General features: G+C 39.6%; 7 protein-coding genes across 11 annotated transcripts in view; 3 read left to right on the forward strand and 4 right to left on the reverse strand.

Annotated features, from left to right (window-relative positions):
• The window catches only part of LOC123772457 (TWiK family of potassium channels protein 18), a 15361-nt gene extending 477 nt beyond the window's left edge, over positions 1-14884 (forward strand). The window contains exons 2-3 of the mRNA XM_045765642.2: positions 10015-10139; positions 13591-14884. Of these exons, the coding sequence (XP_045621598.2) occupies positions 10015-10139; positions 13591-14025 (560 nt within the window). The 3' untranslated portion in view covers positions 14026-14884. The remainder of the gene's footprint in view (positions 1-10014; positions 10140-13590) is intronic.
• Positions 14885-23943: 9059 nt separating this feature from the next.
• On the reverse strand, positions 23944-64780 carry LOC123772458 (Ubiquitin specific protease 8). 3 transcript variants are annotated; one of them, XM_069325874.1, is made up of 22 exons: positions 64047-64780; positions 61470-61573; positions 60619-60727; positions 59916-60037; positions 58830-58975; positions 57232-57400; positions 55373-55532; positions 53944-54091; positions 52363-52811; positions 51596-51742; positions 50501-50644; positions 48623-48786; positions 48191-48252; positions 46638-46747; positions 42142-42282; positions 39262-39377; positions 38837-38951; positions 37347-37451; positions 35497-35736; positions 33811-33941; positions 33353-33448; positions 23944-31385 (listed from the first exon to the last, which is right to left on the reverse strand). In XM_069325874.1, exons 2-22 carry the CDS (start codon positions 61562-61564, stop codon positions 31166-31168), a joined length of 3189 nt encoding a protein of 1062 aa, XP_069181975.1. In that variant the 5' UTR covers positions 61565-61573; positions 64047-64780; the 3' UTR covers positions 23944-31165. The 3 variants fall into 3 exon arrangements, with proteins under 3 accessions (XP_069181975.1, XP_045621599.2, XP_045621601.2); XM_045765643.2 differs by lacking the exon at positions 64047-64780 and adding an exon at positions 63632-63777; XM_045765645.2 differs by lacking the exon at positions 64047-64780 and adding an exon at positions 63565-63764.
• A 2783-nt stretch (positions 64781-67563) lies between these two features.
• Positions 67564-74204, reverse strand: LOC138365523 (protein adenylyltransferase Fic-like). The gene is made up of 6 exons (XM_069325875.1): positions 73838-74204; positions 72769-73003; positions 71291-71520; positions 70238-70413; positions 68979-69188; positions 67564-68532 (listed from the first exon to the last, which is right to left on the reverse strand). The coding sequence occupies exons 1-6, from the start codon at positions 74169-74171 to the stop codon at positions 67864-67866; spliced, it is 1854 nt and encodes a 617-aa protein (XP_069181976.1). The 5' UTR covers positions 74172-74204; the 3' UTR covers positions 67564-67863.
• A 3365-nt stretch (positions 74205-77569) lies between these two features.
• On the reverse strand, positions 77570-106143 carry LOC123772460 (DNA (cytosine-5)-methyltransferase PliMCI). Of its 2 annotated transcripts, none has more exons than XM_045765648.2 (24): positions 105959-106143; positions 104681-104837; positions 102467-102884; positions 101054-101258; positions 100390-100608; positions 99783-99964; positions 99255-99514; positions 96648-97454; positions 95453-95617; positions 95200-95319; positions 94491-94574; positions 92834-93002; positions 92089-92214; positions 89677-89870; positions 88126-88273; positions 87618-87769; positions 86694-86825; positions 85579-85781; positions 84727-84838; positions 83198-83347; positions 82797-82963; positions 81064-81304; positions 80226-80342; positions 77570-77911 (listed from the first exon to the last, which is right to left on the reverse strand). In XM_045765648.2, the coding sequence occupies exons 1-24, from the start codon at positions 106006-106008 to the stop codon at positions 77789-77791; spliced, it is 4701 nt and encodes a 1566-aa protein (XP_045621604.2). In that variant the 5' UTR covers positions 106009-106143; the 3' UTR covers positions 77570-77788. The 2 variants fall into 2 exon arrangements, with proteins under 2 accessions (XP_045621604.2, XP_045621605.2); XM_045765649.2 differs by having other exon boundaries at positions 101054-101255; positions 105959-106142.
• Positions 106144-107349: 1206 nt separating this feature from the next.
• Positions 107350-111611, forward strand: LOC123772463 (translocase of inner membrane 10). Its single transcript, XM_045765655.2, has 3 exons — positions 107350-107506; positions 109566-109992; positions 111021-111611. Exons 2-3 carry the CDS (start codon positions 109820-109822, stop codon positions 111136-111138), a joined length of 291 nt encoding a protein of 96 aa, XP_045621611.1. The 5' UTR covers positions 107350-107506; positions 109566-109819; the 3' UTR covers positions 111139-111611.
• A 4176-nt stretch (positions 111612-115787) lies between these two features.
• On the reverse strand, positions 115788-118761 carry LOC123772462 (activator of basal transcription 1). Of its 2 annotated transcripts, none has more exons than XM_045765652.2 (3): positions 118431-118761; positions 116720-116912; positions 115788-116254 (listed from the first exon to the last, which is right to left on the reverse strand). In XM_045765652.2, exons 1-3 carry the CDS (start codon positions 118639-118641, stop codon positions 115819-115821), a joined length of 840 nt encoding a protein of 279 aa, XP_045621608.1. In that variant the 5' UTR covers positions 118642-118761; the 3' UTR covers positions 115788-115818. The 2 variants fall into 2 exon arrangements, with proteins under 2 accessions (XP_045621608.1, XP_045621610.1); XM_045765654.2 differs by having other exon boundaries at positions 116720-116909; positions 118431-118760.
• Positions 118762-122671: 3910 nt separating this feature from the next.
• Positions 122672-144179, forward strand: part of LOC123772461 (neither inactivation nor afterpotential protein C) — a 39260-nt gene continuing 17752 nt past the window's right edge. Inside the window, 23 exon segments of the mRNA XM_045765651.2 lie at positions 122672-124070; positions 124684-124826; positions 127215-127393; positions 130272-130376; positions 130594-130693; positions 130841-130981; positions 132723-132870; positions 133289-133379; positions 134498-134551; positions 134554-134598; positions 135247-135318; positions 136001-136114; positions 136343-136531; positions 137573-137772; positions 138005-138179; positions 138443-138572; positions 138831-139044; positions 139698-139839; positions 140436-140589; positions 141522-141659; positions 141985-142139; positions 142651-142928; positions 143166-143315. Coding sequence (XP_045621607.2) covers positions 124694-124826; positions 127215-127393; positions 130272-130376; positions 130594-130693; positions 130841-130981; positions 132723-132870; positions 133289-133379; positions 134498-134551; positions 134554-134598; positions 135247-135318; positions 136001-136114; positions 136343-136531; positions 137573-137772; positions 138005-138179; positions 138443-138572; positions 138831-139044; positions 139698-139839; positions 140436-140589; positions 141522-141659; positions 141985-142139; positions 142651-142928; positions 143166-143315 — 3107 coding nt within the window. The 5' untranslated portion in view covers positions 122672-124070; positions 124684-124693.

Here is a 144179-nt window from a genome sequence, read left to right on the forward strand (position 1 = left end):
CTCATGCTCCTCTACTTCTCTTCAGTAGGTAAGTTGTCCCCCCTCATGCTCCTCTACCTCTCTTCAGCAGGTAAGTTTTCACGCCTCATGTTCCTCTACTTGTCTTCAGTAGGTAAGTTGTCACCCCTCATGCTCCTCTACTTGTCTTCAGCAGGTAAGTTTTCACCCCTCATGTTCCTCTACTTGTCTTCAGTAGGTAAGTTGTCACCCCTCATGCTCCTCTACCTCTCTTCAGCAGGTAAGTTGTCACCCCTCATACTCCTCTACCTCTCTTCAGCAGGCAAGTTGTGACCTCATGTTCCTACAGACTCTTCGTGCGTGACAGAGACAAAGGAAGATATCGACCAGGAATGACGCGGGACGACAGGAGACAGATAACAAAGTTCAGCCTCAAAATTCGCTACACAGTCAGCAGTGACAGACGCAACACAGATGCCCATAAATATAGAGAACGGATCTGACTGCCCCCGACACATCATTAGTCATCCAGACCCAACTAACCTAATCTTATGATGTCCAAATATACCTTCAAGTCACGGTATTGTGACTCGTCGTCTGCATAAGCAAGTGCTAGAGTATCCACACAGATTCATCAACCCAGTTGCTGGCCAGACCCCAAGGTGTTTAACTTCACTGACCGAGTGATGTGCATATTTTTCATTACCCTATATAATTGTAACTTAGAAGCTATCTGATCATTCGTGAGAAAATACTCGTGACCTCGAGTTCAACCTTTAGGCAAATTTAGTTGAGAAGAATTTCCTAACAACTTATGTGCACATGTGCTCCCCGTACAAGGCACAGATGTGCACCCCGTACAAGGCCCAGATGTGCACCCCGGACAAGACACATGTGCACCCCGTGACTTAGAGACTTAGGGAAATATTTCTTTGGTGTTTCTCTCGGGAGTGGAAACATTAAGGAGGGTAACTCCATATAGGGAGGGAAGATGGTGGAGGGGTAACTCCGTACAGGCTGTGGCTACATTTAGCTAATATGTTGCATTCTCGACAAGAAAAAGCAGCCTCGCCCTCATGTCAACATTCTTCTACATATACGCCAAATAGATTATCGTTGGCGTTCACTCCTGTCCAATCTGACACGAGTATCGCGATTATATCTGCCGCTAATCAGACTCATTATTCATCATCAGCCTCGGCTTAATCAACACAATCCCTCACTTCTATCCACCGCATATTTTGTCCCATTCCGTTCAGGTGAATAATGTAAATTTATGACAAGAGGTGCAACAAAAGACTCTCCAGCAAAGCCCTTCTCGACTACTTGTAATTCGCCACTAATTGCCAGCACACTCGTCGGTTTAGCAATTTGTGCGTCTCTTTCATGTTTACTCTGGAACACATTACGTCAGCTGTTTTTTGTGGGCATCCTGCTCCGGGAATTGTTGGGCTCTGCCAGGTCACCAGCTCTGGTAAACCTTTGCTCTGGTAAACCTCTGGTAAACCTTTTTGTAATTTTGTTTTGTTTCTCTTACGCTATCTTTTTTTCGGTCTAGTTTCGTCTTTATCTTACTCATTCTCGCACTTTTTCTTGCGTATCTGCAACTGTTGTTGATATTAGCATTTCGTACTATTTTTAGTATGTTCATTGGTGCGGTATATTTGTAAGAGCGATATCCGTTCTTCATACACAAACCATTTGGACTCTCCCGGTGGTGGTGTTGCTGGGCAGCCCGACATCAGGCTGCGTCCGACGCTTGTATTCAAAAACGCATTCAGCAAGTTTAACGTACTGTGTTTTCTCAAATAAAAATTAATATTATTCAGCCCATCCTCCTGTTTTGGTAGTATAGTAACGATGAGGACCATAGTATATATACCGACGTACAACGAAATTAGAAAGTAGAAATCTGAACTATTGACGTGGACAAACCGGAATTTTTTCTTACTTGTCTTGCTTTGACAAACTAACCTATCCTAACCTCCCTAGGCCTAATACACTATATCTGAGGCCTAATATAATACATATTTGTGCTATACTAGGCCTAGGAATATTTAAGTTTCTGTTGTTTTAGCTTCGTTTATTTTACAAGAATTCCTTACTAGTCAGTATACTACTATCTAAAAGCTAAGAACGTACGAATTCTGACGATAGTCGATCGTCACAACAGGTACTATCTAAACAGGAGGACGGGTTCCATTATTATATATTAGTATTTGGTGGATACTTAGGCTTAGATCTTATTAGTTCATATGTGTTTTGGTTCTGTTGGGAATTATTTGATTTTATTGTACATGAGTGAATCATTTCTGTACATTTTTCTTGGCCTGAGGACAAGCTGACTTGTAAGTCGTGTAAGAGTCGCGTGTCAAATGTTTTTCATTCACAGACAGGGGGGGGGTTGATATATACGGATTAACGACTATTTCGCCATTATTAATGTGGACGGGCTGTGCTAGGCGTAAGTGTAGTGACAGATGACGTCACTACAGCCACAATACAGCGGCTGTCTCGCCCTGACACACGAACACATGCTCAAAAGACTAACAACATCAAAAATCAATCAAAATGTATATTCAGGTAAAAGTACATACATAGAAGATGAGTTACAAACATAATGTTGGAATCCTAGATAGAGCTAGTACATACAATGCCTGAAGCCACTAATAAGCTTTCGAGCAACAACATCAAAGAGCACTATCGTTACTTCCCCCCCCTCCCCCTCCCACAACCCCTCATGACAAATTATTACATTCAAGTCGCTTGCAAAACATAAAGTTGAGAGCATCTTCTTGTAAAATGTTGCAACTGTGTGTCGCCTGGCAACGTCTCGTCTGGTATACGCTTAAGAGGAAACCTGCAGTAAATTCACCTAACTCGCTTTATGAAACAACATTTTATATATTTCCCTCTACCTAAGAGCTTCACTTATAATAAGACACATTATGGGGACTACCAATTAGTACTTTTTATGGAGGGGAAAAGTTGTAAGGAGAGATGAGATGGAAGGGAGGGAGGGAGGGAGGGAGGGAGGGAGGGAGGGATGGAAGAGGAGGAAGGGAAGGGAAGGAGCAGGTTAGTACACATAATATATACGACCACCTGACAACAAGCGGCTTTCACTCCAAATAGTAGGCACACAATTGCAAAATCATTTCCATTCTTAAGAACTTTCAAGATTCCTGTGAGCTCACGCAACTCTCTTGTGAGCTCACACAACTCTCTCTTGTGAGCTCACGCAACTCTCCTGTCAGCTGACGCAACTCTCCTGTCAGCTGACGCAACTCTCCTGTCAGCTGACGCAACTCTCCTGTCAGCTGACACAACTCTCCCTGTCAGCTGACACAACTCTCCCTGTCAGCTGACACAACTCTCCCTGTCAGCTGACACAACTCTCCCTGTCAGCTGACACAACTCTCCCTGTCAGCTGACACAACTCTCCCTGTCAGCTGATACAACTCTCCCTGTCAGCTGACACAACTCTCCCTGTCAGCTGACACAACTCTCCCTGTCAGCTGACAACTCTCCCTGTCAGCTGACACAACTCTCCCTGTGAGCTGACACAACTCTCCCTGTGAGCTCACACAACTCTCCCTGTGAGCTCCTCCTCCCTCGTCACCCGTGAGCTCCCATAAGGGAAAAAAATCACCCTGAGAGCCCGGGAGTTTTTCTTGTTTGCCCCAAAATGTTGAAGAAAAGATTTCTTGCGTCCGTCGTCTGTCTGCAATCTTTATGAAAAGTGGCTCAGGTGGTGGATCACCAGGATCACGGCCCCTCGCTCTTCTTCTTTGTTGTCTGCCTCATCTTCCTCTCCCACCTTCACTACCTCTCCCGGGCTAGCAGCGCCAGCTATCCTTACCCCACGTCCGCCCACCCTGCACCTCTCCCGGGCTAGGAGCGCCAGCTATCCTTACCCCACGTCCACCCACTCTGCACCTCTCCCAGGCTAGGAGCGCCAGCTATCCTTACCCCACGTCCGCCCACCCTGCACCTCTCCCAGGCTAGGAGCGCCAGCTATCCTTACCCCACGTCCGCCCACCCTGCACCTCTCCCGGGCTAGGAGCGCCAGCTATCCTTACCCCACGTCCGCCAACCCTGCACCTCTCCCGGGCTAGGAGCGCCAGCTATCCTTACCCCACGTCCACCCACTCTGCACCTCTCCCGGGCTAGGAGCGCCAGCTATCCTTACCCCACGTCCGCCCACCCTGCACCTCTCCCAGGCTAGGAGCGCCAGCTATCCTTACCCCGCGTCCACCCACCCCTGCACCTCTCCCGGGCTAGGAGCGTCACCTCTCCTTACCTTCACCTACCCACCCCTACACCTCTCCCGGGCTAGGAGCGTCACCTCTCCTTACCTTCGCCTACCCACCCCCTACACCTCTCCTCACCAACCCTACCACACACACGCGCATGATAAACACTGCTGTATGAAAGCCTCCTGCCATAAGTGTCCACATATTCCGGGTTCTCTGGTGTTATCTGTTTACGCGTTAACACGACCCCGCCGCCACTTCACCTTCAGGGGACTTTCCCCATAGTTCTGGCGGTAAGTGTGTGAGCACTAAGCAACGGGCGAGCACATTATCCAGCCGAGATATATCCAGCGGGGAGCCCGTTGTTCCTGACGGCGTGGAGGCTGGGGGCGATGGTGTGTGATTCTCGCTCCCCGCGCTGCTCTCACCTTCCAACCGCAATTTTTTTTTTTATAATTCACCATTTGCTTGCCAAGCGAAAAGTTTTTTTTGGTTGTGTGTAAACTTTAAGAGAATGTAGAGGGTGTGTCGTGTCAGTGCGAGAACAGCGAGAGACTTGCAGCTGGCAGAAGCGGGTGAAGCTGTTCACACTCCGGTGACTGTTCCCACTTAGGTGAATGTTCACACTCAGGTGAATGTTCACACTAAAGTGAATGCTGCATTACCATTATTATTATTATTATTATTATTATTATTATTATTATAAGTATTGTTAAGAACATTATCTCCAGCCTTAGCAGCATTACCACCGCCACCTTCCTGGTCACAATCAGTTTTCACAATCACAAATCCGCACACCATCAGCGCCAGTCATATTCCTCAGCTGAGCGATCATTTTCCGTCATGGGCGTCCTCATCTTGGCCTCCCTTGTTATCATCACTCTCACCTCCTTCATCATCAGCTTCCTCCAGAGATGAGACAGATGACTCGGTGATGCGACCCGTGGAGTGGTCGCCCGGCGTGTCTTGGGGGTGTGTAGGGGGTGTGCCTCTACAGCGCCACACCCGTTATCTTCCTGAGGTTATCTTGAGATGATTTCGGGGCTTTTTAGTGTCCCCGCGGCCCGGTCCTCGACCAGGCCTCCACCCCCAGGAAGCAGCCCGTGACAGCTGACTAACACCCAGGTACCTATTTTACTGCTAGGTAACAGGGGCATAGGGTGAAAGAAACTCTGCCCAATGTTTCTCGCCGGCGCCTGGGATCGAACCCAGGACCACAGGATCACAAGTCCAGTGTGCTGTTCGCTCGGCCGACCGTCACCTTCTCCACTGTGTGGTCCCATTATATATGGTGCGTTATTAACATGTCTCCTCTGATTCTTCTTTCTAGTGTAGAGAATAGACGACTCTTCCTTTATCCTCTCAGCCGGTCCTTGTAGTTTAATCTCCTCAGCTCTGGCACTAACATTTTCTTGTCAGTTTCAATTTGTACGTTTTTAGATGGAGATTTTAGGCTTGAGCTGTATACTCAAGGGCCTCTTGTCCATTGTTGTTGTTGTTTTAGATTCAGTTACTGGAACAAAATTTTCAAGTAACACGGGCTATGGTGAGCCCGTGAGAGGAGATTCTTTGGAGCCATTATCTGTATCAATAGCCGATACTGGAGGTGGGGGGAGGGGGCCATGGACGCGCCAATACAATCAAGACCACAGGCCTGGTTAGACCTGTGAATTGATGTACACACGCCGCTCACAGCTGAGTGCCACGGGAGTCAGGAGGGCTGTCAGCGGGCTGGCCAGTCGGCCGGTCTAGGGGGAGATGTCCGGTGTTACAAGAAGACTGGTTTCCTAATCCCCAGTCGGCCGGTCTAGGGGGAGATGTCCGGTGTTACAAGAAGATTGGTTTCCTAATCCCCAGTTCCCCGATGTTGGTAGTCTGGTCGAATTTACTTCTTCAGGTTGTCGTCGTCACAGAGGTGGTCGAGGCGTTCTTGAAGGACGACCAGGCGAAGGATCCGTCCTGCTCCCCTGCACTTGTATTCCCAGTAGTCGTTGTCGAGGTTGATGAAGGCTATATTATCATACTGGCTTAGAGCGGCTCTTCTCATACTTACCTCACCTTACCCTTTACTGATTTTCATTTACATCACATATTTAAGGCTCACACACTGGTCACTCGTTCTCAAGGACATTTCGTATTCACTGATTAATAAATTACTTTCTCACTTGAAAACAAGACCCAAAAACCATTAGTATTGGTCGATATTACAGAGAGTGATCAAACCATGAGCGTGAGACAGCTGCTTAAGAACGCACCACGGTAGTGTGGCGCTTACCCAGGTGGTAGTGTGGCGCTTACCCGGGTGGTAGTGTGGCGCTTACCCAGGTGGTAGTGTGGCGCTTACCCAGGTGGTAGTGTGGCGCTTACCCAGGTGGTAGTGTGGCGCTTACCCAGGTGGTAGTGTGGCGCTTACCCGGGTGGTAGTGTGGCGCTTACCCAGGTGGTAGTGTGGCGCTTACCCGGGTGGTAGTGTGGCGCTTACCCGGGTGGTAGTGTGGTGGACGGGTGAACCAGGTCCACAATGACAGCCTCCACCTGGCGTCACGCATGGAGGGGAGGATGTCTGGCCTCGACTGCTCCTCACCAGTGCTAATGACGTCGCTTGCCTTACCTTAAGCACTTGACTCTCTTTTGTTCCTGGTAAGCCTGTGTTTCCTGCCGCTTGCTCGTCATTCATGACGTACTCGTGTAATTGTGCTTGCGCAGGTTGAGCTTCGGCTCCTTGGTCCTGCCTGTCTGCTGTCGATCAACTGGTGTACAAGTCCCTCAGCCTATTAGGCTCTATCATATCTACATTTGAAACTGTGTACTGAAGTCTGCTCCACCACATCATTTCTTAATGATGTTAATTTGTTGTTATTTGACAAAAATTTACCATTTGTTAATTATTGACAAAAATTTACCATTTGTTCATTATTGACAAAAAAATATTTGTTAACGTCTCATTGGCTTCTCAGTTTGCACCTGTGTCCCCTTCTTCGTACACCACCCGTGCTACATGATCTGTCTTTATCTACACTATCAATCCCCTAACAATTTTGTATGTTGTTATTATGTCTCCTCTAACCCTTCTGTCGTCCAACGACGAGCTTAAAATCCTGCAGTCTTTCCTCATAACTCACACCTCTCAGCTCCGGGATTATTCTGGTTACCTTTTAACCTTCTCCAGTTTCGTCTTGTGCTTTACCGCTTCCACGTTGGAGCCGCATACACTAGGACTGGTATATATGTGGTACACAAGGTAAAGTAAGGTAAAGGTAAAATCCTCCCCTCCAAATTTTGCGCCCAATAAATCCTCCTCGGCCCGGATACGAGCCCACGACAAAGAGCTCGCGAAACGCCAGACGAGCGACTTACCACTACGCCACGGGGACTGCGTTACTTAGGCACTCTCTTATCCACTGGAGTACCTTCTCTGTCACTCCAGTCTGCTTTTCCATCTCTTCCATGTCTCTTATGGGGCACGATGTCAAAGGCTTTCTGACAACAACAAATATGGTCTGCCCACCCTTCTCTTTCTTGTCAAATTTTTGTCGCTTGGTCACAGAATTCTATTAAGCCTGTGAGGCAAGTTTTACCATCCCTGAATCCATGCTGGTGATGTGTTACAAAGTTCCTTCTCTCCAGATGTGCTACTAGATTTTTCTCACAAATTTTGTTAATTACTAAACATTAACAAAATGCAATTAATTTTGATGGCTATACAATTTCCATCACCATGCATGGTATACAAGTTTGGGACACTGGCGCGGTGTTCAGTGTCTCCGGATTGTCTGCCTTCTCTTATATCAGGGTTGCATTAGCTGTCTTCCAACTTTCTGTTAGTTCTCCTGTTGCCAGTGACCTATTATACACCATAAAGAATGGCAAGCATAATATTTCTGGTCCCTCTTTTAGTAGCCATAATGAGATTCTGTATGGACCAACAGTGATGGCCACGTCCAGCTGCAGGAGACGCTTCCTTACCTCACCACCGGTAATCTTAAATTCTTCCAATGATGCTTGGTTTAGCGCTACCTCTCTCAGTTCCGGTACGTCTCCTTCCTCAACTCTGAAGCTCTCGTGGAGTCTCTTGCTGTCTTCCTCCTTACACACCTTCTGTTCAGTTTCAATGAGCCTCTCCGCACCTTTCCTCACTTCCATTACCTTTGATTTTTGCCTCTTGTTCTTGTTTCATGGCGCGCGTCTCTGCGTCTTGCTTCTTCCTCATGATTCATGGCATGCGTCTTTGTGTTTCTTGCTTCTTGCTCTTGATTCACGGCCAGCTTCTCTGCGTCTTGCCTCTTCCTCTTGATTCATGACATGCGTCTTTCCTCTTGCGTGCTTCACCCTCCTAGAACATACACAATCAACTCCTTAAAGGTCACATGCAAGCATTCTCATTTATTTCAGAAAATAACGTGTGCAGTCATATGCCACATCTTCCTAAGATAAGGAAATTAATTTGAGATAAACATGCAAAAACATACGTTTTTACTGCTTTTGGTTACCGAGTGATCAGTTTTATTGATACATATCGCTTCGTTATCGCGCGTGAGCGATCGCGGCCCAGAGGAGTGGCGACGCTATAGGCTCAGTCCGCGGCACTCGGGCGGTACTCACTCGGGCGGAGTGCATAGACATCCTCACTATTCTCACAGGTGTGAGGAGAGACTGCAGGTAGCCAGTGAGGTCTCAATAATGTTGCACTGAAGTATGAGTCCATCTGCGTGAGTTTCACAGTCTCTAGACAGTACTGTAGCTCCAGGGGTCGTGTTGGAACAGACATTTCTCTTTAATTTAGCAGGTAGTTGACTCAACAAATAGTAAAATGCATTTTCTGATTGGATGCCTTGTTACGCTACACACTGATGACATACCCTGAAGACTCTACCTACACTACAAGTCAACACAAAGGTCACTGGCCAAGCTGTACAGTATAAGGATATATAATATCAGTACAAGAACATTTCATTGCCACTTTTTAATCCTCACAAAGATGGTTTAATTAGTTAATTATGGACCACATGACCATGACTTGGGCGGTGGTAAACTGTTTACACTCTCATAATGCTACAAGAACTCCACCCCATCTTCTTACAGCTAATACATTTACATCTATGTTGACCAACTTAAAAATAAACAGTTTTGATTGGCCTTAAATCTGCACTAAAGTTACAAGGGGTGGTAGAGTAATTACAGTACTGTATGCAGGCGAAGAGTCACAATAACGTGGCTGAAGTATGTTGACCAAACTACACACTAGAAAGTGAAGGGACGACGAGGTTTCGGTCCGTCCTGGACCATTCTGAAGTCGATTTAACTACAGTACTGTAGTTACAGTTACAGCGCCTGGTGGTGAGGCTGCAACCCGTCCTCTTAAAAATAACGTCACTTTTGGCTCGTATGCTCACTATGGCCAAATTTGAACGTAATTTGAAATGAAATCGACTCACAAAAGTGACGTACTGTCCCGTTTTCTGTTTGAGTTGTCCGGCTTACTCGGTAAGGTTAGAAGAGGAAACTTTCAATTAACGTTTTGAAACTTTATGAGAATTTCCTGCCCTCCTAACCTATCAGGAACCCTTGACTTACTGTTGTTGAAAAAATAAATCCCAAATTTATTTTCATTTTTTTCTATTTTCAAATTACGTCCACTTTCGGCCATACGGGTAAACGGCCATAAGCGACGTTATTTTTAAGAGGACAGGTTGGGGGACTGTACCAGCTCCGTGTAAAGTGAGGCTCGCGTGTTCTGGGTGCTTCACGTGGTCGCCCTCAAAAGCTATTAAACCTAAAATGTGACTCTTCCTTCCTACAGGAGACCTGTTGTCCCGGGCCCTCAAGTGGTTGTGGTGGAGGATGTGCAGATGTCGCCGGCGACCCCCAGTCTCCAGAGCCAACCACCAGCCCCCAGCCCCCTACACCACCGTCGACCCCACCAAGGTACACAATGTAAAGTGCTGGGGAAGAGTAATCAGGATAATAACAGTGGAGCACCAGGAAAGGTTAAATTTTGCAACAAAACGATATCATGGTTTTAGAAGGGAAAGTCGTGCCTGACAAATGTGATTGAGTAATATGACAACGTCACTAGAATACGACAGGAAAGAGAAGGCTGGGTTGATCACATTCTCCTAGACTGTCAAAAAGCCTTTGATACTGTTCCTCACGAAAGACTGGTGTACAAGAGGGAGAAGGTAGCTGGTATAATTGGGAGGACTCTAAACTGGGTAAGGGAGTACCTGAAGGACAGGAGACAAAGAGTCACAGTAGGAGGTGAGGTCTCCAGCTGGAGGAGTGTAACAAGTGGGGTCCCCCAAGGCTTGGTCCTGGCACCACTACTCTTCCTAATTTATGTTAACGATCTACTCGAGGGAATGAGCTTGTTCATGTTAATGTTTGCAGATGATGCAAAGCTGATGAGAAATATCAAGACAGAAAAGAACTGCAACATTTTGCAAGAAAACTTTGAGAAATTTCAAGAGTGGGCAAACAAATGGTTCCTGGAGATTAGTCCCAATAAGTGTAAGGTAATGAAGATGGGTAAGGGAGAAGATCAGAATGTGTCTACATAATAAATGGAAGACAACTACTGGAATATGAGAAAGAGATTTGGAAGTGGATATAATTCCAATACTAACACCAGAGGCACACACAGACACGGTGACATAAGCAGCATGTGGGACGCTGGCCATCATTATACAATCGTTTACAAAGTTAACTCACGACTCTTTAAAGACAATCTACAGGTTTTGTTAGACCCATACTAAAATATACGGCACCGGCCTGGAATCAATAACTTAGAGAGTTTAACAACAATAACAAAGAGAGTTTAGCTACGAGGATAAGTTGAAGGAACTTCTGTCCTTTTGGTCGACAGAAGAAACAGAGAAGATGTGATCACAAGATGCAAGATACTGAGGGAAATAGACGAGGTGGTGAAGGACAGTCTCTTTCAATTGAAAGTAGGACAAGAGGACACACGTGAAAGCTGGAAACACAAATGAATCAAAGAAATGTAAGTGAATCCTCGTACCTCAAGCAGGTGGTCAATAAATGGCATGCAGTGGGAGGAGAAATTGTCTACCTCCTTTCAAACATTTAAGGACAGATTCGACAAAGACTTCGAACGTCACAAATAGTTAAATTATAACGCAAGAGGTACAACAAGGGTGGTAGGCGGGGCACGAGGAGAGATAGAGACTATGGAAACACCTACACCAGCCATGACCACGCCAAGGTATACCCCAAACCCCTTTCATTTAATACCCCTGCCACCAGCCTAATACCCCTGCCACCAGCCTAATACCCCTGCCACCAGCCTAATACCCTGTCACCAGCCTAATACCCCTGCCACCAGCCTAATAACCCTGCCACCAGCCTAATACCCCTGCCACCTGTCTAATACCCTTGCACTGGTCAATCCCTTAGTACCTGTCTAATACCCTAGCACCTGTCAACACCTTGCCACCTGTTTAATACCTACAAATACAAATTTTACCTAAAATTCCCAGAAAATTTGGTTAGGGAAGTAGCTTGACGCTCCTTTGTGGGGAGGAGAGGCGGGGCGGCCCACCACGCTGGACGAGGCGGATAACGTGACCATAGAGGCCAAGGACGCTAACACAAAAGAATATCCAAGTGAGGCATTATGAAGGAATTAATGAATTGCAACGTTTATTATTTGTGTTGTCTTGGTCAGTATGTTTGATGAAGACAAAAGGTGGAACGAAGGGAAGGAGATGGATGGCAACACTGCGAGAAGAGATAAATGCCAATAATTTGTGCAGTGAACAAAATAATAAGGAGCGAAGAAAGGTGGATATAAAGCACTACAAAAAGTAACTTAGAAGGATAGGAAGGGTACAAATAGTGGAGCAGCACAAAACATTATCTCTACGGTGAAATGCTTTCGAGTATCAGCAAAGTGAATCACGTAAATTTCACAATACTTTAAAGACAAAAATAGGGCTTCGGGATATTCGCTAGAGAGGAATCCAAACACTTTTATGGAGGATTTGGTGAAAGAGCGGTTATCGAACCTGGCCTGTATCCCAGTGGTGTGGAGTTGGACAGTACACCCACGCACACAAGTTAATGCCAGCTTGTATGTTGTTATTGTTTTAGATTCATCTACTGGGAACCAAAAGTCCTCAGTAACACGGGCTATGGTGAGCTCGTGGTGGACTTCCCTGGCACAAGAGCGGCGCTGTATGCTAGCTTGTAATTTGACCGGAAGTAGTTTGTGTAGCATGATCATACCCCCCTCACCCCCATCCCCCCTCCCTTAACCCCCTTTCCGACACGTTTCGCCGTGAAACTGCAACTGGTTCGCAGATATCAAGGCCAGAAGTGGTAGATATGGCTAGCGTATCTCGCTGAATTTAGTATAATGACTCGGCGCTCCGAACTGGACGGCTCTTAACGCTTCGTTAACAGTGCGGGAACATACACCTTCATCTCCCACTCTTGGTGTGATTACGCACGTGAGCGGTGAGTGCTGCGTTGGTGCATGGTGACCTGGTACCTTAATGGTGACCTGGTACCTTAATGGTGACCTGGTACCTTAATGGTGACCTGGTACCTTGGGGGTGACCTGGTACCTTAATGGTGACCTAGTACCTTAATGGTGACCTAGTACCATGGGGAGGTGACCTGGTACCAAAGGGGGTAACCTGGTACCTTAATGGTGGCCTGGTACCATGGGGGGGTGACCTGGTAACTTAATGGTGACCTGGTACCATGGAGGGAGGTGACCTGGTACCATAATGCTGACCTAGTACCATAATGCTGACCTAGTACCATGTGGCTGACCTGCCAACATAATACTAACCAGGCATAATATTACTGACCTACCATAGTGCTGACGTAAAATGCTAGACCCTGGCTATTATTAGTGCTGCCCTGATGCCTCTGTTCACCTAGCAGTAAATAGGTACCCGGGAGTTAGGCAACTATTGAGTTGTATTCTGGAGAAGATCAGAAGTTGACCTGGAAGGTGGGGGGATGAATCTCGATTATCCTAATAGTTTCTGTTCCCGACTACGAGAACTAAATCATGTAACGAGGAGTTGTAAAGATATTAAATGGAAAGCTGTCAGAAGGAAGAAGGAAAGCACAGTACTAAAAATATTTAATAAAACCACAAGGGATACGTAATTACTGAATTATCAGTCTTGGTCTACATCTTAGCATATACTTGTAAACTGTTGCAGTGTTACCACACTATGACCCAAATATCACCATACTGGTTTAACATTACCCTGTCCACCCAATATTTAAGTTCTGGGATTACTGTAGGTTAACTATTCTTATTTCCTTAATAACGTATTCCTTGCTTATGCCAGTGTGTGATCCAGCCAGCACGGTACTGACCGGTATATTAATCTTGCAGAGGAAGTGGGGCGGCGACTGTGGCGAGAGCAGCAGCGGTGGCGAGGAGTACGGTGACGGGGAGACTGGTGCCGTCCCTGTCACCCTCTGCCTGGTGCTCATGATCACATACATCTGTGGGGGCGCCGCTGTCTTTGCCTACGCCCACCAGTGGTCCTTCCTACACGCCATCTACTTCTGCTTTTCTTCCCTTACCACCATCGGCTTCGGGGACCTTGCGCCGGAGACAACACCTAACGTGAGCACGGGTGTTCAGGTAGCACTACTGGGAGCGGCTTTTTACCTGCTGGTTGGGATGGCACTCATCGCCACCTGCTTCAACCTCATGCAGGAGCAAATGACTAATCGTGGCTACGGCCTCGGGCGACGTCTTGGGACTCTCATGGCCACCAGCAACAGCGGCAGCAACCACCGCTTCCACCTGGACGACACCTGACATATGGAGACGGTGGCGCTCTTTACCTACGGTTCCGGCTGCACACCTAAGCATTCTGGCAGCAAACCTCCGGCTCTTACCCAGCCTTGCTTGGTCAACACCGGTTGTAGTCTGGCTAACAACACCCACGCCCGATCCAACTCCCTCAGCAACACCATCTACAAGGTCACACCCACACTGGACGATGAGAAGCACATCACCCATAACAACACCCTCAGCCCCAACCCACGAAATGCCAGTCCACTTCACTCGCCGGCAGACATCGCCACCAGTCCCCTGAAGGCATCCAATAACAGCGACAAATGCGACACCATCTATGGCACCCTACGCAAGGAGATGCCCACACTGAAGGCTGTACCGCCGCCCACCATCCCGCCTTCCTCCATCACGCCCACACAGACGCCCATGTTATCCACGCGAACCAAGAAAACGGTGACCATCTGCGACTCTGCTGATATAGGCAGAGCCATCAGTCCACTGTCTCCAGAGAGGATCTGACACGGGCGCTAAATGTCAGGCACCGACAGCCAGTGTTAGAGGGATTGGTCAGTGACTTGTGCTCAAACTGTTATAAACATTCGCAAAACATGATCACTAGGCTCCATAAATTTAAATTAATATACAGTTTCCTAAAATGAAAAAAAAAAATATTCAAAACAGTATCGATCCCTGTTGTGTCTACAATTAATATGAACAATTAACAGTACACAACAGACATTCTTCTTGAAACAAAGAATATAGTATTTGGAAACTGGCAATCTATCGGTCATGCAGAAACAATACTAAGTGGACGGAAAGATAAAGACTTTCTAAAAGCAAGGAAAGTTGAATTAGTAGTAGTGTTGTGGGCGAGAGTGGGAGTGTGGTGGGCATGTGTGGGGGGAGGAGGGGGGGTTGTGGGCATGTGTGTGTGGGTGGGGGGAGGTCGTGGGCATGTGTGGGGGGTGTGGGGGTATTGTTGGTAAGTGTGGGTGGGTGTAAGGGCGGCCTGTCGTACCGCCCAGTGTCCAGGACCCTCGGGACTTGTATCCCCCGATATGTCCTTTGTATCATTCACGTTGCTGTGTGTTCCACCGTTGTATATCTTGTATTATTTTTACATTCATGTGAGAGGTCCAATAAAGCACTAGGAAAGGAGTCAAAACGTAAAAAAAATAACAAAAACATTAATATATATTGCTAAGCTATGCTCGCATTTGTGTGTTCCAGAGTACGGTATTGGGGTTATGAAATTATTAATGACATGTGGACGATAGCCTAATGAGTATGTAACTACAGTATATAAGTAATGGTAGATAAAGAGAGGAATTTAAGACCAAGTGTTCGTTAGTTACTAGACAATGCCCTTGGCAATTAACACTAAGAAATCGTTCATAAAGATTTTGTCTCATACGAGTCCTTCAGGAATCTGTTTACGAACACCTAGGATTGGTAGATGGGCTTAAAGCAAAATTTTGTTCCTGCAAAATGCAGATATATGAAAGATGCCACTGTAGATTCAGTGAATTTTACTATGCAAAATTTATGACGGTTTTGTACGCTCAGATGATGTCTTAAAAATTCTATAAAAGTTTTAGAAATATTGTCAGTGAAACATGCAAAATCGCCTAATACCAAATTAACCCTGGCTACATGTGATTTATTTGTGCTTATATTTTTTTCCAAAACCCTTACATGTTCTCCCCTTCCTATATACCATAATGAATATATTTCACCTGTGTCCAGATTCCAATGGCAACAACACAGTCGCTGTACTTATGTTATTACTAATATCACTAGTTATGCGGCTTTACATCGTGAAAGTAAGACAGAAACGAGTAACACTTAGTGGGCCAGGCAGAGGCTTAGGGCCCGAGCAGGAATATCCTCCTCCCCCCCCCCCAAAAAAAAAAAAAAAGTTGTGCAGGTGTTATGCAACCCTTAAATATATATATATAACCCTTTCTCATATAAGTGTATACTAATATGTAAATATCGAAAAGTTTATTTTGTAACAAAACACTTCAATTTAAAAATAAACTTAAAAACTCAATTTCAACATGAAAATCTGAATATTTTAGAAGGCAAAAACAAAAATACAAGCCTGACTTAATTCAGACCTAACATAACCTAATATTCCTAGGTTAAGTTCAGTTAAGTCTAAGATGAGCCCGTCCTCGGGGTAAAGTTATTATCACAAGACACCAAATTCATCCTCGCACCAACTGGATAATTATCTAGATATTTGTGATGGCCTGAAAGCATATTACGGTTCCTGTAATAATCTACTTGTAAACTGACACGTGAACCTTTATCCTAAACTGAGAATATTATCAAGTTATAACTTTAGTAGTAGGCATCCATCAGTCTCAGTTTAGGACAAAGGTTCACTTGTTAGTTTACAAGTAAATTATTACAGGAATCATAATATGCTTTCAGACCATCACAAATATCTAGATAATATGAGTTCATATTATTTTTAATACGACTTATAATACTTTATTGTATTATAAATAGTTGGTTTAAAATATAAAATGACTAGTTCGCTTTCTTTGAAACGGTCTGAAGCAGTTCGTTTTCTGTAAATGAAATTCTAGGGGATACTCAAATAGTTTTATAATTAAATATTTCACGTTTGAGAATAATACACCATATTAATGTAACCAAAAGTAATGAAATGAAACCTAACCTTAATCTACCTTAACCTATTCTAATCATGGGGATGGAGTAGATAATAGCACTAATTATGTAGTGATTTTGAAGTGATTACCTCCAGGGTACCTCCTCCCAGAGGACAGGATGCTAGGATAAGTCAGGCTAAGTTTAGATTAGGCTCTCTCTTTTTTTTTATTTCTACCCTTTAAAATTTACCGTAAGCGCATATTCATACTAAATTATTTACAAGCAAAGCTGACTTTTTAATATGTACATACAGGTAAAGCTCAAACGTGAGAATGGGTTGTATACATGCAATATTAAGGACAAAATTAAAATATTAAGAAAGACCTACGGTAGTTAGTCACAACCTATTTTGAAGCCAGCTAAATAAATTGATGAAATGCCAGTGGTAACTATAAGCTCAGCAACAACTCTTTAAGTTAACAGTACCAAGAAGTTACTTTGTGGCTTGAGTATGATGACGTCGATGGTGCACTTGTCCGGCACATGGACTCTTTTGGTACGAATTCTTGCTAAGTGCGTTCCCGCGCTCCTGGGTATAATTTAATGAGACAACGGAGAACGAGATATGTTATTTAGTGATATATGTTAGAGAAACAGTGGCATTGCTATCTGCATCGAAATCCTATTATTAAATTAATGTCTGTCACAGCTATTAATATACGGACGTGGACATTTTAATTATCACTATTTATCAGAGCCGCAAGTTCTTTACAATTTGAACCATATTTGCATTCCTATTTTTCGTATTGTACTCTTCTATGTCAATACGTGAATATTTAAATTTAAAGAAAAGCTATAAAAAATGTAGTGTTTCAAGTGTTAGTAAATGTCCCTTTTAGACGTTTTACGCAAGACTAGTATTTTCGCTAAAATGCCGCACCGGTGTCCGGATACTAAATTTTCAAAAATAACAGTGATAACAAGTATCAGAGCGAAAAATTAACCCATGTGTTTCTTTGTATCTTGAAATAAATCTTGGAAGAAAAAGAGCCATATATCGCGGTAAATGCGAGATAAAAAACGGACAAACATAATCCACAGTCAAAATTTTTCATTGGCTAAGTATCCTTGCCAAGCATTGACTAGTAACTAGGTGTTGATTTATGATTGGATGTTTGCCTACTCCCAGCTGTTGCATCTTGTGACCAGACGTTTGCTGTTAAAATGACATTAAGATAGAGCTCAGGTGTTAAGACTTTGAATAACATCCTGAAGATGGTGCTTGCTAACAAACAAGGCATTCGTTAGTAACAAGAGGTTAGTTTGTCACCGGGTTACTAGCTGATTACCGTGTGTTAGCAAAGTGAGCCTGTTGGTTAGTGGGCTGAGTTCGTCAAACATCAAGAGTTTGATGGGGACCAGGTGATGACCAAGAACGACGCGTTGCTTGGTTACCCCTGTCGGCTGTTAACTAACCACCGGGTTCGCGATCAGAAGTGGGCTAACAAACAGTATCCAGGAGTTGGCTAGGGAACCAGGTCGTGCCGACAACAGTGCAGTGATTACATATTGGCAAATAAAACCTGTGTTGCCTATGTTAACGAGTGTGTTGTGATTGTTAGTTAATAGGAGACTGGTCAAGGCGTGAAGTTGCTTCCAAGGAGAGCTGCATTCAAGGAGAGCTGCTTACAGGGAAAGCCTCTTCCATGGAGAAATGCTTCCAAGGAGAGCTAATTCCAAGAAAAGAAAATCCAGGGAGAGCTGCAAAGAGCTACATCCGAAGAGAGCTGCATCCAGGAAGAACTACTTCTAGGGAGAGCTGGGATAAATGCTTTCAAGAGGAGTTGCTTCCAGGAAGGCATCATCTCGGGTTTAAGTAATTTATAGAAACTTTGTGATTGTTTCGATGTTTAAAGCATATTAATCTTCTGTTTATGATATTGCCAAGAGTAGTATAAATAAATATTTGAATTCGTCGGGTCTTTTTCATTATCCAAGAGTATCGTACCCACTGATCCTTGATGTAGCTGCACTCTACTAAATTCTACAACACAGGCTTAATCTCTGACACTTCACAACTCTACTGGATAACAAGTATCACTCGTAATATTGTTGTATTGTAGAATATTCCATTGTTTCCTAACGCTGATTAAATGCAAGCACTTTGTGAATTAACATTAATAACTCCAATTATATCATAATACCTCAATAGGCTAGCCCACATAGCCTAGGTCCTAGCCTATTCATCTTATTGGATGTGACGACAAAATTAGTTACATAATGATTTCAGGAATTAGGCATCATGTGTTTTATGAAACGCAATTTACACTTGTATTGACCTAGATACATTAAATTTTTGTTTATTAAATAACAATCATATTTGGTGACGGTGGAAGTGTTGCATAATGAAATAAAACGTGCTCGCTCTACCTACAATAGACAATCATGGGTTAATTGACTAAGATTTGATTATTATATCATTATTAATTTAATGAATTGGTTCTAAATTTTTAGGCATTATAGGCATTCGTAGAAAATGCTACCGTCGTGCTGTACATGTGATTGCATCCATGCAGACATCATAAAGGCACCTCTGTTATTTTTGTGCATATGGGCGCAATGAGAGGCATCGTAATAAAGGCGGCTCATTTTTTTTTCTATGTGAGTTGTAACAAACCTCCTCCCTGCCCTGTGCCACAGAGCCCAGAATACGACATGCAGCATGGCACTGTAAAAAATATTACTGGAACAAAAGTGGAAGTCTTCAAGAAAAAACTGGACAGTTTTCTGCAAGAAGTGCCAGACTAACCTAGCTGTAGTAGATATGTGGGGCTGCAGGCCGCTCTAAGCAACAGCCTGTTGCACCAAGGTCTCACAAATCGAGCCTGGCCCCGGACCGAGCTTGAGGAGTAGAAGAAATCCCAGAACCCGATACAGGTACAATGCAGGTGCTGAAGAAATAAGAATATGTAGTCTAACCGGCAACCGTCTTTGCAGCTTTGGCGTGTTCCCCACAAACGTCTAGATCATTCCCCTTCTTGAACAAGATCTTTATGGAGTACAACCGATGATCTCACGTCCTCTTAACCGTTGACAACCTCCAGCAGTTACCCCTCGCGCCTCTGGAACCTGTGGACTCTTCACGCAGGCCTTCCCTTGCTAAGAGCGTGGTTACCATTCCCGTGGCGCAGTGGTAACTGTTGTTGTTTTAGATTCAGCTACTCAGAAAAAAAAGTTCCAAGTAGCACTGGCTATGATGAGCCCGTAACAGTGGTAACACACTCGCCCCATGCTTTGCGAGCAATTTGGCCTGGATTCGTATCCTGGCCGGCGAGGATTGACTAGGCGCTACCCCTTAAGTGAACGTCACCGTTCATCCAACAGGGAAAATCACCTGGTTGTGAAACGATTTTATTGTATTCCAGGGAAATTTAAGATTAAAATTCTGCCCGAAACGCTATGCGCGCTAGTGGCTTTACAAGAATGTGAAAACTTTTGTATAAAAACAACATTAAAATAGCTGCACTCCGGACCTCCCTGGGACACTCGCCGTGATCCACCTAACGCCCAATATGAACTGTTCCCATTACTGTGCCTCCAGACACGTCGACACGACACGTGCCCACAGGTTCCTGTGGTACCCTTAACATCACTGTTAATGTGCTCGGTTTCACTCAGTACCCGGGCCGCCCACACTGCCCCCTGCCAACACTCGGCAACTATAACTCCTATATCCTGCTACTTTACCTAGATATGTCCACTTTGCCTGGGACCACAACCACTGGCCCTACTGAATACTTAATAATGCTCCACTGGTCTCTGCTAGTTAACCACTGTTTATTAAACGGCTATAGTTCCCTTACCTTCAGGGTTCACTGTTGTAGTGTGTAGCTCCTAGGCAGACCCTAGGAGCTATTGATTATGCACCCAAACACATTGAATATCCACTCAATGTGTTTATTGTATGCAACGTTGCAAGACACATTATTAGATCTAAATGACTGCAGTAGTGACCTGTCGACCCAGGTAAACAAGAGTCCCTCAACATACCTAAGCCATTGACGCAGCTCACCACCATTCCCAAGTTTCTCTCTCTATGGCACTCAGCATCTTGCCTGTGTCCCCCGGCTAGGATGGTAACGCGTGTGTCACTGTTACTGTAACATGGCACACGTCCACAAGGTGAGCGACACAGGTGAAGGGTGACTTGATGCCGCCACCACCTGGAGACTCGCGCTCGCTTCTGAAATTATTTTCCTTTTCTTAATGGCTCACTTGTATACATACACAAACGCATGGGTATGTCTATATTAATATATATAATATCTATATGTGTGCGCGTGTGCGATTTTTTACGTTACAGTGCCTCTTAAGTTACATTTACAATATTTTAATAGCGAACATTGTAACTATATAGTTAGCTAGCAAGTGAGCCAATACTAGCTTACATAGTCTCGCCTAGCTGGCATATGATGTCAGCCCCAATATTGATTTAACTAAGTATGTTAACGCATTAATGAACCAAGTCAATGAAAACAAATTAATTTTATCGGAGACAGGAAGTCTGTGTATATACGTACATTAGGTTGTATCGTGGCAAAATTTAAATTTAGTCAAATCTACACCAGAAGGTGGTGCAAACTCAGAAATAATTATAGCTGAGAATGAGTCTAGCAGTACTAACTTACTTGTACGTGGAACTTTCAACATAAGTTGTCTAGTGTGATAATGAAATCTACATCAGCTATTCCATATATCTCAGATATATTCATTTTTTGAAGTTTTGGAATGTTACTGCTTCAGGCTACCCATAGGCAATTGCCATGTTTAATTCACTCTAAAGAAATTCAACTACAACATGCACAATAATTCTGCTGAAGAATTGCAATCATTGACTCTGTTTTTGACATTTTTTGCATAGAAACGAAAATAAACTTACGTAAGAAGCTTATACAATACAGTATAGAAGAAAATACCTAATTACTGGTAGCTCTTCATGGATGAGATAAAACTCACCAATTTATAAAAACTAATTTGTTCGATATTTTTTATTTTGTTTTCAATATGGCACCAATGGGAATGTTAGAAGGAACTTACGTGATTGATGTTTGTAATGTTCCGAGATTATATGGTAGATTTAAAAGGATTGGAGAGCTAGTCACTCAATAAATCTTGGTTAAAAAGGCAACAGCATCAACTCCAGCAGGAATCAGCCGATATCCCAGACAAGCCTAGATGCTGTGTTGGAACTGACAATTCGACCTTTTATCACGAAAGCCAAACTTGTCCAACATCCACAATGCACACACTCGCCAGCAGACAGAGGCAATGACTGGGAGCCCAAATAAACTAATTAATGTTGATTCCCAAGAGCTGAAGTTCCCAAAGAAGTGTTCTGGTAAGTCAGAAGCTTTGGTACAAGTTTAACAAGAGAGCCCCAAAAGTGACAAACTTATTAAGTGTGACTGACTCTGAAACCCAGCCAATCACCGATTCTCAGATGGATAGGAACATGTCAACAAGCAGCTTGGAGATTGAAGGACATGAGCCACTAATTGGCAAACTATAGACACTGTAGGTTGGACATTTACCTTCAATAAATATAAATACATTTTCCTAATGGAATTAAGCGATGGCCTTGCTTCTTAAAGATTGTGTTCGATCCTCAATGATCCAAGTGATTGGCCACCATTCATTCACCATGTTCTCATATCCTTTCCACAATGTGCACACAATCATCCACTAATAGCATGAGCCCACTGCACAATGAAATTAAAGTTCAGAAGGATAAACGTGTAACTTAACTAAATACTGTAATAAAGTCTCTCAGAGATATAGCTTACCTGTAGCCTGTAGTCAGTTTCATAGTTCTTCCCAAACCCTGCCTGGGAGTCAGACTTGTCTGGTGTCTGAATATGTGTTGGAAGGAAGAGCCAGGATTAATGTGAAGTGGGTAGGACCTTGCTACTTTGCTGACATGTAAGTATTGATATCAGGTAGTGGTTGTAGAAAGCCACCAAGCTGGCCAACTAGCAGTTAGTGGAGCACTACTCAGTGGTTTCTTTGATGCCAAGTTCGCGGTCACTTGTCCCTCGATAGAATTCTAGGTGAATCAGATACTTTTTATATTGTTCGCCTTATGCGTTTTTGTTCTCGTATTGGCATTCTTGGTGCTATTTAGCGCCCTCTGATTATTTCACACTTTGACGGTGCTACATAGCCTTCCCAGTTTGGTGCCTTTTGATAATTACCTTACCTTTGATGCCAAGTATTGCTTGGAGGGGGACTGAGTATAGATAAACATTTTGGAGGTTGTTCTAACTAGATAGTCTTCGCCAGTATGTTCCTTGCCCTGGTGGTGATGGTACTCCAGGGCAAATGATGATGTAACAATGGACCAACATTTATCTTATAATGATCAAACATTTCTTGAGCATACTTTGTCCACTGGGAAAATAAGATTCCTGTGATGCAGGGGTGTTAATGTCAACATTCCTTGTCAGTGCCTGGTACTGTCCTTGGAAACAATACATTACCCAAAGTAGTAACCAAGTGGTGTAACTCATTAAAACAATTACTTCCAAAAATCAGGAGACCATGAAGCTTAAAATCAACAATTAAATTATGAGGATGTTCTCAAAATATTTTCCTAGATAATTCCACTTGCTGCCTTGGCTATTACATAACTAAGTGAATTTTCACAACTTTCCTGAACTTTGAAATGAGATTGGAATGATGACTGCCTGAGCAAGCATACACAAGGTGATGGAGGCCAAAACCTTCAGCAGTTTCTAAGCGTTATATGACAAAGAGTGCTGGGAAGACGGGACACCACCAGTGTAGCTCACATCCTGTAACTACACTTGGGTAAAATAACTTACTTATTTTACACTGGGGTAATTACAATACAAGTGAAAATGCAAACTGAAATAGTTAAAGGAAATGTCCATCAAAAAGGCTAAAAATGGGAAAAACAATATGAAGTAAAAGGGGTAAAGTGAAAGGATAATGTAAGAGTGCTGCAGTATACAGGGAAAAATATAAGACCAGTGCTGTAGTACAGAAGCATCAATGAGAGTAAGATAATTTACTTAAGTCTCCCATGGTAGCACCTACCATAATGCCATGGTTGAACAAGTCTATTAATATTTACAAACAAGACCTTGGTAATCTGCTTTCATAAACCAGGTTTTAAATTTATTATAAAAAATCCAAGAGAATGCATTTATAAAAACATTCATGATTAAGCCTGCAAAAGTTGCAACATTAGCTCAACATTTTTTAACACTATTTAAACTGGGAAATCATACTAGACTCAAATGTTAAATTCTGCAATTCATTTTTAATTGTTCAGAAACAATACAACATAGATTTAGATATCCACGCTCTGTGTTTCCATATTATCATATGTAGCTAAAATATAGTTCCTTAACTTAGAATAAAAATAAGAGGTATATCTTAGACTCAAAAGAAATATATGTAGATGAAAGAAATTGGCTTTCTTCTGAATTAATACATGTTCACCCAGGTTCATAATCAACTTGTACACAAAACGCAAACATTGCAGAGCTTCTCTCCCCAGATATAAGATAGCTTTGAAGCAATCTGTGTGTGGTAACATTTTCTTGGAGAGAAAACTGTCAGGCACTGCACCATTTTACTTCTTAATCATCAACATCTGTAATGTGAATGTATCATAAAACCATTCATACTAATAAAAGGCACTGACATTAAACCAGGCACAATTCGTTAAAAATACATCTTGCTTCCCATTGAAATCAAATCATCCTCACTAAAATCCCATCGTTCACAACCATAAAACTAGAGATGTATTAAATTCACAATATTGCCAAATAAAAATAACTGATAATAAAACAATGTTTTCCATTAATATTATATATACTATGCCTGTACAAATAATATGCATGTACTGTATTTATTCATATGTATATACAAAGAGATTTTACATTCACTTACATTAAGCAAACCCAATCTATCACAGTTCTGTGCAGAATCAATATATTCTGCAATTGGACAAAACGTCAGCTTAATTTTGAGAACATAAATATGAACCTTAATATGCAAGTCATTTATGTACAAGAATTAAATTCTTTGAAAAATAGCACATTTAATAAACATTTATATTTTCTAAACTTAAGTACCCTTAAGTACTTAAGTTAAGTTAAGTAAGTTTGGGGCCTCGTAGCCTGGTGGATAGCGCGCAGGACTCGTAATTCTGTGGCGCGGGTTCGATTCCCGCACGAGGCAGAAACAAATGGGCAAAGTTTCTTTCACCCTGAATGCCCCTGTTACCTAGCAGTAAATAGGTACCTGGGAATTAGTCAGCTGTCACGGGCTGCTTCCTGGGGGTGGAGGCCTGGTCGAGGACCGGGCCGCGGGGACACTAAAAGCCCCGAAATCATCTCAAGATAACCCTGGTACTGTATCTAAAAATATTTTATGACCACCATTATGAAGTATGAAAATCTGAAATAGGTGAATTCTACATAGCTGATAAAAGTATGTACTGTACCTAAAAGCTAAACAAAATTACATGATTTTTCCTCAAATACTATCACAAAACTCTTAAGAGCTTAAAGTTTCTAGTTTAATTTTAGATTCTGGAAAAACGTAATGGCAAATTTCTTCCAATTGCTATGCTCCTACTGTAGTTGATAATGAATTACAAATTGAATTTGTTCATTTGATAATGAATGTTTCCTTCAGCACCAATAAAAATTAATTTTATTATTATTCATATACCTGTGTTTTGACAACATCTTTGAAGTTTTTCATCACAGAGAATGCCAGCAGTACACAATTTTATGGTTTCCAAAGTAAAGGCAAAAAAAAAAAAAAGGTTGATTATAATGAAATTACTTTCTGGTGGGTCTTGATTAGCTTCTTGGAGTCTAGGAACTTGGGTAGCCAAGCATGACCTACCAGGAGACAGAACAGAATCCGACTCTTTCTCGGTTAAGGGAAACTTGGGGATCAGAGATTTACACAAAACTGATAAAAATCCACCAGACAGGTTAGGAGAAATAAAGGTAGTGACTGAAAGAAAGAAATAAGCCCTGAGGCAAACACAGCAATAGACTATTAGTATGAGTGAATAACTCTTAATACGTCCAGCCATACTAGATGATGCACTCAGGTTACCCAGGGTCTCTGCTAGCAGTCCATTTCACTCATAAGTCACCAATACTGAACATCAAAACCATCACGAAAAGAAGACAATAGGGGGGGATGGAAGCTTATTCATATCGACATCTAGGCAGGGTAGGAAATGACTGCTCTAAAAAGATACATTAGAGCAAAATAAAATATATGAATTTGTCTGTGGCAGTGGAAGGCAGCACCAGCAGAACCCAGGGTAAAAGAGGGGCATTCAGCTTAGTAACTGTTGGACATACAGTCTGGAAACCTGGAACTACTCAAAATTAGGCAAAACACAAACCCCCCACCAATCAGCTGCAGAGTAAATAGCTGACCAGCAGGAAGAAAAACAGAAGACACTACCAAACCTGGAAAAGGGGTGAATGGAGCCACTGAGTTCAACTCTCAAAAAGGACAGAGAAGCAAGTCTGCAAGCATAATTCTCACAGGGACAAGCAGGCAGGCAGGTTCAAACCAGGAAACTCATATACACTACCCTTCAAGGCCCTACAGAGGTGTACCCAGCAGAATTGGAAGGGCCATATTACCATGAGGTAACTTACCATCTCTTAAAGATGAGGGAAGAGACCCTAGAGCCCAGCAAGAGTAAACAAGGCTCCATGGGAATAATATGAAGCAAAATTTGCCATGTGAAACCCCAGAAATAAACTGCCCATAGGGGGGAACTGAGAAATGGAGGAGAAAATGATTAACAGAAATTGGAAGAGGAAAACCCCCTATGTACCGTGGCCACAAAACAAGGCCTCCGACCTTGACCAAAACAGTTCAACCTGAAAGAACCTGAATTCAACAGGAAGAACCACTTCAGGTAGAACAAGCAATGGCAAACAACAGCCTTTTTCCCCCCTTCCCCAGGATTGAAGATCCTTAGTCACCCCAGAAACCAAGAACACCCCTATGTTGTGTTATTAATCTGTATATTATTAAATAAATGTGTGTAAATGGTCAATAATTTTTTTGGAAGCTTTAGCATTTTCTTTCTAACTTCTTATGAAATGTCAACATTTTTTTCCAAAAAACTTTTAAATATGTTTCAGTATGTTTAACTTAGAATGCCCTCATTCAAAGATAAAGGTAGAACTGTAATAATTTCATTTCATATCTGATTTCCAAAATAAAAACATTCTTTAACCTAAAACACTCATAACTTTATTAACAATATCTGTTATCATATTATCTTGGTAATGTACATGTCAAGGACAGTTTAATGACCAAAATGATACTACAGTATCAGATTATCATCTTGATATATAAACTTAAATCCAAGCAATTAACAAAAAAATTCCTAATGGCCATTCCAGCCATTATGCAGTCCTGACAGAGCCACAAGTTTTGAAATACATATAATACTGATTACTGACTGGTCAAACATTATCGGTAACAACTGCAGAAAGTCACAGTGTAATTAAAAAAAATTTGTGTGTGTGTTTTTCTGAATTATCAAATTATTATACAGTACATACAATATTCATTACTATAGCTGTTCAAAATGCTTCTGCATTTAGTATTTCTACCAATAATTGTCACTGCTATTTTTTATTCAAACTATTTATTACAGTATTTTACATATTTTTCATTTCTCAGGGTTAGTCTTTTTTTGTTATTTAATAGATGGATACTTTTTTTTATATATAGTATAATATCATTTAAATTGCCATCCACACTTCCATGGAAATAAACATTGCATTCACCTGGGCTGTATGGGTCTCGAACTGCGGACCCCACACATTTGAAGCCGTAACTTTTTCCCAGTTGTTTTTTTCCCAGAATTTTAAGTAGCTTAGAAAATGCCAGTTTGGCAGCAGGATACGGCTTCTGGAAACTTTCCATTTTAAGACTGTTCACAGCCAAGTTGATAGAGCTATGGCCTCACATGCGTGGGGTCCACAATTAGAGACCCATACAGTGCAGGTGAATGGACTATTATATCATTTATTTAACCACACTTCACCCCAAATGCAAATGAAGGTAAAATTATACAAATGTGAAAAATAAAGTAAAAATACAGTGAGAAATGGAAGCACAGGTTAACATAGTTTCTGACTCTTATGTATATAGTAAATCTAATATAAAATATTATACTGTACTTTCTTATGGAAATACTACCAATGGTCACAAAGTCTGTTCGTAATGGCTATCTAATAAAGTGTAATAATATACTTTGTAATATATAATATATATATCTGTAAAATACTGCATGTACAAAGATAATCACATAGAACTTGGGCCAACATCAGCATACGTGTGTGTATTGCTATAATGAAGCATTAGTAGTGCCCCTCTCTTTCCTCACCGTCATCTGCAACTCTTATCACCGAAGAATAGAGGTCATATATAAATTGTGATACAGAAATACAAGTGAAGATAAAGATACAAAAGTAAGAGTATAATTACTTAATAAAATATTGTGAAAATAAAGAATGCTATATTTTCTTTGTCAACAAGAGGACAATAGTTCTTTCTATATAAAACTGTCACACACACACACACAAAACTCATGTTTTGTATATAAAGACAAATCACATACACACACATGTTATGTAATCAAAATTGAGAAAAATAATTAGCCCTCAATTAGGATTATAAAATTGCAGTTGTTGATTTAAGAGCTTTGACAACTCATGCAATGGATAAAGTTGTTACCATAAAACTGCATAGCAGTTTTATGGTAACAACTTTAAAAAACATACAAAACCTTGATACAGAAAATGTTCCAAGATTATCTACCCAAAATTTCTTCACCGGGACACTATGTAAGTGCTTGGATAACAGTCCTACAGAAAGTTATCAAATTTTAGGATATATTTTAAGTAGATAGAAAGATTTGCAATATATCTCTGACCTAAATTTGAATATGCAGCTGTCTATGGGATATGTGCCCACACCTAAAGTATCCTCTAAAATTAAAAGAACAAAAAATCCAAAAAACAATAAAAAACGATTCCAGACATTAGAAATATGTGCCATAATGAAATATTAAAGATTTCAATATGCAAAGGAAGGTGGTATACCTGGAACAATAACAACATGCAAGATGAAAAAACACAGAAAGGCTTTGTAGACCAGTATTAAATAAATAAAAAGATCACAGTACATAAAATGGTTGAGAAGGGATGACTGGACATACGGTGTGTCTTTAGTTATAAAGCGGTAAATGATTGAAATACTCCAAGACAAAGTTGTGGTAAATGCATTTAAAATTGTTCAATTATTCAAGGTAAAATGCAGTTTACAAAGACAGAGATAACTTGAGCATAGGCCTCTTTCTCTAACTACAAGTAATCACATAGGTAATAACATACACGACACATACAAAATAGAGAAAATATCAGACTAGCAAAACAGTTGAAGTAATTATTTATAATGATGAATCGTCATCAGTTCTGAGAACAAAAAAGCATGAATCAAATTGAATAATTCTACGATAGAATGAATAAGATGGAAAATACAGTGCAGTAATAAGATTGATAGACAATATCTGAATTGCCAGGGAGCCTTTAACACTGCTAACAAGAGACTAACTAAAAATGTAGAAACATGAGTATTAGAATTGGTTCTTTTTAATAATTAACAGGTAGAAAATAGAGTCAAATTAAGGAGTGCCGGACCAACCAGGCTTTGTGATGGATATGTGGGCTTGCAGGCCGCTCCAAGCAACAGCCTGGTGGACCAAACTCTCTCAAGTCAAGCCTGGCCTCGAGCCAGGCTTGGGGAGTAGAAGAACTCCCAGAACCCCATCAACTAGGTATCAACCAGTGTTGAAAGGAAGTCTGAATAAAAAGTTGGGTGTTACAGGGATGAGAAACATGACAAATGCTGCTTATTGATTTACCTAATTGGCTTATACAATATGAGGAAATTAATGCCTACAGGTACATAATAATAGATTATGCAAAACTGATGAGCAGAATAAGAACTGAAGAAAATTGTAAAATACTGAAGGAGGCCTTGAACAAACTTCAAGAATGGCTAAGTGTGTAATATACAGTAAATCAATTCCAACAAATGCAAGGCAATGAAAATGAAAATAGGAGAAAGAATACCAGAAAAACAGTACAGCATCCGAGGTGTTAGTCACTGATTTAAACATAAAAAATAAGGACCTAGGAAAGACATCAAAGCATTTTGATAAGACTTTGTACAAAACATGCAGAGCAAATTGTTTCTCTCTTCCACTGTCTTTCTATTACACAACTTGATAATGGTCCAGGACTGATCAAAACGTCATTGTTTCTTCATTTTCTGATATGTGGTTTGTGACAAATATGGTAGGAAGTGCAGACTAGATGCAGTAAAGACTAGGCCATAGGCACAATCAGAGAACACTGCATGAACATCACAAGTTCATGGGTATGCAATATCCTACCAACAAGGTTCAGAATTATTGCCAGGACAAAAGTGCACTTGTTTAAGAAAAAATTATTTAAGTTCCTGCAAAAAGTACTGGCCCACATATCCACCACATTGGGCTGTGGTGGATATGTGGGGCTGTGGGCTGCTCCAAGCAACAGTCTGTGGGACCAGCTTATCACAAGTCAAACCTGACCCACTGCAGGCAATGAGTCACAATAACGTGGCTGAAGTATGTTGACCAGACCACACACTAGAAGGTGAAGGGACGACGACGTTTCAGTCCGTCCTGGACCATTCTCAAGTCGATTGTGTGACACAATCGACTGGTCAACTGGCCCACTGATTAAGGAAGCATTTTGAACATTATACCTTAATCCTGTATTAAATATAACAATGATGTGTAAGAGGTACAAAATGCTAGGATGTAAAGTAGTGAGAGCCAAATTTAAGTACCCTGTAATCTCTGATAAGTAAACACCACGATGGAACCCGCATCACATAAAACTAGAACAAAAGCTAAGAAATTTTAGAGATTTTTTGCAAGACTAGTACCTGAACTAAGGTGATTTAGTGATGAGAACACGCTAAGGAAACTGAACTTCACATCATTAGAAAGGGTAAGAACCAAAGAATAAAATAACAATAGTGTACAGAAAATAATCAGGAATATAGAAGAGGATAAGGACAGTCTGTGAATAGGGGAAAATATGTGCACTCTGCCAATGCACGAGTTATAGCGATATATAAAAGTATTCCTTCAGTGAGTGTGGTGAGCAAGTAGAATGAACTAGGGAAGGAGGTAGTGGAGACTACCTTCATTCATGTTTGTGTGTACAACTTCAGAAGTTGTTGCACCAGACAACCAACAGCTGAGAGCCTGGGTTAAAGAGCTGGAGCTCACTTCCCACAAACACGTATTTATACCAAATACACACAAATATATATATATTTTTTATCATATAATACAGTACACAAGTCTAACTTTGATAATACACACATGTCTTTCTCATATCAAGTTGGTGACTTTAACATTCATATTGCTGGCTTCATAAAACAGTAAATATGCTGCTGAAGACTTGACAGCATCTCGTGAAAGTTCATAAACTTCATGGTCATCAAATTTATACCATTGTTTGTTGAGAACAGACTTACAGAATGCAGTATAGTGACCACCATCCATGGTGCCATAGTGGTTAGATACACCATATAGGTCAAAGTTTGTATACCTGCAACAAAAGTAAAAAATAATTATATAAAAATATTTTAAATGCTTTTTAACTTGTATAAGGCAGATGAAGGAAAGGGTGGAAAATAAAAATGAAAGATTATATGTGCTTAGGTTAGGTTTCCTTTAATTCTTGTACTATTTATACTTTATTGCAAAACAAATTTTCAATGATATTCAATCTAAAATACATATACAGTACTGTACTACTCTAACTGCCATAATTCATCTCACACACTCCCTATATTTTAGGCAGGCTTGAAGTTAAATCATTGCACATTATCTCAGGGTTACCAATTTCCTGCAAGCAGTTGCACTTGTGCACTTGTGTTTTGATGCACTTATACTTTCTGGTGGGGTTTTCTCTCTTATTCCCAAGCTCCTCTTACCTTGTAGATAAAGAGACAGGTCCTGGCTCCCAAGTAGGGTTCCAAGCCCTGGTGGGATTCCCAAAGGCTTAGCACCCTGACAGTTGAGTGGACAGCACTTTGGATTCTTAGTCTCGAGGTTCCGGGTTCGATCCCCGGTGGAGGCGAAGACAAATGGGCAAAATGTTTCTTTCACCCTGTTGCCCATGTTACCTAGCAGTAAATAGGTACCTAGGAGTTAGACAGCTGCTACGAGCTGCTTCCTGGGGGATGTGTAACAAAAAAAAGAGGCCTGGTCGAGGACCGGGCTGCGGGATCACTAAGCCCTGAAATCATCTCAAGATAACCCCCAGTGCTAAAGCTTGGGAAACTACTGAGAGGGCACTACTTTGAATATGTGTTTACCTGTAGATTACCTGTAGGTGGTTTCTAGAGTTGTTTGACTGCATAAGCCTTGTCTTCATGAGGTTATCTTGAGATGATTTCAGGGCTTAGTGATCCCGCAGCTCGGTCCTCGACCAGGCCTAGTTTTTGTTATACATCCCCAGGAAGCAGCCTGTAGCAACTATCTAACTCCTAGGTACCTATTTACTACTAGGTGAACAGGTGCATCAGGGTGATAGAAAATTTGGCCATTTGTTTCCGCCTCCACCGGGGATCGAACCCGGAATCTTAGGACTACGAATCCTGAGCGTTGTCCACTCAACTGTCAGGCCCCATTGTGATAATCCACAGGACAGGCACTGTCTTGTCATAATCCAAACCTTTAGAATAGATAACGCTGGGTGGGCAAGAGTATCATGAGCAGGCTAGCTAGGGAAGATAACCCTACACCCAAACCACAGACATTGAAAGTGCAGTACTGTACTGTACTGTAATCACACAAAGTGACTGGCATAAACACAATCATGAAGCATAAATAAAAATTAATTATAATAAAAATAACATCTCAAGCGTGGGGCAGAATGTCCCAGGAATGCCAAAACCACTTATAATTTCATAAAAAGTAGATTCCTAGCTCAGCAGAGGCACTATTGTTGATAAGAATGAATCTGGCTTAGAAGTGAGAGTAATGATAGCTGGTGACCCTGTTACTTGAGCTGCCACCTGGTGGCGAGCAGGCAAGGTTGGTGTATGGGTTGTTACCCCTGTACAACTATCACCTGAAATTTTAAAACTGTCTTGTTTGTTGTCTCTATGAGAATTGGGTGTTCAGGTGCTGTTCTAACTTTTTGTGTGGTGTTCTTCAATTTAAGTTGACCTTTATACTTCCATGCCTCTGTGAGAACACTGATTCTGGTTACTGGACCAGTGTGCTTGGTTGGCCATTGAAAGTCATCAAAGGCCTGATAGTTACTAACAGCTCTAATGAATCAATGCCTTTGCAATGGAGTCACTTAGGTTTACTACATTACAGAAACACACATCACTGATATACAGCATACAGGTTTGCATTATTGCAGAATGAAAAAAGATACGTCAGAGAAAATGTGACTAGTAATTATAGAGAAAAAACTATAGCAAATACTATATTGTCAATTTGCAAATAGTGTACTCATGACTATTTCAAATAGTTATGAACGTGTTTGTGTGCACTTACCGGTTGGTTATGCCACATTGTTTTTTGAGCTCTAAATTATCCAGTGGAAAATCAACAAAATTCTGTTGTTTCTTCATTAAAACATCATGTTCAAACCTGCAAAACCATTACTGTTAATAAACTGTATAAAGCAAGATTTATACATGCAATATGGAATGACTGGCAATGGTCCAAATTATCTTATTGCCGTGGCAGTACAGAATATCTACTTAGCTAGACCATTTGAAATCTTAATAAGGAGTCAGTAAGAACATGCTGGAGGAAGCAACTGAGTTGGATAAGCCAGAAACAACACTTAATATCTCAAGCGTGTAAGCCTGATGAAAAGTTAATATTGAGAGAGGTAATTATTGTGCCAGGTGCACATTACTTCTGTATGCATCAGGTACAAAGTACAAATCTAACAAATATTGTTAAATTCCATGATTATCGTCCTGAGAATTTGTGTGAAAGCTTACCGGTTTAGATGCAAGATCAATATTGGGGGTAACTTCCATATGTCAAGTTTGCGTATGCAGTTGCGCATCTTTTTACACTTGGAGCACTTGTATTCTATATTTGTTTCTTTGTAGAAGTGATGAAACATATCCTGTCAATAAGCAGTAATTAAAAATATAAACATATTTAGAAAACAAAAAAGGTAATAACAGGATGAATACCAGTAACTGGCTATAAAACAAATTAAATATGATGAGGTACAATCTGAAAAGTTCAGACTGACTCGCACATGAGTGTCTTATGACTATCCTGAGTACCATGAATATACCCGAGTAGCCCTCACTTCTAAACTATAATTAGCATGCCAGGTATAAATGACTAGGAGGAGGGGCATAAAGAGCTCAATCTCACAAGCTCACAGGTAAGTTCGAGACTGCTGTCTTAAGGCCTGACACTAACCTTGCTGCCTGTTTCAATGCTATACCTCATTTTCTCTCCCAGCCCTAAAGCAGGACAGATCTTGACAAGTTGCAGCTTCATGGATTTAAACAGCTCAGCAACACACACACACATTTTTTTCTGTCTGATAAACCGTAAAGTTTGTACAACACTTCTTCATTTGGTACAGCCTTCCCTTTATTACTGTCTGGAACTGTGTAAAACTCCACATCCTTAGTGTGAGCAAATCTTCATCATTATGTATGAGTGAAAAGTGATCAAGATCATCATGTACAGTGGAACCTCAATACCCAAACTTAATTGGTTCTTTAAGGCTGGTCGAGTGCTAATCTGTTTGAGTGCTGAACAATTTTTTCCCAAGAGGAATAATGTAAGTTGGATTAATTTGCTCCAGATCACAAAAATAAATATATTAATGTAATAAATTAATTAAATGCAAATACAGTACAAACTCTATCTGCACTAAGGAAAGGTGATTGCACATGTGGAAAGTGGTAAGGAAGAGTGATGTTATTCTTTGGCAAGAGAATACCATTATAACAGCTTTGTCAGAGTGATGTTTTTAAAGAAAACTTTGCACTTTTCCCCTTTTGCACACATTTCTTTTATTAGATAACTTGATTTAGGCATACACAGTATTAAACTTGGTAGCAAGAGCAGACATGCAGGCACCACTTTCATATTTTGCTTTGAGTTTTTTTCATCTCAATTGTGGTTTTAACTAATTTTCATTTTTTTCTTGGTTCATATCACTAACTTTCACAAACTTTCTTAGGTCCCATGGTGACTTATTTACACTAAGAATGTCAAAAATATCCAAGAAAATACAAGAAAGTTTAGAGAAGTCTAGTGGTGGTGTGCACTTAACGACAGCTACTGGGAAACTGACTCATCTCGGATGTATGTTTACATTTGAGGGCCAGACAACAGGTCGACTACCAAACATGAACACAGCATTCAAGTGCTGAATTGTTTGTGTGGGGGGGGGTTGTTCGAGTACTAAGATTCCACTGTACAGTATTTAGTCACATTAATAAGTCTACTCAAGTTACAACTGCAATAATTTGTAAAGAACTGAGTGATAGCTACATTGAGACAATAGTAAGAGTTACTCTGCTTGGCTAGCTCTATGATTAAGACAAACTATTGGGGATATCATTTTAAGTACTGTACACAAAACAAACTAAAACAGCCTGTACCCATGAGCATAAATATATTAACTGTAAAAAACCATCCAACACACTTACTCTGAGAGAACACCTGCTAGATGAAGGAAACGACAGTGAGAGTATGGAAAATGGTTCAAAGGTGAGGGAGCGATTGCTGCAAGTACCGCACACTATAATGGAGCGATGAAGGCCATTAAAGATGGAATGGATAATGGACTGGTCTTGTCGTCTTAAATCCTCCATTACTTTCTCTGCAGCAACATAGTCAGGGAGGTCATCATTGTTTTGTTCCTTCATGGGGGGTTTCTTACCAACAACCTGAAGGAAATAAACAATGGTCCTGAGCACAGCCTTAGGTTGTTTCTTAAGTTGAGAATCCCGTGTCAAAAGCAGGATTAGTGAAGAGACATGTAGGAAAATATTGAGGCATCATCCTTGTAGGAAGCCATTAAACATATCTCAGGGTTACATAAGGTGTTAGGTAAACACTGAAAAAAATTGAATCCAAATCAGAATGACCATCAGAGCTTTATTAAATCAAGTTTTCATTTGCACTTCTTTCATCACTTCCACCCATCAAATATTTAAAGTAATCTTTTCACTTTTAATTTCTTCTTCACCATTTTTCATTCTTCCAAGTTTATATTTAATGCTTACATTGGTTTGTTCACCTATCACCTTACTATGCTTCTTACTTTTTCCAAAGAAGCAATTTTCCAAAACTCTTGAATGTAATGAAACGGCAATTTCTGGGTGAGCCCCAGTGGCTCCCCGAAGTAACCATCACTGATAGTCTACCATCTATGGGTTGCATTATCTGCAGAGTTCTATCTGGACTACAAGGGATCAAGAACCAGAACCCAGCCTCTCACAGAGGCACAGGGAACAGTGGCATTTACACTTTATATTTATTTATGCCACCACCAGGAGAGGCACCCAGATAGTCAACAAGACAAAAACAATAGCTGGCTATAGAAGAGACCATAGCCTCATGAGCTACCAGACGAACTACCCAACAATGCAAACAAGCGATTGAAATGTTTCAAAACAAATGCCAGCTCATTTGCCCTTCCTCTCCCACTCGTTTGGGGAAAGGGGGGAGGTAGCTCTCAAACAGCTGGTGGCACAGCCCTCAGTTCTATGGTAAATGTGAGACCCAGAGGGAGTGTGTCAGGGAGCCACTGGAGCTCACCTAGAAACTGGCATTTCATTGCAGTTACTGCTGGTTTTCTGGGGAAAGCTTCTTGTGGCTCCCTGAATATATATCCAAGGACAAAGAGGTGATCAAAAACGTGCCCAATCATTTCTGTCCTGCTCGAGATCTGAACCCAGGATTCTTGACTGAGTAGAGATCAAGCCTAACTGTACCACTGCAACCACTTAATATGGCTCCAATCATGTTCTTAATTATGTTTGTAGTGGATACAACATTAGAAGAAAGAGTTGGAGCCTTGAGAAAGTCACAGAGCATATTTAAATTCTATGGTTTGTTTTGTTTTGAAATCCCCTGGTTTTTATTCATTAATATGTGTGTGCTTCCTCCTTTGAAAATGAGGTTTTCAGACTGAGGCATTAGAAGTATGCTTGATGCATTGAAATGTCTTTACGGACAAGTTCTCTTGGTAATTGTCCTTCATATGACTGGTCAAAATTATAATGTTGTTCTGTCAAATAATGAAATTCAGTGAAAAAATGTGCTTTATTAATGTGACTCCAATCACATTTTTAATGATTTTTTACAAGAAGAAACAACTGAAGCCATGTATTTTCTGTATCTTTAAAAACAGTCTTACAAATCCCTCCAGAAGGGATCTCTGGTTGCAACAAATCCTAATGGATCAGGGCAAGTCCCATACTGTCTGCCCAAATAACGTCGTACTGTATCTTAACTAATCTTTATGTATTAAACCTAATTAAATGTAAATTACCTTGTTCAAATCTTCATGTACCCAATCCATTAATTTAATCAGAAATTCATGGGAATCATGCTGATCATAGCCCTGAAAAGGTTTGTGAAAGCGGCCCACTGCACTCTGGAAAACAAATTAAATTCATATTATTAACAAAGGATATAAAGGCTCGACCTAATGTGTACACAAGATATAGCATAAGGAAAACTAAAAAATATAACATATATAGTACATGATACTGTAGTTACAAAACAATAATAGACTTTACGAGTCCTACGAGTCAGTTGCTCCCTTAAGGCAAGGTCCTGTTCTCAAAATCAGGACTATGCAAAGTTAAGGCAGGTTCCCATCTTGCAGTGATGCAACAAGTGTCTTTCCAAACACCCTTCTAAGTTCATACTGGTGCAAGGAAGACACTGAATAACTCTTAATTTAGCCAGAGACATCAGAAAGATTTTTTTCAGTGTCAGGAGAGAGAACATATATAATTTGCCAAGTGAATTGGTGGAGACAAACTCCATTCACAGTTTAAAATGAAGATATGACAGATCCCATCAAGATCCTATACTAGTGATGTGGTCCAGTGGTGGCAGGAAATCCACCAATTTCCCTCTTTCCTTCCCTTCTTGCTGTAGGATCTACATGCTTTTGGTTTTTGTTCTTGAAGATGCTTGGTGGAAAGTAAAAGATGGAGTCTTCAGATATTTTTTGTTAAGGTTTTGTTAAAGAACCAAGTCCCAGCCAAAGCCTTCTGCTCCTCTGCATATGTCTATCCATCTATCTGTCCATCTATCTATCCATTTATCCATCTACATATCCATCCATCCATTTGTCCATCTATCCATGCATCAATTCACATATTCAAACATCTGTGCATTCATCTATCAATCCATCTATCCATTCATCTACTCATCTATCCATCCATATACTGTATCTACATCTACAAATTTGGGCAAGGCCAGCCCCAAGCACCTGGCCTCCAGCTTTGGACAGACAGACATTCTTACAGATAAGCCCACTGTACAAAAGAAACATTGAATTCTTAAGATAAACATAAGCCACATAACTGAATATCTGTGGTCCCCACCTGCTCATATAACCTGTGGCTGGGATCAGTCAGTTAAGACGGTGATAAGGTTGGGTGGGGGGTTTGGGGAGTTCCGTTGAGGTGTCCATTCAGCCACCTGGTGGTAATCAGGAATAGTGACCTAGTACACCATTCAGTAATTGGCTAAGTCACTGCTTAGCAGTACCTACAATGCCAAACATAATTTTTTAAAGGTATTTACATATATGTAAATGCAGTGTCCAGCCGCACTGTGGGCTGAGTTGAGTTTCCTCCAGTGTCTCCCCTGCATTACTGTTTGTCAGAGGGAGCAGTTTGAAGATGTTCCCACAGTACTGGTGTAAAATGTTGACCAACCTTGACTGCATACGATTCTAATCATAGGTCAGATGGACTTACCTTTAGAAGCAACTGAGTGGGATAACACTGAGAATTGACTGACCTTAAGATCCCTCATAGCTATCGATCGATACTGCCCACACCACAGTGCTCTAATGACTGCCCCCACTTCTTCTGCTACTTCCCCACGATATTTGCTGTTTGAGTTGATGTCATCACTGAATAAAAATGAACAAGTGAAACATGCATGAATAATTACCGGCATCATAAGGCTTTAATAATAAACAATTGGTAAAATGTTCTGATGTTTAGTTTTCAGATCTTTCTGCTTTCATTAATGATAACAAGTACAACATAAAACTCTAATCCAGAATTATAGCATCTTTATGAACTTAATCCAGTTTCTTTCCAATTCAGCTGGATTAGAACTGACAATTAATTGTTTAATGGTTAAATCTGAAATGAAAAATCCAATAATGTGATATAAAATTAAGTTGTCAAAATAAGAATAAACAAAAGTTCACCCACCTATAGGTGCCTTCTATGAAGTACTTGACCAGTGGTGTGGTGTTGTTCAGACATTGTATCACAGAATTCATGTAACAGGTATTGCCCAAGTTTTTCAATCCAGTTTTTGCAGGAGGCTGATGAAAATAAAATCGGCATTGATTAGAAAAAAAGGCGACACTTGTTTTATGTTCTACTCATACACAGTACAGTATATTCTACCTGAATATGAACTATTTATACAAAAACCTCAGTTTTAAGACAATATCACTTTGTTGACCAGACCACACACTAGAAGGTGAAGGGACGACGACGTTTCAATCCGTCCTGGACCATCCTCAAGCCGATTGTTAACTCGTCTCAAGATTGTTGAGACTTGATCGTCTCAAGACAATCGACTTGAGAATGGTCCAGGACGGACCGAAACGTCGTCGTCCCTTCACCTTCTAGTGTGTGGTCTGGTCAACATACTTTAGCCACGTTATTGTGACTCATCGCCTGAATATCACTTTGTATTTTGAAGTTCACCACTTGATCACTTTGCTTACATAATGCCTTTGACTATTTGACTTAAAAAAAAAAAATCTTATTTACAATAGGATTCGAGCAACTGATGTGACCTAGTAGCTAGGCACAACCCCAGTGAGTTAACCTCAGGGAGTCACCAGGCTGCTCCCCCAGGAATCAAGGAAAACATTTCACCACACTATGCCACTAGAAAATGTGATTCAGGTTTGAGACAAAATCCTTCAGATACAGACAAAGTAAACAGCAGAAGGAAAGAGACAAGAATATAACTTTCTCCTGTAGATAGTGTATCTTTCTATACATTAATTACTCAACTATTTGTTTATCTTTATTCACTACAGCAAGAGAATTTAACATTAGAGGCTCACGTGAATTAATAACTTATAGTGTAACTTACCTCAAAGGTTTGTGTTGTCTGTTGGACAGGATTACTACAGTACAGTCCAGTGCATGACTGTCCCCAAGTCATGACTAATTAATCATAATACGCTTGACAAGCTTTTCTTGAACATTCACTTTTATTTGGTTTGAAAAATAATCATGAATACTTGAGCACGGCTATTATGTCAAAATTTCTGTTGATGGAAGTAAAGTACTGAACGTGTTCCGTTACTCTGATGTTTGACAATGAAGGGCATTTAATATCACACTGCACTGTTTATTCTCACTCACTCTTATCATTATATGATATTTTCAAATAGTCCCTTAAAGAACTCTTTTGAAGACATCTTTTATATTATAATTACTGTCATCACTTTATCTTGATCTCATAGTTTGTTTTGCATACCTGGAGCATACTTGGAGAGGGTTCTGGGAATAATTCTACTTCCCGAGCCCAGCCTGAGGCCAGCATGTTAGAGAATATCGTGTGAACATCTATAAATATCAACAACAATCAGTGTACTAACATATCCCAGTTTCTAGGATAATGAATTAAGAGAACACAAAAATTAGTACTCGTCACTTTACTTCAGGAGTGGAACTGTCCAATGGCAGATGTCACCAATGTACTGAGACCCCAACAATGCTGACTCATACAAGTGCTCCTTTGTTGGTATTCGTACACAACTGGAACGTTAAGCCCCGAGTCCAGGCACACATGACACATTTTACTCTCTTGCTCCACACTTCTTACCAGTATCCTAACAAGGAAATGACACAGACAGACAGGCGGGCAGAACTTTTTTGGGGCATCAGTAACCACAAATAATTATATGAAGACAAGGCCTGCCTACACAAGAAGAAAATACCATAATAAAGTAAAGTATGAACTCATATTAGGTTTTTCTAGTATACTTGTATCATTATTCTGCAGATTGCGATATTCTGCACATTGATATTGTGATCCTGAATTGACTAAATTAGTTTACAGGAGGAGGATTCAAGAGGAGAATTGTTAAAAGATAAAGAAAACTATGTATCATAAGGTCTCATTAAATACATTAACACTTGGTGTAGATAAAAACTAGATGAATACTCACATGTATTTAGCTCTACCTATAACTAACCATAACTTTTTATGCACATGTGAGTATGAATGTTCATTTTTAGTAAGTATTCATGTCCACAAGTTTGTATGTGTGCACTTACCTGGTTGTAAGAGTACATGCATGAGCAATTTAAACAACATACATAAACACATCAGACAGCCAACAGCCACACATTCATTGCTTATGGGCTTAAGGTTCAGTCTGGCAAGGTCAACCACTTGCGGGGCTTCCCCCCCCCGTACTCGAACGTCTCGCAGCTTAGCACATCAACACTGATTATTCACATTATATTTACATCAACATATTACCTGAACTAAATAGGATTAGGATTGAATCACATTTGGTGGCTTTTAACTCGTGTATTATATATAACTACAGATACTGTATTCTGGAATTTAAGGGCCTTCTCCACATGGCCCTTGTGGTGGAGGAGGAGGATGGCAGACCTGGACTCCAGGTGAATTAGATCAAGGGTTGTTTACCTGGGCCAACTTTTGTTTCCATTGTCTTTTATATTTTAAATTAATTAGGAGCAGTGGTTTGAATTGTTACGCCGATGACTTTCCGAGCAGTAACCTCAATTTTAGGCACATCTTTGATACCCAGCTCCCTTGCCCATTGAGAAAATTAGATTCTAATACCGGTTTCTGATAAGGTGCATAAATCTCACGGGCCTGGAATGACTGGGAGGGTCTGGAGTACTTGGCTCCTAAGCTCCAGCTAGTTACTTAGGATTTATCCAAAAGAAAAAGAAGCAATACTGTTCCCTGTGATAAATAACTAATATAAAGCCAAAAAGATCTAAACAAAATTAAAAGGATTCTAAAATTAATTTACATACTAATATTATATATGACTTTAAATATTCTGAAAAGCTACTCACCACACTCCCATATCTTGGTTCAAAATTTCTCTGCCGAGCAGCATTAATATTTCTTCGCTGTGGGGTCCCTAATGGCTTGAGACCTCGGTCAAAACTTGGCATTGTACTCCCAAAAGTCATTTTATCATCATCATCTTCAAGCTGAAAAATAATAACATCTTATAATAGAATCACTTAATTTTCTAAATAATGGCTAGTTCACAAAATGTATCTAGGCCTTGCTTATACTGTACATACTCCATTTTCATCGATTACGATCAAAAGAAATAAACCAAAATCCACCATTTGCTACATTAGAATGTCTCCCAATTCATAATGCTCCCCATTATATATCCCCAGAATCCTCTCCTAAGGATCCAATCACACTTATAACTCTACACCGTGATCCAATCCCTTTGATAACACACCCATAAATCCAATTTGGAGGAAGTTTAAATGTTAGTAATGAATCCAATCACTTCCATAATGATAGTCAAGGAACCAATGACTTTCATAGCCATCCTAAAAAATACAACCATAACCCTCCTCAAGGATACAATCACCTCCATGAGCATCCTCAAAGAATCTGGAGAATGATGAATATTGTCTCAATATTTAAGAAAGAGAACAGATATGACGTAATAAGCTATAGACCAATTATAAATAATTTTAATACAATTATGATTAACAATTAAAATCATGCTTAAACTTGATTGAATTTTATGATGGATTCACCAAAATATGACAAGAGAAGGAAGGATGATTGGACTGCATGTTCCTAGGTCTGCCAGAAAGCTTTTGATAGTTTCTCATAAAAGACTAATACACAAAATGAAGAGGTCACAGAGGATAATAGGAAAAGTACTGGACTGGGCCCAGGAGTACATGAAAGACCAGACACAAAAGGAAAGTGGTACTCCACAGGGTGCTCTGTCCTAGTACCACTGCTCTTTGTAATTGATGTAAACGACCGAGATCTCGGAAAAAGGAGTGAGTTCGCAATGTTTGCAGATGATGCAAAGTTAATAATGAGAATAAAAACTGAAGAGGACTGCATGGTGCTTCAAGCAGACCCTGACAAACTTTACAAGTAGGCAGACAAATGGCTGCTGGAATTCAATCTAAGTGTAAAATAATGAAAATTGGTAAAGGGGACAGGAGACCTGTATTGATCTACACCATAAGAGGAAGCCAATTACAAGAAACAATGAGAGAAATAGACCTGGGAATAGACAATCCCAACACTAACACCAAAAGATCATTTAAACAGGATAACATCAGCAGCATATGGAAAATTAGCAAACATATTAACATTATTTAAGAATCAAAACAGCAAGGCTTTTAAGTTCATACACACACACACTGTCTATGTGAGACTATTACTTGGGTATGCAGCACCAGCATGGAACCCACACCAGCATAGAACCCACACCAATTTTCTCAAAGAAGCTTGAGAAAATTCAGAGGCTTGCAACTACATTAGCACCAAAATTGAGATGAGGATGGGTTGAGAGAACTCACCCTTACAATCTTAGAGGAGAGGAGAGAGAATATATGAGGATATATGATCACTACATAAAAGATCCTAAGGGGAAAAGACAAATGGACATTAGAAGTCCATTTAAATTAAGAGGTAGGACAAGGAGACATCAGTGGAAGCTCAACTATAGAATTGAGTCATAGATAGATGTAAGTAAGTTCTCATTGCAGATGAAAAGTCACAATAACATAGCTGAAAAATGTAGACCAAACCACACACTAGAAATTGAAGAGAAGAGAAGCTGAAGTTCTCATTCCCTATATGAGTGGTCGGTAAGTGGAATGCATTGAAGGAAGAGGTTGTTGAAGCCATTTACATTTACAACTTAACCAAAAAATGAAAACGTTATTGTTCTGAGAAGTAATTAACATGCCATGCATATGTGCTTAGGAGGCAGGGCATAAAGGGCTAGAACTCACTCTCCCATAGTCATGGGTAAGTAAACACTTAACAACTCAATCATTTCCATAACCATCCTTCAGGATCCAATCACCTCTGTAACCATCCTCAAGTATCCAATCACTTCCCTAACCATCCTCAAGGATCCAATCACTTCCCTAACCATCCTTCAGGATCCAATCACTTTCCTAACCATCCTCAAGGATCCAATCACTTCCCTAACCATCCTCAAGGATCCAATCACTTCCCTAACCATCCTCAAGGATCCAATCACTTCCCTAACCATCCTCAAGGATCCAATCACATCCCTAACCATCCTCAAGGATCCAATCACTTCCCTAACCATCCTCAAGGATCCAATCACTTCCCTAACCATCCTCAAGGATCCAATCACATCCCTAACCATCCTCAAGTATCCAATCACTTCCCTAACTATCCTCAAGTATCCAATCACTTCCCTAACCATCCTCAAGGATCCAATCACTTCCCTAACCATCCTCAACGGTCCAATGACTTGTTTAACTCTCTGTAATAATCCCATCACTTTAATAATCCTTTCATATTTAACATTTTTTTCACAAATGTTTATTAAGAAGTTCAGACACTGTCATATCTCACATTATCTTGGCTCTGGAAAGCCATTACTTTTCACTGCTATCTGTAGATCAACTTAGATAGCTCCCACCTCACATTATCTTGGCCCTGGGAAGCCATTACTGAGGGCAAACAATTATAGTACCCCCTAACAGTGGTGATGCAACCAATGCTATATACAGAATATTAACCAGCATGATGCAAAGCTGCATCGACAAACTATGTAGATATATTCAATCCAGTTACGAATGATAATTATTTAAGCACATTATTCGTTAACTCGTAGCATTACAGTTTTTGAGGTCCCATAACAAAACTGGGCACAAGAACACACATCAAAGTTACTGTATTTACACCGACATGGTAAGAGCCCACATCAACAAGCAGGGCCTGGATGTTAGGAACAGTTTGAGTGCCCACACACATCTAATGACTGGGTATAGAACCCCTGGGAATGTAATGCTGGCAAGACTAACATCAAAATGTTTTCCCATACAGTATATGGTTCTTATGTGTACCAACCAATCATCTGTACAAAAATACTCTCAGTTATAAATCATATATATTAGCATTATGTTCCCACTTTCATGGGATGGGAAGGGATCAACGTGGAAGAAACAAAACGATAATACAGGAGAAAGCAACAGACACCCACTTGTTTTCAGTGTCATGACTATTCATCTCTTGCTAGGCCTGTCTCTCCTCCTACTGTCTCCTCTCCTCCTACTGTCTCCTCTCCTCCTTAAAATTCACTTGAATCCTCTCTCTTTACTACTCTTATTATCCTCCATTAATTTCAAATGACCAAACCATTTCAGTATAATTTCTTCAATCTTATAAGTTAATAACTCTTGACTTTGTAACTTTCCATGGCATTTATATTCCTTACTCTATCCTCCTAGCACCACAAATGCATCTTAGGTGCCAAATATCCACCGCCCCATTTCTGGCTTTTTATACTTGTGTTGTAGCAGTATTTAAAACTGTACATAATGGTATTAGAGACTGTACCACACTCTTTTCAGGCTGCACCATTACTTTACTTTTGTTGAGACTCACTTTTAACAGGTTTCTCTTACATTCATCAACCATACTCAATCACTTCCTGCCAAAAGATCTGCATCATCTACATGCAGTACATCAGGTTTGATACACTGTACTGTTAAATAAAAGTAAGACAATATGGGGACAACTTGCCATTTAAATGACCCATTTATTCAATATTTACATACCAGAGGTATTTCATTAAACTAAACAATCATCATTATCTTATTTACTAGTTTCATGGGGAAGGAAGGCATCAGCATGTATAGAAGACTGAAAAGCAGTAGAGTGAGAAAATACTAAACCTATTTAAAATTAGGTGCTAAATGTAGCCCCAGTGGTCACAATATCTTAAAGTAATGTTAATTCAACAATGAATTAATGTTACTCTTGGATATTTTTGCCCAATGGGGTGAAACCAGCCTTTTTTTTTTTTGGTGGTGGGATTAAGTAGCTACCAGAGTTAAGTGCAGTCCAGCCAAGGCTTATTCATGCCCCCATGCCCCCTGGTGTACTTTCCTAAGGTTTGGCTCATCCACCACAGTGCAAGAGGTGGATGTAGTGTCCACCTCACTGTCCACCACATGTAGAATGTAAATGGACAGTGAGGAATAATGATGTAAGAATAATATGGCTAATAAAGCAAGAAAATACTGAAAAAGTAAGTTTAGAACACCTAAACAGTTTGAACACGATCAGAAAACAAATGACTGCTTTTGAGGAATACTATACACAGGTAGTGGAAGGGCAGACTGGCTAAGAACAAGCTGGATGAATGCAGTGATACAGTATGTGGCTAAAAAAGGAGGGTACAATGGAGGATGAAATGGTGTTGTGCAAGAATAGAAATGCTTCTATAAGGCTCTGAAAATGCTATCATACTAGTAAAGGATATATAAAGCACTTATTATAGGCAGATAAATACGCTTAAGAGTCTTACCTGAGACAGGTTGAATGCAGAATGTGACCGCTTGAGATTTGACCCAGCCCTAACTGGTGAGGAACGAGGAGAGCCTCGTAGTTTGGTAGTGTAAGTCTCGCCACCAGTACCTGAAGAATCTCAACTTATTGTACTTTAACCAATGGTATTATGCCGAGGTATTAAGCATCACTGTTTTCACCATCTCTGTGTCATCATATCTAATGTAAAGTGTGCATCAAAGCTGCATCCAAAAATGTTCTGTATTTCATTTCTCTCCATTACATATTGTAATCTTTGTCTTCAACTGACACTTACACCTCTCATTGCCTTCACCTGCCATGTTTACATCTTTCATTGCCTTCACCAGAAATATTAATTTGTAAATAATTAACAAAACTGAAAAGTAAATAAGACGGATAGAAATTTCAACGACATCAACTTTACTAATAAAGTTGAAAGTTAAGAGATGTTGAAGAAATATCTAAGACTTGATTCACTTATTATTTAGTTATAGAATAATTTCTTGCTAAGTGGAAGTTTTCCAATTTCTCTAATAAAAAACCAGCGTTGAATGTAATGGAGCACTACTTTCTGGGTGAGCCCCAGTGGCTCCCTGATGCTACTATGCTGGTACAGTGCTATCAGACACAGGATTCTTTTAGGCCTACCTGGGACCATGAGCCAGAACCTGGCATCCTCTAGAGAGAAGCAGGGACCAGTGGCACTTGATAATATTTCTATAAATTTATTCATGTCTGTCACCCACCTGGAAAGCACCCAAAAAAGTAGGGAACCAAAACAGACCACTGCTGGTTAGAAATTAAACTGCAGCCTCTAAACTGTCAAGAAAAATTCTACCAACAATATAAACAAATGATCGAAAATTCAGGAAACTAGCACAAACTCATTTTCCCCCCTCCCCCCCCCATGTTTGGGGGAAGGAGAGGGGCAACCCAGGACAGCTGGCTGCTCCAGCCTCAGTTATATGATGATGGAAACACTTTTGACTCCTTAAGGGAGGGAGTGTGTCAGGGATTTAAATTTAATTAATAAATTTAATTACAAAGAACTGAGGGTGGAGCAGCTGGATGACCTGGGGTGCCTCTCTCCCTCCCTCCCCCCCACCCACACTAGGGGAGGGGGGGGGGGGAGCACCCAATTTGTGCTAGTTTCATAAATTTTTTATTGTTTGTTTACATTGTTAGGGAGTTCTTTTGATGGATTGGAGGTTGCAGTTTTATTTCTAACTAACAGTGGTCAGTTTTGGTTTCCTGTTTTTCTGGGTGCCTTCCCCGGTGTGTGCCAGGTATGAATAAATTCATAGAAATTATATAAAAAATGCTACTGTTTCCTGCACCTCTAGAGGAAGCCAGGTTCTGGCTATTAGTCCCCGGTAGGCCTAAAAGAACGCTGCGACTGATGGCCCCAAGTAGTTTGACATTATCAGTATAGAAGCTTCAAGGAGCCACAAGGGGCTCCTCCCAGAAAAAGCAAATATGATAGTCAATGGATCTGGAAAGTCAAGTAGAAAATTCATAGATAAAAACAGTGACAATTAGTACTGCACTCACCCTTTGTCTTCAGAGAGCGAGATTCCCCATCCACTCGTGATCTCCTTTCCTCAAGTTTTTGCCTATAACGAAACCCTTGCTGTAATTCACGATCATATATATTATTTCTTAACCAAATTATGTTATTTTCTCTCAGGTAGTGTGGTTATGAATATCATTGAAGAATATAAAGAACTGTAGTGTGTATTCTAATTCAAGCTGTTATATAGAATTCCAGTATTTCTCGAAATGTAGATAAACCAAGAAAATACTAAATTTAATCTATTTTAAACTTTCTCACAACACTGTACTGTATAAAAAAATACATTTGACCTTTTTACTCATATTAAAAAAATAATAATTTTTTAGCATATTTTCACATCCAGTATAGTTTATATAAACTAGTTTTCCTAGTCAAAATAGGAAGTAAAGTAAGACAATTTATCTTGTCACCTCTCTATTTCAGCCTCTTGGGCCTTCTGCTCACTTAACAGCTTCTCCTTTTCTGCCTGCTCTTTCAGTCTCTTTTCTTTTTCTTTCCTTTCTTTACGCATACGTTCTACTTGCTCCTGTAGAGCCTTTCTCTTGTCTTCTTGCTTCTGTAGACGATCTTGATCCTAAAAAAGATGAGAACATAAGCAAAGAAGATTAAACCTGAATTTAAGATATACAAACTTACCATATACATGGATCACATATTAAATGATTTAATTACCTATTTACAATCTTATTTTTAATGTGATGATTAATAAAGCTATATTTATTATGTTATCTTTTAATCCACATATACTGTTTTCTGTCTCTTCAAAAGAAATAATGCCTTTTCAGGATCCAGGAAGTCCGTGAACCAAAGCAAGCAACTGCTGGATTCAAGAAATCAAAGCACGTTCATCCCACCTTCCTTACACTTTTTGGGGGGGATGGGGGGGGGGGGGGGCAAGCCCCTCCAGGGCTTGAGTCCCCAGTTCTTACACTGATGCAGTTGTGACTACAACCACAGAATAGTTCCCAGGTCACCTCTCTGCCCAGCCCGTCCTCCGTCTTTCCCAATGTCAAAAAAACGATCAATTTAAAAATGTCCTCTCCTAACCTACCAGAGGACTCCAAAACAGAAAATGGGACAGTATGTCACTTTTGCGAGCCACTTACATTTTCTAGCAAGATAATTTTTGCTGTTATGTAACGCATACCATCGAAATGCGACGTTCTTTGGAGGAGGATAAATTGCTCTGCCACACATGCCCCTCTGCTTTTCAGCTAAGTGGTTTTAGGACTTTGCCTTTGTGGCATTTCTAGTAACACTGTTGTATAGTGTGAGCCTGGCATTTGGTGTGCCAAGTAAGAAGTCTATCTCTTGTGGTTTAGCTGTAGTGGCCTGGAGAACTTGCATTTTTTTTTGGTAGAAATGAGGCAAGGTGCTGCACAGTAATAACATTGACTATTTATTTTCATTGTTTCTTACTATATTTATTTACTTTTTTCATTGTAACAAGCTGCCATTGATGCTTTGTGAGTGGATCCAGTGTCGTTCCAAGAGTCATGTTTTTTTAAGTTCACCAGCAGTGTTATTAAGTCAAGCCAACCTGGGGTCTATCCTTGTGCCCATGATGTTCCGAAGTACGCAGCACTTGCAGCTGTGTTTGCTTATACTGTATGTCTTGGGATGATATTTGGGTGTGGGGTTTTGGTTATCTAACAGGGTTCTGGTGGGCTGGTATTTAGTCAATGTTCCTGGGTCTCAGCTTCCTTGTGAGGGCCTTTCGACCTCGATTCTTGTCCTTGTCTTGAGTGCCTGTCATTCTGTCTCCTCCTCAGTAAGTCCCTGTGTTTCCTCCTTTGTGGGTAGTTAACTTTAGGGAGCCACATAGTTCCCCCACCAGAAAACCCTCATTGAATGTTATGAAACGCAAATTTCTGGGCGAACCCTGGTGGCTCCCTGTTAGGATTTAAATTATAGAATTTAAAATAGTGAATGACTATTGAACAAGAAGAAAACATAAAAAAAAGCTCTTTCCGAGCTTAAACACTTACTCGTAATATACTGTAAACTTAAATATGTAAATAAATAGCCATACATGCGAAGTGTGATTGAAAATTGATTAAGTGCCAATTTCAATGTTACCACAAAACAAAGGCAGGTGCAAGAATTATAATGAAGTGAGAGAGGGAATTAACAAAACAAAGGTTACATATTAATTAATAAATTAACAATAAATCAGATCTCTACTTACATTTTGAAAGATAATTACACAAACTAAAAAAAAAACTTTTCAGTATTCTAAGTGAACACTTTATCAGACAGATCTTACAGGAAACACTGAAATATCTCACTTCTTTCTGAAGTTGAGCTTCAGCATCATGATCCAACTGTGCCGTGGGTTCCAGGTTCAGATTGCTCAAACGACCCGACAATGCAAGATTAACCATCCTCCACAGTTCCTCATTTTGCTTGTGAATTTTGTTGTATTGCTCTTCCTGTTAGAAATAAAGAATAACATTAAAAAAGACTGCAATTAACAAATAAAAGTAGAAAATTCATAAAATAGATTATGAAAAAATTGATGGGTTGATAGTAGTTGATGAAAAGTGGTAACCCTATGCTAGCATATTTCAGAGGATATGACCAGTCCTGAGGCTGTAACAATTACATAATATTGCAATACAGAAATATAATAAGGAGATTACAGTGGACTAAATACATGGTCTTAAAAGCATTCTTGTTTAGATTTGTAAATGCCAGTGGTAGTGGTGGTAGTGGTGGTGGTTGGTGAGTGGAAGAAGAAATAGACAAACTAGCAGATAACTGTCAGGAAAGGATGCAGTTTTTCATAATACAATTATGAAAAACTTGAAACTTTGGTTTACAGTTATAAAAATCTAATACCACTGTGTATACAGCAGTATGGTTCCTACATACACACATTCCAAATATAAACAGAATATCTGTTGCAAAACATCTTAGGATATAGTTTGCAACCGAGACTAAAGTATTAGTTTCTATAGAAGAAATTAACACTTTAACCTACTAGAATGAGCTGTGCTCATAAATTCACTGCTGGTTCAATCATTCTAATCCAGTTAAGATTCTTCAGAACATTATCCAACTACCTAACCCATAGAAGCAGCAAACTAACATTTGCATTTAAATATAATTTCAAATGTTTCAATACTTCTCAAAAAGATTACATTGTCAAAAATCACTTAAAATATATTTACTGTATATAGATACACAATATTTAAGGCAAAGTTTGAATTCTGATAATTTAAGGCAAGTAACTACATTATGTGATTCAAAAATCCTATCAAAAGGTATGCTTTGAAACTTCTTCCATAGGTAGATGAAGCCAGCTCACATCAACTTTACATAAATATGAGATTTAGGATTTAGTACTTTATTATACTGCATATAAAATGAAAATTTCTTACCATGTCTGAACTTTTTGCTTGTAGCTTGTCTATCTCTTCCTGTAACCTCTTTTCTGTCTGCTGTAATTGAGCTCGACTTTGTTCATCGCGAGCCATTTCTCGCTGTGTTGTTGTTGCTTCCATTTCCTCTATCTTTTTAATAGTGTCCTGAAAAAGAAAAAGATCTTTGTCTCACTTTATATATTGTACTGTAAATACTCTTTCTGCACTCAGTGAAAATCAATAAACCTAATTAGTGAAAGGTTACAGATTTGAAAAAATTAGCCTTTATTGTGATTAGCCAATTACAGCTACCTTATCTGGCAGAAAGAGAGCAAGATTATATGTTGATTAAAAAAAATAAGCTAAATGCTATAAGAGAAAACAATGACAAGTTTCTATTAAATGTTATTATTACCTCAAGATTTATAAGCCCAACTATTATTCACTGTATTTTTTTATGCTTACAAAATTAATAACTAATCCCAAGTAATATTTATTAAATTATTTTATCAGGGGACAGACAGCCTGCATGTGTCTCAAGGTCCCCCCCCCCAAGGTTGAACTATTGACCCTCCCTAAAATACAATTCCACAAGAGTTAACTAACTCCCAGGTACCTATTTACTGCTAGGTGAACCATTTCCACCCACCCATTTCTGTACCATTCTGGATTTGAGCCTGGGATTCCCCACTGAGTCAAGAATGAACCCAATTGTACTACTAGGACCAATATTGTATACTATAGAGCAACAACAAATCTACTAAGAGCAGATACAAGAATATTACCTCCTCGACTTTCATTGACTGCTCCAACAGTTCCTGTTCTTCATCCAGCTCCAATTTCTTTGCAGCAAGATTTGCAAGCAGTTCTCTAGGCTTCAGTGCTCTACTTGGTATAGATGGTGTGTTATCTACTTTGTCTGCAAAATTGCTGATTTTTCTGGTTTTCTGGTAATCAAGATCTCTATTTGAGTCTTTAATATTCCAAGTATTAATTTTTGAATCAAGCAGAACCTTAATTGGACTTCCTTCTACTTCAGTTTCATTATTATAAACTTTAGAAATATCTAAGTTGTTGTTGATATTCTTGTTATTATTCTTGCTATCCATAAGTTCCTCAGTTACTATTGGCTTGAGAGGTGGTTTTACTGTTGGTAAAGCAGCTGTTTTGGCCCCTGGACTTGGAGACGGAGTAATCAGGAAGGCTTTATCCAAGTCAGGGTATTCAAAATTCACTGTTCAGAAATACAGACAATAGAATTAGATACTTAACATGCCATTTAAGAACTACTGTATATGAATACTGTATTATAAAGCAAAAATATCTTAATTTACTTTCACAATGCAATAAAGTTTATTTATATTTTAAGATAATATTAACATTTTTATGACATATTGCTCTTAAATGGACACAACATATAGAACCATAATTATTAAAACAACACTTAGATGGCCAATGCCAAAAGCCAAGAAGTAAAGCCAATGAGATGGAGTGAAGAGATATATATTGGAAACAGCATCTAGTGATGCCAATGAGAGTAAGGAGAGTATTCACCCAAAGTAAAATGGGCATAAAGAGAATAGAATACAAGGAGCCATGGGAAGTCAGTGAGAATTGTGTAACACTGGCTATAGCTGAACTGAAGGAACAGATTGACAAATAAGCTAAATATGCAATGAAGGAGAAAGAGGGGCCCCATTTATTTAGCTCTTCACTGGGATCCTTGTAGGAAGCATTGCTGGAGAGTTTTCCAATGTCTTGTGCGCCTTTTCCTCATTATAAATAAACAGTACGAGAAAACTAAAATAATAATTTGTCCGAGTATGATAAATCCATAAAAAGTCACATCCTTAAGAGACAGAGGAACAGATGTGAACATGTCTAGTGATCCGAGGACCAAATGCCCACATTTGCCACTTGGAGCAGGTGACAGGTAATGATTTATGATGGACAGGCCAGAACATTTTAGGTTTCCTGGGTTATTCAATTGATATAATAAATTAGATAGACTGATGTAGGGCTCTAATTTATAAAATCTATTTTTTTTTTTTTTTGCAGGGCTATTTCTGCACAGGCCCTAAGCCTCTGGCTGGCCCACTAGTATAATAAAGCCTATTGATATGGATGTTTAAGCCTTACCCCTACTAAACAAGCTATACATAAAGATAGAAGTGTATTGTATGAAGACTTACTCATATTTCCATTGTTTGGTTATGTGACAATTGTTTTAAAAAATGGGGCATTTAACGAATGATAATGACTAATGATGAGCATCTTTGTCGTAATTCGCAACGGAAGCAGAATTTTAAAGAACATACAAATGTAGGTGGACAAAACAAAACATAAGCATTCAAACTTTAACTCACGTGATACTGGCTCTTGGTGTCTCATTACTGATGGGTTGCGTGGCTTTGCTCTAGGATTAGTAGTATGCATGGGATACATCAATTGCCACATTTCGTACCCTCCAAGTAGCACCCACGGACGGCTTTTGTACGGCTTACCTGGATCCCACTAGTAGACAAGCTTATATTTAGAAAAATTCAGGAAGCAAGAATACTCATGACATTCAAAAATCATCAACTACAGTATTTATATTGCACAAGATAATAACAGTCAGCAGCATTAAACAAATAATTTAAATATTTCGCCTTAATCTGTTACTTTGAATACCGGGCACCTAGCTACCTGGGCAACATGGGCCGAGAACAGGGTACTCCTGCCTCTTACAATTGCTAGACCACTTTACCTTAGATGCCATGGAAAACAAGCAAAATGCTGATGCAATATACACAGATTTCACAAAAACTTTTGATGAATATAACCATGGTGCTATTGCACCCAAAATGTGCACAAAAGGAATTACTGGCAAAGTAGAGAGATGGATTTTTATCTTCCTAACAAATAGAGCCCAGAGTGTAATTGTCAAGAAAGTAATATCTGGATCATCCACTGTAAAAAGCTCAGTTCCCAAGGTACTGTGTTTGCTCCAATACTTTTTCTCATCCTCATATCAGACATAGACAAGGATACAAACAGTACAGTGTCATCCTTTAAAGATGACACTAGAATTTTCATGAGAGTAGATAATATAGATGACACAGCAAACTTCCAATTAGATGTTAGTCAAGTCTTTCAATGGGCAACAGAAAATAATATGATTTTTAATGAGGGAAAGTTCCAGTTACTGAGCTATGAAAAACTAAATTATAAAAATGGAGACCACACATAAAATGCAGTCAAACCACAATATTGAAATGAAAACCAATGGAAAGGATTTAAGAGTAATCATGTTGTAAGTCCTTACTTTTAAAAAACACAACACAGTAGCTGTCACACCGCAAGAATAATGACAAGTTGGATAACAAGAACCTTTCAAAGAAAAGATGTCATACCAAGATGATACTTTTTAAGACGCTGATGCTTTCTAGAGTGGAATATTGTTGTACACTAACACACTAACGGCCCCATTCAAAGCTGGTGAAATAGTTGATCTGGAGAGTGTAAAGAGCTTTTACTACTAGGTTCAATAAAACTTATTAAAAGATTTAAATCTGTATTCCCTAAAGTGCAGGCAGGAGTCAACCATAATAATTTACACTTGGAAAATACCAAAAGGACAGGTTCCAAATCTGCCCACAGAAATAACACCACATGAGACCAGAAGGCATGGCATGATATGCAAAATACTCCGCTGAAAAGCAGAGGTGCAATAGGCAATCCAAGAGAGAATGCGATCAATATCAAAGGCCCAAGACTTAACACACACACTACACAAATGGGGCAAAACTTTACCTTCACCATAGCATCTACAAGGGTCTTCAGAGGGGTTGTTAGAGGTAAATGTTCGGTGTTCCAGTCCACCAAGATCAAATAATCAACTGTGTGACGATGTTTCACCCAAAGACTACACGATGACTCGTCAAGTTCACTACCAATCCTTCCAGCTATTAACCTAGAAGAAATAAAAAAACCATGAAGTTCAAAAATTACAGGAGCATTTAAGGTAGTTAAAATATTATGAAAATACTAAATACAAATGGGATCATGGTGTGGAATTCCTAGTATAAGTAAGCAAGAAATTTGTGAAGAGCAATCAATCAAGAATTCTTCACCCAAGCCTTTCTACAAAAATCAAATGAAAACTTTAAAAATATACAAAATATTTATTCCACAATAATCACAGGTACTTCCTAAATCTAAGCATAACTTGAATATTGATCAAAAGATGATTGCACTGTAATTAGTATCTTACTTTTTATCTTGCTATTTTTACAAATAATCTAATATACATTTAAAGTGGTAAAATTTTAAATTTAAATTTATGCCTGGATATAATACAACTCCACTTTTTAAATTAAGGATGAACAATTTGATTAAATTAATTACAAAGACTGGCAAATTATATGTTTGTTAAAAAAAAATATATATACAGTATATACAGTATAGGTCAATTGTAACCAAGGCAGAGAGCTACAAAATGGAATATGAACCAAGCTGATTTGTGAAAACTGTTATGTAAAGAAAGTCAAATAGATTTTGTTGATGAACCACCACCTCTTCCTTACATACATAGGAAGGTCATGACTGGTAATTTATGGAGAGAAGTAACTTTGAAAAGATTACGAGAAGCAGGAACATCATAATGTGTGAGACACCAGGAATAATCTAACATTTTCACATTCCGGTGATGCTATAACGCTAACATGTCAAGCATGCGGCCCTTTGCAAGCATACCTTCAGCCCGCACAAAGGATACTGTCATTTGGTCATTTATTTATCTTGTTAATACAAATTTTCTGAAATAATTTTTATTATATGACTTCAATTAATTGCTGTCTGTGGCCCTCATGACAACACAAATGTGACTCATATGGCCCTAGGGGGGACCCTCAATATGATATGCCTGCTATTATGTGTCGTCCTTATTATGACAGTAAGTGTTCCAATGATGCTAAAACACGTCATCCATCTGCTGTTCACAAACATTCGTATATTTGTAGTCGTTGTGCATAATCTACATTATTACAAACACACTTTTGTTTTTGTGTCCATTTTCTAGTGAATTAATTTGCAATCATTATACCAAATTTATAGTTATAACCTAACAAATAACTGAGAAAATGCAAATTGATTGTAAACATTTTAAGCATTGCCAAGCAGGTCCTGGCACACAGGACCTAGCAAAAGGCCCAACCCCTCGGGCCCAAAGAAGAGCCCCAGAAACAGTTTACAGAGCCAGCCTAGAAGCGACAAAGAAAAACCACATGGGATGAGGGAAGATCGCAGATTTGCGAGAGGCAAAGAGACTGCGGACAATCGAAAAAAGAAGGAACCACGCCACTGCGACAGAACCTAGATAGTCACAAAGGTAACCCACCTTTCTCACAGTACTTTCAATACTAGCTGTGTCAGTGCATATATGTGACCCATGTAACCTCTTCCACTATGGAACACGTCCATCACTAACAAATTTCTCAAGTTATTTTCTGTAGTCTTCAAATAACTATTGTGCCATACACACTAACCACAACATTTAGCATACTAATGCTATTATAACTCTTACACTTACTATGTTCACAATTATTTTAGTATAAAGGTACAATTATGGCTCTTTTCTAATATGATCTAACTTTATAAATATTTTAACTAACCCTGGATTTAATATATCTTCCGATATATTAATTACATTTGGTAAAGCCATCTGTGACTCGGAAAAGTCTTCTGAAGGTCTGGTATCCAAAATCAGGTACGTTGAACACTTTTCTTTCATTAGAGAGTAGAGTTTCTTGCAGAATATAAATCCATCCTCTTCTGCCAAACCTAGAAATATAAGAATGTTAAGTAAAAACCATTGATAATAACCATGCATATACCATATTATATATATTATCTAAACCATAGTGTCAGGAAAAATATTTAAATCACATAAAGGAAAATATTAAATCCACTGAATCGAGCTATAATGTCTAAAAGTATAAATAATAATACTTGAAAATGAATACTGCATTGCAAAAAATGTGAACTAATTGGTCCACATTTGTGAGCAAAGGTTCATCAAATTCTTCACTATTGTCAAACAAATTAATTCTTTTAAGAGTTTATATTAAAACTGACTAGACTTTTGCTACCCAAACAAGAGCTCTTCCTTCTCTGACAAAGACATACTACTTTTTCTTTTTTTTTTTAGCCCAGATCTGTTCCTTTTCCTACCCAGAGCTGCTACTTTTCTGTCGCAAGCTGATAATTTTTTGGCCCAGAGCTGCACCCTTTCTCTCTCAGAAGTCCTACTTTTCTGACCCTTTTCTCAGTAAATTCAGCTGCTTTTTCTGACTCAGTACTATTTATTTCATGGCCCAGATGTTGTGGGGGATGAAGACTTTTTTTTAATTAATAAACAGCCCTACTGGTGTCTTTTAAACACTTCAATACTACAGCAACACCAATAAACTAATTACAAAAATTACACAAGTTATGTGAGAAAAAATCTGAATTTAATGGAAATACTATTTTCATTATGTGAACTTTTAAAATACAGACAATGGAACTCCCCTCAAGAGAAAATATTTTCATATTCATATAAAATCATAAGATTGAATTGTTTCACATGTATATTACTAACTTGAACTGAGTATTTACACCATGTCCAGCCTGAATTCTCACTTAATACACTGCAGTTTGGACACTTGACCACAGCATCAAAATTTTGGTCTAATAAAATCATCCTAATATTGACACACTCTTGGACTAATAAACATGAAACCCACTAATATATATTTAGTGGGTTTACTAGGTTCAAATACTTTTGGTTAGGCAAAACCACTGCAAATCTGACATGCCAAATAGTGAGAACAGGCTGATGTACCAATGTATATTTAGACATGACATTCAGTATCTTGTTGGAGATTCTCAATCTCTCGTCATGCAACCAACCCATTATTACCAATCAATCTGCTCTTGTTCCCCCTCTGATATAGTTGTAACGGCATAATGCTTTCCTCCTGATAATTATATATATTTTCCCCCTTCTATACAGTCCTGCCTCTCATCTGTATTGTTTTACTTATCTGTATTCACTACTCAAGTGAAGCAATCATTTATACTAGTTCAAGACAACTTAATGTAGGGGTAACAGCTCTTAGACTGCCATTTTATTTGGAACACCAGTACCATTATTAAGGAACAATAGTCTTCATTACAAATAAGACAGAAACTGCTAATACTCAAGACTCAATAAGTGAAAGCAACATACCATTTGTTACTGCTGTGCTTGTTGGTTTGACTGTCTCTGCTACTTTTTTGGCTTCTTTTTCTTTTTCTACTTGTTCAAGCCTCTCAGCTATTCTTTTCTCCTCTTCCAATTGTTCTAATTTGATTGCAGTACTTATAAATCCATACCTGCAACAAATGCATGTCATTAACTTTGATGAATTCTTCATTACTTATCTATCAGCTGTGCTCCTTTCTTTGAGAAATTAAATTGATTAGCACAATCTAATTAATTTTCCCATTTATGTATATCTGCACTTTATGAGCAGCCACTTAAGTGAAACATTTCTTTCACACTTCTTTAGTGCATCCACAATCTTCAGGGCTCAAAATCAGCTGATTTGTTAGAACTCACCTTCCTTCACTCTCAGTTATTCTCATAGACTCCATCCCTTTGATATAATATGCCATCTTTTTAATAACAGTCTTTTGGAAGACAGTATACTATTTTTCATCACTTCATTCATCACAACTACTCATCTTGTCTGTGGTTTGCTCATCCAATTTCTGTATTCTACAACCATCTTTACTACTACATTGGACTAAGCTTCACTAACATGCAACAACAATATTCAGTAATACACTATAACACTTCACTAAAACACTGCAGCAAGCTTCACTGATATACTATAACACTTCACTAATGCACTACAACAATATTCAATAATAAAACAGTAACTTTCTTCACAAATACACTACAACAATATTCACAAATACACTACAATTTGTGTATTATTAATACACCAATTATAGTGTATAATTAATATACTGCAACAATCTCACTAATACACTCATGAGGAGCAGATGATGAGAACAATAGGGAGAGTAAATACAGAGTAACATCTACAACATGTCAGAGGTGTTGGCTATGGGGTGATGAACAAGCAAAAAACTTTGTGTGCACAATATGAATGTGGATGGGTGGAAGAAAACTGGATAAACAATGTCAGTAAAACAAAAAATTAATTTCTTGTATCATTACTATATTTACTTAAAAACTAATCAGAAGTGCACTAGGGTCAACCAAATATATCACTCAGAATACACAGCAACACCATGACAGTCAAACCTGTTCTCAAGGCTCTTCTGTAATTCTTCTGCTCTATTAATTACTTTGACAGTCATCTTGGGATCCAAAAGGCCATCGTAGTATTTTTTGTTTTTCTTATAATCTGAATGCTTCTGTATGGTCTGAAAACAATCATGAGATTAGATATTAAGCCACTACCTGTATTTAAATTTCTGAACATATATTTTTACATCTTTCCTACTAATATATAGAAGTCTCAAGAAACAACAAACATTAATATGTCATTCCACATATACATAATATATATGCACTGTTGCCTGTGTGGGTCTATAATTTATCTACTTGTATGCATTATCAATAATCTATCTACTCATATCATATTTTTCACCCCACTCTTTTTGTTAAATACTGTACTTTGAAAATATCAGTTCTTCTATTAAAAATGTACAACACTGTACATCACTGTTGTGGGGTGCCTTATCCCAGCAAGCTAATTGTTGCCATTAGTCTCTGGCAGCTGTATCAAATTTCTTAAAAACTGTATTACTAAATCAATTCCATTATTCTTCCTTATACCTAGCAGGTTAGGATACAAAAGAATGGATGCACTTCAAGGTAGCAACAATAACCTGTAGTCAAAAAATAGTAGTCAGATATTAGGGGTAGGTACAGAACTGGGTGAGGAAAACGTGTGACCTAATAAGCCGAGATACAATACATACCAACACAGTTCAGTACATACCAACACAATTGAAAAGTATCTCATGTAGAGGACATAAGCTTTTTCTTCATCTTTAACTTTGTCCACAGCCTGTGCTTCTTTCAGAACTCTCTGGGCAGTATTCACCAACCTGAAGATATAACACACAACTAGACAAAATGGTAACAGGGATCAAAAGACACTGCTTTAGCAAAGTATAATTTCCCTCCTTTCCAGGAAACGGCTACATTATTATGAGATTTCAAGTAGGCCACTATCTCTACATTTTTTGCATTATGCTGTAGAAAGAAATTACTCATTCTGTTTGGTAAAGGAATGCTTTCATATTGTTGGGGACAGGAAGCCTGTTAGACTTATTGAGGTTTTCCTAGCCCAATGCCTGACATTCCCCCCAGGATGCAACATAAAATACCTATGTACTGCTAGGTGAACAGATGCATCTGGTGGGAGGAAATGTGTCCAAATATCTCATTCTATAATGAAATCGAACAGTTATATATATCTGATGTATTTTAGTAACTTTTTTCTAATGAAATGTATTCATGCTTTACATTGTAAAGCCACTGAGTGGCTTTACAAGACTGTAATTACCATATTTGTATCCTCACATTCCTTATGTACATTCTTGTATATGCATAAATAAATAAATAAATATTTAGCAAATAACAAAGTGTGAGCATTTCATCATTATTCACAGCACAAACACTGATTCAGGAAAATGTTAAAATTTAAAATGGAATTTAAAAATTAAATACTAATATAGTACTTTGCCCAAGCCAATAGTACTAAATTTGGTACTCAATTTGGTGAAACATTGAAGACTTGATACTTACAACTTGATTGAAGTTTTAAAATATGTTATTGGTACTTACATCTTGGGTGCAGCTTTGGGAATTTCATGAACTTGACAATTTAGCTCCTGTAATGATTTTGCCAAATACAGACGATGCACTCCTGTTTCTCCCATGTTTGTTCACTGAAAAAGTTAATACAGGTACAGTATAGTATATAAAAATAGGACGTTGAGCATAGTGAAACGTTTGTCCTATCTGGGCGCCTGAACATAGAGAATAAATTGGCTGTACTTAAAGAGATAACATGACTAGTAGCATGTTATATGTCCATGGATTATGAGTGTAGTGATTACCACACAATACAACCTCTCCTGCAACCTAATGGCTATCAGTATGATCGGCATTAAGCAGAATTATTCACTAACAATAGCTCCTCTACCAACAAAGCCAAGATCAACGGCAAGGCTTACTCAGTCAACACAGTCATCACAATCATTCTTCTACCACACTGGCTAGCAGTGATTTCATTTCTAAGTCAACTATCACTGACTTCAGTATCATACATAACCTGTACCAATAAACTCCAGTTATTGTTATACACATGTTTCATGTTCTTTGTCTTATAACCCTTGCCTATCAGGCCTATGGCAGACCAATGTTCATGTGGGTGGTTGGGGATTAGACAAAAGATATGTCTGGAGGTTGACTTCCAATCATGTCAGACAAGTATTAATTTTCTTCTCCAAAGATTGACAATATAACATGTTCTGCACCAATCTCTGAACACATAATATAACTAGTATTAGCCTTCCTAGGTGTCTACTAATCTATCAACCTAAACATTTGGGGTTCCTACATGCCTAATCTTTATTACGAAGTTTGTTATGATTTATGAAGTAGAACTTTATTGTGTTTGCACTAAGAATACCTTAGCTACCCTTACCTGCCCAATATATATTTTATTTATTTATTTATATATACAAGAGGTCTTACATTCTTGCACAGCCCCTAGCACACATAGCGTTTCGGGCAAGTCCTTAATCGTAATATTCCCCGGAATACGACCCACCAAATTGTTTAACAACCAGGTCCCCATTTTACTGTTGGGTAAACAGAGGCTACAGTAAAAGATTTGTGCCCAGTAAATCCTCCCTACAGATAATTATATATAGGTAAAGTGTAACAAAATTTGAAGAATATTAATATTTGGGTACATTGTAATAAAATTTGAAGATTATTATTTGAAAAGCCCTAGTTATTAATATAAACTATCAAACTATTACTCTCATTTAATTTGTATGAGAATACAAAATTATTAAATATAAAATATAAACTTTTACAAAGTAAAAGTTATTGGTACCATGATTTTCAACTCTGGATTTTCTGAACATTAGGCTACGTTAAATTATGTTTAGTTAAACTCACATGTTAGGTAATAACACAACTATATTCAGGATTGGTTTGAATAATACCGGATATAGTTTGGTTAAGGCAGATATAATTCTTTAGGTTAGAAGCAAATTGGAATGGAGTGCTGTAACTTATCATTTTGCCAATTAACATAAGGACTAAAAAAAAAAATTAAAATAAGCACAGAAAAGTTCTTCAGAAAATTTAAATAACATGACAAAAATCTCATCTTGAAATCTACAATACACTGTAATAACAAAAATAATACAAAAAAATAGCCAATAAGTGTAAAAGAGGAGTATGATATAGTCACACACACACAAAGGCATTTCGGCAAAAGCTCTCTTTTTTTTTTTTAGTATCAACACCATGTAGTGTATATCGTTAGGTTAGGATATATTAGCTAAGGCTGTATTACGTTCGACTACGTTAGGTTAGGTTAGGTTAGGTTATGTTGGGTGTCATTTGTCAGTTTTAAAACCCATTAGCAAACACTCTTGTGTATAATGTGACATGTATCCAAATTTACTTTTCACTTTGTCGTTCAACCATGACAATCCATTGACAAGCCCCATTTATTCATTTTTGTTACACCAAACAATCTCTTAAATAAAAATGGTCACAAAATGGGCACAAAATGGCCCACCAAGCTTTTATTGAACCAAAAAAATGCACAATTACCCCTTATTCTGACAAAGTTAATGACGATAAATTTACAAAAGGCAAATTCAGGACTAAGGGGTGGATAACTATCACTACTAACCAAGCCTCTCCATCATTACATTATATGGTTACAACCATACTTCACCACTACACGACAACAGCCTTACTTTGAGGGCTGTGTGGTTGCTTCCCGGCCTTGTGGTGGAGGTCACACAAGGAAGAACTGCAAGTAAATAGGATTACTACACTCACGTCAGGACACACAACGCTTACAACTCGCTACGCCACAACACTACAAAAAAAGTTATAATAGAAAATGAAACTGCTCTCAATATTCATGGGTGGCTTGTGCATTTTAGCATTAGCACGGGGTTATTTATTATTTATTTATTTATATACAAGAAGGTACAGTGGGTTTGTGAGAGTATATAATATTGGTGTTCTTGCATTCTTGCAAAGACATTAACACACACAGCGTTTCGGGCAGGTTCTTAATCTAATAGATAATTATAAGCAAGTAATTACTAGCAAAATTTGAAGAATATTAATGGGTACATTGTAGTAAAGTTTGAAGATTATTACCTGATTTACCCGAGGGCCACTAACCCTAGCGGCCTCGACGAGGACAGGAAGCCGGCGGTTTGTCGATGTCCCCCTCCCCCCTATTTGCCCTGATCTTTTCCAGGTATATTTTAAAATTCAACATGACTTTGGCAGTTACGGCTTCGGCGGGTAGGCGGTTCCATGGGTTAATAATCCTGTGGGTGAAAAAGCATCTCTTCTTCTCAGTCCTACATTGTACTCATCTAGTTGTGCTTGCGGGGGTTGAGCTCTGATTCTATGGTCCCGCCTCTCAACTGGTGTACAGATTCCTGAGCCTACTGGGCTCTATCATATCTACATTTGAAACCATGTATGGAGTCTGCTTTCACCACATCACTGCCTAATGCATTCCATCTGTTAATTACTCTTGACACCCAAGAGTTTGGTTAGCTTTTCTGACTGCTGCACCCACCTGTTGTTCAACTTTTGAGGAGTGGTGGATTTTGATTCCACGGTCCTTTTCTTCATCAATCTGCTGTAATGTAATCCTATTAATTTGGTACTTATTGATAGTTTTAGATTTAGCTACTCGGAACAAAAATTGCAAGTAGCACGGGCTATGGTGAGCCCGTAGTGGACTTACCTGGCACAGAAGAGGGGCGGTAACTGATGTCATTTTGAACATGGCGTGGCTTGTTATGCCCCACATTCATGGGATTGCATTTGTCGGAATTAAAAGGCGTTTGCCAATAATTACTAGGTACACTGTATCAAAATTTGCTTTCAACATAACAATTATGATATAAGTTGATGGCAGTGATTTCAATGCCGAAGTTGCATGTCTTAGGCACAAATATGGGGGGAGGGTGGGTAGCACAAGGTAGGAAACTATGAGGATGAAATTAGGTACTTTTTTGGTTTTACTTGTGGATCAGGCATATAGGATGGATAGCTTTTTAATTCTTTGGAGAGTGAGTTCCATAGACTAAATCCCTTTATTTTCATAAGTGTTTGCACAGATCTAGTCTGACTCTGGGGATATCAAAGATATATTTATTTCTGGTGTGGTGATTATGGGTTCTATTACTGTACATCTGTCAAGGAAGAGTTTCTGATGAAGATTTGCATTTAGGAACAAGGTTTTGTGCATATAAATAGCACAAGAGAATGTGTGGGGCGAGTGTATGTTTAGCAGGAATTTAAACAGAGGGGCTGTGTTGTCTGAAAAGTTTATTGTTATTGATCTGATAGCAGATTTTTATAGGACTTGAGGCAATTTGCAGTAGTTGAACCCCATGCACAGATACTATGTGTAAGATTGGGATAGATTGGCGAGTAGTATAATGAGAGGAGAGCAGAGTGGGGAAATATAATATCTAATTTTAGAGAGTATACCAATTTTTTATTTTTTTAGACTTTTTAGGTGCGTGTTGTATGTGTGTGGAGTCTCTTGTCTATGTATAGGCCAAGGAATTTCCCATCACTTTCATTACTTTTTTTTTTTTGCAGGGATATGCCTGCATAGGCCCTAAGCCTCTGGCTGAGCCACTAAAGTTTTATTACTGATGTTAACATTGTATATCTGAAGTTGAATTTCATTTTATGATTTGCTTCCAAATAAAATGTAGTAGATCTTTTCTATGTTTAGTGAGTTTGTTGATTGACATCCATGAGTGGATTTATTTGTTATTTACAATATTATTTCTAAATAAATGAGACATTTGGCAAATCACTGATGTATATAAGAAATAGGAGAGGTCCTAGGATGGTGCCCTGTGGCACTCCTATGGTTAATGGTAGAGTGCGAGAGGTTGTATTATTGATGGCTACATATTGGTGTCTGTCACCAAGATATGATCGAATATAGTTCAGGGCAAGGCCTCGTATTCCATAGTGGTGAAGTTTAAGTAAGAGGTAGCTATGGTTTACATTTTCGAAGGCCTTTCTCGGGTCAATGAAAAGCCCAACTGGGAACTCATTTTAGTCAAGGGCTGTGTAGATTATGTATATCAAGCAGACTAATAATGGCATCATTGGTACTCTTTTGGGAATGGAAGCCAAACTGACAGTGACTTCATGCGTTGAATTTTACAAGGTAGGTTACCTACCTTGAGGTTACCTCGAGGTGTTTCCGTAGGTAGTAGAGCTGTTTGTAAATAATTTTTTCAAATATTTTTGATAACATGGGTAGATTTGAAATCGGTCTGTAATTGTTTACGTAAGCCATATTGCCTCCTTTATAAACTGGCATTACTTGTGCTTTTTAAAGATATCATGGAAAGTATGACACTCTTGATATCTGTTGAATAAGATATGCTATGGGTATGGGTAGTGCAAGGGCATGAGCAGCACTCTTTTCATACCATAGAAGGTATTTCACTAGTGTTCCTAGCTTTGGTTTTTAGGGAGTGAATGATGGCCATAACATATGTCGAGCTGAGTGGTAAAAGGAGAAGAGTTAGGATAGCTGCCTGTAAGATATGTAGTAACACGTGTCTGGATTCTGTGGGATTTTTCTGGCAAGGTTAGCACCAGCTGATGAAAAGAAAGCTATTAAATTCAGTTGCTATTACTAAGCCTGTTGCAAGTGTGCAACCATCCTTGGAGAGTTTTATCTGCTTGACCGCTATCTATTTGACTGCTATGACTTGACCGTTATTTTTTAGCCTAATTTAGGGTGATTGCACATATTTGGAGTGCTAAAATGTCCTTTTTTCCCAAAAATTAGCAAATAAGTGAAAAAGGCAATGGCATATTTTACCAAAATCCACTTGCAGTTTGAAAAATACTTTGATTATTGGAAAAATGACTCTTTACCATTATTTTTTTAGAATAATTTAGAGTGATTGCATATACTTGGAGTTTTAAATTGTGTCTTTTTATACCAAAAATATGCAAATACTGTAAGTGAAAACGGCAATTTGTCATATTATCCAAATCCAAGAGCAGTTTGAAAAATACAACGAATATTGGATATATGACGTGACCATTATTTTTTAGTGTAATTCAGGGTGAATGCACATATTTAGTTTAAATTGCACATTTAGTTTTAAATTACGTCTTTTTATACCTAAAATATGCAAGTAAGGAAGTGAAAACGACAATTGGTCATTTTTTACCCAAATCCACCGGGAAAAGACTCTCTGGCCGGGCTGGTCTGTCTCGGCCCTTACTTGACTAGAATGAGCCTCCCTGGCCTGTCCGAACCAAGCCTCCTTTGCTGGGCTGGGCTGGGCCGGGCCGGTCTGTCCCGGCCCGAGTCATTTAATATATGACTGGGGATTACAAACCATCAATGGACACTAAATATGTAGCTGTGGGGGGCACAAACCATCAATGGACAGTCAATATGCAGCTGTGGGGGGACACAAACCATCAATGGACAGTCAATATGCAGCCGAGGAAGGGCAAAAACCATCAATGGATGCTCGATGTATGGCTGTGGGGAGCACAGACCAACAATGGAGTCAATATGCAGCTACGGGTGGGGGGGGGGGGGGGACAAATCATCAATGGACATTGTCTATAGGGCTGTAGGATTAGTGAAGAGATTAAATTTTGTGCAAGACATTTATAGTTTGTATGAAATGAAAATTAGGATCGGCTACGAAGGTAGTCAATTCACTATTAAAAAAAAATTCAAGAAACACTTAATCCAGTGCTGAATACCTTCACTATTTGTTTTCCTTATGTGCATTTTACATTATAAAAATAATTCTCAATAAATTAGAATAAAACTAAATAAAATATTCTAACTTTAAATCTGTTCTCTAAAATAAATAGGCATAATTTATAATTAAGACTAAACATAAAGTAATGCCACTAGCCTTTCTAATATCATATATCAAGATTATTTTTAATCATTCCGGGATAAAGTGTGATCTTCCTTGAAGTTCAATGTATCTTCACTCTTAATATGCTCTGATATTTCAGCATTCAATATATCCTCTTCATCAACAACTCTACTAAATCTTCCTGTTCCTTTATGTTCAATTCTTTCTTCACTAGAAAACCACAGATGGTCTCTGTAATCATCATGTTCAGCCTCATAATCATGTACAGAACTAACATCTTCATCTTCACTCAATATATCATCTTCAGTGGTTGAAGGTATATTATTTCTAGTGTTTTGGGTAGCCACATTTTCAAATTTGTCTTCGCCTGACTGCCAAGGTGGAATATCTTCTACATCGGTAAAGACAAATTTATTCCCAGAATCTTGTGCACTGTCATCCTTAATATCATTGTAGGTCACTGGTTTTCTTTTGTGCTGTGTGTGAGATAAATCCTCATCTCTGTATTCATGTTTTGAGTATTGCTTCTCTCTTTTTAATGTTGGATGCATGTCCTGTCCTATCTTTGGTAACACTTCTTTGGTGGCCCACAAATACACATCGAGGGTCTTCTCTGTGCACTGGGCAATAAATCGTCTAAAGGGTCGAGTATCTCCATCATTTGCAGCTTGCAAACAATCGTAGTACAAAAGACGATCTTGTTTACGGATTATCACAGGTGGGAACCCAGCCTGCAAGAGAAAACATATCACAATATAATTAAACTTTACATAATCTCTAGAATATTAATATATTTCAATTCTGTACCTTTTAGATAAACAATACTACTGGATTGCCAAATATAGTGGTAGAAGAACTGCAATACAGCTTAAGAGGAAAACATAAATATTGGCCTCCTGAGTAAATGTTTAATCACATTTTTCACACTGTTTAAACACTATAATTATATGCATCAATTAAAAAATTAACTCTACAATGAGCCCATTTCCACTCATTCATCCAGTTATAGCAAGTAAAACAGTTAAAAAAAATTTGTACAACCCCAACATATCAACATTATGAGCCATGGTTATAAAAAAGGTACAAAGTTTCAAATATTTCACTAAATATAATACAGAAAAAATAATAAACTGAAAATAATCAACTTAAGCTATTAAAATGCTCTCTCTTTACTAACTTGCATTAATAGAAAGTTCATCAGAAGTCTTGCTGTTCTTCCATTACCATCAGAAAATGGATGTATGAAGACTAGCTTGTAGTGTGCAAGAGCTGCATACTTAATAGGATGAAGTCTCTGTGCTTCTGGTGAGTTAAGCCAGTCCACAAAATCTTCCATGAGCACTTGAAGATGTGTTGGTGGTGGGGGAACATGATCACTTACATACACCTGAAAATTGTAATGTAAACTTCAATTATTAACAACCAATTACTTTGCCAAAATAAGATTAATATTGTCTATGTAAAGCTGTAGGATATTCATAAAACTTAGAATATTTATTTTAAAAATGACATACTGTATAGTAAATCTAAATATTACTGGCATAATTCTTCTGTATTTCATCATTATTGTGTATGCTTGATAAACCAAATTATATAGAGATCACCCCACTCGAATTAGCCAAATCTTTACCTGTAAAGTACAGTACAACAATTTACAAATATGAATTTAATTAGGTTTTTGTTGAACAAATCCACAAGAGCGGGGACGAGGGTTCGAACCTACGTCTCAGAGGATCCCAGACGCTGCCTTAACCGACTGAGCTACGACATTGTTAAAAGAACCATGTCTTTTCGTTTAACCATGTCGTAGCTCAGTCAATTAAGGCAGCATCTGGGATCCTCTCGGACGTAGGTACGAACCCTTGTCACGGCCCTTGTGGATTTGTTCATTTGATGCATCACGCTATTGTGATTTCTGTGTGTTAGTTTTTGTTTATCAGAAAACCCCAGTAACCTGAATTTTTATTCAAGTTGAGAAATCAAAAACTCAAACTCAAATTTATTCGGGTTTCCCGTTTAGCAGAAATCTCAGAATGTCAATTTTTTACTCAAGTTGAACAGTAAAAACCTTGAACTTGAATATATTTGGGTTTTCAATGAGCAGAAATCTCAGTAATCCACAATTTTTTTAAGTTGAGCAGTCAACAACTCAAACTTATATCTGGTGCAAATAAATACATTTGCGCTAGATACAAGTGAGAAAATATTTTAAGTAAGAACATGCCATGATGGCCAAAACCATCAGTAGTTTCAAAGCATCATATGACAAAGAGCATTGGGAAGACGGGTCACCACAAGTGTAGCTCTCATCCATTAACTACTTTTCGGTAATTACCACATACAGGTACTGTAATTAGGTAATAGGTTGCCACCACGTAACATGTCAAAATAATCTTGTATTGTAAAAAGTCATTAAAACTTGAAGACAACCAATACCTGTGTAGTGCGTAACTGCCCTGCTTCAATGGGATCAGCATGCCCCAAGACTCTTCTGTGAATTTCCAGAATATCATAGAGAGAGATGCGACCCACTCTATGGACTAAGGTTGTGTTTATGAACTTGAGGGCTAGATCTAAACCTAAAATCTCATTGTGCTCCATCACACTCTTTCCTGATAGCAAAGGAAATTAAAATTAATACACCCACAATCAAAAAAGACTTAAATACATATACAGTTTATAATACATTTTCTAACAAAAAATGTTCAGAAATACAATACTTATATTGTGTGCTTATTTGATTTCATGAACAGTAGTTGTTCAGTGATAACCAGTGGTGCATATGTTGCACAATATGATCATATTTCACTTAATTCACTAGAAGCTGAAATTTTAAAGAAACCTTCCCTAATAAAGCTGCCTTCCATGTATACATTATGCAAATGACTTACTTTGGTCAAGAAAATTAATAATACACTAAATGTAAAAGTGATTTTACACTTATTTCTGTATATACAGCTGAAATCTATAGTTAGTTAATCTGGTACTGCAGAGCTTGCAAGATGACAGGGTTGGACACCAGGACTAAAAATGAGGGTTGCCAGCTTCTCTGACTGTTGTAATGCCAGTAGTGACACCCATAGGTGATCAGTGTAGCTCTGATCCATTAATACTGTAGTAGTTTGCAGCCAAATTAGCAGTCCTAGTATATAGTACTACTTTTTGCTTGCAGGAGTGTTTGAAATGTGGTAATGCATTTGGAGGTGACTTTCGTTAGATTCACTACTTCTTTCTTCACACGGTATGTGGCAGGAGTAACTATCACATACAGTTACATGACGAGTATCCCCATTATGATCCTTGTCATGATGGGGATAAAATTCATTAGAGCTTGGCAGGTGATGTAATTCTGGGGGACCTTGGCTAAAAAATGGTTTGCAATAATTGGTTACCTATAATTTTGAGGAATTTAAATTAATATGTTTTAAAGAAAGCAAGAGAGAGAATAATCTCTCCTTATCTCTCACCCTTTAGTTTGTCTTGACTCACCTCCAACACTTAGCCTTGTCTCTAAAATCATACGGGTTTGAGCAAGAGTCATTGTATTTCCTTCAATTCCAGCAGTATGGTAAATATGTTGGAAATATGCTTCCTTCTTAATGCGACGGAGGGCAGCAGATGAACTGGGGATTTGAGCAAGATCATCTCTCTTGCTGTCAATGCGGTTCAACATCACGGAGTCCATTTCATCTACAAGAGGTCGAGTTCGTCTGCGATTTCTGTTGAAAAGTATTCTCTAGTAAAAGCAGAATAATATCATCAATGGAAAATCATAATTTTCATAAATATCTTCATAATATACACATTTTTGCCAGAAAATTTTAATACATATAACTCGCTAAATCGTTATATGGTACTTATTTCCTGATATACATTGCAAGAGCTTGTACAGAATCTAGCAGAAGTTATTAGGTAATAGTGCATATTTTTCAGTTATCATTATTGTCTTCTTATGCCCTTATGCTTCAAACCTTATACAGTACTGCAATCTTCACCCTCATTTATCTCCTACCATCTTTATGAAATACTTTCATGTACAATATGAATTTTGGCCACAGAAAAATGGGTCCAAGTACAAAATATTAAAATGGCAGATGTGAATAATTTATGAAAAAATTAATCATTACTTAAAAAATTAATCATTACTGTATCAACTGCATACATCAAATTTGACAGATATCTAACTTTTGTATTTAACGTACACTTCCACTTCTTTTCCATATCAACAATTGCTTTTGCCACTTCCTCATCACACTAAGTAGTTTTCATTCTTCTATGAGAAAGTGAAACTTTACAAATTTGCCAGGCATTAAAACCCATTTTTTTATATATCCCACTTGAAACTAAAGTTTATTTGTTCATAGTTTCTTGCTCCAAGATTATACATTTTTTTGTACTCATCGACTAATTCTCTCACTCAAGGTACTGACTTACATTCTTTCCTTGTGAGGTACAATTACCTTTTTCATATGAGCAGATAAACCTCAAAATCTCACCGTTCTCAAATCACTCACATACTTTTACATATTCCTATGATTTTATAATTTACACTGCATCATGTATGGTTGTCCATTGTTGGGGACTGAAAGCCCATTAGGGCAAACAGAGGTATCAAGTGTAATGAAATGTGCCCAAATGTCTTATTCTGTGCGAGAATTGAACCTGGAACCTTTCAGACGAGAGCCAACTGTGCTGATCACCATGTCCAAGGATATAACTTATACACATATGATATACAATTTAATTAGAATAGTTAATAGAAGTATCTACCCAACCCATCATTTCATAATAAGTATGAAGAGGTAGCAGTAGGTTGTGTGCAAGATGAGCAAATACTGAAGTTTTGTGTGTTTCAGCATACAAGCATGAAAAGGTTTATGAACAATACGCAATGCAGTGAACGGGAAAAGGGCATAACAAATAAAAATAAACAAGGTTAAAAAAAAAAAGGAAAAACGCAACCTTACCTTAGAGCACGAGAATTAGCTGGAGAGACAGCTAAAGCTTGCAAATACATCCTGTCAGCTAAAACTACATCATTACGGTGTTGTTCAAGATATTCCCCATAGTGAATGAGAACATCTGGGTGGCGTGGTGCCAGTGTGAACGCATGTTCCAACAGTCTGCCCGCTCTTGCACATTTACCTGAATGAACTAACTCCTTGGCGGCTTTTAGTGTGTTTAGTGCTTCGATTTCTGCATCTGTAAAAATTAATTGAATGTATAAGCAAAAGATATAATGTATAAACTAAGTGAAACTATTTAAAATATTAAAGAATAATAAAATAGCAAATACCATAAATTTAATTCATGCCCACACACAATATTAATGGGACTGTAGCGAATAATTTAGTGCTGGGCCAACTATTGCTGGAGGAATGTCAAATCCACAGCTACTCTGACTTGGGATAAACATATTTTAACTTCATGAGATTTTAATCCACCTTTGTAGGATTGTTGAGCACTGATCATATGATTATTGTTCGCATAGAACACACATAAGGTTCTGGCTTAATTCCTCATTATTCCTCAAGGTAACCTCATTATCAGCTTCACAAAACATAAGACTCCTGATAGAGGGTTATCTTACCTTGCATAGTGTTACACTGACTGCAGCACTTTATACATTAAAGAGGTATAACCACACCTCTCCAGCTAAAGTCCATACAGTATAGCAAAATGACAGGCGTCACAAGTAGTAGTACAGTCCATAACTACCCCAAATTCCTTCATACCTGGTATAAAAGTATAATGCTATTGATCAACACAGAATGCAAAAAAATTATCTAAGGAAAGCACTAAGCTAGTATGGTTTGGTTAGCAACCACCAATGGATACAATTCACATCGTACCAAAGATGATTTGCCAACTAATTTTAAAACCTATGCAACCTAATGCAACTTAACCTAACTAAACCCACCCTAAGCTAACACAGTCTAACCTAACTATTTAAACTTTGTACAAATCACAACAACAACATGAAATATGCCGAAACGCCTGAGTACCACTTGACCATACCCCCTATTAACGACTTACGTCTGTCTTCCAGTTCTGTTGTCTGCTTCTTGGAGACAGAGTGGTCACCATCGTGAGCGCCCAGCAAGGCCATGGCCACATAGCCGTCGTCCATCAGCTCCAGGTCAGCTCCAGCTGGAATGGCCCCCAGAGACGAGATGAGGGTCCCGTCAGTATAATGCGCCCAGTAACTACGCATAACAGACACCAAAAACGCAAAAATCACTCCACAGAGGAAGATTATGAACAGAGCCACTTTGTTCATCTCTTCACTCTGTAGTTTTCCGAGGTTATCGATAGAAAACACATAATTAGTACTGCGGAAATTGCAGAAGCGTCCGAACACCTTCCACATTTGTTGATATTACGTCATCATTCCCGGCCAGTGGGCGCTGTGATAAAGTAGAAAATATATATGTTAGAATAACGTGAGAGTAATAATTTATAACAATATTCTCAAGTGCTAATTTATTAAAAAGTGCTCTCTAAATATAAAAGTTAATCTCGGTAGTATGCAGAGGGATCCTTATGTCAATAAATGAAGGTAATCCTCTCTGTTTTTGTATTGAGGCTGGTATTTTTTTTTTCATACGGGAGACATCTCCCGTCACGCAGGGTGCAGTCGCACCTCCACAGAAATCCAGTATCAGCTCTTGATACTATAATGGCTCAAAAGGGCCACCACCTACGGGCTATTCATGCCCGTGCCACCTTTTGGGTGGCTTAATCTTCATCAATCAATCAATCTGGTATTTTCTCCCCTGATTCCATGTATGACTAACCATCCTGTGAGACGGGGTGAGAATAGCTTGAGCTACCTCATCCCTTTGTGTGTATTTTACCTCAATAAACTTATTTCAATCACAGATATAATGCTGGAGAGTATGTCCTGGCTCTTGTTCACATAGTTTACAAATGGACATGGGTGATTGATTGATTGATTGATAAAGATTAAGCCACCCAAGAGGTGGCACGGGCATGATTAGCCCGTAAATGGGTGATTCATTACCTCTCATAGATATCGACATCCCAGTTTAATTCTGGCAATTACAATGTCACACTGTCTAGTAGATGTTGATTGATTGATTGATAAGTTACAATCATTGATAATAATAGAATTGATTGATAATTCTTATGTTACCTTTGTTCTTAAGTTTAGATTTAGGAAATATTTGGGTAAATACTGGTTCGGAAACAGGGTTGTTGATTTGTGGAATCAATTACCGCGTAACGTGGTGGTGGGGTCTCTCGATTGTTTCAAGCGTGGGTTGGACATGTATATGAGTGGGATTGGGTGGTTATAAATAGGAGCTGCCTCGTATGGGCCAATAGGCCTTCTGCAGTTACCCTTGTTCTTATGATAAAGATTAAGCCACACACAAGAGGTGGCACGGGCATGAATAGCCCGTAATAGATGTTTCGTGCTGCCCATACATAGTTCTCGGTTGTCATACTTAACCTTAATACATCATACTTAATTCATAATATTCGTGCTTTCTACCCTTTGATTATCATATAAGTGGCTGCTTTCATGCTATCCCAAATTTCCTGGGATATTGCTGTTTTTTTAACAACAGAGATTGGAATGCCTAGATCTGACTCAATTTCTGGCTTATCATATGCAGTTTTAGCAGCCTTGTCCGTGTCATCATCCTGGATGACACGAGATATTATGATACAAATTCTTGCTCTGTGTATTGATGATTTTTTTAAAATGGACGTTACAATACTCTTAGTATCTATTTTGCATGTTGGGTTTTAATGAGGGTCAGTAATTAGACCCCGAGGGGGAACTCGATACAAGCCCAACATATGTATACACTGGCTGTCAGTCCCCCTCACACAATAAATTATTATGTTGATTCTAGTGCATCTAGGGGGTTCCAAGAATTATCCTCCTGGCTTCATTTTGAACATTTGCTACCTTACCTTGAGGCTAAAGCAAATTATTTTACTAAACATTTTACATACTGAACAATTTGGAGGATACTGATCCATATCACTTCTTCAAAAGGTCTTATGTAACACTAACAAGTATTTAATTATCAAAGCACCACCAAGTCGGGAAGGCTATGTAGCACCATCAAATGTGCGGAGTAACACTAACAAGGAGCAATGGTATCAAGCTCAACAAGCCACAATGTACAACAAAACAGGAAATGCCTTTTCACCCATAGGGGTGAAAAGACATTACCCTTGGAACCTGCTGTCTGCCAAAGCCATAAATGCCAAAATCCAGCTAGATAAAATCATCAGGACAAATGGAGGGACCTTTGATAAGCCACCGGCTTCCTGTCCTTATTGAGGCCACTAGATATTTACAAATTCATGTAATTTCAGAAAAGGACATTAGCGAGTATTAAGTAATTATCAAAAGGCACCAAGCCGGGGAGACCATGTAGCACCATTAAAGTTGCCTAATGTTCAAAAGGTGCTAGATATCACCAAAGATGCCAATACGAGAACAAAAGTGCACAAGGCAAGCAATATCAGTTATATAATTTACCAAGGATTCTGTTCAGGGACAGTCAGGAAGCAAGACACATGCACATCCTGGAAGTCGGGACAATCGACAAAGATGTTCGACCGTAAGAGGGTCAATGCAGCACAGACAACAAGGAGCAAGGCAGTGCTCTATTAAGTGCCCGTCAGTTTAAGACATACCATTGCCAGAGCCATTTCCCACCACTTAAGGGTAGCCTGTCCCCCTGGCCACCCTCCTAAGAGCACACAGTTTGTTACCAGCAACAGAAGACCAACAACCCTGCCAATGGGTATGGATTGAAAAATAAATGACTGGGTAGAAGTCAGAATAAGAAGCACCTTTGCAGGAAATAGGACAAATGCGGATGGTCTCCTTGACAGCAGCGTCTGCACACACATTTAAGACAACACCAATATGATTGACTGGTGTGGTGTTGTAACCCAGCAAACCTCTTACCTTAATTCTGCTGGAGATAAACAGCCAATGTTAAATTTTAAATACCACAGGATGGATAGGATTAAATGACTAGAGCCATGAGAGAAATGTGAGCATTGACTATGATAGGAATGTCGACAGTGAGAAGGCAGCTGATGAAATAGGTATAAAAAAAGAAGGCAGCATACAAAATGGCATAAAGTTCTGCCTTGATGATGCTAATCTCCTGGGGCAGGCGGCGCACATAATTGTGGACAGGAAATACAACGGAGCGGGAGTGTGAAGAAAGTGTCTCATGGAGGGACTGCTAAGACAACTGGACCCAAGGCAGGTTCAGGAATGGGCATGTAAAGCTGGAAACATCCCGAGCTTTGGTTATAAAAGGCAGCTGGCAGTCTTGGATATCCGACTGGCACATACTATCAGAGGACCTCATAGCATAGGGGAGTAAGTGGATGGGAATGACGGGCACAATCCTCTGAAGCTGAGGACACACGAGATGCTCAAATTTTGGGGGCCAAACCCCTGATTCAGTGTGGAGGTATAGGACGAGCAATGAAGGCAGGGTCCCAGAGCATAACGATGAGCAAAATTTTGGATTAGATTCAGCAGCAATAAGACAGACCAAGCCATAAACCTCACTTACAAAAAAGATCTTATTACAATTGTAGACCTTATAAAGAGCAAGTTGCAACTTTCCCAATATTCCCACACTACAGTGGAGAGCTGCTTCATGTTTTCATTTGATGTACACAAGGGAGTCAAATGGTGGAGAAAAATTTTAAGTCTCATAAAAATAGATGCTTCATTTGAGGGTTAATAAAATACAAATGTAGCACATTCAATGTCATTTTATTACAAACTTGATATGCTTCATAAAATGGCAATTTAAAAATAGTCAATGTTAAAACAAATAAAATATTTAAAAAGCTAATTTATTTCCATATAAAAATTATAAAACTGCTAAATTTTGGCATATTTCATAAAAATAGTTAAAAATACATCTATGGGTACCTAGCTGTATATTGAAATATAGCACTAGCACAACAATGCTAGTCGACTTGTGCTTTTACATCATCAAGCCTCATAACCACATTCTTTTCCTTTGATTGCAAGCACTTCAGAATCTCCAGCCCTATTGCTCGTGCCATAGGTGGAGGCACTGCATTTCCGATCTGCAAAACAAAACATCTTGTAATCAAGTATACCCTGTAAGAACTGCAGAATTCTAGTAAGAACAGTAACATGTAAAAACAGAAACAGTTTTTTTTTGTATAAAGTTAACACTTTCGCGCTTTAGATTAGAGATAACTCGTCGCCGTTTTCTCTTACGATTCCGCATAACAGCCGAGTTTTCTCGTCCATCGAAAAAATATTTCTATAAATTCCATTTTTTAACCGAAATGGATGGGGATACTTTTGTTTTGTAGGGAATTTATTTGCGAATGTTTTGGTACCAGAATGAATATTATATCACAAACTTCTATGAGTAAAAAAAAAATACACAAAGTATGTTTGGGGGTGTGGCGAGCGTGTGGCAGTGGGTTCCCTTTAGCCGTTGATATATCCAACACGTGGGAAATATTTGTACGTGTTATGTATATGTCTGTGTAGGGAATTTTACTGCGATCACTGTCATACAAATTATAAAATGTTTCAACAAGTATAAACATGACAAACATCAAACGAACGAAAACAATGCGTTCGTTTCTGCCGCGAACGCATACTGAGCGACGTGGTTCTATATTTGGCGCTTCTCTTACACATGCTTTGTACAAATGTTATACACTTCATCTTATAGAAAATTTTATTGCGAACACATTGGTATAAAAAAGAAATACGTACATAGAAAAGTAGGGTCATGTCGGAAAATCCGACACCATTTAATAATCATACAGATAATAGCTGTATTACTAACAAGTTACCCATAGAAAACGTAACTTGTAGTGGAATTACCGTCTAAAGAAAACGGGATATCATCACCACACACTATTATAATTCACCACCTATTATGGTGGGAATTATTCTTAAATACATTAGTCTTTGGACTTTACCATCATAAAAACATCTTATATAAATTAACTTAATTATCAATATTAAAGTAGAGTAAATGTGACCCTTCTATCACTTTCCGTCATCTGGACAATGTAAGCCAGGCGTCAGGGGGGAAGGAGGGCAGCCATTGTTGTGTCACCTCCGAGACGTGTGGAGCAAATTTGGCTCCTATCATATCTGGACAATGTCGGCCAGTAGCGTCAGTGAGGAGTGTTAGACATTGCCATTGTTTATACGAGACCAGAGGCTCACACGGGAGCAAATTCGGCTCCTGTTAATTTTACTTGGACGTAGTGTTATGGAACCCAAAGGTGTACCATTTTCAACACGCTGTCAACAAATTCAAGTTAAGTGTTCTTTCCGAAACCCATGTATCTTCATTTTTGGCCATTAATGTCATTATATAGGGTGACCCGGTTAGAGCACGTGGAGGCCTCAAACTAAAGGTAATTAAGCCAGGTCTTTATTGTTCCATGTACAGTTTTCTCTGAAATACTTGTCATATATAGGATTCTGGCTTCACAGCTAGCGCACTTTTGACAGGTCAAGACGAGGAAGCATGTTTGTGCTTCAGTTACCAGCACGTGGAAGCTACCTCAAAGAGGGAAAATGTGGTCTACATCCTGGTTATACCTGCTGTACAAATAAGATAAGGAACCTTTTCAATGTATGTAGTTAATTCTGTAGTATGATTGGCTGCATATATATATTAATTTAATAAACCCCCCCTAATGTGTAGAGGATCGATTTGTGAGATTATGAGATTATAGTAGAAATACAGTCCACTTATTATACAAATTGCTATCGAAGTATATAAATTAACGTAAATATAAATCTCACAGGTCGGTTCCCACAGGTCAGGAAATGTATAAACTTTCCAAGCATGATTTCCCCCCTGTGTTTTCGCCAGTGCGCTCGCGGCTAACTACTCTCCACTTCACACACTCTTGCGGGTGGGCAATTACCTATATTAAACATTCATATGCATATGTCCGTGTAGAGAATTTTATTGCGATTCCAATGATACCAAAATTAGCGATGTAGGACAACTGTAGGCTTCGCAACCATTAAGAGAGTGGAAACATTTTGTTGCTGTTTGGCGCTCTCGGCGAGTGATCTGCATAGTTTTTTTATTTGGTGTTGATACTCCTTATGCTTGGACGGCATTTTATAGGTATGCTCTTATAGACAATTTCATTGCGAACACAGTGATACCAAATTTAAATACGTGCGCCTTCAATTATTGTCAGGACAGTCAAAAGTGTACACTTTTCGGTCTTACCGCGTAGGCGCGCGAAGTGCCGAAAGCATCTGGGGTATTGTTTTTTTTTGAGCGCCGAGAGCGCGAAAGTGTTAATGTGCTCTCATCATTAATTAAAAAAGCATTAAGTATTACTTGAAATGCAATAATGAAACATTCCTCATATACCATACCTGTCTATACTTATCCAAGATTGTTCCATGGAAACGATATGTATCTGGGAAGCCTTGGGACCTTGCACACTCCCGCACACTTACAACACGTGTTTGTTCTGGATGCAAGACACGTCCCTAAAAGATAATATTGGTATGAGTGCACATTTTAAATTGTATTATTAAATACAGCTTGTAATATAATATTTACAAATATACATGCATAAGAACATGTGCATCCTTGGGTACCTTAAAATTAATTAATGGAATATTTACCTAACTAAATTCAAAACTCAGCCAAATTCTTCCTAGTAATATTGACTAGGAAGAATTTTCTTTCAACAAAGTAATGTCACAACTATTGTGGAAAATATAAGTTGATATTGGGCTTAGGGAAAAAAATGGGGAATTAAAGTCAAAACTTTGTTGAGTAAAATGGAGAGTATGAACATTATCACCCTCAATAATGCTTTAAGTAGATTTTCAATTATTAACTAAATAAATATGAACTTAGAATAAGGCCATGTCACAGGAAAGCCTTTGAACACATTTAAACCCCACCCCACACAAGGATGGCATGTGGGTGGGGGTGGGGGGGGCCACACCCTCTTCCTACTACATGCTGATATCACTAGTTGCAGTGAATTTTACCAGGTCCCACAGACAATGCCAAATCGAGGGTGTTGACCAAACTACACTAGAAAGTGAAGGGACGACGAAAATTTCAGTCCAGCCTGGACAATTCTGATTGTGGTTTTGGTCAACATATTCAGCTATGTTATTGTGACTCCTCGTCTGCAAATCAAGGGTGCTCTGTACAGTAAGTTCCTATAGCTTTTATGCCTATAACTGCATTTACCTGTTTCCCCATTGGCTCGGGGTTAGTTACTGTAGTGGAGAAAAATCCATCCCACTCTAGCCTACCATAGAGACCAGCCCAATGATTGTGGCGATTTCCAGTGTGAGGTAAACACCATGGAATGAGTGTGTTGAATTGCTTATCCATAGGATCACAAGCCTTGCCAGTTGCACAGGAGCAAACACCACGAAGAGCACCATTGGAAGCTCTACCTTGTTTCTTGTCTGGATGAGTGTACTGCCTGAAAGTTAAAGATAAACACAGTATTAGGTTATGAAGGTTAAATTATTACACAATTCATTTGGCATTACGGTACTACATAAAAATTTATTTATGCATTATAATAAAGTAAAATTTTCTCCACTTTCCTGAAATGTGAAGGCAGCAGCCTAAAGCAACCTTGCTTCACTATACTTACATTTTATAATGGTTCCTGACTTTTAAGTAACCATACCATTCTACCATAGTAGTCCTTTACCACTACTATACAATGTCTAGTATATATTAATTTTTAATAATTTCTTGCTGCTTAATTTAAGTAATCTGTACTTTAGAGTCTACAATTCACCAATTTAAAAGCAAAAAATTACGATATCATTAGAAATCATCACATTTTGCAGAGTACAAGAGTACCACACAGACAGACCACTGGTATTGGTGCACAAGTAACTACTAGAATTCAACCCCTGGACTGTGCATCTCTCATACAGCATCCAGATGCACAAAAAAATATATAAACAAAATTTTTTCCTTCTAATATTGTTAAAATGTTCCCCCCCTTCCTGATCATGGATAAGAAAGAATTGTATATGACTTACTTAAAATGTGTGTGTATATTACTTGATTAGAACAATAAAACGCATGACCTGATCATGTATATAATACCAGCCTCAACCCATAGAAACATGTAAACACAACTTCAGCAGCACATACAAAATTGGTAAACATAAGGATGGCATTCTGGAACTTTAGCAAGGACTTTCAATATGTTGCACTATAAACAGCATTCATGGACCCTATCTAATCATATGCAACACCACACCAGGTAAAGCTCAACAGTTATAAGGCTCAAAGATAAACTATGGACAAGTACCATCCAACAGTGATAAAAATCTTTTTCAAGGCAATGGGGCACACACAAATTCAAAATACAAAGGAGACAGATGCCAAGAAATATTTTTAGGCACGAGGGTGGCAAACTAGCTTTAGGCATTAGCAGTGGAAGTAGCCTTCTTTCAAGAGCAAGCATAAAAATATGGTGAACATCCAGATGTAAATACACTAGGTGTATTTACTGTCTTTGTTTCTAAAACATTCTAATGCTGTCAGACTTGTTTTAGTTATGGATTGAGTAAGCTTCATGTGCATTCCATTTGTATACTGTACAATGTTCAATGAATGTGAGTACTGTACCAAGATACTATCTGCATTTATGTACATTAAACTTAAGGTCCTAATTACTACTGAAAAGCTGTTTTCCTCTGTGGTGAGCGCAGAAAACTATGACGTATATTTTCCTACATTACTTACAAGAGTGAGAAAGGGACATGCACTATGCTATAAAACATCACATGTAGCTTAAAAAAATAACATTACTCAGTACTACTCTATACCTTAGGCTGATCTATAAAAGATTTACTACTATTCATACTAACTTAGCCCTAACCTGCTAATGCAATAAATATACTTAACTTCTCATTTTGTACATAAAATACTATTTGCATATCACTTACAATTTCTTTGCTTCTTTTCCATCCGAGAGCCGTATAACTATATTAGGTAAATCGCGCCAGTCTGATCCAGGTGCTGTAGGGATGTGTCGCATACGTGCTTCAATCAATGGAGCCATTTCCTTACACATGTGATCCCTAAGAAGTGGTTGATACTGTTTGCCCCGAATCTTTAAATTAAAGAAATACAGACGCGTTAAAATTTATTTTCACTAAACTGCAAGTCCCATCACAATTGAACACAAAGTATGTTTTACATACACAAGACTTGCATTTTACATGCAATTTCGCCACAAACTTTATGTACGTATAAATGTGCTCTATCACTTTCACTTATTAACATGCACAATTAACATCTGTAGTATTACAGTACTTCAGAAGAATCTAAATAAGATATAACTAACCAGACGTTGAAAATGAGATTCAGGTTCAGAGCCATAGTTAATTTCTTCTTTACGGTCTCCATTACGAATCTCTGGCAAGTCTGACAAAGCATCTCTTACTGTTATTGTGCGTAGCGGGGCAGACACCACCCACTGACAATTACTGACATACTGCAAAAAATATAAAATTAATTTATTAAAAGCAAATAACATGTTAAGACATTTTTTTTTAGTAAATAATCAATAATAATTTATGGTACAGTATATATAAAAACCTTCAATGAGCCGACTACAATACATCCCACCCACCAGGTGTGGGTGGGAGCAGGTCTGAGGACAGGCGTGGGTGAGAGCAAAAGTGTGTGGAGGTGGGTGTTAGTTGGGTGCTAACGTGTACATGGATGATAAGCAGATGGTAAAGATGGATGATGGGTTGCCACAAAACACCGCCAGCCACATTCACAAGCGAGAAATTATGGTCCGTACTAATGCTTCCTAGCCTCTGATCATGAATTAATTTGTAGCTATGCTATTTGTAGCTATTACGTTACGCTAATATGAATATCTCGTGTAGCTTATACACTAAAACTGGTACAAAACCACTATCTTCAAAATGAAATAAACATGTGCCATTAGAAAATTCCTTGATGGCTGGAACATTTTAGTCCTTCCTCATACATTCATTTGTTTTCTGTACACAGTAATGTATGAGCACAGTTATCCAAAGCCCAGTCAACTGTCTATTTGAGTTATTCGGGCAAAATTGAGTCCGGAGAATTTTCAGCCAAAACTTTGCCATATCTGGACAGTACTCTAGATAATGGGAAATTTGGCTGGATAACTGAGAATGTATTTGGGAGATCTATGCTTACCAGTGTCAAGGGCTTTCAACCAGTGAAACCACAGCAGCTGGCAGGCAAAACTGACCTTACCACGCTATGTACAGTAACATAGTTGTAGCTGCATTGGGTTAATAATTTATCATGAATATAAAATAAATATATTACCTAATACTGTATTATAACAAATAATAATTATTCAAAATGCCATGCACAGACTGTACAGTCTATTTCCATGCTAAAATAGGGGATTTATTTTCACCTATGCATCATATGATGCAACATATGCAGTAGACATACGTTGGTAGTCATACCATCACCTTATTTACCCAAATATATATAATTTTAATTTTTGTTAAGATAATGAGCGCTGAAGAAATATATCCCATACGATGACCAAACCACACACCAGAAGATGAAGAAACGTCGTTGTTTCGGTCCGTCCTGGAGCATTATCGAGCTGAATGTGACGACTTGATACTGTATATATCACCTTCTGGTATGTGGTTTGGTCATCGTATCTTCAGCCACGTTATTGTGACTCATCGTTTGCATATCACGTACACTTAGTATTATACAAAATTTACTTCAGTTTTGCATTCTATTATAAACTACATCTTAATTATCTCAAAGAAACAAAAGATTCAGTGTATATATCACAGCAAACATGGTGTAAATAACAAAGAGCTGCACACAGCCTAAGATGCTTACCTTCTTGTTATCAACCACAACAGATAGCATGCATGCTCTCGGGGCAAATGTGTGAGTGGGCTCAGGAAATAATGGAAGCTTCTCCCCTGGGGCAGCTGCTATTATGATGGCTCTGCAAAAATTTAATGTGCAATATATTATTGGAACCTGACAAACACTTTCGATTGTTGGGACTCCTTAAAATGTTTACATCTGTATTCCCTAGAGTGGAGGGGTGGTAGAGATGTATAATAATTTACACTGAACTTATTAGTGGGACTGACTCCAAATCTGCACATGAAAATAACACCACACGAGACCAGAAAGCAAGTGGAAAACAGCCCCACTGAAATGCAGAAGTACAATAAGAATGCTAAGAGAATTCTATCAACATCAAGTGGCCAAGACTTTTCAACATTCGCCCTTTAAACATAAGGGACATAACTAGCTGACTTATTGTGGTGTTCAAGAGAGCCTTTGAAACACATCCAAAAGATACCAGATCAACCAGGCTGTTATTCACTTATCAGGCCGAGAGCTGCATCATTTCAGCCTGGTTGACCACACCACCAACCAGGAGGCCTGCTCAAAGACCAAACCACCAGGATCTTGGTCCACAGAACCAACTAAAGGTAACTTAAAGGTCACTAACCTACCATATTAAAAAGTATAAAATTGTTCTAGAAGCAATGCAGCACTAACTACACATCTTTAAAATTTGAAGTGAATATGTAGCAGCATTCTCTAGCTAGGCTATACTATACATAAAACCTATAAACAAATAGGCTAGTGCATATATGGCAAGAAGAAAAAAGTAATTTCTATTCACAATATTATTAAGACTATAAATATTGACAAAGCTGTTCATCTTACCTTCTACGGGTTTGTGGAACGCCATAATTACCGGCTTGAAGGATTCCAAAAGCACACTGGTAACCCATCTTTACCAAAACCCGCATGGTTAGTTTGAGAACCATGTTACACTTGTATGACACAAAGTTCCGCACATTCTCAAGGAGGAAAAATCTCGGACGGTAGAAATCACAGTATGACAGGTAAGACGCTACAAGGGAATTCTGTAATAGAAGTTAATAAATTTGAATGAAAATACAATTCATAAAAAACATTCATCTTAAGTTTATTCTCTTACACAAGACATCTGCACAAAAATATTAACGTCTGTCTACTTGCAGGATGGAGGAACGGAGACTAGAGGAAAAAAAAAAAAAAGGAGCAATGTAAAGAGAAAGACAGATGGAAGGTGGACAAAGAAGGCACAGGATGACAAGCGAGAGACCTCAATGATCACGAGATATTATTGCAAGAGCAAATAAAGATAAATAACGAATGATAAAAGATTAAGCCACCTAAGAAGTGGTACAGGTATGAATAGCTATCGATACTGTGTGACTTCAACTTGAAATCAAAAGATTGGAAGGCCTGTGAAGCAAGCACAGAGGATTTTTGAACTGTCAGATTCATAAACTTTATCCTGAAGACATTCACGTATCAACAGTAGGTAGGCCATGTGAATGAGGGAAAGGGAGGATGCTCCCTCAATGCTGGATTTGATATTCACCAGAAACAAAATAAGAGATTTGACATTCCGTACCTTCCTCCCTTGGGTACGAGCAACTATAACCTTTTGGAAATATAATATGCAATGTGTTATAATCTAGAAGAGAATAAGGAAAATGAAATGGTTGAAAAACTATTTCAGAAGAGAACACCGAGAAAATTGAAAAGACATTGTTAGGTAAGGAAATAAATGAGATGCATGACACGTTTTATGAGATATGAAGAAGGCACAAGAGAGATTGATACCAAAACAGATCCAGAACTAGAAAACAGGACTGGTTCAACAGAAATGGCAAGAGAGCCAGAGAAGCTACAAAAAAAAAAAAAAAAAAAAAAAATTATTTACTTTCACCATTAACTCTTTCACATGCACAACTCCCACCCCTTAAACAAAAAATTATATAACTGACCTTGAACTGAGAATACTGACGTGTATTAAATCTGTTCATGCCCGAGAATCCCTGGCAAGGTGGACCACCACAAAGCATCTCCACATCACCCTTCTGAGGTAAACGCTGGCCCTTTTTGTTCATGTTCTCTTGCTGTCCAAAATATAACAATCAACTAATAATATATACAGGATGATCTCTATTGGAAGAAACACAACTCATAATGTGACCATAAATATATGAATAAATACTGTAGGAGAAAATTTGGATACGTCTGAAGAAATATTCAGTATTCTAGAGATGGGGACATTGTGAAATCCTTTTAATGAAGCAATTTCAAACATCATATTTTTCCTATTCTGCATTTTATCATTCATTTGAAGTCAGGAGGTGGAAATGAATGTTACTTAAAATGGTTATCAAAATCTCAATTATTTACTGGACCAGGTTTTAAAGATATTTCATATCTTGAGTTTTAGTTGATTATCCTGGATTACTTATAAAACAGAAAAATTTGATATTTAGGAAAAAAAATTGAGGCAACAAAAAAAACAGTGTTTTGGCAATTCCAATTTCACACTAATATGAATCAGGTCCAGAATGATGTAATTCAAATTTTGGAGAATATTTCCAACACTATGGGGTAATTTCACAAAGCAATATTTTAATCTCAATCATAAGATGGTCAACTTTCCCACCAGTCTGAACTAGCCACAAAACTTTGTTTTGGTCAGAACAAAACAGAGTTTTGTCGTTTCTAAGCAAATCTCCACATTCCCCACTTTGTCGAAAGATCAGGTATCTTCAGGCAAATCAGGTAACTCCAGCCTGCAAAGACCGAGGAACAACAGGAGATTTGCTAAAATGAAGTTTGTTGAATCATGATTTTTCTATACATTTCAAAATTCAAAACTTCAACTTATGGTAACATTTACACAAACTTACATCCATAACCATTCTCAGAAGAAGATTACAGTCGTCAGTAAAGACTGTGGCGTTTGGATTATTGAGACGGTATGCTTGAGCAGCTGGTTCAAATACCTCAACTGCCCAACTGGCTTTACTTATTCCAGCCTGGTGAAAGCCTTCAGAGAGACCTGTTAATAAAAATAATACATTTCAGGATTTTTATTTGTTTGCATAAAGAGAGAGAGAGAGAGAGAGAGAGAGAGAGAGTGAGTGTGTTCAGGTGAATTACATGGGTGTAAAAAATTAAAACCAAACTTTTAAAATAGTGCTTATAAAAAAAATCCACTACACAAAGTATGCAAGCATACCCAGTATTAAAAATTATGACTGCATACCACATAGATTAAAATATTTTTACTGTACTTGACCTTGAAGATAATCTAAACTTTTGTTGCCCAATAAATTATTTTTACAAATATTTTTAAAGAACTAGTATCAAGCTGTAAATATTTATCAAGCGCAAATGAAAATATATGAGCCTCACCTCCAACGCCAGCAAAGACATCAAGAGTCCGCAACTTGTGTGCAACTGGCGGATACTCCTCAAAGCCCTGGAAGCTGTTCACTTCATTGTTCTCATCATTACAACTTTTTCCTTTTCCTTTCCCCTTTCCTTTTCCTTTTCCTTTGCCCTATTTAAAAGAATTATTAGTCAGAAAACATTTTAATACAATCATCCAGACTACATTCTAAGATGCCAAATAAAAACCCAGCATAAAATGTAATGAAACACCTGATCAGCATTATCAGTATTAAATGTAATGAAATAATCAGCATGAAAATTACTTCTGTTGAAGACATTGATAAACTACAAGCAGATATTAATAGTTTTTGACTGGGCAGCAGAAAATAACAATGTTTAACAGTGATAAATTCCAGGTACTCAGGTACAGTAAACATAAGGACCTTAAACAAAATACAGAGTACAAAACACAATCAAATCTGGCCAAAGTAGGAAAGCAGCACGTAAAGGATCTGGAATAATCATGTCTGACAACCTAATGTTTAGGGAGCACAACCAAGCAAATATAGCATCAGCTAGAAAAATTATAGGATGGATTATGAGAACCTTCAAATCCAGGAATCCTATACCAATGGTTGTACTATTCAAATCAATGGTGTTTTTCCATCTGAGTACTGCTTGATATTCTTGATACTGCAAGAAGCGCTTTAACAAACTGGAAAAGGTGCCAAGATATGCAACAAAATAGTTTATATAACTGAAAGAGGGCTATGGTTCCAGGCTCCCCCCCCCTCCCCCTTGTGGCAGTACTAAGGGTTCAAACTAGATTGAGTAATTATTTTGGGAGCTGTGTGGCAGATTTCGAGGATTCAGTTCCTGTGAACCTTGCAGTTATCTGTAATGCTCCACTGACTTTCTGTATGCTTTTCTGGTGGGGTGGCAAAATGTCACCTGGTCTCTGTGCCTGTAAGGGGGACAGGATCAGGCTCTAGTCCCCAGTAGGCCGCACACAACTCTCACAACTTATGACCTAGCAAACAGGAGCAATCTCAGCATGATAGCTTCAGGGGAAGGGGGCTGCTCTATAAAAACTACCCATGATAATACAGTATAACCTGTCTTCTCATCTAATACAACACATTTTATGGAGTATCGATCAATTTATTTAAAATACTGTATAATTTACTATACAGTATTTATAACAAATATGGGACCATGATATATTGACGGCCTAGATAGGTTAGGCTTGAGTTTGAACATTTCTGGTTACGAAAGACAGTAAAAACAATTTTATGAAATGGAAAATCTAGATTACAAACTGAGCAATAAGCGTGTTCAATTAAATACATGAAATAAGGCTTTACACAAAATCAATACCTTTAATATAGTGTGCCAGAACGCACATTTTGCGGCACTAATACCCGAGATTGTGGCACATAGCAAGCATGCCTGCAGCGTCACACACAGGAATTATGAACTATACTTCACAATTACACCTCTTTCAAAAGCATGTCAACCAAATGATACCTTCACTAAGTGCTTTGTTTATATTTAAAGGCAACAAAAACCTACCTTGCCAATACTTCCCAATGCTTGGGCTTTTGCAGGAGGCTCGGTAAATGTCTTATCCTTTGAATTGTATGCCTCCGCAAAAAAGAATCTATATGGACCCTCAGTCATGTAATCATCAACAGACTTGCTTCCAATATTTTCTTGATAGGAAACGAAGCATTTTCCCATAACATCATTGAAGGTAATTGATGCCTCTGTAAACAAAAATATATGTGATTAAACATGTGCAATCCTGTACTGAATTCCCGAGATGACAAGGTAATCAATCACACTACATAAAAAGGTATTTAATAAAAAAAATAAAAGGATACAAAAACTATAGAATGTGATAATTTTATTTTACAAATAAATCATAAATCTAAAACTATCAGATAAATATTAGAACACCAGTCAAGTTATGGATTTATATTAGCACCTCGGGTATCTGGTAAAAAAAAAAATACTTATACATATTTAGCAAATATGACCCATTAATAACCTTTTAATTATTCAGATTTGACTGACGTGAGCCTAACCCATGTATTATGCACCCACTGACTGACAACCACATGGTTCATGTAAAAAAAATTATCCCCCCTCCCCCAATTTTTCGTCTTTCTAATATTGCTAAAATGTATTCCCTGATCACGGGGAACAAAAAAATATTGCACGTGACTTTTGTTTGGCCAAGATGAAGCGAAGAGGAAGTTTCACAATTCACAGGTATTGAGAGAGTAAGTCGCTCCGTGGTGCTTGCCCCGACAGTTATACGAGGTGGGAGTTGCCGCAAAGATATTTCAAAATAATTATTTAAGTGTCCTTGAATAGTTTTTTTTCTAGTTCTTTGCAGTAATATTGTTCAATAGTGTGTAATTAGAAATTTATAAATTAACACTTTCGCGCTATCTGGACGCGCCGGCGCGTCCCGTTTCGTCTAACGCTAACGCATAGTGGACATAAAGTCGAGTCCTCTTTTAAAATATTTGTATAAAATTCAATTTTTATCCGATTTACTTTGGGTTTGTTTCAAACTGCGCGCTATGAGGCTCTCTTTCTCACCACTAGGCTGCATGGTACAATAAGTTCATGAAAGGTGTGGATAACTTCGATCAAATGGTATTTTGTCCCAAACGGGTTGCAGGTGGGTGACTTTAGCCGTTTATACTGGTAATGCTTCCCCCATATCATGTATTATATGCATATGTCTGTTTAGGGAATTTTATTCCGATCAATATACAACCAAAAATAACTGTGTGCAACAAGTATAAACTTGACAAACATAACAAAAGTAAAAACATTTCGTGTGTGTTTGACGCTCACTGATATGTTCCAGCGTTGTTTTATATTTGGCGCTATTCTAACTTACGCTTTGTTGATATTTTTTACCTATGGGCACATAGAACATTCTATTGCGAACACATTGACACAAAAATGAATGACATACATAGAAAATTAATGTCATGAGAGTGAAATAAGTATAAACTTTCAAAGCGCCGAGCGTCGTCCCGTCACCGATACCGGGTAACAATTTCACCACTTCCCACACTCTTGCGGGCGGGCCGCATCATTATTCTACGCTTATATTCATATCACCGTGTTGGGAATTTCATTGCGAGTCCATTGATACCAAAATTAACGCTGTAGAATAAGTGTGGAGGTGATTACAATCCCAAGAGTAAAAACATTTTGTTGCTGATGGGCGCTCACGGCGAGTCATCTTCGTAGTTATTTATTTGGTGCTGGTATCCCTATACGTTTCGTGACTTTTTTTACTGATGTTCTTCTAGAGAATTTTATTGCGAACACGTTGGTACCAAAATGAAATACGTAGCATGAGAACTAAGGTCAGAAGAGTAAAAAGAGTATACACATTTTTGTTTTTACGCTTAAGCGATAAAAACGCTGCGCGCACATTCGGTTGGCTGAGTGACCTTTGCGGAAAGCGCGAAAGTGTTAAATGTGTGGACCATCATGTTTTGAATATGCAAATTTTTTTGTGTGTGATTTTTCTCTATTGTTTGGAAAGCTATTTGGCTGAAACTTCACCAAAATAGTAAATACACCATCAGTTTTAAAAAGAAGGAAAATGTATAGAACAAAGCTGGATGGGTACAATTTTACATGTAAAAGTCAACATCCACATCGATTAAGCATTCCCTTGTGAAATAGTGGAGCAGTGTGCTCCCCATAATGGTTACTACATTAAAACTTTACATGTTAATGAAATGTATTTATCTTCAATAGTGTGAATTAAATTGGCTGAATTATGATCAGTTGTTCTAGAGTCAAACTTGAATAACTATCTCGCTGGTTTAGGTTAAGCATTTAAACCATATATGAACCCTGATCCTGGTCTTGTGTTATTTTGCTCACTATGCTTTTCCCTGCTAGGTAATTGATTAGAGTACTAACTTCAAGAACCTGGATTCTAACCTTCTTCACTCCAGTAAAGTAGATTCAATTCTGTTTGGTAGGAAGCAGAAATACCACGGTGGGTATTCTCCGGACGGTAAAACTTGGCCACCTTCAGGGTAACATCACTGGGGCTCAAAGTTGTTCCTGAAATAACACATGGTCTAAAATATTGGAAAATTCAATGGTTACCATTACACACACAACATTCACCGTAAGAATAAATCTAAATTTCAAAATAATGTGTTCAGTGATTAAACTGACCAAGAAAAAAGCACAAATAAAACTTTTACTGCCCCTTTAATAGTCTCAGGTCAGCAAATTTCTTTTGGACATGGCAACAATTGTCAGAATCCTCCCTCCCACTCAAAATATGCACCCCACCAGGCCAACATGGGGGTGCATTTTCATGGCATCATGCTTATTTATTAATTACCATTAGCATGTAAATTTTCAATTTCATAAAAAATCCTTTGTTTTTAAATCAAGATTTTTTAGGGGTCCATTACTGTATTTGAAGGTCAATACAATTGTGAACAGAACACAAGTAGAGCACAGGGGCTAAGACAAGTCAAGATAAATCTAAAGAACTTAAGTGCATTAGTGAATAAAAAGAACAAGACAAGAGGTAGTGGATGCAAACTGCAATTACTGGTTCAAACTGATGTAATAATATTATACAAATGATAGGTGCCAAAAGCTGGAGCCCACTCCTCGCCAACAACTAACTAGACCATAAAAAAATAATAATAATAATAATAATAACCTGAAACTCGAGGTGTAATGCTGAGGATTCGTGCAATTTTAAAGGGTTCTGGTGTAGCGTCATTTGATCCTTTTACATGGTCTGATGATTTTCTATAGTATTCTGGATACATCTCTTCATCAACATTCTTTTTCCTCTCTTCTCTTCTGGGAGGTGGTGCTTGCTTAACCTGCAAAGCAAATAATTCAATGTGTTGTAACTCTTTCATGCAGATCTTACTACAGTACCATATGTCTTCTTTTTTGACAACTTTGATCACATTCTTCAAAAAGCATCCATAAGAGCTATGAACATTAGCTGATATTGTATTCAATTTACTTTTGTAAATTGAATACAATAAGTGGCAACACCAGAGGTATTAAACAAAACACGTCATGAAATGAAATGGTTGGTCGCCGGGTATCCGGCCAACACAGTGCTAATATCTGGCTGCCTCCTCCCACAACTTTGCAGTGTACAGGGTAGCCCAACACATCACTTTCATTCCATGTGTGGGCTGGGTTATCTGTTTTCACTACATTATTGTGACTCATTCTCAGCAGTGGTAAGCTACTCTGCATACTACTTGTGCACTCTGTAGTAAAACAGAATAATACCATGTACAACAACACTTGGTTCACAAACTAGATGCTAATTCCCATGAAATGCCAAAATTAATAGCTAATCATTCACTTCCTTCATATACTCCACTCCCACCACTCAGTCTTACTCCCTGCTCTTCCTCAAGAGCTGCAGGTCATGTTTATTGACATATACTTGCTCATCTGGCGCACTCCTCTTTATCCTTTATATTCACTTGCATACTATCATCATCACTATTATCCAGTCATACAATCTAAGCACAACTACTGAAGCACACTCTCAGTGTAGTATGTGGAATCCTATTTCTTTTTTGGCACCTGAACACTGGTAGCTTTGGCAAAGGTGGAGTTACTGTAATTTAACTGGGTGAATATACAGGGTGAAACTGCTCAACTGCTGTTGGCTGCCAGAATTCATGTGCAAAACTAAATTTTATCCATTAACACTACCATGCTAGTTTAAAACATGATTTATAACATTAACTATCAAACAACACTTACAAGGACTGTTAGCAGTTTAAGCAACATGAGCTCATTCAAGCCTTCATTTTAATATACCCTTAGTTGAAATGTTAAAATTGCTTTAGATGGTAAATTTACCATTAAAAACATGTTCTCAGGAATACTACTGTCTTTTTGCTGCATTGCCCAATAATGAAAAATTATTTTGATAACACTAGTACCAAAGCTAAAGTAAAATAAATCTGAAGACTATTGTAATTCTCAAAATATTGTACATTGAAAAAATTCAGCTGTAGAAAATTAGCACCAGACAAAATCTCTTACAATGCAATTTCAAGCAAGACTATCCAGGAAACTGCATGGTAGTGAAGCATGCAAGCAGTTATTGTAAACAAACCAGGAATTGGCACTCAGGTGACTGACTTAAAACTGTACATGAATAGGTCATCATACCAACATGCTCAACCAGGGGTTTAAAATCTAAAGATTTCTTTTAGTACACACCTTGATAAATATATAAAAAAAAAAAAAAATTAAAAGAATGCAAGAAGGAACAGATTCTGTACAAAATCCCTAAAAACAATAATTAACATTTTACACACTTTTTTACCTACCTTGAAATCAAATGCATCAGGACTGGCAAAGAGACTGTCACCGACTGCATAATCATTACCCTTGTAACACAGTGATGCGTAAATCTAGAAGGTAGATAAATTATTATTATATTAACTTCTAAATGATTAGAGTATAAAAGAAAACAATTAAATTAGCATTTTAAGCAAAGAAAATATAAAATGTGTATAGTATAATAAATTCAAAGATAGCACAAAATACTTAAATCATACAATAATTTCTTCAAAATTTATAACTACTTTAACAGAAAAATTCAATTAGAAAATATTTTAATTCGTAAGCAAGGCAATTACATTTGTGAGTAGAGTTGCAGATATACAACATTTCCTACAGTATCAGCACCTTTTCCCAATTTGGCACACAAATTTGATGCAATGCTTTAACCACGTTCCAATTTCATCAAATTACTGTACTACAAATACATTATCATCAAACAATATTCGCTAGGAAAGGTATAGCTATATTATTTTTAAGAATATTAAAAAATACTATAGAAACTATTGTGAATTTGCATTCCTTTTACCATTATGAACCACTACATGCCTCAAATCCGATCCTGTATATAATGGATTCCTCTAAGTAATGAACCAAATTCATCTAATGGACCTCCCATCCAACTTTCTGATGTCTGATCAAAAATAACCTAAATGTACAGTACTGTATATTAATTAATAACAATACAAATTTTACCTGATTCTTTGTAGACTCGTCTTCCAGTTTTTTACCCAAAACACACATTTCAAACACTTCTGACTGTTTTATGCGAGCACAAGAGACACAGTGGCGATGCTTCATATGTTCCTCTGGTTCCTGCAATATTATTTAATATCATTGAACAACTGGTGTTACATTATTCTTTAAATACACACACACACACATTTTATTATATATATATAATGAATATTTCCAAGTATTTACAATACTTCAAATCTCATAAACCAACTTCATCTTGACGAATGTCTTCAAAGCGGCCATACTGGGGCTGGTAGATCTTCTGATAAAAGTAATGAGAGCCATCACTGTTCTTCACTGGGTAGAATTCATCTGGATCATTAACTCCCCCAAGCTCCTTCCAGTTGGATGGGGCTTCATAGTAAGTCACAGTTACCTAGAAAACAGTAGACAGTCTAAATATTTTACTATAAAATTTAAACAAGTTGCCGACATCTACAAGTATTAATTGTTGCAGGTTGGCGTTCAATCCTCATCCATCCAAGTGGTTGGGTACCATTTCCTCCCTCTGTCCCATCCAAACCCTTTATCCTCATATCCCTTCTAAATACACTATAGTTGCACTGGCTTTGCACTTTCTCCTTACAATTACCTTACCTTCTTAACCCCTCAAAGTAAGGTCATCATCATTGAGTAAGATCAATAGTGTAACATGGTCATTGTACGACGATTCATGTTTTGTGTTGATATTTGAATAACAATGTTGCCCTAGGAGTCCAGTACTTCAATACTGTCTCCCAGCACTCATGGGAGGCCATAAAGATATTTGGAGTTGAAATGCTTCAGCTCTTGGTTTCCCATCTCATACTGATTGCTTTACCTAGACCAAGATCATCACTGTATACATTTAGTTTGGCATTTTTACTTTTGTATGCAGATTCCTTACATTTTAATACACTTCAGATAATAAAATTTACAAGTTTTTCCATTTGGTCATGGCTCCCATTACTATACGATGCTGATCAATGCCAGAAGGAATGCCGACAATACTACCCAGGCCAAACTAAAGATTTATTTATATTATATAAAATTCCAAACTTATAAATGCACAATTACTATTTCCTAATAGCAAAATAATTCAAATTCATTTAGAAGCAAACTTTGATGATAGCAACACTAAGGGTTACAGCTAAATGATCATGGAATGAGAATATCGTACATAAAAATGTTAGGTAAAGTTTCTATTTATGTAAAGCATAGTATTTTCTCCTTTGAGGTTTAATCCACTTATACCTTTCTATATGACAGTATAAAGAACTTTACTAAAAAGTCTTTTATAAAAGATCTTACAACTCTTATCATGAGATTACTAATACTGTACACCAATAATGATAAAATTAAACTAGGTATTGAGAGGAACATTTTCAACAACATCAAACTTTAAAAGGAACCAAAAACTAACATACCTTTTTTATGATGGAATCTAAAACAGTATCTTCACAATCATCAATAATGAAAAGTTCAAGTGGATCTGCCGTCTCGCCAAGAACCGTGTCACTCCCTCGACAGTACCAGTCAGCATGGAAGTGCCTCTCTCCACGTCCATCTTCCCACATATGGTTGATGCGAGCAATATATACTGGGATCTTCGGGTCATCTGGTTCTACCATCACATTGTCATTTATATGATATTCTTCTCCATTAATTGACACTGATTCATAGTAAGTTCTCTTGCCTTCTACAATGATAGGATCCCCAAGCCAAGTGGTATGATGAGTGTGTTTACGGATACGGTGCTGTTTGGGCTTGGAGGTCGATAGATCTCCAATGGAAATACTTGCAAGTTCCTCAATGTCTTCATCATCTTCAGCTTCAGCTATAACCCTGTTTGGACACCTGCGCTCCAAGCAGCACTGTTTTGATTTGCCAGTTCCACCAAACTTCACCATATCCTTACACTGCTTACATTCACCACAGTCGGGTCTTTGGCAAGTATCACAAACACCACATCGTGTTCTCTTTGTATTGTGCAAACCCTCTTTCTCAGATTCAATCTGGCCAGAGAAAAATGATTCAAACAAGTTTCTAACAAGTGGAGTTGTAGTTGCTTTGGTCCATTTTGGCATTTTATCTACCTTCAATTTTGGACCCGTGCGTCTTAAAGCTCGGCGCTTGCCTAGCATGACCCCTGCTAACTTAATTAGCGACCGGATACAAGGTGTTGTAATGAGCATGTCATCTCCTTCATCCCCTGCTAAGTCGAAGTTGTGCACCTGCATGAATAAAACAAAAGCAAACCTTTAAGTAAACAAGCTATGTTGTGATCATAACTGATTAGTTGTCCTTGAGCCAACATATCACATAGCAAATAGGAGATCACATAAGCAAAGGAAAATTTGTGCGGGTAACAATCAAGTGGGATACCCTAGGGTCGAGCAACAACAACCTGGCCCAATACTGATCGTACGTTAGATGAGTATTATAAGTTGAATAATAATAATAACAGTCTTGACAATAATGAGTGAATACATGGGCGGGTGGTGTTTGAGTGGGAAAATTCACTGGAAAGTTACAAGTATCGGTTAAACGAACACTGGAGTGGATGCGATTGGACATATATAGAAGCCTAGATGGGCCAACAGACATTTTGCAATAAATTTATACACATGTTCATATACAACAAGAATGGCATGACTATGGGAGGGATTGTGTAATAATTACAGGTGCTATACTAATCTACATGTCTACAGGGAATGAAATCCTACTTTGTCCTGCCTTACAGCAATTATAACTGGAGCAATAAACTTTCATGTTATTTTAGTACTGTGCACATTCTTTAGATGCAATGAATGGTGGTTGCTATCACCACTTATGACCAGCACATTCCACCTATTTATCACCCTCACTTCATACAGGTATTTTCCTACATTCTTATGTATATTACCAACTTTTACCTGTGCCCTCTTGTTCTGTATGACTACACTACCTATTCCTTTCAATACTTTATACGCTGCTTAATGTAACGGCAGCACATTACAGAAGTAAATTAAGAAGGTACTAGGGTCAGGATGGAAGCAGAGGGGCATGTTGAAAAGGACAGTAACTTAAGTCAAAGATTAGCCATGGCTGATAGTCATGCAAGATTAACAAAAGACCAAGTTATCAGGCTACAGAAAAAAATAAATGGAAATATCTTCACTCAAAGCAACAGGGAGGTCTATGGAGAGCTCTATCACAGATTGCAGTAGATTTTTAAAATCAAGCCAGGGTAAAGAGCTGATACAAGTGATGATGGAACAGTGTTGAAACTCTCACAAATGATGTGGAAGCCCACATGAATAGTGTGGTAGTAACTAAAAAGGAGTTCAGCAAATTGCCAAAAGGACTAGATGAAAGCAAATCAAAAGGACCAGAGCAGATTTGTCTTTAATTTATCAATGGTACTCTATATAAAATTTAACATTATATACAGTATTAGTTAGGCTAATGATTTACTATACCCATGGCAGAATGTGCAAAATAGCTCCACTGAAAAGTAGGCATGTTATAGGCACCTGAGAGAACTCTATCGACATCAAAGACCCAAGACTAACATTCTTCCCCAATACATAAGGGGCATAACTGGCCAACCCCTCTCAGTGTTAAAAAAAGAACTTGACAAGTACCTTTACAAGATACCTTATCAACTAGGATGTGACTCGTACATAACGATGTCAGCTAGTCGTATCGAACAGTCTGGATGATCACACTAGTGAGCAGGTGGTGTGGTCAGACTGGGCCGCGGGGATACTGATCCTTGGAATCTTCATCAGGTAGTAACCCCAAGTATTAAATTAAATTAAAGAGAACAAGGAAAATTAGTTTTGTTTAGAAAACCAGCTGGATTAAGTATGTGAGATGAGTATAGCAATGAGGAAGATGTGGTACTAATATCAAGTACACACACCACTTCAGGACAACAACCAATCCAAGCAATAACCAAGTGGATCATCTCAATACGAGTTAACCAAAAAGTGCCTAAATTAGTATAATAGGAAATTTTGAAACTTTAAAAAGAACATTGTTTGCCTTACCTGATCACAAACAAACTGGGCATGTCTCAAGAGTGTATCTTCTGTTATCACAGCAATACCACTTGGCGGTACTGTTGTCTCCAGCTTATTCAACAAGTCTTCATACATAGCATCATCGTTGTTCACCAGAAACTCAATCACTATTTTACTAATGTAAATCTTCTCTCGAACAGCATCAACAAATGGAGCGTACGTGTCACTTGGATCCATAAGTATATATTCAGCATATGAAGTAGAGAATCCAATCAGTGCTTTCTCCCCTGTAATGAATGAACATTAATAATCCGTTCCCATTGTCAACAACAGGAAGCCCGACAGACTTACCAAGGTTTCCCTAAGCAAATTACTGTCATCAAATTACATACATCAAAAGATTGCAAATATACATTAAAATAATTTATGACAAAGCAATTACAATACTATAATACAGACTACATGTATTAGTATACAGTACTGTATTATTTTGTTAAAAATTTCGCAAGTTGAATTATTGTTAGCAAAATCTTAATAAATCCGCAATTTCCTTGCCTCCGTCAAAGCCAGAGATCCACCACTCATTGATTGGTCCCATTTCTTTAGTAGGAACTCCACCCTCAATTGTTGGGTCTTCTTCATAGATGGGCTTCACGTAGCCAGAGAAGTAGAGGAGAACATTACGCTCAATCAAACCTCCATCAAAAGGGCAAAGATGACCTTCTTTATCATATACACTGAAATAGTCAAGAGAAATTGCTGTATTCAGTACAGTATTTATTTCAACCCATGTGAAAACTTTCTGCAGTGTTAGAGTGGAGACAGCAAAGGAAGGGGGGGGGGGGGAGAGCAAGACAGCAAGGGGGGGGATGGGCAATAGAACAGGGGGTGATTGAACACGGAAACAAGGGGAATGAACAAGAGAACAAGGGAGATGAGCAAGGCAAAAATAGAAAGCAAGAAAGTGCAAGATAATGAGCGAAAGCTAGCATTTATCAGAAGGCAGGAAGTCAGTATGCCTATTACAGTACCTATAAATATATTTGCAGCATCAGGCAGTAGATATTGTAAATGCATACAAGTGAATGTTTGAATAAGTGGTTGAATAAATGTTTATGTAACACTGTTTTAACTTTCATTTGAAAATATGATTAATACTTACTTAAACCCAGTTATTTTTTGCTGAGGACGCTCATCATATTCATTGATGAACTCTTCATCTCCCGTAAACAGGGAGAGCTTCGGGTCTGTAAGTGCAATAAACTCGTCCAGTGCCCCTTCGGGATGTCCAGGGAAGAGGAGAAGATCAGGGCTGTTGAGGTGTTGGTGGCACACCTCACACCGGTTCATCAAGCCTTGAGTGCAACGACGAGTGCTTTCGCTGCAAAATATAAATTTTTTTTATTTTTTTTCACTTACACATGTTCTTTATGTATACAGATATTTATTACCAATATCCCTCCCCCCCACCTCTTTTTTTCCTTGTTGTGCACGTACACGCCTTACCAACCTTAAGACAATTCATTCTGCTTAAAACATTATGCCTCCAATTTCTATTCTTATGAATTTGTATTTCTCCTAATATCATATGATTTAAAGCCTCTACCTCTGTTAATGTGGTACCCGGTACTACTTCTGTCACTTTGGGTATTTCTTGAGCTAGTGTCTTCATTCTCTTCTCAGCTACAGTACTTCCGAACATCACACCCTTAATGGTGTGTTTGAAAATTATGAAACTTATTGATGCTTTTTATATTTGGAAAAGCGATTGTGAAAATACTTAGTGAACATAACTACTTTATCCAAATAAAAAGCACTTTTCTAACCTTTGTGATGTTTTCTTATCTTCCTCTTCGTGTTTAATTTTTTTCTTTTTCTCGTCAGGCTCAGAGGCAGGTGAATCATCACTTTCTCCAACTTCATTTGGCACCTCACACTTACGCTTACTATTGACATTTGTGAACATATCGGCTACAGACCTCTGGACCCCTCCATTCTGGGAACTCCGTCTTCTACCTCGACACCCGCCTGCTGGTGCAGTATGTAAACCAAGAACTTTAATTAATAATAGTAAACAAAACCTACCAATCAATTATTAATTTAAGTCATCCTGTAATATCAAATGATTTTTAGTATTCAGTAAATTAAATCTAACTTGCAGTTCAAAATATACTACTTTTTTCTACAGTTAAAGCAAAGATTGACAGCAGTTCAATATTTAAAGTAATGGATGACCTTGGACCTTTTACCAAAAGATTACAATATTTCAGATAAAATTATATTCTGGATACAGCAAATGGGGTCTGGTACAAATTGCACCAGTAATGTTCATTGCCTACGTAAACAATCTACCAGTAGGAATACAGAATTATATAAACATGCTTGCTAATGATGCTAAGATACTAGGGAAGATACAGTTGGAATAAGTTAAGTGAGAAGAGGGTGGAGACCAAAACCATTAGTGGTTTCAAAGAATTATATGAAAGAGTACTGGGCAGATGGGCCACCACGAGCATAGCTCTTATCCTCTAACTACACTTAGGTAATTACACACAGCATGTACAAGACTAGTAAGCGGGGCATAAAGAGCTCCCCCATAGACACTGATAGGGCTGTACTGATCGGTTAATACTGTACAATCAAAAGGGAGTTTCAACATCCCAGGCCCATAACTAGCATTTCACAATCAAATATAAGTAATAATGCTGGGTCATTGGTAGTATTCATAAGCAGTTGTGACGGGCCCTACAAGCTATATTGGGTTAGCGAGACTGCAGCAATAGCTTGATTAATCAGTTCTTTAAGAAACCTTGACCTTGGGCACTAAATTAAATTGGACACAGGTTAACAGGTAAAACCAATATAGAGGAATTGAAATTGAAAATCAGGAGAATACTTTTAATGGTTTCTAAATCTTAAAAACTAAACTAGGAAAATATTATGTAATGTGTAACTGTCACATCAAGCATTAAATGCCAGCCCTGCAAGAAGCAAGGTCATCACTGTACAGACCAGCCTAAGTATACTAATGTGCATGCAATAAAAATTTTCTTTTAGTTACTATGATGTAAAGAGAAGTAATAGACTAACAAAATTATCATTTGCCTGCCCGAAATGCTCTGCGTACTAGTGGCTTTACAAGAATGTAATTACTATGCTATGTATCCTCACAATCCCAATGTACCTTCTTGTATAAATAAATAAATAAATATGCAGTTTAATGCTGAAGTATGTCTTACCGCCAATTTTTTTCTTCTGACTTGATGGCTTTGCATCTTCTACTTCCATTTTCTCACCCTCTTCCATAACACACTTTCCCTCCTTACTACTGGAGCCGCCCTCTGATTCACTGCTTACGCTCTCATTTTCTCCTCCAGAACTCTCAACTTCACAGGGAGCTTGAACAGCATCACCATTTCCGACATTTTTATCATTTTCTTTGTTAGCACTCTTATCTACCTTATCAATATTCTTGGTACAGGTCCCTTCCTTTTCAGAATGTTTACCTTCCTTATTAGCAAACACGAGCAGTTTTTCTTTCAATGATTCAGAGCCTTTCTTTAATTTCCCTAGTTTATTATCTGTGTTCTCATCATTTGCTGTGGCTAAAGTTAGAGAAGACTCTAGCAGCTTTTCCAGTTTACTGAAGAAGCCTTTCTGTTTAAAATAAATATACAATACATTAGAAGCCTCTTATATATTACAGAAAATAAAAATGTTAAAATTTAAATAGCAAAGTCCTCGACCAGGCAAGAAGTGAGTAAATCAGTTCAAAATACTGGGTATATATGAAGTAAAAACAAATATGCAGCAGCTATAATGAAGTTAAAAGCTGATGTGTTATCAGCAGGTAAAGGAAAGGGAACTATTGGGGAAAAGTACCAAGCTATTATGACTATATAGCACTGGGAAGGGGTCAGGATAAGGATTTGGGACGGGACAGGGGGGGAAAAAAATGGTGCCCAACCACTTGGACCGTTGGGGACACTGATGCATCGATCCTCAGAACCACCTTAATGCTTCAACTGCGCACATCAACCAGAATTCTTTCATCAGTGGTGTCCATGCCAAGCAGGGTTGATTTTAGGTCTAGTGAAAGATTTAAAACTCTAGGAGGTACATGGGACTCCTCCTCAGACTTCCAGTAAAGACACCATCTTGAGAAATATAATCGTGGGTTGCCCTCCTGGGGCAACCCTGGGGTTGGTTGTCCTCCTGTAAGGGCCTCAGTACTATGACAACAACCATAAGTAGCACATACTGGTACTGTGAGCAGCAGCTCACAGTACCAGTATGCAACTGAAGCCCACAGCACTACTTAATGATGCTAGTGACAGAAAATGCTCACAGTGATAAAGACTGTACAAGGTTCAGATGCAGTGACCCCAATGCAGGTGATGATTATTACAGTTTCAGGCACACAGCAACAGTGCACAGCCACAGTTTGGTGCATCTACACATCATGCAATTGGACCTCAAGTTAAGAAAAAAGAATATGTGGGAAATTATCCATTAAGGATTTAGTGATCACAATACTGATAATAGTGTTTTGACCCTGTGTTAGCAGTGTGCATAGTACTAGTATATCGAGTGGCACATTGATTCATTGGGTGCAGCGATGTGTGCAAAACGTGCAGAGCTTGGCTGAGCTTGGTTACGAGATTCCCACACTAACCAGAACTGCTCAGTGGTTTGTATTGATGCAAAACATGTAGTAAGTTATGTATAACATTGTGCAAACAGTATCATAACAGCAAAATGTTATGTTTATTTTAGATAAAAACACACACTTTTGTATTTGAGTTTTAGGTAAAAAGAGAGGGAAAAAGAGGGTTAGGGGTGGATTGAAGGTGTGACATGGGGGAGAGAGTGGAAGAGGAAAGAGAGGAAGTGACATTGGGGGGAAAGGAGGGGGGGAAGAAGAAGGGAGGGGGGGAAGAAGAAGGGAGGGGGGGAAGCAGATAAGAGGGGAGTAAGTCTGACAGACCTGGCATTACCAGTACCTCTTCTTGTCACTTAAATACTGTATAGTATAAAAATACTACTAAATCACCCATGCATGTTGTTGTGGACTATTACTCCAAAACAAAATTATTTTTTTGCAAATATGCACTTATTAGTCCTAAATAAAATTATAAACTCAGTATCTTCATCTATAGATCTGATACCCTGTTCCTTAAAATGGAATTGTTTCCAGATATCTGAAATGAAAGTGTCAAGAGAAGATGCTGAAAGAACTAAATAATGAAAACACTAGTACTGTAAAAAGCATAATCTGACCATCAGTCAGACCACCTAAAAAACTAATTTCCAAGTTAATAATTTACCATCCATTAAAGACGCAATATAAATTACAATTTTAAGAAGACTCATTAAAAACAATTAGACAAGATGCCTTTACTATATCAATGACAATTTATTGTGGAATTGCTGCAACTAAAAATTCTTGAAACCTCAGTTATATCTCCCTCATCGAGGTCCTTCTCCAGCTGGGCAATGTCCTCCTGATCAGATGCCATCAGAAGACCAGTGAGCAGTGCGCGCAGTCTTTTGATATAGCCTTTCTGTGTAACCTCTTCCTCTTGGTATTCTTCTTTAAGTCGATCAATTCTGAAATGTTAAAAGAAATTTATCAAATTATATTTTTGTTTTGGTTCAATTTTAATTTGTTGTTTTAAAATAAAGTGTACGAGCAGAGCAGCGATATGTTTTGTATCTCCTATCCAAATAGTGCATCACAATGTGGTCTTCACAATACAACATATCCACAGTTAAGTAGGGGCTTATTTAACAAGATAATTATCAAAGCACTGCATTTTCTGTGATAGGGATTGATTAAATAATGTGATGAAACAACAACATGAAGGCACTGCTAGTTAGGGTATCTAACTAGCAGTGCCTTTTAGGGATACCTAAAAGCTTGTGGTAGCTTAACATTTTAAAATCTTAAAAATCACCACATTACTCTAGCAGCAGATGGAATATCCTTGACTGGGGCTTATTTCAACAGATAAATCTCCCGATAACAACAAAACCTTAACAATACATATTGAATTATACAACAGAATGGAAAGCTTAAGGTTTCTGCAAATAAATAGGCAACACTGCCTTTCCTTACGATGCAAATGGTTTTTACAAGTAAAATATGAACTGTCATGACCCATGTATGATTTGACAACCTATTCACTTGCGATTGTGTTGTATTATATCACCGTACAAACGTCCCTTTATTTGATAGCGATTTTAATTCCTGAACACAAGACCACATTGGCCAGTATAGAAAATGACAGCATCCAGACCAGACTGATGAACCTTCCTTCAACACATCAACCTTTTACCCACTAGTTCAAGATCAAAAACAAAACTGAATAATTCCTATGCAAACAACGCCTAAGATCTGGTTAAACATGACCGTGATTAGCCTTTCCAGGACCTCGCCCCAGGATTCCTCAACGTAATTAATGGACTCAAGTTTAAGTACGTTTATTGAGACAATAAAATACATCTCAAAAGGGATAAAAGTAGCTAAGACTATTTCTACCCTCCATTACTGTACTTAAATGAACTAGGGTAGGTCAAACGTATAATTTCAAACAATCTTCTACACTTTAGTATAACATGGAAGATATGTTCATCTACGTCTCTTAGAATGTATAGATAAATAGTCAGAAACACAGTACTGTGCTCACACATTTAACACAAACCCGATCCAAAATCCGAGAAAAACTCACTTTGTGCGAACATCTTCGGGAATGGTGATGGCAGGGGCAAGGCTTGGCATTACTAGAGTCCCAGAACCACGGACAAATTAACAATATCAGTGAAGCCAAGTGAAGCAGATGTGAGTTTTGGCGGTAAACAAGCCCGTGTATCTCCCGCCAACCACTGACCCGAGGCGGCCACGCAATACGGTCCAAAAGTTTCCCTCAGGAATTTAAGCTAGAACGTCACAGTGACGTCACACCTTGCGGACTGTTTGTATATAAATCAAATATATTTTTACATTATTTTAGTTAGCTTTAGTTAGGTTTTGTTTAGGTTAGACTATGATAGCGTAGGTTAAGTTGGGTTAAACAGAATAGGGTAATTAAGTTCAGCGATGACGTTGAATGGCTTGCCTCCTGGTCCTTTTTGAATCATCATATTACCATCTCTCCAATCATAACATTAGCCAAAGAAGATACGTATTGTATATGTAAGTTCAAATTTATCATCAGCTGTTTTATTGTTTTGTTTTTAATAACGTTACTAATTGGTTTGGTGCAATATAAATCATATACTATGAATGTGTTGGCACAGCTAAACAAGCATCAGCTGACGGTAATTGGCTGCCATATTGAACTTCCTAACGCAAACATCTGCACGTGTGTAAAATAATAGTTGTATACCGTATATTATAGGTCTCTCCAAGACGTCTTATGAATAGTATTATGATACGTTACTTAATAAGCTAATTATTGCAATTACAATTTTATTTACCGAGTTAAATATAAATTTTTGGGGTCATTAATAAAGAAATAAATTGAAATTGTTGCCAGAACGATACTATTAACTATTTAAAACAGTATTGGGTTAATAGTATCATTCTCGCAGCAAAAAACTTATATTTAATTATATTTAAATGATAAAATATGGCATGTTTCAGCTAAAAATAAATACATCAAAATAGAAAAAGACGTATATGTAAAACTTAAGCATATAAAATACATGAATAGTGTCCTCAATCCACTGTCAAAGGAACATTAATTAATATGGCATTTATAAAGCAAGAGTGAATATATCAGTTTTGTTGTGAAGTTTATTCTGTATAGCAACGTGTATTCTTAGCATTAATAAACCTTCCTGTTCCATAAAAGGGTAAAGATCTATAATCCAATGTGCAGTTTTTATTGTATTAAATATAATAATCATTGATTGATGAAGATTAAACCACCCAAAAGGTGGCACGGGCATGAATAACCCGTAAGTGGTGGCCCCTTTTGAGCCATTACCAGTATCAATAGATGATACTGGAGATCTGTGGAGGTGCGACTGCAAGCTGCGTGACGGGAGATGTCTCCTGTGTATATATAATAATCAAGTTGTATAACTTAAATAAGGTGTTGGAGAATGTAGCGGGTTACAGGAGTGAAGCTTAGCAGCTTGTGCTGAATGTAGCGACGGCAGACGACGCCCAGCACGCCGGAGGTCGCCTCGTATGCTGCTTTTCTCCCTAGGTCAAGCTGGTTATGTGTCTTATCCATGTTTAAGACAAAAGTTTCCAAGATTATTGTTAGCTGGTAAGTTACACCTCGTGAGTTTTTGGTTTTAGTGTAAATATATGATGTAAAAGTCATTGGTAGTATTGGTGTCCTCGTGGAAGTAAACATGACCTTCACTGTAGTGTCCTGGTAGAGTTAAGTGGACTGTACTTTTACTGGATTTACCTGAAGCCACAAACACTAGTGGCCTCGACGAAGACAGGAAGTCAGCGTCTTGTCGAAGGTCACCCCCATTTGCATTTCTCTTTTCCAGATATACCGTCTTGTTCGACTACCCAGTGGACGCCTTGGGCATTATTGTCTAGCGTGTTTTTTTTTTTTTTTTTTTTTTTTAAACATATACAAGAGTTGTTACATTCTTGTACAGCCACTAGTACGCGTAGCGTTTCGGGCAAGTCCCTGGAATACGATCCCCACGAAGAATCGTTGTTACAACCAAGTACCCATTTTACTGTTGAGTTAAACAGAGGCTACAGTTAAGGATTTGTGCCCAGTAAATCCTCCCCGGCTAGGATATGAACCCATGACAGCGCTCGCGGAACGCCAGGCGAGTGTCTTGCCACTACACCACGGAGACTGGTTACTGGGTGTCGGTAGAGTCCTCCAGTTGGCTGTGTGTGTGGCAGGTGCTGGCTCTCGCCTTCCCGGGAGACGCCTGTGTTTCACTGGACTCCTGCTGTGCAGTGCATTTATCCTCCGTTAAACACGGCTATTTTTTCTTTGGTTATACGACGGGGCACATACAGACCTGTGCTATCGCTGTCCCTAATCCTACAACAACTCGGTTTGTGCACACAACCAGCCTCGAGCCACAGTGCTGTTGCTGCGTTAATATTAAATATTAATGTTTAAGGAGGAATTTCATTAGTGCAGTTATTACTTTATACATTGTATAGCAGCAGTAGACTGCTAATAATGGAACCTCCAAAATCCCCAACTGATCCAGAACATATTGTTCTGGATAATTAAAATTTCTGATTTCCTTGTGTAAAGGAGGAAATGTATATGTTTATCTCTCAATGTTCGATAATATGTTTATTGGTTGTGATGTGTGTCTATGTATGTATTAACATGATGTACTGAAAGGGGTGAGAATAGCTTGAGCTACCTCATCCGTTTGTGTGTATTTTACCTCAATAAACTTATTTCAATTTCGGCACTAGAGAATGTGTGGAGTGAGTGTGCTTAGCATGTTCAGGGACTTAAAATAGGGGTTGTGTGTTGTATGAAGACCATTTGTTATAGTTCTGAGAGCAGAGTTTTGCTGGGTGGTGATGTGCTTGAGGTAGTTTGCAGTGATTGAATCCTATGCACAGATACTGTGAGTTAGAAAGGATAGGTTAGAGAGTAGTATACTGTAGTGTGAGATTAGCATGGTGGAGAACATATGATTTTTTAGTCTACCAACATACTGAAATACAAATAACATTACAAATAATTTGCCTATACAGTATTATAATAAGGACATAAATAATTTTTGTTTGTTATAGAAGTTATAAATCTTGTGGCAACTAGTGTAATACTGTACAGTACAATACTTGTAAACTTCATGAACACACAAATATTTGATCTTAAGAATTTTTTCTTAATATAGTTCATCAGAACTCCACTGTATTATTTTTGTCAAAGGGTAAAAAAAAAAATGCAGAAAAATTCTACAGTAAATACTGTCAGCACAACAAAAATCATGTGTGTGGACTTAACCAGTATGATATTAACACTGGGGCCACATCCACAAAATCTTAATCCACATATTGTAGTGTTCTATGTATACTACAGTACAAGTTTAATACAAAATTTATAATAAATTATTGTTTATAATAAAACGGTATTTACAATTAAAATCCAAAGAAATCCAAAAATAAGAGGGGGTAAAATACTTTGCTGAAAGTTGTTATACACGCCTTATTTCCACAGCCACATAGACTAATTCTGGTCTGGGCTCTGGAAGATATATGCTTTAGATCCACAAACCAATAACACAATCGGTTAAGATTATGGAGATGCCACAGTAGCCATAAAACAATATATGTATTTCATAGGGCTTTTGTATCTTTCATAACTCGACTATTTTCAGGTCCTTTGTGATAGCACTGAGTGTTGGAGGATTTGTGCTAACAAAGCAACAAGTTGAAGCTCAGCGTCGAGAGTCGATGAAAGTTCGAGAACGTATGAAGAATGCAAATACTGGAGAATACGAAGTTAAAAGAAACTTTACTGGATAAGTTATTTGCTTAGTTACATGACGTACAAATTTTGCAAGGAATAAAGTTTCTACATTGACAATTCTAAACTTTTTCCTCTTGAGTAAAACCACAGCTGACCATAAAGATGGCTGGGTTACCCGCTCTTAACGAGGACCAAATGAAGTTGGTCCAAGACCTGGAAATTGAAATGATGTCTGACATGTACACAAGAATGACAAACTCCTGCCATAAAAAGTGTATACCAACAAAATATAAAGATTCTGAAGTTGGGAAAGGAGAGGCTGTATGTATTGACAGGTAAGATCTGAATTATGCATTTATATGGGAAATATTTGTCCAGTGTTACAGTATTTGACTGGTATTACTGTAATAATATTACTGTGTTTGTTTTAGGTTTTTATATAAAATATTGAATTTGCTGGATTTTGCAGTTTGTTGGTTATTGTTATCCTGACATTGCAGCACAACATTCATTGTTGCAGAGGTTTGGTGAAATGACATTGTACATGGTTGAAAACAAGAAATAGGCTTAGTCCATGAAAAGCCAATTTTTTTTTTTACCATGGTCCACGATTGCTCCTTAAGGTAATAGCTGGCTGGGTCTGAAAGACAAGGTCAATAGGGCAAGACATTGCAACAATGTTGCAGGTTGAGTTCCAACAAGCCCCTTGCAGGGTCATTTTGGTGCTAAAGAGTGCTAGAGAATAGGTCCAGGATGGGCTGAAATGTCGTCGTCTCTTCAGTTTCTAGTGTATGGTTTGGTCAACATAGATACAGTAGTTAGCTTTTCCAAATACTGTAACATACAATTGAATGAAACTTACTCGGTGGCTTCTTATCATTGTAACAGGAAGTGGAAAATCTCTCTAGTTAGATTGTGTATTCGCAAGTGCACAATTTGCAGGCAGGCACTTGAACAAGGGCCTGCACCTTATGACCAGAACTACTTTGTTCTGGTAAATCATGCAGCTCCTCCTCCTGATTTTCAGAATGATTGAAAATTTTGTTTTCCCAGTGTTCCTTTGATTCACATACCCCATGATAAATCCTTGGCTTTTGACATCACTTGTCTGTCTTTTTGCTCACATATTGGCATCCTGAATGATATCTAGGCATTTCTAACTTATTTGTAAAACATCGAAATAGTCTTCCAGGCTTGGCGCCTTCTTTTGATAATTCTAAAAGTTAGTCTTTCACTCTGTAGCCTTGTTAAGAGTAATAATCATTTACCACTTACACTACAAACTGGTGCATGCTGGCACTGAACTCTCTTGACAGATTACGAATTGAGTTTTTTATTTTTTATATTTTTTCGTCTTTCACAGGTGTGTAGCCAAGTACTGGGAAATTCATGAACGTGTGGGAAAGAAACTTCAGAAAATGTCGACTCAAGATGAAGAGGCATTGAAGAAACTAGCAGCAGAGCAAGGACTTGTTAAATAGTCCTTGTTAACTGTCAGGGTGACTGAAAATTACTCTAATCTCAGTAAGAAGGGATTACTGTACACACATTCAACAATACTGATGTAAATATTTCCTAAGTACAGTACTTTTGAACTTAGAACAAATTATTCCAAAAATGTTATTTTTAATTAAAATAAAATACAAAACTGTAGTTTGGCCATATATTTTGCAATTTCAGTACTCCCATTTTGCTCCCATTTCAGTACTCACCTCTTGTCTTATTGACATCTTGTTCAAATTTTGCCCTCATTAATACTTGGGTTATGTTTTAAGTGTGTATAAATGTTTAAGCTTTCAGTTCACTTATCAGATATCATATTTGTTTATGTACAGTTTTTATAGGACTGCAGCATAGAAACTAGACCATGCGTAAAGACGGTGCTGATCGTTATTGTCTGGAAGTACATACTACTGTTCAAAATTTAGAAAAAAGTAAACTACAAGTATTTATATGCATTGTTATTTCTTTAACCTTTAGTTATATTATTCCGGTTTTTCTTCAAGCTTGTTCCCTCCCCACCCCCTGAATGTGGGAATAGGGTAATGATGGTGACTGAAGGTCATTGTTCTAACCATACCCAATGTTGCCTTTGTATATTTTCAGTGTACAAAGGAAGACAATATTCTGATAATGCTTGAATTAATGGTAGGATTTGTTATTCATGTTTGTACAGCTCCCTTTTTTCAGTAAGCAAAATCTGACATAATAGATAATTGTTCAGCTTGGCTGTGTACTGGATTTAGTAGAATTTTCTGCTATTTCTAGAGATGTGAGTTTGCTAGAGTATCTTCTGGTGTACATTATGAAGCAATAAAATTTTGCAGTGATGTGCTTTTAACGCTGGTAAATGATTTGTATTACTATTTGAATTAAAGCAAAGTATTTCTTGCGAGATTTGTAAGGTGGTGGTGGTGTAATGTTAGATTTTTCTAGAGATAAAGTTGCTTGGCCACAGTTGAAAGCTCAATTAGGGATGAGATTTTCAACTGGAATAACATAATTTTTGCATTGAGTTTTTCCTTAAAATTATTCTGTTTTAAAACATTAAATTAGTAATTTGTTACTTTCCAGGCAAGCAAAATAAATGGCCTAAATGCATTACTGTATTAAAATATTGCCATTTTAAAACATAAATATTATGCACTTCTATACAGTATCACTTGGTCTGTTGTTTATACAGTACTCTCATAGTGGACTCTTGCTTTCTGCGATAAATGTTATTGTAAATCCTTGGTACATGCGAATTACCATACAACGGAATTAAACTGCAGAGTAGGTGGAAAAAAATCAGGTATCTGGTATAAGGACACAAACATCCTTCTGAAATAATAGTTCTATATAGTACGTACAACAATTATTTGGTCAAACATACCAATATGTACTGTTGGAACTAAAAGGTTTACATTTTGTATTATTGAATTATCCCAAATAGAAAATTGGGAAAGCTGAAGAACCTAATCTGTCCAAGCACTCCTAGACCTAATACACTATCTTGGGCCTAATATGGTACATATATTATCTCTCCTTGGCCTAGAAATGTTAAAAAATTTTTTTTTTACCATAAAGTCAATAGTACAAAATGTGATCTCTTGGATTCAGCAGTACATATTGGTATATTCGACCAAATAGTTGCTATAAGCAAGAGCATTACAGGAGTATGGGTTAGAAAAAATGGGGAATCATTTCAGGCAACTTAAAGTCCACTCATTTTCACTTCCTAATATAAACCACATATGAACATTATTCCAGCCCCACACACAATGTAAGGTAGATTTATAGTTGCCAATGATATAAAAGAGGGTAAATATTCAGGCGATGAGTCACAATAACGTGGCTGAAGTATGTTGACCAGACCACACACTAGAAATTGAAGGGACGACGACGTTTCGGTCCGTCCTGGACCATTCTCAAATCGACTTGAGAATGGTCCAGGACGGACCGAAACGTCATCGTCCCTTCAATTTCTAGTGTGTGGTCTGGTCAACAGGGTAAATATTACCTACAGTACTTTTTATTTATTATGGTGTAGCTTGTATTGTAGATTCAGGTGCCACGATTCAAGAAGGTAATTAAAGCTTCAGGAATACTGAAGGTGCAGATAGTGAAGGCCAACTGTATTTCATAAACAAATTATATCAGTAACATAATTGCTAGATAATTTTTTTAGAATAGAGTAAAGGGTAAATGGTGACATTTATAAGAAATTATACTTTATAAATGGTTTAATATTTACTTTAACCTTTTCAATTTCTTGTAGTATCTTTGTTAGCATATACTGATCATTAAATAGGGGTAGAAAATTGTCTCATTGTCAAGATCATTTCTTACCAAAGCATTTTTTCACAATATGAGGATATGCATTTATCTCTAAAGCTGCTATAGTTGACAAACGGAAAATGGTTGTGATGCATTAGACAACTTCAATCCATGTGCCTAGAAAAACTTACAAATTTGGTAACTTCCCACCAGGTTCTTTGGCCTGCACCTGCTATGGTCCTCTTAATGACTAAATGAAATATTGCCTCAAGCAGTAACCCTGAAAACTGGCAAGACTGCTTTCTCCAAACCTTTGCTTTAATGCTTCACACAATTCTACAGGTTTATATAATTAAGGTACAGTATGCTTTGTAAATAGTAACATGCACAGTATGCTGTATATAGTTGAGCACATTGTAGTTGATTTATCAAGTTGGAAATAGTTACACCGTGGTGTAGTGGTAAGACACTCGCCTGGCGTTCCGCGAGCGCTATGTCATGGGTTCGTATCCTGGCCGGGGAGGATTTACTGGGCGCAATTCCTTAATTGTAGCCTCTGTTTAACGCAACAGTAAAATGTGTACTTGGGTGAAAGAATGATTCTTCGCGGCAGGGGATCGTATTCCAGGGACCATAGGATTAAGGACTTGCCCGAAACGCTACGCGTACTGGTGGCTGTACAATCTCAAAAAAAAAAAAAAAAAAAAAAAAGTTATTTACTGTGACTGGTAAATCTGAAGAGCATTGAATTTTCTTATAAGAAAAAAAATTAAAATGAGAAAATGACACAAATCTACATAAAACAATGTAGTGAAAAAAGTAGCCAAATTATACTACATTACTTTGAAATCCAATTCCTTGGCAAGTATGCTTATTATATTTATAATACGGTAAGTAATTATCAAAAGAAGGCACCAAGCCAGGGAGACTTGTGTAGCACCATAAGTGTCGCAGGATATTCAAAAGGCACTTAAATGACACGGGATGCAATATGAGAACAAAAGCACATATGCCATGCCATATCAAAGGTACAGTACTGGATTTACCAAGGAACAAATGACTAAGAGGAACAGTTAAGAAGCAGGACACAAACATCCTGAAAATTGGGACATTCAAGAAGGGCATGCATGACTTAAGAGGGACAATGCAGTTCAAACATTAAGCAGGGCTCCTTACTGTTTGAGGTTTATAGATTATGAAGTCCTGATTCATATAAGATGAATATTAACTTTTTTTCATGCACTTGTTGATTACTACACACACATCATCTTTACCTTTCCACGGCCTGCATCAGACCAATGTTGAAATGCACACACAGGCATGAAATCACACACTTATGAAACAAATAAAAATTTAAACACTCCAGCAGTTTGCAGCAATACTGGTACCAGAAATAAAATACTTAAACTATGAAGATGGGCTGCAGAAGCTCAGCCTTGCAACCCTATAAGTGAAGAACCAGATGTAAACTTTATTACAAGAGAGAAAATACAAAAGGAATGAACAGCGTAAACAGGGATAATTTACATGCATACAAGAAAATGTTTGTGTACACTGAGAGAAATATACATCAACTCCATCTAGTTTCAAAAGCAAGCATGACAGGAACTAGAACTTTTTTGTTTTGTTTTCATGACAGTTATTAGTGAAAATAAAGAATGTACAGTGGGGCCTCGATTTACAATGGTAATCCGTTCCCAGAGACATATCGTAAATCGAAACAATTTTTCTCATAAGAAATAAAGGGAGTTGAATTAAATCGTTCCACACCCTCAAAAATATTAACTTGAAAATACATTTTATACTGAATACAATTTTTTTCTTTAACTACAATACAGTACATATGTTTATCTTACCTTTATGGAGGACTCTTGATGGCGTATGGAAGATGGTGATGAGGGGGGGAGGAGGAGAGGTGTTACTGTTTGGAAAGGGGGGAGTCCCCTTCCATTATGACATCAGAGAGAACTTGAAGAAATGATAGGTGTAACAAAATGGGTGACTTCTTGAAGGAAATTAGTAACCTATTTAAATAAAGCAAATGAGTGTTGCCAGAGGGTAAATACTGTAGAGATCAACCTCCTGTACTGTTTATATAAATTAGTAAAGAATAAAAAACAATACTGTATAGACAAAAAGATTCCAGGAAAAATCACTACAAAAGCACTGACAAAGCAGAGGAAAATGCAACAGACCAAGTTCCATTTTGCAGAATGTAGAACCCAAAATTAAATAGTGGATAAATTTTTTTTTTTTTTTACTGCTCCAAGATAAGGTTAACTCGTCTTCACTTTTGTAAATGTTAAATAATATACCGTAGAAACACTGGAAAGCATTGCTAAAAACTTCTATAATTTGGAAAAGGATACTCTTTCTTATTATAAATATTATTATTATTATTATTATTGAGTAGTTCCTACAAATACTGAACCCAAGAAGTCTTCTTCTGGCTTTTTCATCAGTTCTCTCTTCTTATTTTTAATCTCTCGTCTCTTTTTCTTTTTTTCAGCTATCATGTTTTTAAATTTTTCATTCTTCTTCTTCCTTTCATCCTTCTTGCTCAATATTAAATTTTCTGTTTGTTTCTGCTTAAATATAAACATTTTCTTGTCTCCTCCAGCATCCATGTTCTGAGTCACTGTTTCATGATTTTGCTTATCAAGATTCTTTTTGAGCTTCTGTGCTTTTACTGCTTTCTTCTTTTTCATTTCATTTATTTCAGACGCTCTAATGAAGTGGTCAGTTTCTCGGCGCACCTGGGAAATCTCTGCACCCATTCGTTGTCTATGTACCTCACGCTCGTACTCCAGCCTTTGTTTAAGGTAAGCCCATTTAAATCTATAAAATAATAAAACACAGTAATACATTAAAACTTAGTAATAATAAAATAACTCATGCATTCTTTGTCTGTTTGTTCATATATATTTCATCATAAAGCTCATCATGATGCAATACCTGTGAATTAGTCCTATCAACGTACTGTACATGACAATGTCACAGTATAGATCAATGAATTTTACCCGAGATAAAATCATTATTGTATTCCATAAATATTCATCATATCTCACCTAGTTACAATACTACTTATTAATATGTTTTCTAAATAATCCCAATAGTGGTAATTATATAATAATTATTCATAGCCATTTTCTCATACAATTCAAAAGTAGAAATTGGACAAAAATTTAGTTAATTTTGTGGTTACAAACATATGAGTATACAAGTTCTTTTACATTCATTTAAAAAACTATACACTGTCTCGGATAACTGTAATAACAGCTTCACAACATAAATTAACCTCACCTAGGAAGGTACTTGATATTCCATAACATGTCGTAATATGGATTCCGTTTCTTCCCACCCACGGGTTGATTATTGAGAAAGAGATGCACGTGCTTGGCCTTCCTCTTACTTTTGAACTCTATCCAACCTTCTGTGAAGTGTAAGCTTTTGGTGTGTTTCTTGGTTTTGCCTTTTTCACCTTGTGTTTTAGCTGCTGCCAAAGAAATGATAAGAAATTAATCATTGATGATAATGACAAGTTTATCTGCAAAGGAACTGTGGGCTAAATGCATGGGCATTAGGTATGGGATTTTTTTTTAAATACCAGGCACCCAATTAGGATAAGGTTTCCCATATACAACAATAGATAAATTCACAATGCCTGCCTCAGTGGATGGAAGGTCACCTTGAAATTGCCAGGAACTTCGATATACACAAATAACACATTAAAACATGAAAAGCTTTTAAAGAGAAATAGTTGGACAAATTTCAAACCTCCAGTTAACCATGACTGTATGCAGACGTAAGTCACAATAACATAACTGAAAATTAGTAAGTCACAATAACATGACTGAAAATTAGTAAGTCACAATAACATAACTGAAAATTAGACACGCAACCAATTCATCTGTAAATAAAGGCAATGAACCTAAAATAACATCCCATCACATGATATTGGTCCAGGATGGACCGAAACATTGTTACTGCCTTTATTTTCTGATGTGAGAGTTGGGTGTTTGCCATGACTTATATAGTCCAAATAAAAATAATGTGTTCCCTTACCTTTAAAATTGTTATATTGTAAAAATTTATTTTTCGTTGTCTTTGGACAAATGTTTGAACCTTTAATTGTAGAATAACACAGAGATAAACACTTACAAAAATGCACAAAACCCCTGTTGCTGGCATCTGGCCACAGAAACTAGGTATGTACAGTATTCTGAATCTCTAAAGCATATTAATATCTCTATTAATATTAATACTCCACCTATTTTAGTTTTAGACCTAAGAATGTTAAATAAAATTTCTTTATTTTTTTTTTTTTTGCCCATTTTGATGACTTATAATACATACCACTCATCAGAGTGAATGCCATAATCACTACAGACTGTTTGTGAGAAAATCTGCACAATGTTTTGGGCAGAGGATGATATATACCAGAATTTACCTGAGGGCCACCATCTCTAGTGACTTCTATTGTGAGAAGAAACTGATTGTATGGGTGTGTGTGAATAATCTCACCTTTGGCTAAGAAGACCTTTAAAACCTTAACATGCTTATCATCCTAGAGATAGGACAACTTCTAGTTTAGTGTTACCTTGTGAATAAATGCTCTTCATCCAGCAGATGATCTGCATGCAATTTTTCAGACATAACATTTTAACTTAAAATATACATCATTGTGAAGCATTTCAAGCTCAACAAGCCACAATGTAGGACTGAAAATGCTTTTTCACCTACATGGTTATAAACCCACAGCCTACCCACCAAAGCCGTAAATGTCAAAATTGTTAAATTTTACAATCCAAATGGAAAAGATCATCAAAGTAAATGTCAATATATTATCATATGCCTCTGACAAGCCGCCAGCTTCCTATGCTCATCAAGGCCACTAGTGTTAGTGGCCCTCAGGTAAACAAATTTTGTACAGCGTGAGCATACAAAACAGATTAAGGGCAAAGTCAGTGTGGCCATATTGCCTTGGGAAGCGATATAGAGAAGAGTAACTGACCATTTTCCGCAGCATGGAGGAACACCCGGTCTAGCTCTCCGAACCGACCAAAATACTCTCTGATCTTGGTCACGTTCATATTGGGAGGGATGGTAGAGAGATACACGATCCCAGGTTTTCTTCTCTTCACCGGTTTCTCCAGGCAACTTTCGCTACTTTGAACCACTGCTTTTGGCCTAATGTCCTCTTCCATATTGCTGTTTTCCTCCATATTGCGGTTGAGATGGTTAAATGGGACTCAATTGTTGTTTACATGCGGGGGCCGGCCCACGTGACGCACAGATGATCCTACAAAATGTAAACATTGCCAATAGTATCCAAAAAGATCCCTAGAGGCAAGCTGATGACGTCACACACCTCGCTTAACGGTATACAAAATAATTAGCTTTCCTTTTTTCCAAGTTAGGTTAGGATAGGATAGTTCGGACTGGCATATGTTAGGTTTGGTTAAAATTGGTTAGATAAGGTTATGATCAATATATTTTAAAGGAGGAGTGATGACGTGTAGAAGCATATCTTTGAGTCCTTTTTGAACCCTACTTTTCATAAATGCTATTCAGATATAGAATTTGGAATAACCTACGGGTAAAATTAATAGACCATTAAGACCCCTCACAATTTACCGGACGAAATGTGAATTTTATGATTGACGCAGATGATTCCTCGAAGGAACATAATGTTACATAATAGAGTAAGTATTGAACTGACGTGACTGGAAGCAAAAGGGCCCATTGGAATAATAATTAATTATATATGTATATATGTTATTCTTATATCTTGGCCCCGCCAAAGGTCGAAGTATTGACCCTGTCCAGGATGCAACCCTACATCATTTAAGTTGCCTAACTCTCTGGTACCTATTTGATAATAATTTATTACCCGAAATTGATTTACCCTTTCCCTGGAACGCTGTGTGTATTAGTGACTTTAGGCATTGTATGGCACTAACTCTATCTAGAAGTCCAACATTATGTTTGTAACTCATCTTGTATGTATGTACTTTTCCCTGAATAAAGATTTGATTTTATATTGTGTCAATAATTAATTTAATAATAATAATTCATTGTGATGGGGGATAGGCAGCCAGTTTATACGTATAGTACATATGCTTATATCGACCTTCCCCCCTCACCCCCGCAGGGTTTTATTTCTTACCCTCCCCCTTAAGGGAGCCGGTCGGCCGAGCGGACAGCACGCGGGACTTGTGATCCTGTGGTCCTGGGTTCGATCCCAGGCGCCGGCGAGAAACAATGGGCAGAGTTTCTTTCACCCTATGCCCCTGTTACCTAGCAGTAAAATAGGTACCTGGGTGTTAGTCAGCTGTCACGGGCTGCTTCCTGGGGGTGGAGGCCTGGTCGAGGACCGGGCCGCGGGGACACTAAAAGCCCCGAAATCATCTCTAGATAACCTCTAGATATGCACTGACGTGAAGGACAATTGAAGAGAGGAACGGTGTTGGTGTATCCTGGTGGTGCGGTCGGGAGGGCAAGAGGTTTAGTCCTCGTCTGACCTGTGTTTATGGCTTCCGGCTGGCTACATTTTAAAGTCTTCTGTAACTTTAAGATCACCAGTGCTGATGCCTGACTACGTGACCACAGCTGCTGCTGCTGCTGGGTACCTTGTTTCTTGGTGTGTTGCTGCTGTTCTAACTGTTGCTGATGCTGTGTAACTGTTGCTGCTGGTGTTGTGGCTGTTGCTGGTGTTGTGACTGTTGCTGCTGGTGTTGACTGTTGCTGCTGCTGGGTACCTGTCTCTTGGTGTGTTGCTGCTGTTCTAACTGTTGCTGCTGGTGTTGTGACTGTTGCTGCTGGTGTTGTGACTGTTGCTGCTGCTTGTATTGTGACTGTTGCTGCTGGTGTTGTGACTGTTACTGCTGGTGTTGTGACCATAGCTTGAGGGAGGGTCGGGGTGATGTACTATAAAAACATCACCATTACTGCCACCGTACACATGTGTTAAGCTACGGAGCCTGTGTGTCTTGGCCTTTATGTTTCACGAAAATATTCTTTGGGAATTCCTGGAAATGTCACGGGAAAAGATTTCTTAAAGATAGTTTGATTATTGAGAATGAGTGAATGGTCGTGGATTACGCATTCATGATGAATGTGACAGTGAATGGTGATGTATGCCGCATTCATGATGAATGAATGAGAGACTGTAAAGGATACCCTTAAAACCAGAATCAGTTATTTTGCATAGATCAATATGAGCTTGAGGTTAAAGGGTAGAATTATATATCACTTCAATCATAAGAGCTTTATACAAACTAAAAAAAACTAACAATAATCAGTCAATTTATTATCATGATCTATTCATAGCATGATGTTGATGCCGGGGAATTTTGAATTATGGCGGGAGAACATCTCTTGGAGCCCATCGTGCAGCTTGTGTGACTCTTGAAGCCTATCGTCTTCTTTATGGCACGTGCAGCTTGTATGACTTGAAACCCATTAAGCAGTAATATTATTTATATAACTGTGAAGTTGTAGGTAAGATGTTACTACCTTTTTCTCTAGTGATGAGCGCATTGTCATGTTAAGTTATTGGTAAATACATTTAAATTCTAAAGTCAGCATAAGTGGGACAGGAGCATTGGTTTAGTTCTTGGTTATTTTTATTATACTTCATTTAGTACTTTTATTATACACCTTTCCATCCTGTAGAGATTGGTGGAAAAGGCTATAGAGGCCCACAATGGACTCAGAAACTCAACCCCAAAACTCATTTGACTATGTCAGTTACAGTCTTGATAAGCTAATTACATAATTCAATGGATATGTTAAAAATGGGTTGTATTGGAAGGTGAAAATAATGGCGTTCATACAGCCCGAGTTCAGGAACTGACAACCAATGTAACCAAACCTGTCATTAGTCCAAGAATGGATACACATTGAGTCGCTGCATTTCCAGTAAGGCACGTCAGTTTAGGCGCCGTTGTCGACAGTGTTAAAATTTAGGGGCAATAAGCCTGCAAACATGCTCCTTGCCTCTCAACTGCAGCTAATGTGTAAAGGGAAATATGGCCACCCAACAGAGGTGTGTGCTGTCTCAGGACACCTCCGCCCAGCAGCGCCGGGTACACACACGCTTGTGGGTCTTCTTGGAGGTACTGGAGACGAAGGGGCGCAGCCTCGCTCCCGCCCCTAGCGCTTCTAACACTTAAGTACTCGCGCTGTTAGGCTCACTTCACACTACTTTCACGTTGTTTGTGTTGGTAAGGTTTCGAGAAAAGGGCTTCTTATAGGACAGCATCGTAAGGTCAATAAAACTTTCTTGAGTTCCGCGTTACTCGTTTTTGGCGCGAAAGACGAGTTCTCTTATTGAATGTTGAGGAAGGAGGGGGGGGGGGGAATGTGGTGTGAGCATGCGCAGATAATGCTTAATACGGTGCGCATGCGTATTTTATGCGTAATGGGATGAAAGGATTGATTGATTGATGAAGATTAAGCCACCCAAGAGGTGGCACGGGCATGAATAGCCCGTAAGGATGAAAGACTGTAGACTGTCCAGAAACACCAGCTGTAGGTCCTGGACATACTGATTGCTGGCCATTAACCGGCGAGGTGTGGTGAGTTAATACTCAATTGCAGGTATTTTTAACATCTGCAAATGAGATATATTAACACCTGCAAGTAAAAATTCAACACACGCTAAATATTCCCAATGTGGTGATGAGTTTTGTAGCGAAGTACTGCATGTCGAAGTACACTAGACAGCCTCGTTGAGGAACACAAGGACACTGCTGTGTCTACGAGATGTTAGTATCTTACACCTGACCTCTCATACCTGGCTCTGGACTCCATACTACAACATGTTCTTAGAAAAGTGGCGTTACTTGCTGTTTCCATCACAATCTAGCAACTTAGCCCCACCTAGGAAAAGTGTTGATACTGGAATTTTATTCTTTATATCAACTTGTGTGACAACAACCAACCCAACCAGCCTTAACCTCTAATACCCAGGCTAGAGCCGGGAGGGGGATGAGTGACTGGGGAGTGAGGGAGGGGGACGAGGGGGGAGGGGGGAGTTGTCAACACTGGTGTTGAAGGGAGAAGTGACCTACACCGACAAGGTTCTCCGCCACTAACAAGCTTAGCTCCCCCAGCTCACCAATATTTGCTAGGATTCCCACATTTTCTTTTTCACTAGCATCATCACTTGTTTACGCGAATAATTCGTTCTAGCTTTAAGCGAATGCACACGTACTTCTCGTTACATTTATTGATCTCGTTTACAGACAGGAGGCTCAGAGTGGAGTAGGAAGGTAACGTGATGACTGCAGTCGAAGCTAAACCCGGAAACCAAGAGCTATGTCCCCCCCTTCTCCGCTGCGACACGCGGCTGGAAGTGTCGAAGGGGTTAGTGTACCACGGGACGTCGGACAGACGACACGGTCAAGAGTCGTGTGTTGTGTAGTGTGGCGGTTCGCGTGAACACCCTGCAACACAAGTTACTCATGGTTAACAAGGTTCCAGTGAGACTCGCCACACGTGTATACAATGACCCTCTCCGATCCGGCTACTCTCATCTCAGATCTTGTTTAGTGGGCTTTGACCTTACTTGGACACTTTGTGTTCCTCTTCGAAGGCCTTGTTTAGTGGACCTGGTCCACTAGGAGACTCTTCATGTTCCTTTACGGCTTTGTTTAGTGCTGGTGGTTCTCACAAGGGCTCTTCAAGTGGCCATCCATCTCATGCCACATCCTTCAACACCGCCCTGAACACCATTCCCCCCTCTTGTATGTATCAGCGTGACTGGTGCAGTTACCCAAGTGTAGTAGAGAGTGGATGGCAGCGCCGGTGGGCCGTTTGGGGCGACGCAGGAGAAATAGAGTGTAGAAGAGAAGACTTAGTGACTGGAAAAAGTAGTCCTATTCCAAATTGGAAGGAGTGTTCCAGTACCAGACTGGTAGGAGTGTTCCAGTACCAGACTGGTAGGAGTGTTCCAGTACCAGACTGGTAGGAGTGTTCCAGTACCAGACTGGTAGGAGTGTTCCAGTACCAGACTGGTAGGAGTGTTCCAGCACTAGACAGGAAGGAGTGTTCCAGTACCAGACTGGAAGGAGTGTTCCAGTGCCAGACTGGAAGGAGTGTTCCAGTACCAGACTGGAAGGAGTGTTCCAGCACCAGACTGGAAGGAGTGTTTCAGTACCAGACAGGAAGGAGTGTTCCAGCACCAGACTGGAAGGAGTGTTCCAATACCAGACTGGAAGGAGTGTTCCAGCACCAGACAGGAAGGAGTGTTCCAGCACCAGACTGGAAGGAGTGTTCCAGCACCAGACTGGAAGGAGTGTTCCAGTACCAGACTGGAAGGAGTGTTCCAGTACCAGACTGGAAGGAGTGTTCCAGCACCAGACTGGAAGGAGTGTTCCAGCACCAGACTGGAAGGAGTGTTCCAGTACCAGACTGGAAGGAGTGTTCCAGCACCAGACTGGAAGGAGTGTTCCAGTACCAGACTGGAAGGAGTGTTCCAGTACCAGACTGGAAAGAGTGTTCCAGCACCAGACTGGAAAGAGTGTTCCAGTACCAGACACCAGACTGGTAGGAGTGTTCCAGTACCAGACTGGAAGGAGTGTTCCAGTACCAGACCGTCAAGGCCCACATACATCGCTACATAATATCATCATAGAGTTTCTCCTTCGTAAGTATTACATGACACAGTTTTACACACCCTCCAGAGGTGGATGGTTCTTAATAATCCTCCAGAGGTTGATAGCTCTTAATAACCCTCCAGAGGTTGATGGGCCTTAATAACTTTCCAGAGATTGATAGGCCTTAATAACCCTCCAGAGGTTGATAGACCTTTATAACCCTCCAGAGGTTGATAGGCCTTAATAACCCTCCAAAGGTTGATAGGCCTTAAGCCAACACCAAACAGAAACTAACGAAATGAAAGATCTTTAAACTATTGTTGTCATAAAATGTTTGAACTACGTCTTGAAGTTTATGTCATCACTGTATTCCTCAGCCTGTAGGCCTATGAACCTTCTCGTGACTGATCAGTATCCATAATCATGTAGTCCTAAGAGCCCCGCTATGACTAGTCAGCCTATAGGCCAAAACTGAACACATTAGCAAAAAATGAGTTTAATTTTATGAAATTTAGTGTCGTCCATTTGTTTATTTATTTATTATTTGTTCTCATTTACACGTTTAATACGTTCTTTTGTTATTCACATGTAACTAGTAATTTGTAACTAGAGATATGTAAGTATGAAGCTGGGAATACTAATGTAAGTTATCGGTGGCGGCAGGAACCCCAAGATGGCGTACGAGAGCCTCAGCAAGTACCTGGACTTCCATAACACTCCGGAACCCGGCGACCGCTTCACCCTCCAGACCGTCATCGCTGCCGGCACCTACGCTGAGGTCTACCAGGCTACTGACGCAGAGAACTGTGAGCACCAGTCTCCAGGGGTCCTTGTGCTGTAGCTTGGATGTATGTGGTGCTGCGTACGTCTGTGTGGTGCTGCGTACGTCTGTGTGGTGCTGCGTTGATGTATGTGGTGCTGCGTACGTCTGTGTGGTGCTGCGTTGATCTGTGTGGTGCTGCGTTGATCTGTGTGGTGCTGCGTTGATGTATGTGGTGCTGCGTACGTCTGTGTGGTGCTGCGTACGTCTGTGTGGTGCTGCGTACGTCTGTGTGGTGCTGCGTTGATGTATGTGGTGCTGCGTACGTCTGTGTGGTGCTGCGTTGATCTGTGTGGTGCTGCGTTGATCTGTGTGGTGCTGCGTTGATGTATGTGGTGCTGCGTACGTCTGTGTGGTGCTGCGTTGATCTGTGTGGTGCTGCGTTGATCTGTGTGGTGCTGTGTTGATGTATGTGGTGCTGTGTTGATGTATGTGGTGTAGCGTTGATGTATGTGGTGTAGCGTTCTTGTATGTGGTGTAGCGTTCTTGTATGTGGTGTAGCGTTGATGTATGTGGTGTAGCGTTCTTGTATGTGGTGTAGCGTTGATGTATGTGGTGTAGCGTTCTTGTATGTGGTGTAGCGTTGATGTATGTGGTGTAGCGTTCTTGTATGTGGTGTAGCGTTGATGTATGTGATGTAGCGTGCTTGTATGTGGTGTAGCGTTGATGTATGTGGTGTAGCGTTCTTGTATATGGTGTAGCGTTGATGTATGTGATGTAGCGTGCTTGTATGTGGTGTAGCGTTGATGTATGTGGTGTAGCGTTGATGTATGTGGTGTAGCGTTGATGTATGTGGTGTAGCGTTGATGTATGTGGTGTAGCGTTGATGTATGTGGTGTAGCGTTGATGTATGTGGTGTAGCGTTCTTGTATGTGGTGTAGCGTTGATGTATGTGATGTAGCGTGCTTGTATGTGGTGTAGCGTTGATGTATGTGGTGTAGCGTTGATGTATGTGGTGTAGCGTTGATGTATGTGGTGTAGCGTTGATGTATGTGGTGTAGCGTTGATGTATGGGGTGTAGCGTTGATGTATGTGGTGTAGCGTTCTTGTATGTGGTGTAGCGTTGATGTATGTGGTGTAGCGTTGATGTATGTGGTGTAGCGTTGATGTATGGGGTGTAGCATTGATGTATGTGGTGTAGCGTTCTTGTATGTGGTGTAGCGTTGATGTATGGGGTGTAGCGTTGATGTATGTGGTGTAGCGTTCTTGTATGTGGTGTAGCGTTGATGTATGGGGTGTAGCGTTGATGTATGTGGTGTAGCGTTCTTGTATGTGGTGTAGCGTTGATGTATGTGGTGTAGCGTTGATGTATGGGGTGTAGCATTGATGTATGTGGTGTAGCGTTCTTGTATGTGGTGTAGCGTTGATGTATGTGGTGTAGCGTTGATGTATGGGGTGTAGCATTGATGTATGTGGTGTCTTGAATATTGGTATCACGTTTGTCGTTTTCCATATTCCACGTCGACCATGATTGATCAAACATCTACTGTACGTGTCCACTAACGAAACCTGTGCATCTTTCATCAAACATGGCGACTTAGTCTGCTGTTATTCAACAGTTTACGAGCCGTGGAACTTCACAACCCAAGGTTGTCATTGTTATAAACAACCTCGTACCACTCTGTAGCCAATCAATTGTTTAATAAATTCATGAACTAAGCTCACAATTGAAGAAAGATGTAGAGGTTTCGTAAGTGGACACTCAAGCGCCACACTCTAGGTTCATCTTCAGTGGTTCCCTTCTGATCTTGTTTTCTATGTTTTCTCTTGTGTTCTTCCAAATTCTAGTACTGTATACTATTTTTTTTACTCCTGTGTATTCCCTCTATTTTCGTTTGTACTATGATGACTACATTTGTCATCATAGTACATCCTGTAACTGTGAGTAGCTGGAGACACCATTGTCGACTCTCTCGTAGCTTAACTGTGAGTAGCTGGAGACGCCATTGTCGACTCTCTCGTAGCTTAACTGTGAGTAGCTGGAGACGCCATTGTCGACTCTCTCGTAGCTTAACTGTGAGTAGCTGGAGACGCCATTGTCGACTCTCTCGTAGCTTAACTGTGAGTAGCTGGAGACGCCATTGTCGACTCTCTCGTAGCTTAACTGTGAGTAGCTGGAGACGCCATTGTCGACTCTCTCGTAGCTTAACTGTGAGTAGCTGGAGACGCCATTGTCGACTCTCTCGTAGCTTAACTGTGAGTAGCTGGAGACGCCATTGTCGACTCTCTCGTAGCTCTGATTAGCTTAGGGTTTACAAGACAAAACTGTAACCGTGATAATGTAGAGTTGCTCTTGCTCTCCACAGGTGCCTGGTGTTGCCTACCAGTTTCCGCTATACCGTTCATACTTAATTAAAAGCGTTCTTTTTGGCAGATGAAAAGAGTGTGGCTGTCAAGATCATCGAGAACATCAAGGAGAACATTGAGGAGATCGAGGAGGAATATCGTGTGTTGAGCGAGCTGAGCCACCACGACAACTTTCCTCAGTTCTTCGGCATCTTCCTCAAAAGGGCTCCAAAGCTTGAAGAACATCAGATATGGTTTGTAATGGAGGTAAGCACAGAATGGAGCCATGGGCCTGACGGCTTAGTGGACAGCGCTCGGGATTCGTAGTCCTAAGGTTCCAGATTCGATCCCCGGCTGAGGCGGGAACAAATGGGCAGATTTTCTTTCACTCTCATGCCCCTGTTCACCTAGCAGTAAATAGGTTCCTGGGAGTTAGACAGCTGCTACGGGCTCCTTCTTGGGGATGTGCGTGTGCGTGTGTAGGAGAAATATATGCAGTAGACATATTAGAGGAAAAATAAATTTGTTAGAAAGATTTAGATTAAATCTTATCAAATCATATCCGAACAATCTGGAAGAAAGTCTTTGGTGAAAGATTTGTGGAGGTGACTGAAGTGTTGACACTAAGGTGGCTGCTGACACTGGTGCCATGCAGGACCTCGTGGCTGCTGACACTGGCGCCATGCAGGACCTCGTGGCTGCTGACACTGGTGCCATGCAGGACCTCGTGGCTGCTGACACTGGCGCCATGCAGGACCTCGTGGCTGCTGACACTGGCGCCATGCAGGACCTCGTGGCTGCTGACACTGGCGCCATGCAGGACCTCGTGGCTGCTGACACTGGCGCCATGCAGGACCTCGTGGCTGCTGACACTGGCGCCATGCAGGACCTCGTGGCTGCTGACACTGGCGCCATGCAGGACCTCGTGGCTGCTGACACTGGCGCCATGCAGGACCTCGTGGCTGCTGACACTGGCGCCATGCAGGACCTCGTGGCTGCTGACACTGGCGCCATGCAGGACCTCGTGGCTGCTGACACTGGCGCCATGCAGGACCTCGTGGCTGCTGACACTGGCGCCATGCAGGACCTCGTGGCTGCTGACACTGGCGCCATGCAGGACCTCGTGGCTGCTGACACTGGCGCCATGCAGGACCTCGTGGCTGCTGACACTGGCGCCATGCAGGACCTCGTGGCTGCTGACACTGGCGCCATGCAGGACCTCGTGGCTGCTGACACTGGCGCCATGCAGGACCTCGTGGCTGCTGACACTGGCGCCATGCAGGACCTCGTGGCTGCTGACACTGGCGCCATGCAGGACCTCGTGGCTGCTGACACTGGCGCCATGCAGGACCTCGTGGCTGCTGACACTGGCGCCATGCAGGACCTCGTGGCTGCTGACACTGGCGCCATGCACGGACCTCGTGGCTGCTGACACTGGCGCCATGCAGGACCTCGTGGCTGCTGACACTGGCGCCATGCAGGACCTCGTGGCTGCTGACACTGGCGCCATGCACGACCTCGTGGCTGCTGACACTGGCGCCATGCACGACCTCGTGGCTGCTGACACTGGCGCCATGCAGGACCTCGTGGCTGCTGACACTGGCGCCATGCACGACCTCGTGGCTGCTGACACTGGCGCCATGCAGGACCTCGTGGCTGCTGACACTGGCGCCATGCAGCGACCTCGTGGCTGCTGACACTGGCGCCATGCAGGACCTCGTGGCTGCTGACACTGGCGCCATGCACGACCTCGTGGCTGCTGACACTGGCGCCATGCAGGACCTCGTGGCTGCTGACACTGGCGCCATGCAGGACCTCGTGGCTGCTGACACTGGCGCCATGCAGGACCTCGTGGCTGCTGACACTGGCGCCATGCAGGACCTCGTGGCTGCTGACACTGGCGCCATGCAGGACCTCGTGGCTGCTGACACTGGCGCCATGCAGGACCTCGTGGCTGCTGACACTGGCGCCATGCAGGACCTCGTGGCTGCTGACACTGGCGCCATGCAGGACCTCGTGGCTGCTGACACTGGCGCCATGCAGGACCTCGTGGCTGCTGACACTGGCGCCATGCAGGACCTCGTGGCTGCTGACACTGGCGCCATGCAGGACCTCGTGGCTGCTGACACTGGCGCCATGCAGTACCTCGTGGCTGCTGACACTGGCGCCATGCAGGACCTCGTGGCTGCTGACACTGGCGCCATGCACGACCTCGTGGCTGCTGACACTGGCGCCATGCAGGACCTCGTGGCTGCTGACACTGGCGCCATGCACGACCTCGTGGCTGCTGACACTGGCGCCATGCAGGACCTCGTGGCTGCTGACACTGGCGCCATGCAGGACCTCGTGGCTGCTGACACTGGCGCCATGCACGACCTCGTGGCTGCTGACACTGGCGCCATGCACGACCTCGTGGCTGCTGACACTGGCGCCATGCAGGACCTCGTGGCTGCTGACACTGGCGCCATGCACGACCTCGTGGCTGCTGACACTGGCGCCATGCAGGACCTCGTGGCTGCTGACACTGGCGCCATGCAGGACCTCGTGGCTGCTGACACTGGCGCCATGCACGACCTCGTGGCGGCACTTGAACCGTTTGATAACTAACAATTCTTTGGATTCTTGTTTTCCAAATGTAGAAGATGTCTTGCGCCATCTATTTGTCACTCTTGGGTTACCAGCTGCCACGGAGAACGCTCTTTTTTAAAACCGGGAAGGATTCAAAATGAACTAAGTAGCATCAGGGGCCAAAACAGTTTGAATGATCCCTCTCTAATGAACATTGAATATGAACTCCTGAGTGAAATAGACATTTCCAGTATCATTAACAAATTTGTCCATGCAAAATCTAGAAATTGTAAATTGTAGCTGTGCTACTTTTGACGTGTCAAAAGTATACCTACATGTAAGTAATACTATTTCTGAAGAGTCAGACATATTTGTCGTATTATCGGGCTGAATAACAAATTAAAAAATAAGTGAATTAATTTACTCTGCAAGTAAATATTTTATGTTTTAATATGCGTACGTTTTAATTTAGTGCCCCCCCTTTATAACCTATGGTAGAGGCCCCCCGCACTAGCCTAATCTATAGAGTACGTCATAGATATAGTGTTACTATAGAGCTACCCGTGTTCCTCCACAGCTGGTGAGCCACGGCACCGTCTCGGAGCTGGCCCGGGCCTACACCATGGCGGGAGAGAGGATGCCAGAGCCCCTCATCGCTTACATCCTCAAGCAGGTCATCCTGGTCAGTTCCTCTGTCAGCCTCTTGTCTCACCTTTGTACTCATAGTTGGTGTCTTGCGTCTGTATTCTTACTTGATGACTTACAAGTGTACTGCTAGTTGATGTTTTAATTGGCTGATAAACGTATTTAGGGGGTACATAGTAGCTATAGGTACTCTGGGGTACACAGTAGCTTCAGGTACCTGGACGCGTACTGAAGGATAATGTGTTCTCCGTCAGGCAGTGTGTCACCTCCACCAGGCCCACGTGATGCACCGTGACGTGAAGGGCCTCAACGTCCTCATCACCGACCAGGGCAACATCAAGCTGGTCGACTTTGGTGAGTTTGGGTTTCATGGTTGGTCGACTGTGTGAGATATTCTGCCAGACTGGTCGAGTGTGTGAGTTATACAGCTCGACTGGTCGAGTGTGTGAGTTTCGACGGTGACAGTGTGGTCACTAGACACTGAGCAGAGCATGTTGACAGGTCAGTGTGGCCACCTGGACGCTACGATGGACAAGCGCGGGACGTCGGTGGGGACGCCATATTGGATGGCTCCGGAGGTCATCGAGTGTGAGCAGAAGACTGATCAAGACTACGACAACCGCTGCGATGTCTGGTCCCTCGGTGAGTGGCGGGGTTCGAGTCCTCGGGGAGGCAACAACACACCCATCATTAGCTGCTACTGTCCCATTTGCCATCGTTGGGAATTAATGACTTTCATTTATCATTGTTCACAACATCACCAGTTTTCTGTGATTACCGCTTTTTATCAAAGGATGTAGTTTTCCTTACATGCCCTTATCCCATCTCCTCCCTCCCTGCCCACACACGCCCTTGCCCCATCTCCTCCCTCCCTGCCCACACACGCCCTTGCCCCATCTCCTCCCTCCCTGCCCACACACGCCCTTGCCCCATCACATAAACCAAAAGGTTGCGTGCAGAATGTGTCTCTCATCTCAACATAGGTTTAGGTAATATCTCACTTCACTATTATTCAACCCGTCCTCTTGTTTAAATAGTACCTATTGTGATGGTCGCCAATAGTCACGAATTCGTTCGTACTTAGCTTTTAGATAGTAGTATACTGACTAGTAAGGAATTATTGTAAAATAAATGAAGCTGAAAAGCATATTTAAATATTCCTAGGCCTAGTATAGGACACATGTGTACTATCTTAGGCCTCAGATGTCGTGTATTAGGCCTAGGGGGGGGGGGGTTAGGTTAGTTCAGTTGAGTTTGTCAAAGCAACACAAGTAAAATATAGATTTCCAGTTTGTCTAACTCAATAGTTCAGATTTCTACTTTCTAATTTCGTTGTACGTCGGTATATATACTATGATCCTCATACTATACATAGTATAATAATAGTATACATAGTATAGTATTCGAACGTTACTATAAGTACTACCAAGACAGGAGGATGGACTGTGTTATTTAACTTAATTTTGAAGTGCGTGGACTCGGGGTCGAACATTTAATTAACATAATTCATGAAGAAGGGGCATTGGGGCCATGCTTCCCTTCAAGGGGGGCACTGGGTTAACCCAGACTTTCTGTGGCACCTACCTTGAGGTGCTTCCGGGGCTTAGCGTCCCCGCGGCCCAGTCGTCGACCAGGCCTCCGCATATAATTACCATGAATTTTGCAAAGTTTAACGAGGCTGTCCCCAGGCTTTTGGCCTCCAAGCCCTGACTGACAGACATACAGACAGACAGAGAGACATTCTCTGTTATAAATACAGATTTTATACATTTAGGCCTGGGGTATGTTAGGTTAAGGATGGAGGTTTAGTGGATAGATTAACGAGCATTTCGCCATTGTTTCAATTCATCCTCAAGCTATGATCATTCCATCCAGCGGCCTACCCCAAAGACACATTCATCATTTTTAACATGCTGTTAATTTATAAAAGGAATTTTCTCCAAATATAAATTAATGTTATTATCTATTAGCATATTATGCATATCGTAGGTTAGGTTATGTGTTTAGGTTCTGTTGGCAATTGTTATTTGTTGTTGAGTGAGAGGCGACGATGATCGAGGGCTGGCAAGTATTGGTATTTGTAGGATATGGGCGAAGCATCTACAAAGTTACGATTCGAAGAGATGGTTGCCAGCTAAGCATTGTTCAGGAAATGTTCGAACGTCTTCAACTACAAGTCGTGTGTAAAGCGTGTCTACGCTTTACACACGACTCCCTATTTACGCTTTACACTGGCTGTAAAGTGTATAGAGCCAGTAAACTTGCTTTACACTGGCTATAAAGTGTATAGAACCAGTAAAACTTGCTTTACACCGGCTAATGTCCGCACCACTGCTCCACGTTAGAGGGCGTTGTGTGCATGCTTCATAAGCTCTTACCGCAGGCATCACGGCGATTGAGCTGGCGGACGGAGACCCTCCCTATGCTGATATCCACCCAGTGAGGGCAATCTTCCAGGTCGTCCGCAACCCGCCACCAACTCTCAAGAGGTCCTCTCACTGGTCTCAGGAGTTCATCGATTTCATATCCGAGTGAGTATCTATAGATAGTGATGCCTACTCAGGCGCTTCTGGCAACCTTTAGTTCTCCCCCGAAACGCTGTTAAACGCTCTGCAAGATTGTTACAATCAAACCCAATGTATTTATTTTTTCAACCTAATATACCTTATTGTAAATATATAAATAAATATAAAAAGTGATCAGTGTAGGGATTGTAAGTAACTATAGTTAATGATTCTTATTCACGAGCTTGAGAGAACCTTTAATGGTGATTATTCTGGGGAATGTGAATTGTGACTGCCTATAGTTAGAGAAGTGATCACATGGCCATCAGCCAGCATAGTGAGCATGTCAGATGGCCAGGCAGGAAGACAGTAGGGGGGATGATGTCATAAGAGGGAGTTCTTAGTTCTTAGTTGGGAGGACTAAGAAGTGGTGCTGGTGACGCAGGTGCCTGGTGAAGAACCCGGACCACCGCCCCGTCATGCTGGAGCTCCTGGAGCACCCCTTCATCTCTGGTGTGCCTCACCCCGCCTCACAGGTCAGTGGTCACTCACCTTCACGTCTCTGGCGTGCCTCACCCCGCCTCACAGGTCAGTGGTCACTCACCTTCACGTCTCTGGTGTGCCTCACCCCGCCTCACAGGTCAGTAGTCACTCACCTTCACGTCTCGTATCTTAATCTTCAAATATTGAGGCTTTGTCATGGGATCAAACCCGCGACCCTGAACTCCTCAGACACGAGCACCACCGACTGGACCATGATGGGCTCAAAGTCTCACAGGCAAACTAGCACCTGGGTCACATGGTGTATGTGGACGGTACCATGCGGTGCCACAATCCAAGTTTTACAGTGAACTTGGATGGTTGTGCGGGATTAAACCTTCCACACATCTTGTGAGTCACGTAGTACTTCTGCTTGAAATAGTGTTAGGCCATCATGGTCCAGTCGGTAGTGCTTGTGCCTGAGGAGTTCAAGATCGCGGGTTCGATCCCATTATATGGTCTCAATATTTATTCATAGATTCATCACGTTTCTTGTGACTATATTTGATGTAATGTTGTACGTGATACATTTAAAGTTAATTGTACTTTCATCGCTCCGACCTTCCCCAACCCTTGTCTTACATTCCTGCTCTGGATTCATCAAGCACCTGCGTGGTCACTTACGACATCCGTGTATCTCTTACCTCCATCATGGCGTAGTTGTAGTTTACTCAACTCTTTACCAGCTTCGAAGCACTAGGAGGTCGTCCTCAGTCAAAGGTTATAATTCTTATAGACGACCTCGTAGCGCTTCGGAGCTCGTAAACGGTTAGTAAATACCGACTAAGACATGTTGAAAGTAAGAGGCACAGATCTTGTTAGTGGACACGTAAGTACAAGACTGCAACATCAACTTGCAACAATTAATTATCTTAACACTTTATTGCACACTTACATGTCACCTTCGTTACACAGTTTGCACAGAGCATTGTTGCAGACTAAGGCAGCGCCTTGGTTCATGATTAACATAACAATTTGTTGCAAGAGAGCATAATATCTTATAGCAGATTAACATAACGCCTTCTTGCAAACTCACTGTAAGAGCGTTGCAAACATAACGCCTTCTTGCAGACTCGTGTAAGAGTGTTGCAGAGTAACATGATACTTGTTGCAGGTGAAGAAGCTACTGGTGGAGGAGAAGGCAGCGGCTCCTGGACTCCGACTTGAGGCCCAAGGCGTCCCACCACGGCCATCGCTCGCCAGGGCTACCTCAAGGTCCTCCTCTGCTCCTCTTCTGCTTCATCCTCTGCCTCACTTGTCTCTCTCTTCTGAAGTCATCTTCTGATCCCTCGTCTGTCTCTTCTAGTTCATCTTCTGCTCTGTTGTTTGTCTCGTCTGCTTTGCTGTCTGTCTCTTCTCTTTTGTTTTCTACTGTTTTGTGCGTCCCTTCATCTGTTTGTGTGTGAGTGGATCAGACTAGTGTGATCTTAGGTTGTCAGTGTATGAGGATCAGACTAGTGTGATCTTAGGTTGTCAGTGTATGAGGATCAGACTAGTGTGATCTTAGGTTGTCAATGTATGAGGATCAGACTAGGGTGACCTTGTTGAGTCCGTGTATGAGGATCAGACTAGAGTGACCTTGTTGAGTCAGTGTATGAGGATCAGACTAGGGGTGACCTTGTTGTGTCAGTGTATGATGATCAGACTAGAGTGACCTTGTTGTGTCAATGTATGAGGATCAGACTAGGGTGACCTTAGAGTGTAAGATTGAGAGGACCAGACTACGGTGACTTTCGGTGTGTTAGTGTGAGTGAACCAGACTAGGGTGACCTTAGCGTGTCAGTTTGAGTGGATCATACTAGGATGACCTTGATGTGTCAGTGTGAGAAGATCAGACTAGTGTGACGTTGGCTTCTCTTGCAGAGTGATCGTCTCAGCAAGCCTAAGAAGATGGTCACTGACGATCTGGCCTCGCTGGAATTCTTCAACGAAGACGTAAGTTCCTTTTCTCCCGCTCCCCCCCCCCCCACACACACCGCCTTACTCATACTATCATACACCAACTTAGCCCCTCTGGTGTATCTATTATAGGGGTCCCTCATATTAGGCACCTGGGCCCAGATTCACGAAGCAGTTACGCAAGTACTTATGAACGTGCACATCTTTCCTCAATCTTTGACGGCTTTGTTTACATTTATTAATCAATTTGCAAGCATGAAAACTTTCCAATCAACTGTTGTTATTGTTATAAACAGCCTCCTGGTGCTTCGGAGCTCATTAACTGTTTAATAATTGTAAACAAAGCCGCCAAATATTGAGAAAAGATGTACAGGTTCGTAAGTGCTTGCGTAAGTGCTTTCGTGAATCTGGCCCCTGGCCGTCTCCTGTCATATTAACATTGCTGTTCTTTTATACTATAAAAAGCACCTCTAATACTTTATTAACCCTAGGCTGATAATACTGCTTATAAGCCTTCTACCGTTGTTATAATAGCTCCAAAAGGCTCGCATATGGAAGGGCACACTTTAATGTAATTGATTAAAGAATAATTTAATTCTGTAGTTTAGTGGTTAAAATGAAGCTCTCGTAAGTGTGTGTTAACCAGCTGTCAACATTGCTAGAGACACGAGGTGTTAGTGGTCTACAGGAGTAACCAGGTGGTGCGTCCTTCTGGCAGGTGGTGTTGGATTGTCTCTTCTCGCGGTGGTCGGAGGGCCACGTGTACACCTGGGTGGCCGATGTCCTCCTGGCCGTCAACCCCTTCGCTCACACCTGCAAGTATGATGAAGAGGTGAGTGTACAGGTGGCTGGGGTGGGGGTTGTTGAGTGACGAGGTGGGGGTTTGTTGAGTGGCGGGATGGGGGTTGAGTGGCGGGGTGGAGGTCGTTGAGTGGCGGAGTGGTGCTTGAATAGTAGTTAATATAGTCCTTCTCTCACATCATAGTTTTGAATAGTATCTGACTCTCTGGAATGAATTACCATACAGTCCTGACCGCACTTTACCTTGATAATTACTCAGGTCCAAGCGAAATACAAGTCGAAGTCTCGAAGTCAGAACGACCCCCACATCTTCGCCATGGCCGACCGCGCGCACCAAGACATGATGCACCACAAGGAACACCAAACTATCGTTCTCACAGGGGAGTCTGGCAGTGGCAAGACATTCAATTTCCATCAACTCATTAAACAGTTTTCATACATTGGCTTTGTAAGTGTCAAAGAGGTTGATTGTAGTTTTAAGTTATATTAACGAATGGTCATAGGGAGGAGAACAGGGTAGGTTTGATCTCTATGTTAAGGGAGAGATTATAAACACTCCCATTGGTTGTTGTAATTAGTCGTGGACCACTAGGTATGGTAGTGAATAGTGAGGCACTATAAACTTATGCTAGTGAATATACTGTCACCATAGACTTCCGGTAGTGAGTACTGAGTCACCATAGACTTTTGGTCTGTGGTGACTCTCTTGAACTCTCTAAGCCTCGGCAACAACACTGGCAGTGGTACTGTGGACAACTACTCCAGAAACAAGGCCTACTGTCCGGTGTTGACGAGCACTACGTCTGGAACAAGTCCTACTGCCTCATCATTTATAAATCCAAGTGTTGTCTAGCCTCACTCACACAAGTCTCAATAAATGTGACAACTCTTGTACGGATCAACGAAGGCAGAGAATAGCAGGAACGGAAATTCAGTATTCTTAGAAATTCAAAAGAAAAGTTGTTCTTATAGAACACTCAGAGGGGGGAGGGAGGGAGGGGGTTGCTGTCCCGTTAGGCTGCTCACGTGCTTGAAATCAACATTTTGCTGTACAGAAAAACACTCCTTGACTGCCACAAGAAATAAAACGAGTATTAACTCAAGCAATGGCAACTGAGGCTTAGTCTGTAAACTTTGCAATGTCAAAGGTAATGTCATGAAATTTGAATAAATTTTGAATTGAATTTTAACGTTAAAAAATAAATGTTACGAAGTTTAAGAGAGAATTTGGGTATTAAAGTTTTGGCAGGACTACTGCGTCATTTTTCCTTCTATACACGAAGATGATTTTGTGTAGGCTGGATCAGCTACAAATCCGGACCTTATAAATATTGTTGACTTATTGAACAAATTACCGGGTAATATTCCAGTCGCATATATATGAATGACTTTGGGTGGATACAAATATGAGCTGCCTCGCATGGGCATATAGGCCTAATGCAATTTCCTTTATTCTAAATGTTTTTAAGTTGTGTTTGTGTTGCGGCAGAGTAACCCGGGTCTCATCGACAAGATGGAGAAGGTGTGTACGGTGCTGGAGGCCTTCGGTAACGCTGTCACTCAGCTCAACCCCAACTCCACCCGCCACACCCGCTACTTCGACATCACCTTCTCCAAGACCGGCAAGATCTCCGGGGTTATCGTCTGGCTCCTCATGCTCGATAAGTTCCGGGTCACAGAGAGGCCTAGGTGGGTAGGCCTCCTCCTCCTCTTCTTCCTTATCCTTTATCATTCTTCTCCTTCTCTTTCGCTCCTTTTCTTCCTCTATCGTTTTCTCCGTCCTCTTTTTCCTTCATCCTCCATCTCCTCATTCATAGTACTTCTTCCTCCTTTGCTGATAATCATGTTTACGAAATCTTTGCTAATAATTATATTTACGAGATCTGTGGAACTAATGAGGACGGGACCTGCTGACCAACAGAGATGAGGGCAACTTCCACATCTTCTACTACATGTACGACGGCTTCTCCCAGACCTCCCGTCTCTCCCGATATGGCCTCAAGGTAGGCAGGAAGTACTCTTACTTGGCCAAGCATCCCTACGACAACGAAGTCACCAATGCCCGCAAGTTTGCAATCATCGAGCAAGCTCTTGAGGTAAGTTATGGGTCTCTTCGGTAGATGTGGTCCTGGAAACTCCTTACGATAGTCATCGGATGCTCTTAATGTATAACCTTGCAACATATATATATATGTGTGTCATGAAATGCTTATATAAGGTCACGAAAGGCTTGGACAATGTCATGAAGGCCTCGTACAAGGACACGGATGAGGAGTGTATGCGAAGTGTGTGAGAAGTGTATGAGCATAGGATGAGACGCGTATGATCAGAATATGAACAGTTTGTGTTCTGGTGGCAGGTGATTGGCTTCAGAGAGAGGGAGAGCCACACAATCTTCCTGGTGTTGGCTGCCATCCTCATCCTCGGCAACGTGGAGTTCACTGGCAACCAGCAGGCGGCCATCGTTGACTTGGAGCCCGTCGACGAAGGTAGGTTGCTACCTCCCGCACCACCTACGTCACCCACTCCAGGACACTCTCCCACTCGCCGGCCTCTTGTGTCTTATACTACCACGGCCTCCTTATCCTTTGGTTGACAGGACCTTCTTCTAGTTATCCTTCCGTTGACAGGGCCGACTAATAATCTTTGCATTACCAGGGGCCTTCTCCTCGTCCTCCTAGCTATCCTCAACATGACTGTTGAGTGTAGTTTGGTTACTGTCACATTCACTCTCGCATTCATTACAGTGTGTCGACTTCTGGATATCGAGGAGAAAAAGCTGTCTTGGGCGCTGTGCAACCACTGCCGCGTGAAGCCCGACCAGTCGGTGGAGTCGGTGAGGAAGACCCAGCACGAGGCCGAGCACGGCAGGGACTCCTTGGCTAGGACACTCTACTGCCGAGTCGTCGACTTCCTCGTCAACGCCATCAACTCCAAGCTCTCCGTCACCCGGCTCGTCTTGTGAGTCATCCTTCGCTTCTTTCTTCCTGGCTTGAGGAGTTGATGAGAGCTTGTGTGGGCAGAATCAGGGGGCTATGGTGTATGGTATAGCTGCGTCTTCTCACTCTGTGATGGGTAGTGTTAAATGGATATATAACATTATGCTGTGGACGTTCTTATAAGACTGTTTCTCTGTCTCTCTGTCATTATCTGTCTGTCTCTCTCTGGTTTCTCTCTCTCTCTCTCTGGTTTTTCTCTCTCTCTCTCTCTCTGGTTTCTCTCTCTCTCTCTCTCTCTGGTTTCTCTCTCTCTCTCTCTCTCTCTCTCTCTCTCTCTCTCTCTCTCTCTCTCTCTCTCTCTCTCTCTCTCTCCTCTCTCTCTCTCTCTCTCTCTCTCTCTCTCTCTCTCTCTCTCTCTCTGGTTTCTCTCTCTCTCTCTCTCTCTCTCTCTCTCTCTCTCTCTCTGGTTTCTCTCTCTCTCTCTCTCTCTCTCTCTCTCTCTGGTTTCTCTCTCTCTCTCGCTCTCTCTCTCTCTCTCTCTCTGGTTTCTCTCTCTCTCTCTCTCTCTCTCTCTCTCTCTCTCTCTCTCTCTCTCTCTCTCTCTCTCTCTCTCTCTCTCTCCTCTCTCTCTCTCTCTCTCTCTCTCTCTCTCTCTCACCATCTCTCCCTCTACAGTGGGGACCCCTACGCCATAGGAATCCTCGACATGTTTGGCTTCGAGTCGAACGACCACAACAGCCTGGAGAACCTGCTGGTTAACGTGGTCAACGAGCAGATCCAGTACTACTACAATCAGTATGTCTTTAACTGGGAGATGGTGAGCTGAAATAACAATCTCAAAAATAACAATCCCAACAGTAACAATCCTCGATTTGCCACTCCTCAAAAAAATACCACTGTTTTGCCTAACCAGAAGCGTACGAACCCACCAAACCTCTCAAGCCGATATATATAAAATGTCAATATTACACAGCTTTCAGTTTTAAGTTAGAGTTAACTAACTTTCAGCTTTCAGTTAGAGTTCAAAGTTGCTTTGAAATATTAGTAGAGGTCAAGCATTTTAGTAGTTGTGTTACATAGATAATTTAACACGGAAGATGTTACAAAAATGCTTTTTGTGCTTTCAAATTTGTCCAACTGATTTTCCTAAAATTATAAAGATTTCATAAAATTTGTAACACTATCACAAAAGAGTTATATATTTTTTTCTGTGTGTAGCACTAGAGATGTGTATGTGTGTGTAGCACTAGAGATGTGTATGTGTGTGTAGCACTAGAGATGTGTATGTGTGTGTGTAGCACAAGAGATGTGTGTATAGCACTCGAGATGTGTGTATAGCACGCGAGATGTGCATGTTGAACTCAAGATATAACGGCTCCATGTTCCACCCCTCCCTTCCCCCCACCGTCCCAGCAAGACTACGAGGAAGAAGGGATCCCCGTGAAGACCTTCACCTTCCCCGACAACCGACACATCCTCGAGCTCTTCTTGGCCAAGAGCAGCGGCATCTTCGCCATTCTCGAGGACGAGAGTCGAGACCCAAGTGGAAGCGACACTTCCCTTTCTTGTAAGTTGAAGGGAAGGTGGGGGGGGGGAGTGTTTGTAAGGTGAAGAGGAACGTGTAGATACAGGGTGAAGAGGGAGGTGTAGGGTGATTGTGTCCCTCCCCCATCCCCTTTTGTATTTCTCTTTTATCTAAGATTTAGGTGAGCAGCTGTTCATTGCTGGTTCAGAGACTCTTGAGAAATGTTGGGTGACCATTACTTCCCCAGATAGGCTAAGGTGAGTTGTGTTACTATTATTGTTTCCAGATAGTCTAAGGTAAGTTGTGAGATCATTACTTCCCCAGATGAGGTAAGTCAGTAATTGTACGTATTAATTTGTCCCATGTATTTCCATAAATTTCACAGAACTTTAACTTTTCGGTTGTTATGATTCTGTATTAATTTTTAGCTGGTATTGTAAACAAAAGCGTTCTCTGGTATTGTAAACAAAAGCGTTCTCTGGTATTGTAAACAAAAGCGTTCTCTGGTATTGTAAACAAAAGCGTTCTCTGATATTGTAAACAAAAGCGTTCTCTGATATTGTAAACAAAAGCGTTCTCTGGTATTGTAAACAAAAGCGTTCTCTGATATTGTAAACAAAAGCGTTCTCTGATATTGTAAACAAAAGCGTTCTCTGGTATTGTAAACAAAAGCGTTCTCTGATATTGTAAACAAAAGCGTTCTCTGGTATTGTAAACAAAAGCGTTCTCTGGTATTGTAAACAAAAGCGTTCTCTGATATTGTAAACAAAAGCGTTCTCTGGTATTGTAAAGAAAAACTTTTTGTTATCTGGTATTGAAAAACATTTGCCATATCCATTGTGATCAAAAATCTAAAAAAAAAAAAAAAAAAATCGAATTTTCGTGTCATGATAACCCCCCAAAATATAACAATTTTGATTTGTTTGATATCCTGAGAACCAAATTGTGAAGGTGACGACGACGATGGGTTTCAGGCAAGCTGGAGCAGCGGTGCATACAGAAGCAGATGCAGCGGGTGTCGGAGTTCACCTACGCCATCTCCCACTACGTCGGGCGGGTCAAATACGATGCGCGAGGCTTCCTTCGCAAGAACCGTGACCACGTCTCTATTGGTGAGTCCCCACCACCTCCTTACTTTCACCTCTCTTCCCCTTCTCTTAGAAAATATTATTAAGAAATTGCACAAGTAAACTTCACACTCTATAGACATATAATTCCCCCATCTCTTATGCCCCTTTGTCCTACCTTACTCCTGATACCTTTGTCCACCTAGCAGTAAAAATTTTTAGCCCCAAAATTAGACAACTGTTGTGGGTTGCAACCTTGGCTTACAGATGGTCCTCAATAAACCAAACAAACTTATCCTGGACATTGACACCAAACCATTATTTGAAACACGAAATCAATAACTCGAATGTTTTTTTTTGGCATGGACAGAAGTGGTTCAGACACTGCGGCAGTCAGCCAATGAGTACATCCGGGGCATGTTCTGCAACAAGCTGACCAAGACGGGCAACGTCACCCTGGAGAACCTCGACTCCCAGACCAAGGACAAGGCTCCCGCAGTCTTGTCCAAGAAGAAGGACTCGAGAGTGAGTGTATAGCTGTTGTATTCAGTCCCGGGTCAGGTCTGGGGACGGGAGCATTGTTAGCCTCTAGTCATCGTTATCATAATCCTCACCACCATCATCATCACCATTATCATCACCACAAGCACTATCATCATCAGAGTGTGCACACATTAGAGACATGAAACCCTTGATGACTACGTTCACATTTCCTAAATGTTGTCTCTCCTACATCACTGCACATTCCTATTGCCTTGCACCACATAATAACATCTATACTTTGAAGCTTACATGATCATTTTATCATTGTGGTTTGTTGCAATTAAAGAGTCATTAAGTATAATTATGGTGCTGTAATTCAACATCATCATTAAATATGATTATGATGAATTGTAATTATACCACATAATCATCATGCATAATTTTGATGTGTTGCAATTTACAACATAAGTATTATGTATAGTTATGATGTGTTGCACTTAAACAACATACTCATTATGTATAATTATGTGTTACAATATGTGTTGTGGTGCAGCGGTTCAACACCAAGTCGAAGGGTCGGTTGTCGCAGACGAAACACACCCAGACCCTGGGTACGAACCTGCGCTACGCCCTCATCGAGCTTCTCTACAAGCTAACCAACTCTCAGCCACACTTCCTGCGCTGCATCCGCTCAAATATGGATAATTCCGAGTCCATTTTTGACCGAGACATGATAAAGCATCAGATCAAATACCACGCGGTGTGCGATACCATCAGGATTCGCCAGCAAGGGTTTTCTCACAGGATCTCCTACCGCGAGTTCCTACGAAGGTAAGCCAGTCCATGTTTTTTTAGGGTGGTTTCTCTTGTTTCTTGCAGGCCCGATGTTCGATTCCCGATGATCCAAATTGGACATCGTTCCTATCGTAGCTCCTATCCTCATATCCCTGCCATGTAGTACACAGTCATACTGGCTCATCATTCACTTCCTCCAAGTTAAATAATTTTGATGATGAAGAGAGAATATTTTTAATAAATTTTGAATAATTTGATCGTGTTATTGGGCAGATACCAGTTCTTGGCGTTTGACTACGGGGAGTGTGTTGACGTGACGAAGGACAACGCCAGGCTCCTGCTGGTGAGACTCAAGATGGAGGGCTGGGCCATTGGCAAGGACAAGGTCTTCCTCAAGTACTACAACGAGGAGTTCCTCTCCAGGTACACTACCAACACTTCTTAGGCTAATTTATAATGATGATAGGAATACAAAGGGAAAACTAGTAGAATGATATTAATGCCTTAAGGGTAAGGCTTAAGATAAGGCCTTAAGGGTAAGGCTTAAGATAAGGCCTTAAGGGTAAGGCTGAAGATAAGGCCTTAAGGGTAAGGCTGAAGATAAGGCCTTAAGGGTAAGGCTTAAGATAAGGCCTTAAGGGTAAGGCTTAAGATAAGGCCTTAAGGGTAAGGCTTGTTTTCTTTACATTTTTCTTCACTTGAGAAGGAAGTTGAAAAATTAACTCTCCGAAGTTGCTTACTTGCTTACTTGCTTACGTGCAGTCATTGTGCTTTGGGTGATAGTGTTTCTTATTTCAGCGTAACAGGTCGCACGACGCCACACACACACACACACACACACACACACACACACACACACACACACACACACACACACACACACACACACACACACACACACACACACACAAGGCTGATAGGGGGCTGATGGGGGCTGATAGGGAAATAGGACAGGAGTCATTGCTGTAAACAACCGATGCTCGAAAGGCGGGATCCAAGAGTCAATGCTCGATCCTGCAGACACAACTAGGTGAGTACACACACACACACACCACACATTCAAGATTCTGAAGGGGATTGATAGGGTAGATAAAGACAGTCTATTTAACACAAGGGGAACACGCACAAGGGGACACAGGTGGAAACTGAGTGCCCAAATGAGCCACAGAGATATTAGAAAGAACTTTTTTAGTGTCAGAGTGGTTGACAAATGGAATGCATTAGGAAGTGATGTGGTGGAGGCTGACTCCATACACAGTTTCAAGTGTAGATATGACAGAGCCCGAT

The sequence above is a fragment of the Procambarus clarkii genome, chromosome 17 (assembly GCF_040958095.1).
Source record: "Procambarus clarkii isolate CNS0578487 chromosome 17, FALCON_Pclarkii_2.0, whole genome shotgun sequence".
Lineage (NCBI taxonomy): Eukaryota > Metazoa > Arthropoda > Malacostraca > Decapoda > Cambaridae > Procambarus > Procambarus clarkii.

What these genes read in the sequence shown, in the direction of transcription:
- LOC123772458 (XM_069325874.1), bottom strand. Translation starts at nt 61,564, where the DNA reads ATGGGAGAAACAGGAGTGCATCGTCTGTATTTGGCAAAATCATTACAG. An exon ending in GATACTTTTCAATTGTGTTG is followed by an intron (nt 60,038 to 60,618) that starts GTATGTACTGAA and finishes GATTGTTTTCAG; the next exon opens with ACCATACAGAAGCATTCAGA. An exon ending in CAATGTGGCATAACCAACCG is followed by an intron (nt 31,386 to 33,352) that starts GTAAGTGCACAC and finishes CTTTTGTTGCAG; the next exon opens with GTATACAAACTTTGACCTAT.
- LOC138365523 (XM_069325875.1), bottom strand. Translation starts at nt 74,171, where the DNA reads ATGTGGAAGGTGTTCGGACGCTTCTGCAATTTCCGCAGTACTAATTAT. An exon ending in GGCAGTTACGCACTACACAG is followed by an intron (nt 69,189 to 70,237) that starts GTATTGGTTGTC and finishes TACAATTTTCAG; the next exon opens with GTGTATGTAAGTGATCATGT. An exon ending in TGAACTTTCTATTAATGCAA is followed by an intron (nt 68,533 to 68,978) that starts GTTAGTAAAGAG and finishes TTTCTCTTGCAG; the next exon opens with GCTGGGTTCCCACCTGTGAT.
- LOC123772462 (XM_045765652.2), bottom strand. Translation starts at nt 118,641, where the DNA reads ATGGAGGAAAACAGCAATATGGAAGAGGACATTAGGCCAAAAGCAGTG. An exon ending in CCTCCATGCTGCGGAAAATG is followed by an intron (nt 116,913 to 118,430) that starts GTCAGTTACTCT and finishes TTTCTTTGGCAG; the next exon opens with CAGCTAAAACACAAGGTGAA. An exon ending in AATATCAAGTACCTTCCTAG is followed by an intron (nt 116,255 to 116,719) that starts GTGAGGTTAATT and finishes ATTATTTTATAG; the next exon opens with ATTTAAATGGGCTTACCTTA.
- LOC123772463 (XM_045765655.2), top strand. Translation starts at nt 109,820, where the DNA reads ATGGCTGGGTTACCCGCTCTTAACGAGGACCAAATGAAGTTGGTCCAA. An exon ending in GAGGCTGTATGTATTGACAG is followed by an intron (nt 109,993 to 111,020) that starts GTAAGATCTGAA and finishes CGTCTTTCACAG; the next exon opens with GTGTGTAGCCAAGTACTGGG.
- LOC123772460 (XM_045765648.2), bottom strand. Translation starts at nt 106,008, where the DNA reads ATGCCAAGCCTTGCCCCTGCCATCACCATTCCCGAAGATGTTCGCACA. An exon ending in GGAAAAGAAGCAAAGAAATT is followed by an intron (nt 81,305 to 82,796) that starts GTAAGTGATATG and finishes TTTAACTTTCAG; the next exon opens with GCAGTACACTCATCCAGACA. An exon ending in TCTTGGATAAGTATAGACAG is followed by an intron (nt 77,912 to 80,225) that starts GTATGGTATATG and finishes TTTGTTTTGCAG; the next exon opens with ATCGGAAATGCAGTGCCTCC.